The sequence below is a fragment of the Gossypium hirsutum genome, chromosome A04 (assembly GCF_007990345.1).
Source record: "Gossypium hirsutum isolate 1008001.06 chromosome A04, Gossypium_hirsutum_v2.1, whole genome shotgun sequence".
NCBI classification, from domain to species: domain Eukaryota; kingdom Viridiplantae; phylum Streptophyta; class Magnoliopsida; order Malvales; family Malvaceae; genus Gossypium; species Gossypium hirsutum.
The window spans coordinates 87,815,230-87,957,221 of NC_053427.1; the positions used below are offsets into that span (position 1 = coordinate 87,815,230).

General features: G+C 31.7%; 16 protein-coding genes, 2 long non-coding RNA genes and 1 pseudogene across 26 annotated transcripts in view; 8 read left to right on the forward strand and 11 right to left on the reverse strand.

The window, feature by feature from the left end:
- Positions 1-1,364: 1,364 nt before the first annotated feature.
- LOC107933334 (uncharacterized protein At5g08430) lies at positions 1,365-6,517 on the forward strand. 2 transcript variants are annotated; one of them, XM_016865522.2, is made up of 11 exons: positions 1,365-1,604; positions 1,681-1,792; positions 2,575-2,654; positions 2,796-2,983; positions 3,061-3,928; positions 4,096-4,208; positions 4,433-4,492; positions 4,772-4,822; positions 4,913-4,983; positions 5,247-5,494; positions 5,624-5,762. In XM_016865522.2, exons 2-11 carry the CDS (start codon positions 1,698-1,700, stop codon positions 5,722-5,724), a joined length of 1,875 nt encoding a protein of 624 aa, XP_016721011.1. In that variant the 5' UTR covers positions 1,365-1,604; positions 1,681-1,697; the 3' UTR covers positions 5,725-5,762. The 2 variants fall into 2 exon arrangements, with proteins under 2 accessions (XP_016721011.1, XP_016721010.1); XM_016865521.2 differs by lacking the exon at positions 5,624-5,762 and adding an exon at positions 5,775-6,517 and having other exon boundaries at positions 1,368-1,604.
- A 1,864-nt stretch (positions 6,518-8,381) lies between these two features.
- Positions 8,382-12,523, forward strand: LOC107933327 (uncharacterized). 3 transcript variants are annotated; one of them, XM_016865514.2, is made up of 14 exons: positions 8,382-8,559; positions 9,544-9,663; positions 9,754-9,813; positions 9,903-10,004; positions 10,094-10,177; positions 10,261-10,379; positions 10,475-10,576; positions 10,666-10,782; positions 10,874-10,939; positions 11,092-11,158; positions 11,593-11,646; positions 11,723-11,812; positions 11,904-11,963; positions 12,050-12,523. In XM_016865514.2, exons 1-14 carry the CDS (start codon positions 8,542-8,544, stop codon positions 12,191-12,193), a joined length of 1,203 nt encoding a protein of 400 aa, XP_016721003.1. In that variant the 5' UTR covers positions 8,382-8,541; the 3' UTR covers positions 12,194-12,523. The 3 variants fall into 3 exon arrangements, with proteins under 3 accessions (XP_016721003.1, XP_040967629.1, XP_040967631.1); XM_041111695.1 differs by lacking the exon at positions 8,382-8,559 and adding an exon at positions 8,925-9,058; XM_041111697.1 differs by lacking the exon at positions 8,382-8,559 and adding an exon at positions 9,016-9,024.
- Positions 12,524-13,807: 1,284 nt separating this feature from the next.
- Positions 13,808-16,356, reverse strand: LOC107933362 (cationic amino acid transporter 1). Its single transcript, XM_016865546.2, has 2 exons — positions 15,792-16,356; positions 13,808-15,219 (listed from the first exon to the last, which is right to left on the reverse strand). The coding sequence occupies exons 1-2, from the start codon at positions 16,351-16,353 to the stop codon at positions 13,823-13,825; spliced, it is 1,959 nt and encodes a 652-aa protein (XP_016721035.2). The 5' UTR covers positions 16,354-16,356; the 3' UTR covers positions 13,808-13,822.
- Positions 16,357-19,524: 3,168 nt separating this feature from the next.
- Positions 19,525-23,141, forward strand: LOC107933321 (protein OSB3, chloroplastic/mitochondrial). Its single transcript, XM_016865509.2, has 7 exons — positions 19,525-19,962; positions 20,056-20,191; positions 21,365-21,458; positions 22,218-22,321; positions 22,393-22,525; positions 22,621-22,691; positions 22,773-23,141. The coding sequence occupies exons 1-7, from the start codon at positions 19,649-19,651 to the stop codon at positions 22,911-22,913; spliced, it is 993 nt and encodes a 330-aa protein (XP_016720998.1). The 5' UTR covers positions 19,525-19,648; the 3' UTR covers positions 22,914-23,141.
- Positions 23,142-23,813: 672 nt separating this feature from the next.
- Positions 23,814-27,749, reverse strand: LOC107933344 (nucleobase-ascorbate transporter 7). The gene is made up of 13 exons (XM_016865530.2): positions 27,380-27,749; positions 26,586-26,683; positions 26,135-26,311; positions 25,932-26,032; positions 25,672-25,747; positions 25,529-25,588; positions 25,258-25,442; positions 25,078-25,174; positions 24,909-24,995; positions 24,779-24,837; positions 24,610-24,701; positions 24,293-24,531; positions 23,814-24,209 (listed from the first exon to the last, which is right to left on the reverse strand). The coding sequence occupies exons 1-13, from the start codon at positions 27,516-27,518 to the stop codon at positions 23,991-23,993; spliced, it is 1,629 nt and encodes a 542-aa protein (XP_016721019.2). The 5' UTR covers positions 27,519-27,749; the 3' UTR covers positions 23,814-23,990.
- Positions 27,750-32,329: 4,580 nt separating this feature from the next.
- Positions 32,330-34,412, reverse strand: LOC107933341 (protein ALTERED XYLOGLUCAN 4-like; annotated as a pseudogene).
- A 3,070-nt stretch (positions 34,413-37,482) lies between these two features.
- LOC107933333 (probable serine/threonine-protein kinase PBL28) lies at positions 37,483-41,964 on the reverse strand. The gene is made up of 7 exons (XM_016865520.2): positions 41,106-41,964; positions 40,828-41,018; positions 40,459-40,657; positions 39,699-39,862; positions 38,752-38,856; positions 38,489-38,611; positions 37,483-38,047 (listed from the first exon to the last, which is right to left on the reverse strand). Exons 1-7 carry the CDS (start codon positions 41,173-41,175, stop codon positions 37,820-37,822), a joined length of 1,080 nt encoding a protein of 359 aa, XP_016721009.1. The 5' UTR covers positions 41,176-41,964; the 3' UTR covers positions 37,483-37,819.
- A 4,574-nt stretch (positions 41,965-46,538) lies between these two features.
- Positions 46,539-50,982, reverse strand: LOC107933404 (uncharacterized). Of its 2 annotated transcripts, none has more exons than XM_016865610.2 (7): positions 50,666-50,982; positions 50,508-50,588; positions 49,868-50,044; positions 48,384-48,554; positions 47,637-47,849; positions 47,471-47,559; positions 46,539-47,340 (listed from the first exon to the last, which is right to left on the reverse strand). In XM_016865610.2, exons 1-7 carry the CDS (start codon positions 50,754-50,756, stop codon positions 46,738-46,740), a joined length of 1,425 nt encoding a protein of 474 aa, XP_016721099.1. In that variant the 5' UTR covers positions 50,757-50,982; the 3' UTR covers positions 46,539-46,737. The 2 variants fall into 2 exon arrangements, with proteins under 2 accessions (XP_016721099.1, XP_016721098.1); XM_016865609.2 differs by having other exon boundaries at positions 46,539-47,346.
- A 2,370-nt stretch (positions 50,983-53,352) lies between these two features.
- On the reverse strand, positions 53,353-57,966 carry LOC107933316 (potassium transporter 6). Of its 2 annotated transcripts, none has more exons than XM_041111698.1 (8): positions 57,264-57,966; positions 56,667-57,162; positions 56,527-56,580; positions 55,269-55,529; positions 55,133-55,185; positions 54,889-55,054; positions 54,573-54,782; positions 53,353-54,467 (listed from the first exon to the last, which is right to left on the reverse strand). In XM_041111698.1, the coding sequence occupies exons 1-8, from the start codon at positions 57,294-57,296 to the stop codon at positions 53,407-53,409; spliced, it is 2,334 nt and encodes a 777-aa protein (XP_040967632.1). In that variant the 5' UTR covers positions 57,297-57,966; the 3' UTR covers positions 53,353-53,406. The 2 variants fall into 2 exon arrangements, with proteins under 2 accessions (XP_040967632.1, XP_016720990.1); XM_016865501.2 differs by having other exon boundaries at positions 54,573-54,827; positions 54,931-55,054; positions 57,264-57,965.
- A 7,426-nt stretch (positions 57,967-65,392) lies between these two features.
- Positions 65,393-66,518, forward strand: LOC107933357 (uncharacterized). The gene has a single exon (XM_016865541.2). The coding sequence runs from the start codon at positions 65,423-65,425 to the stop codon at positions 66,422-66,424; it is 1,002 nt and encodes a 333-aa protein (XP_016721030.2). The 5' UTR covers positions 65,393-65,422; the 3' UTR covers positions 66,425-66,518.
- Positions 66,519-68,187: 1,669 nt separating this feature from the next.
- LOC107933401 (ubiquitin-like-specific protease 1D) lies at positions 68,188-76,471 on the forward strand. 3 transcript variants are annotated; one of them, XR_005925840.1, is made up of 15 exons: positions 68,188-68,636; positions 69,034-69,085; positions 69,919-70,013; positions 70,179-70,417; positions 70,724-70,772; positions 71,717-71,796; positions 71,898-71,930; positions 72,040-72,135; positions 72,687-72,789; positions 73,278-73,375; positions 74,046-74,168; positions 74,955-75,069; positions 75,533-75,640; positions 75,720-76,001; positions 76,303-76,471. XR_005925840.1 is itself a non-coding variant. In XM_041111699.1 (14 exons), exons 1-14 carry the CDS (start codon positions 68,301-68,303, stop codon positions 75,870-75,872), a joined length of 1,680 nt encoding a protein of 559 aa, XP_040967633.1. In that variant the 5' UTR covers positions 68,188-68,300; the 3' UTR covers positions 75,873-76,471. The 3 variants fall into 3 exon arrangements, 1 of the variants encoding a protein (XP_040967633.1); XR_005925841.1 differs by having other exon boundaries at positions 68,194-68,636; positions 76,293-76,471; XM_041111699.1 differs by having other exon boundaries at positions 75,720-76,471.
- A 4,742-nt stretch (positions 76,472-81,213) lies between these two features.
- On the forward strand, positions 81,214-82,054 carry LOC121228285 (uncharacterized). The gene is made up of 2 exons (XR_005925842.1): positions 81,214-81,343; positions 81,561-82,054. It is a non-coding gene; the product is annotated as an uncharacterized lncRNA (long non-coding RNA).
- Positions 82,055-82,943: 889 nt separating this feature from the next.
- On the reverse strand, positions 82,944-84,483 carry LOC107933358 (transcription factor bHLH168). The gene is made up of 3 exons (XM_016865542.1): positions 84,252-84,483; positions 83,853-84,164; positions 82,944-83,257 (listed from the first exon to the last, which is right to left on the reverse strand). The coding sequence occupies exons 1-3, from the start codon at positions 84,372-84,374 to the stop codon at positions 83,189-83,191; spliced, it is 504 nt and encodes a 167-aa protein (XP_016721031.1). The 5' UTR covers positions 84,375-84,483; the 3' UTR covers positions 82,944-83,188.
- Positions 84,484-109,810: 25,327 nt separating this feature from the next.
- On the reverse strand, positions 109,811-110,950 carry LOC107933337 (uncharacterized). Its single transcript, XM_016865525.2, has one exon. It carries the CDS (start codon positions 110,765-110,767, stop codon positions 110,012-110,014), a length of 756 nt encoding a protein of 251 aa, XP_016721014.1. The 5' UTR covers positions 110,768-110,950; the 3' UTR covers positions 109,811-110,011.
- A 4,651-nt stretch (positions 110,951-115,601) lies between these two features.
- LOC107933345 (proline-rich receptor-like protein kinase PERK13) lies at positions 115,602-123,146 on the forward strand. Its single transcript, XM_041111266.1, has 8 exons — positions 115,602-116,908; positions 117,611-118,033; positions 118,382-118,468; positions 119,300-119,370; positions 119,484-119,560; positions 120,554-120,701; positions 121,181-121,342; positions 122,271-123,146. The coding sequence occupies exons 1-8, from the start codon at positions 115,924-115,926 to the stop codon at positions 122,598-122,600; spliced, it is 2,283 nt and encodes a 760-aa protein (XP_040967200.1). The 5' UTR covers positions 115,602-115,923; the 3' UTR covers positions 122,601-123,146.
- A 1,981-nt stretch (positions 123,147-125,127) lies between these two features.
- LOC107933355 (uncharacterized) lies at positions 125,128-125,970 on the reverse strand. Its single transcript, XM_016865539.2, has one exon. It carries the CDS (start codon positions 125,810-125,812, stop codon positions 125,324-125,326), a length of 489 nt encoding a protein of 162 aa, XP_016721028.1. The 5' UTR covers positions 125,813-125,970; the 3' UTR covers positions 125,128-125,323.
- Positions 125,971-130,952: 4,982 nt separating this feature from the next.
- Positions 130,953-135,721, reverse strand: LOC107933330 (6,7-dimethyl-8-ribityllumazine synthase, chloroplastic). The gene is made up of 9 exons (XM_041111701.1): positions 135,572-135,721; positions 134,868-135,124; positions 134,233-134,336; positions 133,979-134,074; positions 133,471-133,566; positions 133,283-133,361; positions 132,571-132,617; positions 132,116-132,175; positions 130,953-131,264 (listed from the first exon to the last, which is right to left on the reverse strand). The coding sequence occupies exons 2-9, from the start codon at positions 135,022-135,024 to the stop codon at positions 131,226-131,228; spliced, it is 678 nt and encodes a 225-aa protein (XP_040967635.1). The 5' UTR covers positions 135,025-135,124; positions 135,572-135,721; the 3' UTR covers positions 130,953-131,225.
- A 218-nt stretch (positions 135,722-135,939) lies between these two features.
- Positions 135,940-141,992, forward strand: part of LOC107933387 (uncharacterized) — an 8,466-nt gene continuing 2,413 nt past the window's right edge. Inside the window, exons 1-3 of the long non-coding RNA XR_001693606.2 lie at positions 135,940-136,182; positions 136,370-136,439; positions 141,589-141,768. This is a non-coding gene — a long non-coding RNA (uncharacterized lncRNA). The remainder of the gene's footprint in view (positions 136,183-136,369; positions 136,440-141,588; positions 141,769-141,992) is intronic.
- Positions 137,261-141,992, reverse strand: part of LOC107933386 (polygalacturonase At1g48100) — a 5,496-nt gene continuing 764 nt past the window's right edge. Inside the window, exons 2-8 of one of the 2 annotated variants that reach the window (XM_041111702.1) lie at positions 141,854-141,946; positions 141,564-141,695; positions 141,158-141,385; positions 140,653-140,697; positions 140,350-140,557; positions 138,905-139,095; positions 137,261-137,944 (exon numbers count right to left, since the gene is read on the reverse strand). In XM_041111702.1, coding sequence (XP_040967636.1) covers positions 137,552-137,944; positions 138,905-139,095; positions 140,350-140,557; positions 140,653-140,697; positions 141,158-141,385; positions 141,564-141,695; positions 141,854-141,946 — 1,290 coding nt within the window. In that variant the 3' untranslated portion in view covers positions 137,261-137,551. The remainder of the gene's footprint in view (positions 137,945-138,904; positions 139,096-140,349; positions 140,558-140,652; positions 140,698-141,157; positions 141,386-141,563; positions 141,696-141,853; positions 141,947-141,992) is intronic. The other variant, XM_016865591.2, reaches the window with a different exon arrangement.

Here is a 141,992-nt window from a genome sequence, read left to right on the forward strand (position 1 = left end):
AAATAATATTTTTTTTTATGAATTTGGGTAAAAATTAATGTAATGTTTAAAATGATATATGTGTAGTTTATTTGATTGTGTTTAAAAAGAAATCGTTTAAAAACGTAAAAATGGATCGTACTTGGCTAATAATGATAGTGCAACATTTATTTATTTGAAGTATATATATTTAGTAGTTACTTTTTGGTTAAATATGCTACAAGTTTTTCTACTTTTCATGGATTTAGAATTTAGTCCCTTTTCAAGAATTTAGTCTTATTTATCAGATTTTAAAATTATGGTTCAATGGTCAACTTCAGTGAATTTAAATTTAAAAGAAGATTTTTTTTATTTTAAAATTTTTTGAAATGAAAGTTGAGGATTAAATTTTAAATGCTGAACAGTGTAGGGAGCTAAAGCACATTTTAACCTGAGTTTTTTATATAAGAAAAAAATTAAAAATTAATTTATCTCAAATTTAAAATGTTTTATAAGAATACCACAAGGAATATATCTTAACAAAGCATGTTGTAGAATGTTGGATGTAATTTAAGGAAACAGGTTAATTTTTAATTGTTTTGAAAAACAGGATGCATTTTCTCTCTAAATGTGATAGGCATATACATGTATTACTATTTATATATAAGGTTAACAATTAAAATATATTTTTTAATTTTTTAAAAAATTAATTAATTATTAATGTGACATATACATGAATTGCCCTATAAATGTTACATGTTGAATTTATCACTTGACGCAATGATTTCACATAATTATATCATGTGAGTTAAAATCTTAAATAATAAAAGAATTATAGGATTTAAAAAAAATCAAAATGGCTATAATTTTTTAATAATTAGTCACTTAATTTTTAAAAAATAAAAATTATTGAAATCACTTAAAAACTATAAAAATTATGAAACATATTTTTAAATTTTTAATTACTAATGTGACATATACATGAACTATCTAATAAATGTCCCATGAATAAAATTAACAAATAATTCAATATTAATGACTAAAAAAACAGAAAAAAAATTAAAAAATTAAAAAATATTTTTTTAAAAAGTTTGAAGATCAAATAAATCATATGCCTATTTTAACTTTATATGTATGTTGTGTACAATCTTGTGAACTTATCACTTGACGCAACGATTTTATAATATTGTATCACGTGACATACATGTAGAATGATGAACAAAATTACTAATAGAGATTTTACTCTATTTTTCTAAATAATTAAAGAATTGTACTATTTTCTTAAAAAAATAAGTTTTTAATTAATTAGTCGCTTTATTTTTTAAGCATAGTACATTTCATTTTTCCAATTTTGAAGCATCATAAAATCACACTACACACATGCATTACCTTTTTAATGTTTAATTTTAGAAGAGAAAACATGATACTGAGAGAAAACTAAAAGCCAATCATGTTGAAAACAAAATAAAGAATACAAAGTTACAATATAATTCACTAAATGCTAGTATTGGTTTTTCATTTCTTTCTTCTCCTTTCTATTTTCTACCAGTATTTTGAGTAGTAATGGTTTTTTCGCATTCCCTTTTATCAACACTTTGAAAAAATCCAACAGAGCTGCATTCAAGGGGTTTTGAGGTTCTAATAAGGTATGTTCATCTTTGGGTTGTTTTTATTTTTTCAAAAAAGAAAAGGGTTTTGTATAATTCTTGTTTGTTTCCCTAGAAAATTTTTGAAGGAAAATGGCAAGGAAAAACACGAGAAAAAAAGAAGAAATCGCTGAAGATTACTGCTTTTTTTGCAAAGATGGTGGTTTGCTCAGGGTTTGTGATTATAAGTAAGTGTTTATCTTCAACCCTTTTTAAGCTTTACCCAATAATTTATTAAGTTTTATTTGTACAGTCATTTCGAGTTTTTGGTAGGTTCAGATGTTTACTTCGATATGATTTGAAAGACATTGTTTATTCAATTATAATGGTGGGTTCCCGCTGATACTGATGCTTGTAGGACCATTTCTGGTTTTACACACTGCCCTAGACCAAACGGGGTTTAAGTATATATACAATACAACAAGGTAAAAGGAGACAAGTTGTCACCTTGGTTTGAATATTATCAATGACAATGCTTGTTATTATCCAATTATTACTGTGATTAGAGCAACTTTAGGCTAGTTTAGCATTCTCGTGCAGTTGAAAAGTGTTTTTAAAAAATGCTCTAGAAACATAGCTTTTTGGTTTGATTTTAAGGCAAAAGCTCTTTGTTTATGTGTATGCATGTATGTATGTACGTGTGTATTGTACTTTTACAGTCCAGGACCAGGACTCGGAGGTCTGGGTGTAAATAACAGGGACAACAAGGTACAAGGAGACAAGTTGTCACCTTGGTTTGAATGTTTATCAATAATAATGCTTGTTTATTACCCAATTGTTATTATGATTAGAGCAAGTTTAGCATTCTCGTGCCTTTGAAAAGTGCTTTTAACAAGTGGGTTATTTCGAAATGTGCTTTAAAAAAGCAACTAACGACTAGCTTTTTGGTTTGATTTCAAAAAGCAAAAGACTTTTGGTTGGTGACAACATTTCTATGATGAGCTAATTGTTGCAACTTGAATTCTTACAGGAACTGTCTCAAAAGTTTTCATCCTCAATGCGTCGGAAGGGATGATTCTCTATTGGAAACCGATGAACGCTGGTTTTGTGGTAATTAACGAATTTTCCCCCTTCTTTTTGGTAATTTGATAAGAAAAATATAATTTTTATGCATAAATTTCGTCTTATACAAACATCTCATGTTGTTAGAACATATTGTGTAATAGCTAACATGGTGTATCTATGTTTCAGGTTGGCACTTTTGTTTCATTTGCAGTAAACCTGCAAAATTTCATTGCTTTTGTTGTCCATCTGCCATATGCGGGCGTTGTTTATGTGACGTTGAATTCGCAATAGTCAAAGGGAAAAGGGCTTTTTGTAATACGTGTTTAGAGCTTGCTTTGCTTATCGAAGACAAGAAGAATGTCAATGCCAATGGGGTATGCTTTTCTTCGAGATTTCCGTTCTTGCAGCTAAAGATATGTTTTTGACTTACCAATTTCCAGTTTATCTGCAGGTGAAAGTAGATTTTAACGATAGAGAAACATATGAATTTCTTTTCAAGGGCTATTGGGAATGGGTGAAGGAAAAAGAAGGCTTAACTTTGAAACAACTGCATTCCTCAGATCGGTTGTTGAAGGATGGTAAAAACTATGATTTTCAAATGAACTGTAATCATAGAGAAGAAGATACTGGGGATTTTGAAGATGATAGTATATCGGAAGGTGATGATTGGGCTGATAATCAAGCACGACGTAAAAAAGAAACGAAAGGAAAACTTTCTTTGAGTAACAGAAAGAGAAAATCAAAGAAAATGGAATACATTGGATGGGCATCGAAACAACTTACTGAATTCCTAATATTCGTTGGTAAAAACGTGAAGCAAGAGTTGTCTCAATACGATGTTGCAACCATAGTTACTGAATACTGCAAGGAGAACAAGTTGTTTCACCCAGAAAAAAAGAAGACGGTTATTTGTGATGAAAGGTTGCAGTCTCTTTTAGGAAGGAAATCGGTTAATAGAAACGGTATCTATAAGCTACTAACGGTTCATTTTTCCGAGAACTTGGAGCAATCAGAAGATTCGGTTTGTTTTAGTTCGAAAGAAGATGATAATATCTCTGTGCCTTGTAATAAAAGGCAGAGAAAGTCGAGTCCGGATTGGAAGTTTGAGGAACAAGAAACAGCTACAAGTCCATCAGAAAGCTGTTTGGCGGCCATTGTTTCGAGAAACATTAAGCTCATCTATCTGAAGAAGAGTTTGGTACTGGAACTAGCACAGCTTGATACATTTTACGATAAAATGGTCGGAAGTTTCGTGAGGGTAAAATCGGACCCGAATGACTATTTTCAGAAGAACTCTCACATGTTAGTGCAAGTTAAAGGTAATTTGTTGTCAATATGTCTTGAACATGTCGTTTTATGATACGGTTTTACCTTGGTGCTGCAACGGTTGACGTTTTTAATGTGCTATGTGATTATCATATATTTATATCTCGAATTTACTCTAACTTAACTGATTAGCCTTCTGCTTCATATTACTTCTTCATAGGTATAAAGGACACTTCAATGAAGGAAAATACGAATTCTACGATTCTCTTGCAAGTTTCTAACATGGTAAAAGATATTCCTGTTTGCAAACTATCAGACGATGACTTCACTGAGGTAACTTGTTTTTAATACGTTTCGGTATTCGTCCCTCTTCTTTCCAAAAAAGAATTACAGAGTTTTAGTAGTTGTCAGGTCGGAATTAACCTGAGTAACAACTTCCTTATCCGTGAAAACTATATAAAATCTCGATTTTTCTAGTTAAGCCGTGAAAACTATATAAAATATCGATTTTTCTAGTTAAGCCAAATTTCATGTTCAATGTGTACTACTGTTTGCAGGAAGAAATTGATGATTTAAATCGGCGAATGAGAACTCGCATGCTTGAAAGGCCAACCGTCGTAAGCTCTTAAAGTTAATTTAGGAATTTACATAGGATTTACAATTTATTTACATTTCTTCATATACTGTGCCATATCGAAGCAGCCTTTTAAACATTGATGATAATTAAGGTGAATTATGATAACATCATCGATTTATAAAGTTGTGGCATCTTTTACTGGACAAAGTTAAATGTCTGCCATGGAAACTTAACGGTCTATTACCGTTACCATGTTTCTTTTAGAAGTGAAAGCATTTTTTCATGCACTATTACTAACCCGAATGCCTTGTTGGACCAGCTGGATCTTGAGCAGAAAGCTAGAAGCTTACACGAGGATATAACGAAACATGTACGTATTCTGAATTCGATATTGTTGGAACGCATAATGCAATGCATTTTAAATGGATCTTAAATATGTTGATTAAGAATAATGTGCCAGTGGATTACGAAAGAGTTGGCTTTATTACGAAGCCAGATCAATCGGGCGAACGAGAAAGGATGGAGGAGAGAATATCCTTTGATAAAGTTTCACAAGTTTATAGTACTAAGATATATACAAAACTCTCGATAATTAATCGAGTATTTCCGTAGGTAACAACAACAATGTGTTTGATTCACATCATCCATTTGTTATACACTTTTTAGTGCCAAAATTTAACAAAATACAAGTTTGTTTTATGCATTTATGTGCTACATGTGCTTTTCCATCAAAAAACCGAAAGTAGTATGCATATCTTGAGAATAAGAGAATATGACCCTTAACCTGTTTTTACGCTCTCCGAGTACATGTATAAAATGCAACTGCTTCAGACACCTTCAGAACAATCACGCCTAATTCATGAGGTTCCAGAAGTGGTTGCGGAGCCTGAACCTTCCTCCGTGGACTCACTGAGAGAATATAGAGAAGAGCATAAAGCATCACTGGAACCAATAGCCGCGAGATCAGTTTCTAAAATTCAAAAATGCAGTTCGGAGAACAATGTCGTCCCTTGTTGCCAGAACGATGGAATGAATGCTGCAGGTATGGTATGATATGCATATGATTTAGTTTCATTTGTTGTGTTCTCTAATCTCGGAATTAACCGATTCCGCTAGTGCATCCCATTACCTATTAGTCAAATGAAGATCTCAACATTTTTGGAATCTCTAGGAGATGAAATGATCCTTCTTTGCATGAATTCTCGCCCTCCAGGGGGACAACTGATATTTGAGGGAAGCCATTGCCCTGAGTTTCGGTTAAAATGCATCTAGCAAATCATTTAGCTTAACTGAATAAAAAGTATTTGGTGTCCCTATTCCAGAAGGAAAGCAACAAGACCTGGAGAAGCCGATTATTTCTGGGAACCAAAACTCTCAACAAGTAAGCCCTAGCTGGCCCGGGACATCCGTTCTTCACTTATCACCCCAAGAAGAATCAAATCAACATAAAGACGGTGAGATGGGGGAAAAACTACCTCAGCCCGTTGATATCATTGAGCATTCAAAGTTGTTAAACCGCAAATTCGAGGTGATCGAATTAAGTGACGATGAAACAGAACATGCTAGTCCTGCACTGAGCCATAAAACATTACAGGATCATGATTGTTCTATATGGTATTGCATTGGTCCTCAAGGTAACACCAAGGGACCGTACTCGATGAAAGTACTTAAACAATGGAGCGAATCAAGCTCGAGCTGTTATGAGTTACGGTTACGGTTCAAAGTTTTCAAGAGTGGTCAGAGACCAGAAGATGCATTGCTTCTCACTGATGCTATTCAGCAGCACTTCAACTGTTAGTTAAAAAAGGTAAAAATATTTTTTGACCAATTAAAGCTTCTGTTTCTTTTTGAAAGTTTGATAGCTTGTTCTAAATGATGAACAACAGCATGAATTTTAATTCATTTTTTGCTGTTCTAAGAAAATCCCATAACAAAAACCTGGGGCTGTTCATGTTTTGTTTTGAAACTGAAACTTCCTTTGTTTGTGGGATTGAAAAAGGTCAAATTTAATGACTAGTCCTTGTACTTAGCTCCAATATCCTTCTGCAAGTCTTCTTGTTGTGAAGATTCGATTCTTAATTCGTACTGTATTATATATATTATATTAATTAATTAAATAATAATTTATTATTAAATACTAAACTTAGGAGGAGTAAGATTACAAGTTTAAGGGATCCCTTGTTTAGTTGAAACATCATGCTATCCCCATGTTAGTTTTCATTAAAGTATTTACAAATTAACAATATTCAACTTATATACATATTAACATCTGCAATTTTTATATATATATATTGCACATGTTAATCCAGTCCATTAAATTGGTTAAATTATTGTTTTGGTCCCTCTGTTATAATTTAGTTTGATATTGTTTTATTTTCTGTTTTCGTAATGTCATTAGTTGGTTTGAATAAGATAGGTAAAAAGACATTTTCAGTCTCTCTCAATTTTGATAGAGCAAATCCGTCTCTCTTAAAGAATCGGAACAATTTAATCCCTTAATTTTGAAAGTGAATAACTAAGGATAATTAATCATAATGTTACATAAATTTGACTAGTATAATAACAAATGTAGCTCTAATAATTTAGAAATTACTTAAGTTTTATATTATTAAATTAAATTAAATTAAAGATATAAATACAAATGTAGATTTTATATTATTGCTTAAGTTTTTGATCGAATTGGTGCCATGTTTCAATCATAAGTCTTTTAATTTTACGAAGTAATATATAATTAAGTGATTTAAATAAAAATTTATGAGTAAATTAGTGACTATTTTAAAATTTTTTAAAATTGAATGATTACAATGTAAATTTACTCATAATTACGGGTGTAGTTATTAAACTTTAAGACAAATTCAACTACTACGACATCCTTAAATGGTAGTAAAAAGAGAACATGGATAATGCATAAGACGTGGTGGCCAGATAATAGCGAGTACATTGTGTATTTTATACTCGAACCCGTATTTTATACTCGAACCCTCCACTTCTTTTGCACGTTTCTTTATATTATATCCCGTGGAAAGCGGCGCGTGTCCGTATTTTCCAACTTTGACAACGACAGAACAGAGGATCTTTTACACACTCGAAGGTCTAATTTTGATTTTAGTCCCTATACTTTACAAAAATTTGATATTTAAATTTTTTTAATCTTTTTGACATAATTTGATTCTCTAATTTTTTAATGTTATTAATTTATCAGAATTGATAACATTTTTTATTTTCAAAGCACTCATTTAACATATAAATTTATTATTACTAAAGACGATGTCGAAAATTATGTGTCGAGATAGAAATAAAATTACAAAATTTTGAGACCAGAGCAAATATATATATTTAATTTGAATTATAATTTTTAGGAGGAGTCAAAGATATTAAGTTTATATTTAATTAAATATCAAAAGTGAAATAATTTTATTTAATAAAAATAAAAAATTTAATTAAACCCTTAATTAAAAAATTACACTAATCTTCAACGTAATCATTCTTTCACATAAGTTATTTCATCATTTAATTGGTTTGTCATTAATTTAAATGGCTTAATTTATTGCTAATTTTTTATTAAACTCCAACTTGAGTACAATTAAATAATTTTTTATTAGGGGCTTAACTAATTTTACAAATAAATTTTTAGCATTTAAACCAGAAACGTTTCATATTATCAATTAAATTACATCAAATTAAAGTAAAGGATTTATTCAAACTTTCAGAATAATACAGGGACTAAAACCACAATTAACCCTAATAAAAACAAACAAAATAACTAAGGGAAAAAACGGCTTTTAAATGCTTCCCTCCCTGTGTTCCACTGCTTATATAATTAAAAAAATATTTCCAGAAGGAATTTTACTTTTGCTTTGTCTCTACGACATCGTTTCCTTCTATTGCGGAAGTTGACTGCTTTAAGACTCTCCCCTATCCCTTTTCTCTTGTGTCTCTTTTATCAAAGATTCTCCCTTTTTTTTCTTGCTTTCTTCTCTAAACTTTCTCATAATAATGTAAAATCATAGGAAAAAAGATAACTTTTTTGTTTTTTTTTTAATTTGGGTATCTATCAATCTATCCGGGTTTTGTTTTTTTCATGCAAAGATGAAGCCTTTCAATTGTGTAAGTCTCTGTTTCAAACCATTTATGGAGTTAAAGTTCCTTCGCTTTTTCTGTTTTGTCTCTAATTTTCTGCTTAAATTATCTAACTGATATATGTATATGTATGTATATGGCTTTACTTGTGATTATAGTTTAAGATATTAGAACTTAGAATCCACAGCATGTTTAGTGGTAATGTTAGCTTTATTTGGTTCTTTTTATGATTAAAAAAAGGTTATAAAGTCGTAATCACTGGTGATTAAAAAAAGTTTAATCCTATTTTGTGCTTGTTGGTATGAAATATTCCTTGAATTTTGTGGATAATCCAGTGTTGATGGCCAACTACGGGTTTGGCGGAGGCCGGTGGTTCGCTGGAGGCCGAGAGCCGTAGGTTGACTTCTAAGAGAAGTGGGAGGGGAGCTCTCCCTTTCTAGACCCTTCTTTTGGGTCATAAGGGGTTGGCTTATATAGCTTCAAGTACCCCGAGTAAGGCAGCCAGAAAATTTTTTAGGGCGCTGAGGTTAAGTTTTATATTTTTTATGAGAGCTAAAATGTAATTTCACCCTTGGCTTATATCTTGATAGTTTTCAGAAGGACTAAATCGAAATTCTAGCATCTTTGGGGGCTAAATTATAATTTTACCTTATATTTATTTAAAATTTTATAAAATTTGGGGACTAAAGCAGTAATTTTCCATTTTGAAGGGTGCCCTTGGAGTGAGGTCTCCATGTGTGATGGTTGACCTGGTGAGGTCTTCCAAGCGCAGTGGAGGCATAGAAATTTAGTTTGTTTAGAGGGAAGATTGGGGAAAAAAGGGGTAGTGAACTTAGTAATATTTTGTTTTATGTATTTGTGTGTGTGTGTATGTATGTATGCTAAGAAAGGTGACCATATTTCTAATTTAAATAAACAAATATATATGTATGTATGTGGTAATTTTGAATGATTCGGTCTTTTTGACTTGCTTGATTTCTTCCGCTTGACTGTTGTTTCATTACCTTGTAGGCTTATGTAGTTTCGGATCCGAAGAATAGGGCATGTTTCCGCAGTCTCTTTATCGTAGCAGCTTTGGTCTGCGGTGCTTATTTCATTAGTAATGCATTTATCACTAACGAATACAAAGATGTATGTGTTTCTCCTTTTTGTAATCGTTTCGTTTGAAGTTCAATTTTTGTATTTTTTTGTCATGGGTGTGATTAATATGCTTGTATACAGAGATTATCGAGATGGGAAGTGATTAATATGCTTCGGAATTCAAAATCTGTTACGTGCAAGGTCAGTTGTCTTTAGAATAGTTGATCAAGTCTTTTGAAATGTTTTTCCGATTCGTAATCTCTTGAAAATATGTTTCTTTTCCCTTACAGAATCAATGCAGGCCACCTGGGAGTGAAGCATTACCTCAAGGAATCGTGGTCAAAACATCGAACTTGCAAATGCAACCATTATGGAGCGACAGTGTGAAAAACGTATGCATAAAAATAATTTCTGGAATAAGACATTGTGCTACGATTTGATCTTATTCAATTGTCTTTTGTGCTATACACTGAAATTTCAGGTCAATCCTGAGACATCTTCAAACTTGTTAGCCATTGCTGTCGGGATTAAGCAAAAGGAAATCGTGGACCAAATTGTTAAAAAGGTGCCTCGCGTTCTCCGATCCTTTCGTTTATCTCTCAGATATTGGATTACATTTTAAGCTTAATAATATTCATTAATCTGCAGTTTCCCGTAAGTGATTACGTCGTTATGCTTTTCCACTACGATGGTATCGTGGATGAATGGAAAGATTTTGAGTGGAGTGATCGTGCCATACACGTGTCTGCAGTGAATCAAACAAAATGGTAACATTGTTTATACCGAGATGTTCATCTTTCTTGTCCGCACCTGCATGCATGTCTTATACGTGCTAGTCTGTTGCTATGGGATTTTGTCGTAGGTGGTTTGCCAAACGTTTCTTGCATCCTGATATAATTTCCAAATACAAGTATATATTCCTTTGGGATGAGGATCTCGGAGTAGATAACTTTGATCCGAAGCAGTAAGTATACGTCCTTCCCTACTCGTTTTTTCACACAGTTGTTATAGAAGTTGATACTGAGCTTAAATCATGTTAAAAACCTTGTGTAGATATTTATCTATTGTTGAAGGTGAGGGGCTTGAGATATCACAACCGGCACTCGATCCTGTTAAATCAGAGGTGCATCATCCAATCACAGCACGGAGAAAGAATTCAAAATTTCACAGGTTAGTGGGAAATTAAGAGCCGAAACCTTAACTTGTTATGACATATGATGTTCTTTTGATTTGCTGGTTTTTGGTCCCTGTTTTCTAACAGAAGGATGTACAAATTTAAAGGCCACGGAAGGTGCGATAGTCAAAGCACAGCTCCTCCATGCATAGGGTAAAACTAGTACTAACTTCTCAGTTCTTGGATGCTATCTTTAAAACTTGATACCTTTCGTATTACGACAATCTATTGCTTCGGTTATTTGAAAAACAAGACATAGAATATTCGTTGTTATTCTTATGCGGTTAATTCGATATGCTTTGCAGTTGGGTGGAAATGATGGCCCCCGTATTCTCAAGAGCTGCATGGCGATGCGTGTGGTATATGATTCAGGTATGAAGTACTTTTCGTAAGCACTCAGGCCATTTCAGTTGCATAAATACTGAATATTTGACGACAAACGGTGAATTTATCTGAGAGGTCCCTATATTATAGGGACTTGGCCAAATTAGTCCCTCTACTATTAAATGGATCAATTTAGTCTCTTTACTTTTAAAAAGAATCAAATAAGGCCAAATTGGAATAGAGTTAATGTCTTCAAAATTGATCCAGTAAATGTCAATTCTGTTACACTTTGGACTTATTTGATTCTTTTTAATAGTAGAGGGATTAAATTGATCCATTTACTAATAGAGTGACTAACTTGATTCAATTATAGACTTCCCTGGTACTTTAACCGACGAGAAATGCACCTTTGTTTTGGTCATCTTTATTGAACTTCATTTATGATCTCTAGAACCATTCGCTAATCTTCCTTTACCGTACAGAATGACTTGATCCATGCTTGGGGTCTCGATATGCAGCTCGGTTATTGCGCACAGGTAAAATTTTCCAAACCAGATAACACCCCTTTCCGATTCTCATCAGCATTCCACTGATATTCAATCCTTCATTCAGGGCGATCGTATGAAAAACGTAGGCGTAGTCGATGCTCAGTACGTAGTTCATTTTGGTCTTCCTACACTCGGCGTTACTGAGGAAAACGAGGCAAGTGATCTTTTACTCTTAGTTCTAAACACTTTTCCCCGACATATTTCACCGCTAAATCTCTGATTTGTTCATCTTCTCATCAACACAGCTAAATTCCACGGAAGTTAAAATCACTCAGAGAGAGCAGTTACCTAAATCGGAATCACCGGTATGTTTTTTCATAAAACCCGAATTTCCCTAACATAAGATCATTGTGACAAAGTTGTAAAAACCGTAACGTCTTTGACATTGCAGGCACCATCCGAATCCCATAAAATCGACAATAGACCTGAAGTAAGAAGACAATCGTTCATCGAAATGCAAACGTTCCGGAAACGATGGGAAAATGCCGCAAAGGATGATGAATGTTGGGTCGATCCTTACCAACAAATGAGCTAACAAAAAGCACTCATTAATTTTATCCATACTTCCAAGTAATATATATAAAAGGCTTTTCATATATGAAAAAATTACAGGCATTGGAACCACAGCAAGTGAAGGCTCTTTATATAGTTTTTTTATTTTATTTTATTTAAAAATTTGTTTAAATTTGTGAATGTGTAATAGTTTTGGGTCTTATTTTTGGGGTGTTATTCATTATTCATTTTGATGTTAATAAGACAATGTAAATATGGTCTGTTTGTTGTAATATTTTGTAATGTTGTTGTTGGCCTTTTTAGGGTTCCTCAATTAATGATCAATCAAATGACTTGATTTTGATTTTTTTCATCTTCAATTTTGAGTTCGGATAATTTTAAATTTTTAGATTATCTTGGGATTTTCTTTAATTGTATTATCATATGTTTGAATTATTTCGAAATTTGACTACTTTAGGTTGTTTTTTTTTAAATTTAAAATATATAAATTATGGTTTAACGTGGATTATATATATAAATTTTGATTTTATGTAATTTTATGCATGAAATTTTAATTTGATTTAATTCTTTTGCATTATTAACACAATTATTGATATAATATTATTTTATATTTATAGATTACATACGTAAATAATGATATTTATCTAATATAAAAATAAATTGATGTATTTGTTTTTTTAAATGTATATGAGTAAATTAAAATTAAAGTTTCGTATACATTTGAACTACAATTAGAGTTTCACATGTATAATTATACTAAATTGAAGTTTATGTATACAATTGTACATTAAATCATATTTCATGTATAATTTTGAGATTTATCCCTAAATTTAAATACAATTTTTTTAAAAGAAACTAAAATTGAACTATAAAATTTTAGAAGGTGAAAAAGGTAATTTTATTATTATACCATATTATATATATTTTAAAATTTTCATGTGATTTAGAATTTTTACTATTTTGTTGATTGAGTCTTAGCTCAATTGGCATCAACATTATTGTGACGTGGGTTTGAGTGTAGTGAAGTATTTTATCATTTTATTTAAGGGTCTTAGAAAAATTACGAGTAATTCTAAATATTGTATCAAAAACACAAAAATTAAGAATTGTGATACTATACTCATACGAAAGGAAGTAAATAAAAAAGAATTCTTACTATTTTGGGATGGCCAAGACTATTTGCCGTATTCAAGATTTTAAGAACTTGATTAGCGATTAAAACTGTCATGTTACTGGTTTATCCAATCGGTTCGATTAGTACATTCGGTTTAATTAAATAATTTATTAAAAAATTATAAAAATAAAAATGTATATCAAAAATCCGATTCAACCGGTTCTTTTATAATCAAATCAAGTTAAATTGAATTTGTGTTTGAATTAATTAAACGAAAATTTCTGAGTTGGAGTTAAAATTCTAACTATGGACTTTTCTCCTTCAATTTAGATACATAAGAGGATGGTAGGTCAATAAGAAAGTTTTGTGTATGATAGTACAATTTAATATAAGCTATTAACAACTTGAGAAACAGAAATTCCAAATAGAAATAATTAAGATCTCCATGCCAAGCCACCTTAATTACTTTCACAAGCATATATATATATATTAATGAACAATTTTTTTTATACGTTGTAAGGCAGGCATGCATGCATATCACTTGGCTTCATCTAAAGACACACCACTGGCAGTAACGGTACTAACACTTTGCCCTTCTTCAACCCTTTTCCAGCCATCTCCGATCCGATTTTCTCCCGATTCTTTCGCCGTATCGTACGACGCGTGTAACCCGAAAAAGAAATAATACAACAACAAAACACACGTCCATATCCCGAACCTTTTGAATGATGCACCATCAATCGATCCCAATAGGAATATATTTATCGCTATAGACAAAGATGGCAACCATGGCACCAATGGTACACCCCATACCTTTGGTTTCCTCGCTTGTTTGATGAACACCGCTATTCCCGAGGTGGCTAAGAACCAAATCGGCATCGTAATCACGTACGCAACCCAATCGTTGTTTTCACTTACACCCCAATAAGTAGCTGTTGCGGTCGAAGACCCTAAAATAAGAATTAGGCATGTGATTAGTTTGTCACGGTCGGTCGTACTCGTCTCTCCGCTCACGTAATAACGTCGAACTATAAGAGCGAGAGCCACGAGCAAGAAGATGAATAACGTCGATATCGAGAGAAGATCGGCGAGAATCTTGAGATCGGTGAAGAAAGCCATGATCGCGATAAGCATGACAATTGTGGCGTTGATTGGTGTACCGGTTTTCGGATGGACTTGTGCTAGCCATGGTGGCAACATGTGTGTTCGAGCAATATGTGTGAGGTATCGAGCTTGACCAACGGCACCGACAAGTAAGACCGTCGTCATGCCTTTCAACGCACCGGCGGCCACGACGTACTTAGCCCATGACATCCCTACAGCTTCAAACGCTACTGAAAACGGTGCGTCCTTGTCTATCTTCGGGTACGGTTGCATTAAGCATAACACCACGGAAAGCAAGCAATATGCAGCCGTTGTTATCGCCATCGAGCCTACAAGACCGATAGGGATATCGCGAGCGGGGTTCTTTGTCTCTTCGGCCATCGTCGAAACAGCATCGAACCCAACGTAGGCGAAGAAAAGCACGGCTGAAGACTTGAAAATACCACGAACACCAAAGGGAGCGAAGTTGCTATAGTTTTTGGTATCGGCTTTCGTAAAACCGGCGATGATTATGAAGAGCATAACGATGACGTGGATGATGGAAGCGATGTAATTGAAGCGTGACGAGCCCTTTGTGCTAAGGACCGCGAGAACGCATATGACACAAACGACAACGACAGCGATAGGATCGAGTTTACTGTAGTCATTGGGCATGCTGTGGACTATGATGACGAAATCATCGGAATCATGGTTGCAAAGGGTGGCGAAATAGGAAGTCCACGACCGAGCCACCGCAGCACCACCGATAACGTACTCCAAGAGGATGTTACCGGCAGCAATATAGGCAATGAAATCACCTAATTCCACTCTAAGGTATGCAAACGAGCCACCTGAAAAATGAAAATTAATTTAGAGAAATTAATGTTAAAATATGCTTTTAATCCCTATATTTTTCATACATTTGTAATTTAGTTTCTTTATTCTTATTTCTGAAAATTTAATTTCAAAATTTTTTGGATTTTAAAATTCGTGATATTTTGAAATTAAAAAAAAATTCACTTGATAATCATATAACAAAAAATAAATTTATTTAGGAGTGAATATAGAAATCTTATTAGTAATGTTTGAAATTGAATTATAAATTTTTTAGAGGTTAAAATATAATTTTATCATTTATTAATTAATGAGTATTTCGTATTTTTAAGAAATTAAATAGATTTTTTTTATTTTCAAAGAAAAGATTAAAGTGTAATTTTATTATATATTAATTTATAATTCTACCATTTGTAAAAGGATTAAACTATAAAATTTTCATTTTGGGGAACAATGTGTTAATTATTGGACTTAAAAAAGTACATAGAAATTGTAGCATATTTTAATTAGAGATTAAATATCAAATTCAGCACAATAGAGGGACTGAAACTAGAATTAGACCTCAGATAATTATTAGTATACTATTTACCAGCAACGGGAATTTCAACGGCGAACTCAGTGTAGCAAAATACGGAAAGCATGGCTGACACTCCGGACACCACGAAGGACAAAACCACTGCGGGGCCGGAGATTTGTTGTGCTTGAAGTCCGGTGAGAACGAAAATTCCGGATCCGATGACGGCACCGATACCAAACCAAATAAGGTCCCACCACGAGAGGTTCTTCTTCATCTCATGTTGGCTTCGAGCCTTGATTTCATGGAGCTCCGTCGAGTCAAGCGATCGGGTCAAAACCCGATTCATGAACCGATTCGGAGTTTCTTTCAGCGCTTGGACGTAATTGCCCCAGCTCTTAAACGATTTCTCAGGGAGAAAATCGTCTTTTCCGCATGAACACCCTCGTCGCCTTAACCCTTCGTCTTCCCCGGTTACACCATCAACCCCCATAGTATTTTTCATCACAAAAATGAAAAAAAAAAAGGCTTTTAAATTAAATCTCTCACAAAATGTGAGAATTTTGGGTATTAAATAGAGGATTAAGGTAAGTGTACTAATCCGGCAATAGATACTGAGACAAAAAAGTTGTAGCATGTCTGTTCGAAAATAACCAATGATTTCGATTAAAAATTGAAAAATATCAATAAAAATATTTTATTAAACTAATCAGTATAATTGTCAATATAATTTTTATGGAAAAAAATAAAAATAAAAGACAAAACAAGTAGCAATGATTCCCATTCACTTTACCACCTATCTAAATATGTTTAGAATCTTACCTATGCATTTTCATTGATGAATAAATATTATTTTTTATGAATTTTTAATTGTTTATTTACTTGGAGAAATTGTTGCTGGAACTAATAGTGGTTTGATTGACTAAAAGACAAAACTTATATTTCAAAACAGAATAATCCAAAACCAAAAATACTAAAGGTGCCGTAGTGTGTCTGCTTCATCGTTCTAAACCTGAGAATTCAAACTTGAAACCTGGAAATGACGGGCAATGGAGTTCAAAGGAGGGAACGAGAGAACTCAACATGGAGACGAGCTCGGGACAGAAAGACACTAATGTGGCTCAACAGGAGGAACCTGAGGGAGGGAATGGATGAGACGCTACCTTCACAAGACAACCAGTCTTCGTATATGGAAGTGAACCAAGAGATGCGAGCAAGAAGGAATGCTTTAGGGAGTTCCAACCCTAGGTATTTGAGGAATGCAGGGAGAGGTACAGGAGGTGGAATCTAAGAAGTCAGTTTGTAGAAGCGACTCGAAGCCGGGTTCCCATTTTTATCTCTCCTCCACCTATGCTGCCATTTCTGAATCTCCCTTGCTCAGCATGGCAAGTTCTTGTCCAGAGAGACCGAAACAATGTGGGAGATGGCCAATCGTTCATGGAGATTCTGAGGGAAAGATTGGAACAGGATGTGATGGAAGCTCACCTGAAAAGGCTAGCGATATCAGCCTTCGAGCTTCTGGTCAATCCGAGAATCTATACTTTTCGATCCGGGTGAAGTCCTTGTTGATTCAAGGGACCCCATCAGGGTGAAGTTAAGACCTTTGTTTCCACTTCCTCGGAGACAGGTAGAACCCTCAACGCAGGGAGCTGAATCTCCCACAAAGTCCACCCACAATAATCTGTGGCACTGCAGAGTTGCTCATCACCATGAATTCCGCCAATCTGTTTGGGATATGGTCAGATTCTACGACCCTCATTTGATGATCATCACGGAAACCAGGGCCTGTATTGGTGACGTCAGAAACGTTGTGGACAATCTACCTTTTGATGGATGCATGGACACTCGAACCATAGGTTACCAAGATGGGATTTGGCTCCTTTGGAAATCCAACATGGTCACTGTCGAAGAACCGTGTAGCACGGAACAAGAGACCCATGCACTCGTCAAGGTACGTGCTTCTTCCATCTCTTGGTTATTATCTGCTGTATATGCTAGCCCTAGGCTTGCTGAGCGTAAACTGTTATGGAGTAACCTGAAATAGGTGTTATCTAGGCTTGATAAAAAAGGTGACTAGTAAGCATAAATTACCTTGGATTATCACGGGTGACGTTAATGAGGTGTTATCTAGGCTTGATAAAAAAGGTGGTCTTCCTGTTGATCATTCCCGTATTAATGCTTTTCATGATTGTCTTAATGCTTGCAACATGTTAGATCTCGGTTTTATTGGAGCATGAAAGAGTACGAAGAGATTCTTGATCAAGAAGCGGACCTTGGGATTATGAAATCTAGAGTGGAGTGGCTTGTTGAAGGTTACTAGCTTCTTCCACCTCACTACTGTTAAGAGAAGAAGTCACAACAGGATTATTGGTTTAAATAACAATTTCCGCACTTGGTCAACTAGTAAGGAGAGGATCAGCTCAATCATTCGAAGTTATTTTCATGATTTGTTTAGATCTAGTAGGGAGGTCAATGAGTTGTCGCCTCTACATTCTGATCTTCAGTGGCCTAGACTTACCTTGGATGAGAAATTCTCTTACTGCCCCTTTGAGTGAGGTGGAAATCGCGAAAGTTGTTTGTTCTTTCCGAAATCTCAAGCCCCTGGCTCGATTAAGGATTATAGGCCTATCAGCCTTTGTGATAGAACGTATAAGATCATCACTAAGCTGATGGTAACCGGATTAAGGCCTCTTTTGGAGAAAATGATCTCCCCACTTGAAGGCAGCTTTGTTCCTGGGAGACAAATTACGGACAATGCTGTTATTGTGCAAGTTGTCCATTCCAGATAAGCTTGAATGGAGTTTCATTAAAAAAAAATCTCGAATTGTTTGATTTTCCTTGTAACTGGAGGAATCTGATTTTGGATTGCATATCCTCTTCCACTTTGTTGGTCCTTAATGGTGAACAACTTCCTATGGTCGAACCTTCTCGAGGCATTAGACAAGGAGACTTACTCTCACCCTACTTGTTTATCAAGTGCATGGAATTTCTAAGCTTGCAAACCCATAAAGCTTGTGAGGAGAAAAGATGGAAGCCCATCCGTGCACCTAGAAGTGATCCTAATATTTCTGGCCAAGGGAAGAACACAGGACATATGTAATCGTATTGTAGGTGCAGACATGCCCTTTTTGTGACCAACAGCAGGAGACTATCGAGTACCTTTTTAGTAACTGCTCAGTCACAAAACAATGGTGGAACAGCATATGGCCTCCTATGGCTATGAACCAGTTGGTTCAGGGAAATTTCAAGCTGAGCTTTAGGCTCTCAAGGATGGATTGAAATTAGCCATAGAAGCTAATATTTCGAACCTTATTGTATGAACCTCATACGTGCCGAGGCCGTGGGGGAAGTGATGTACTGTAACACTTTTATCTGTCAATCTATTTTGCTCTGTTTCTGAAAAAAAAATTCTGTCCTTGAATTTAAGCATTTTTTCCACCTTAACCTTTAAATTTTTATTTGATATATTTTAGTCTCAAAATTTAGCAGCTTTTCTTGATTTGGTCCTTAAATTTGGATGCAGCATTGCAATGCCACTTCATCACTTTGAAATTTTTTTCTTTATAAATATTTTAATAAATTTTAGTATTTTTTAGATTTTATATAATTTTTTAAATATTCAGGTAATGATGAGATATAGTATCAAAGTACATTATCATATATTAAGAGAATTCAAGTTTAGAAACTAAATTGGAAAAATTATCAAGTTTTGAAATTAATATAGACAAAAAAAAAATATAGGGATCAAGTTAAAAAAAGTTATCAAGTCCAGGGATTAATTGTTGTTTTATCCCTTTATTTTATAAGTGGCATACCCGACATTTGGTTGAGCGTGAGCCTAAAAGAAATAAGCAAGGGTTTTAACTATTAAAGCTCAGTTAAGCCGTAGCTCTTCTTCTTCTTCTTCTCCACCAAAAACACCACTCAAAACAATGAACTCACTAGCAAAATTCGCAGCTTCACAATCACATAATGCCTCAAGAAGGTGGCTAGCTTCGCAGCTATTCACCACTTCAACCGCCGCCAAACGCTGCTCTAAATCCGGCATACCCTCCGACACTAAACCCCCAACAGCACAGGAATGGCCTAGGCCTTCTAAGATACCTTACCAACCCAAGGCGGCTAATTCCGTCACCCTTTCCGGTTACATTAATATGCCCGTACAATTCGAAGCTGCTTCCGATGGGAAATTCTGGGCTGGCACTGTTATTTCACAGAACCCTTCCTGTGATTCTCCTCCTCTTTGGTAAATTTCCCATTTTATTTCGATTTTAATGAAATTCACTGTTTTTTATTTTACAAGTTTCATGATTTTACTTGCGTTTTCTTTTCATATTAGGATTCCGATTATTTTTGAGGGTGATTTGGCTCACATGGCTGCTTGTCATCTTAGAGAAAATGATCATGTTTACATTGATGGGCAACTCAGTGCTGATCCACCTTCTAATGCAACTCGTAATCAAGCCAGTGTACAGGTATGAAGCTTAAATTGTTCTAAGTATTTGTGGGAAAACATTTTATTTTGTATATGATTAGCAGTTGAGCAATATTGGGATATTAGGATTGAGTTCATAATAGGTGTAAATGAGAGACAGGTGCTCGAAAGTTACTCAAGCATGACTCGAATGGTAATTATTGAGCTGAGTTTGAGCTCAAGCAGCTCGAGTTATCGGTTGAGTCGAATTTGATCTTCAGTAATATCTAACTTGAAGGGTTCGCTATACTTATCAAGCTTTTTGTTTTTAATATTTTTATGTTATTAAATTGCATTATTACCTTTAATTATAGTATTATTAACACTAAGTTTAATTATTAAGTCGTGCTCAAGTTCAAGCTTAAATAAGTATGAGCTTGATTGAGCTTAGTTATGAAAATTGATAAACAAGCTTAATTGAGCTTGAGCAGTATAAAAGTACCATGAAAGCTCTTGTACTAGAAGTCAGATTACATTTTGCCCCTTTAACTCAAAAAATGGGTAATTTAGTTCGTATACATTAGATCAAAGGGCAAATTGGTCATTTTTGTATAAGAATTCATCCATTTGTACTGATAAAAATTGTGTAGTTGACAGAATAACTAGAGAGACTCATTTTTAACTATAGAAATGAATGAAATTTTTAATGGGAGAATCAATTTGCTTTTTGATCTAATATAAAGTAACTAATATTCCTATTTTTCTAGTGGAGGGACAAAGTGCAATCTGACTCTTAATACAGGAGCCTACATGATACTTTTACCAGCTTGAGCTCAAGTGGCTTGATTACTTCTCGAGCTTAAAAATAGATGTTCGATTGAGCTCAAATAGAATATCAAGCTTCAAATTTTTAGTCAAGCTTGAGCTTGTCGGTATTTGGGCTTGACTCGATTACACCCTAGTTCATCACTCTATAAATGTGTGGTTCATTGAGCATATGGTGGAAAATAACCTGCCTAGTAAAAATATTACTCTCAAACATAACGCAGCTATAAGATTTGTCCTAATGTTATTAGGTTAACTGTGTAACCTAGTTTACAAATGAAACTGATGAAGATATCTTTTTATCATCAATGTCCATAGTTTTCTTTTTCTTAATAAAAAGATGTATTGTGCATATAGTTGAGAGATACCATCTCCAGATGGTGTAATATCCTTAGCTTGTACATGGTAGGTTATGGTGCATGCTATCAACTTTGTCGATGAATCATCTACCAAGACAAAAAGCATTGCTTCCTTTAAAACCAAAAGGACCTCAAGGCATTCTGGTGAGGCTCTATGGTTTTATCTTATAGTATTTTTCGATCATGGATGAATATAAGTTAATTTCTTTTAGATGATATATTTTGTATTTTAAGTCTTTCATCAAAGCTGAGATTTTTATTATGTCTATCGGCATTGATGCTAGGTTACGGTTGACTAGAATGTATATGCATTGTATTCTACTAGAAATTGTTTCATATATGGTAAATGTATCATGGAGATCCTTTTATTTGTGGTGGACTTCCTTCTAAAAAAATAGTCAAATTAATCATTGTATGATAGACCAAAAAGCAAGTTGGTCCTTCTGTTAAAATTTTCATTTATTTTTACCATTAAAAATTGATCTCTATATGTCAGCATGAGGAATATGTGGCACGTCATATATCAATGTCTGGTTATTTTATCACTTACGCTTATTTTTAATAATACAAATAGATGGAACTTTTAACAAAAAGAACCAATTTGCTCTTTAATCTAACAGTACAGGGACTAATTTACCTATTTTTTTGAGTAGAGTGGGCAAAATGCAGTCTGATTCCTAATATAAGGGCCTCCATGGTACCTTTACCTTCGTATATTGATTCCATCAATGAATCCAACGGAACCTGAGTGATCTCAGTTTTCAATCTAAAGGCTTATGCTTATCATCTCGATTACTGAAAGTTATTGTTGTTTGAAAGTTGCTTCTAGCGCTTAATTTTTATGTTTTTGTTGGTTTTAGTCTTCGCCGAGCTCACTAAGTAGACTTCGTAACTCTTTTTCAGATAGTACTGGGAAAGATGCTGAACCTGCAGCGAATACATGGAGAGATCTTCTAGATAATCCAAAAGAATGGATGGATTACCGTGAACATAAGCTTAATGGATCAGTAATCCTCTCATTCGATTCATCTTTTGCCTTCTTTGCCATGGAATTAGTGCTTATCGTTTTATTTAACAGGTAAAACCCAAATATCCTGATTTTAAACACAAAGACGGTGTTCTTGCACTTTGGCTCGATAGTGCACCAAAGTGGGTTGTACCAGAACTCGAAGGACTGAAATTCGATATTCCTAAACTGAAAACACCTAAAGGTATAATTTTTAAATAGATATCATATTGGCTTCATTGCAATGGTTTGAATATAGTATCTATGATGATGATGCATGGTGTCTTATAATTTGACTAGATTTAGTGGAAGGACCCTGGAAGGACTTGGTTGAAAACCCGAATAAGTGGTGGGACAATAGATTGCAAAAGGTAAAAATGAGAGCTGTTCTACTTTTTGGTTGAACTGAGTTTTATTTTTGTCATTGATTTATTGTTTCTTGCCACTCGCAGATAAACGGCAAGGTGAAGGAAAAATACCCCGATTTCAAACACAAAGAAACCGGCAAGGTTTTATGGGTTAGTGACATGCCAACTTGGGCGGAATCTAAGTTGCCGCCTTTAAATAGTAAAAAATGGTCCGGCAACTCATGAAAGGAAATAGGTAAGGCTAGTTTAGCATTACTTTTGTGGTCGAGAAAGAACCTTAGGTTGGTTTCAAAGTGGAATGAAACAGATTCATTGTTGAGTTGACACACTGAGTTAGCAACAGGGGTTAAAAGGTGCATTCTTTGTGACTGTTATTTCGTCTTTGTTGCAGGGATTAATTTACTTTTGTTCAAATACAGTATATATATATTAGAGTTAATATATCTTTTGCTCCCTCAACTTGGTCACTTGTATTATTTGACCTAATTAGTATTTAAACTTCAATTCCAATATACACTTTGGTACCTTAGTAATGATACCGCTAAAATATGTTAGTGTAATATTAACGGTCAATATCATGGTGAAATTTAGTAATTTCAAGTTTTGACACGTAAAAATTAATAAATAAATATAAAATTTTAAGCACAAGGAATTAATTTGGATAAATAGCAACTATTTATCTAGATTTATTCTGGATATATTTTAATAATTTTATATATTTTTTAAAATATGATGTGAAATAATATATTTTATAAATATAAAATTTTATATATTTTTAGTTTCAAATAATATAAAAATTAACATTTTATTAAAAACTAAAAAATTATAAAATTACTTTTAAAATCATTGTTCAGGTTCAAAAGTATTTTGACAATCACTATTTGAGATTCATTTCTTTAGTGTAAAAATAATATTTTTTTTATAATTTTTAAATATTTTTTAATTTTTACCACATGGACTATCAATTACCACCATGTTATTAACCATTAATGTCATGATTACGTATTCTCTCATTTTGGCCCTAAACCCTGTATGATACACAAGTATAGTCATTTTTTCGTATTTTTCATATATTTAGAAGATGTTATTCTCATACCCCACTTTAAAAAAAATGAAAAATTCATATAAAATAACCAACAGTTCTGATTAGTGTAGACATGGACCATCCTAAATGTGTCGGACACAAATATGGAACAGTCTCGGGTCAAAAAAACTCAATGAACATTATATGTTTTTTTTCTGTTTTAGTTTGAGTTTAAAACTATGGTAAAAATGGACAAGTTAAAACCATGTCCTAAAATATCACACTGATGGGAAGAACTTGTTAAGATTAAAGGGCAATGAATAGAACTCTTCGCTTCTCGTATCTGTTTTGAACGATCGGAACTTGTCCCACCAGTGCATTCCGCGATCTTTCCTAGTAGCGTTATCCTTCCGGTGCAATGTAACGTCAAGGAACATTGCCAATAAACCAGCAACGAATACTTCCGACGAGAAAGGCACGTTGATCATGTCGTTGAACTGCAAAATAACAAGGGATTTAATGAGTTTGAAGATCATTAAATGGAGTCATCAAAAGGGTAAAATGAAAATGAGATAGTTACCCATCTGGCTCTGGTATGAACCGGACCGTAACTGTTAACAGCGGTGTACTCGTTGAAGTATTGTGGTATTGATAAACCCATGAAAACCGAGAAACCTAATATGAACTTTGTTCTGAAACTGTTTAGATTGCAGAACTGAAGTAACCCGAGACCGGCTGAACCCACATATGCAAAGAAAAGACAATATAAAGCTGCGATAATCGGGGCTGGAATCGAGGCGAATACAGCTCCGAATTTTCCTGATTTAGAATGTATGGGAAGTTATAAACACGTATGAAAGATAGGTGGATAGATGGTGTTCACCATTTGAAACTGACCAAGAATCGAGAAGAAGATCATGAACCCTGCAGATATTTGAACAACTCTTCGACTGCCAACACGAGTTAGTGCCAACAAACCGGCATTCTCACTGCATCGAATGCAAGTCGGTTAAACAGAAAGTATAAAATTCTTAATTTAGACAATCAATGCTCAAAAGAATCTTACGCCGAAACAGATGATCCATTCCCGGTTCCAAAAATCCCAGAAAAGAGAATGCCAACGCCCTACAATCGAAACAAAACATGACATTAGAAGCGGAATAAAACCGGCATCGGACGAACATAAAACATTTTACCTGCCAACCGATGCCACGGCTGAGAATAGAAGGGGGCAACGGAGTAGCACTTGCATATCTCGAAACCGCAATGAAGGTACCGGTAGACTGTTTAATCATAAAAAAGATCAGAGTAATAGCAAATATTTTAGGAAATTGATATTGAGATTACGAAAACGAAGAAACGAACCTCTACTAGAGCGACAAACGAGGCTGCCATCATAGCAAAAGATTCTCCGGCATCGAATGAAGGAGCTCCCCATTGAAACGGATATGGAACTCTTATCCTATCACCATTCAGTAATAATTTCATAATTGATAGGGTCCGTATCACCGTAAGATTATATTGCCTTGAGAAAAAAAGCCTTACCAAGGAGCAGCACCTATAATCCCGGCACGATCGGTTCGACAGCTTAATTGAGTTTTAGGTCCGGTGTTCTTATATGCCCCACCAACAGTGAGGAGGTGAGCATATATCCAAACAATCACGACTGAGAATATGACAGCAAAACGATCAAACACGTGCCGTTCCCCACGTACCATATGAGGTATATACTGCAATAAACTCATTGAAGTGTTCGTTACGATCCAACAAAATTATCGACCTATTTAGTGTCACTATTGCTGAGCATCGAAACTACCTGTGAGAAAATTAAGAGAAGGACGATCTGTGGCAACCCAATCTCTATACATTTCGCGAGCTACAAAAGAGGTGGACTGGACTTAAGAAAACAAGAAATCGAGCAAGCAATTTTACGGTGACATTGTAGAAGATGATACGTACTACGGGAAAACCGAGTTCATAGAGCCCAAAACCGGACATAGCAACTAACGGAACAGCAGACAACGGACTTAACAACCTGTATAAGCATCAAAAGGGTATAAAAACAAACAAACGAAGCTACCACAAGTCTCCAATCAAACACTAAATCGAACATGATTACTACAATCACACATATCGTTACCTTTCTTGTATCGAAAGGTAGCACAACAGAGCAGAATAGAAATTAGTTACTTAAACCACAAGCAATGCTTTTAGCTCACCTAGCAACATTACGCCAAAGGCCACTAAACCCGAGAACAATCTGAAGAGTCGAAGCAACAATAAGAGGACCTTGTATTCCACGCATTATTTTCTCGAATTTCTGCATATTCATCGATCAAAGCCGGTCCAATTCAGATTTTTTTCGGATTTACATTATATATAACACTACAAAAGCTATAGGATCATATTGAAAAAGGCAAACCTCTTCGGGATTCACAATATCACTATACCGGCCAGCCAAGATGATCGAGATTGTCGTTGGGACAAAAGTGTATGAACCTCCGATCACTGCCGGTAAACGGGTACCGAAAAACGTTTGAAACAACGTGTTCACACCAGCTACAAATAACAATGTTTGGATCATCTTGGCTTTCTCTTCCTAATACAATGAATCGTACACAATGGTGAAGCGCATAAGCACACAAAAAAGGGATAAACTGCACCCATGGTCACTAAACTATTAGTAAGTTTACGGTTTGGTCAATCTACTTCAAAAAATTACAAAATGGTCACTGAACTTAACAGCACCCTTTAATAGTTTAGTGACTTAAATAAAAGCATTCGATAGTTTAATAACCTTGGGTATAGTTCACTAAAAAAAACAAAACCAAAAACATGAAGAACACTAATTGAATGTAATAATAAAAACATACATTTCCACCTCCCATTTGTGGAACTAGAGATGTTGGTATAAGAACAGTTGTCCCAAGCATCACCAAGTAATGTTGAAAACCCAATAATATAGCCTCAGCTGCAATGATAGACCAACAAAAAGATATTTTGATTCAATTATAAGACTTGAATGTAAAAGCAATGTTGAAGAGATATTTTTTGTTCCTCAATGTCCGTTTTATGGTATATGAAAATTAATTATTTCGAAGTTTATGGTTATGGGCGAAACTAGAAAATTACTTTAGGAAGTTAGGGATTAATCATAAATTTTGAGAAGAAAAGTGTAATTTATCATGACAATAACTTGTAATTTTTTAAATTCTGAAAGGTCTACAAGGAATTTTACCATTTTGAGAGGCTAATGCCATCTCCTACTAAGTGTCTGTTTGCATAGAAAAAATTGAATTTTTTTTGTCAAAAGAATAATTTATTTTCACATTTAAAAACCGACATAACCATAGAATAATCAAATAGTGGCATGAACATTATATATCCCACATTCTCACATATATACGGATCAATTTTTAATAGTAAAAATTGACGAATATTGTCCATTTCTGAATAGAGGGAGCAAAATGAATACCACTTTTAGGCAAGTTCTCTATGATACTTTTATCGATAGCAACACATTGGGGTCATGTTACTTGTACATAAAACTAGCGAAACATGCAATGAAAAACAAAACCAGAAATGGAAAATGTAGATCATATAGATCAAACCATTCAAAAACAAGCTCAAACAATGAAGAACAAAAAACGAAAAAAAAAGAACTTACGCCAAGGAGGAGGACTAGTAATGCAATAAGCAATGTTAGGTAATTGATCCTTGACTGGATGTGGTTGTAGCTCTTCTTGCTTTGGTGGTGGCGCAGCTCCTCCTCCACCACCACCACCACCACCTCCTCCTCCGGCCATTACTTACAAACCTTATGAAAATCAAAACTTTATCAAACCCAAACTCTAAAAAAAAGACCCAAATCACCTAAACCACAAAAATGAAGGAAACAAGTAAAACCCAAAATCAAAATGAGAGGAACTATAAAAAGGTGATGACACAAACTAATGGGGGGAATGAGCTTAAACTTACACACCAATGAGAAAAAAAAAAGGAAGCAACTTGAGGGGGCAAAAAGAAAGAATTAAAAAAATAAGTGTAAAAAAGTGAAGTGTGAAGAGGAAAAAAGGGGCAAAAGGGCAAAAAATTCCTGTATGGTGTTTGAAGTTTGAACCAAAAGGATTTTCTTTTTTGAATTTCTAAACTTATTTTAATATTCACATACATACCTTTGTTTCTTCAATCACGTAAAGCTAAAGTTTTTGCAGTACATGAAGGAAAAAAAAAAAGAAAAAGAGCATCTGTCCACCGTCACCTTTACCAAAGTAAGCTTAAATTACTCTATCAATCATAGGTTAAATTCTGCTATTAGTCCTTGTATTTTGTTAAAATTTCAGTCCTCATTGATAACAGTTAAATTTATTAAATTATGGTATTTCCAAAATATGATACACAATCAGATTATCATATTTGTACTGCCTTATGTCAACTTATTATTTCTACATATTACTCAATAAAAATTTAATTAAAAAATTAACGATTATCATTTACGATTCATAATGATTTCACTTGAAGAATATAGATTAAATCTACAATTTTACGCATAGTACGTGACTCGTTTGGGTCATTATTAAAATTTGAGAATTACAAGGACTAAAATTGATCAAATTAAAGTATAAAGACTAAATCCATAACTTTTACAAAGTATAGAGACTAATAGCACAATTTAACCTTAATTATATATAATGTGAAAGAAGAAAAAGAAAGGGAAAATAGTATTAAAATTTGGGGAGCAAATCAAAATGAATAAAGCTAATTCTGAGCTTTCTGACCAAGTAAAGAAGAAAGCTTTTTTCTTTCCTTACACCAATGAAGCTTCATTTTTGTTTTTTCACCTTAGGTCCTTAAGTAATACTTAATATATATAATAATTACCCCTTTTTTTTCCTTAACCATGTCTGCAAATTCAACAATGGAATGCAGTTGTAAACTGTAAATATACCTTTCTGCTCTGAATATAAGCTATGGTGGATGGACAAATGGGTGATTAAGAAATGAGAATTAAATAGAAAAAGGTGATTGGGGAACTTTTTTTTTCAATTAATATTAGCATTAAATTTGGTCAGTTGCAGATTTCTGATGGCTTTTCTTTTTCTTTTTTGGGTACATTCAAGAAGATATTGTGGGCATGCATTGGTTGAGATTCAAGTAAATTATAGTTTATGTGGGAAAAAAATAGTAAATTAAAAGATTTTTGAGAAATAAAATAAATAACTTTGAATTGTTGCTACTATGGTAAAGATCAAAAGTGTTTTAAGTATTTAGATTCGAATTTCATCATTTTTTTTATACATAGTGAAATATAGTACGTTCTTTCAAAAATGTTTTGTATAATGTTTTTGTAAGTGTATCAACATTTTGAGCAACAATAGAAATGGGAGTGACATTTGATTTTTTTCAATGAACATAATGACGAATGAAATGTAAATTCACCTCAAGATGCTTTCATTTTTGTTATGTGAAATCGGATGTTGACTATGAAATGCTGTTGAGTAGCGAAAGTTTGAGTTCTTTTACTAGATTCATAACCTAAAGAGTTTCAGAGGCAATAGTTGCGGCCGCTCGATGTTTAGCTTCAGTGGAGGAGTAAATAATGGTAGATTGGCTTTTTGAGGATCAATGTCGTACTACGATTAGTGTGATCATGAGCTTAGTTGATGTTTGAGTACATATAAAGATTTGGATCCGTATGGTGAGTGAACTGAAGGCCATAGCTGGAGGTTTGTTTCAAGTAACAAAGAATGCGTTTCACCGCTTTCCAGACGAAAAAAATTAGTTTGTATTTTGGGTAGGAGACAACTTCATTGTTGATAGTAATAGTATTTTGTGGTAGGTCAAAAGTGCCATCAATAAAATGCATGAGAACTTTCAACTTGAGCAGTGTAACTATCCAATATCTAGTGGTATTGAAAAAACCTTATTTTGGAATTGAATTGCTAACACGAAATGATTAATTTTGGAAGTGGAAATTTATATATTGTTTATGATAGTGATAGGTTAAATTATTTAGTTCTATTGATAATTTTAGTATAGGGACTAAATTATAAAAACGTAATTGTTATTAATTTTTTTATTTAAGAAATAAAAAGGGACTTAGTTAGAAATTAAGTTAGGGACTATAGAATAATTAGACCAACTCACTTTTGGGTTAGTGGAATGAAATTACTATTAATATGGTTGTAATATATATGTAATAGTGTATTATTAATAGATTAAATTTGCCATTAATCATTTCATTAAGCTAAGTGTATATATATTATAATATGTCGATTGAGTATTAACTCAGTTGGTATAGACATTATTGTCAATATAAGAAGATGTAAGTTCAAATACGATGAAGCACATTGTCTTTTTATTTAAGAACTGGAGAGGGATAACTACACTCATAAGAATGTTGGGTTTAAAGGTTAATATTCTTACAAGCTTTTATGCTTAAGATTTTAGTGAAAAGTTGAAAGCTATCAGAAAAGCATGTTGTGAATTGATAAATAGATATTCCTATACTATATTTATTAAGTCGAATCTAAATCCGATTGGATAGCTAGTGAAAGATAAGTGTTTTGAACATTAGAGTAGTAAAGGATTAAATTGAATTAAATGCAGTCATGTTTGATTTCATTGATTTGTGTTGAATTATGTGATTAATGACATTTTCGTAATTGTATTTGTTAGAATTTGTGTGACTTGAATCGCGTTACTTGTTGAATAAATAAATACAGTGACAAAATAAGAAGATTTATGGGGGCGAGAGACCAAGGGCTGTACCATGCTGCACAAATAGAATCCGTATAGAATTACACTTCTTCTATTTGATTTTGATTAGAATAGGTTTTTTCAACCCTTAAATAAATGTAGTCGAAACTCCTTTTGTATTTCCAACATTAGTCAATTTATTCTTCTCTACCCGTGGGTTTTTTTTCCTTAAAAGGATTTACACGTAAAATCTATGTATTATTATTTTTCTTATTTTGCAATCATTCTATTGCCATTATCGATGTTTACCATAAAAATATTACCGAAACGTCAAAAGTGAAAAGAAAAGAAAAGAAAAATCAAACATTGTTTAGATTTTGCGGTTTGTGCTTCTAGAATTCAATTTCAATTTGCTTCCATAGACTAATTAATCATTAATCAATATGACTATGCATCGAAGTAACAATACCTTTCCATATAAACTTTGAATAACAGGCTCAATAGGTAATATTTGGAAAATGTGATAAATATTCGAAATTGAGTTTGCCATGTATATAAATGTTGAGGCATTGGCAATTATGATTGAAATTCTTAATTAAATGAGATAATTTAAGTTACTTTGACAACGTAACGTGACATCACGTATTCAGATCTTGGAATAAAATCGGGTATGAAGTGTTACAAACAGTCAAATTGAAAAAAATTGTTAGTCTGTAAATTTTGTTAATATTTAATCTAACATAATTATATTTATAACTTTGACTTTTCGAATCAAATTCAAAACAAATAAATTAATATTTTAATTTTGGATCCAACCAAAGTAAAATTATAATAAGAATATTAGAACAGATGGCAACCCCGCCCGATGTCTATTAAAGTGAAGATAGCCTCACATTTATAATATTCGCATGCATGTTATGAGGTTAATTATTAAATATTAAAGTGAAATGCCCATTTTTAATTTAAAATTCGGATTGCATGCTGATTTTGATTTGATGAGTTGGAAAGAACCAGGGCGAAGCCAGAGAAAGCCACAAGGGATTTTTTAATTAAATTCTAAATTTTCATAAATAAAATTACAGTAAAAGTAATATAAACAACTTTATATTAAGAATTAGATTATATTTTATTCATTTTATTCAAAAAAATATTACACGTTAAATCAAATAATAAACTGGTCTTTTCTGTTAAAAATTTTACTCGTTTCTACTATTAAAATCTAGTATGACTGACAGAATATTCAGAGAAGTAGTGTTGACATTCAAATACCAATTTTTCATAGTAGAAATGAATAAATTTTTTAATAGAAAGACTCATTTACTCTTTAATCTAACATACATAAACTAATTTGTTAGAGAAAACAAAATATAATCCGACTCTTAATATAAAGATCTTTATAGTACTTTTACAGTAAAATTACAAAGCAACAAGTGAAACTAATTAGTTTAGAAGTCCCCCAAAAAAACTAGTTCGTTTGGAGAGCATTGCATCCGATCATTGAAAATATAATCCGTTATAGTATGCTTAATAATCCAATTCGCCAGAGGCGAAGTTAGAATTTTTTTTTTTGGAGATACAGAATGAAATTATAGATTTTAATAAGAATTAAAAAGTATTTTTACCATTATATTAATTAATATATTTATACTAAAATCATATATATTTGGGAGCCTTGACCCCTTTGGTTAAGTAGAAAATTTTTTCTTCAGCCCCTCAAACATTTTATTTAAGTCCTCTAGTTCTTAATTGAATGACATTTTTTTTTATTTTTGGCCTCCCAAAAATAATAATAATGCAATTTAATCCGTTTTAGCTTTAGCCCCGCTAGAAACTTTTAACTTTAGCCCTTGAAAAGTTTATAATTTTATCTCGACCCTAAGTAAATTTTTTGGCTTCACCCCTACACATATATCCCTAGTACATGCAAATATATATATATAAATTCAACATACTTTTAACACATTAACAAATACCAATATTACAAAAACATATACCAAACACTCAATGCTATGAAATCAACAAGTAAAATTTTATAAATTTCTCTGCATAAACCCTCACAGAACATAATCAAACTCCCTACACCAAAATGGTACTCAAGATTCAAGCCTAACACAAACTTCTCTCTCACACACACACACAATTTCCCAATGAAGCGTGACCTATAAAACAAATAAAATAACTGCAAATGATCTTTAAAATTCCTCTATACATTTCACACTTACAACATTTACATCCCCACAACGCTGAAACCGAAGACCTAGCGATATATGGTATGGTTATGGTATTAGCCTCACTCCTCTCCTTGATTGACTATTCCATCTCCGAATAACTTTTAACATTATTTGATTCCAAGTATCTATAGGACCTGGTAGACACCAATGGATGCAGTCGTTCTGAACTTGGTCGTGAACCCCGTTAGCAAACGGAAATGGATACATGTATGGCCCCGGATGACCATCGGGCCTAAGTAAAGACAATTTGGTTACATCCAATGTCTCTAATCTCAACCTACCTTTAAACTTCTTAGCATTTAGCTTTGCAGTTTCCATTTCTTCAACTTCAACAGCTCTCATCTCTGCATCCATCCCTTCAACCCTTTTCTCTCCTTTCCTATAAGGTTTTGTCCTCGGACACGCACCAAACTTATCCCATTGGCCTTCAAAATGCGAAGGTGAAAACGTGGTGAGGAATACATCAATCCCATCACCATTATCAGCCCCTTTCCTTTCAATTATGGTCTTAAGAGCGGTCTTTATAGCCTTCCTCATCACACCATAAAACCCTATCTCACTATGGTTTAGTCCATTACAGTAATGGCAACATAATACTGAACCACTCTCGTAATAAACAGCTGGATGAAGAAACCAATGACCTATTGATAATACAATCATATCTATATGAACCAAATCAGCTCCCCACCTCTCATCAACACTATCCACATACACTTCATTATGATTTGGACCAGTTTTTGATTTCTCAACACCCCTAAATAGAAATGGTGACCAATAAACTGATACAACAATTTTATGAGAATAAAATGCCATCTACGGAACTTGTTATCTGCCCCACTTGTGTAAACCAAGTTAGGCTTAGAGACAGTAGCTAACATGCAAAGAAGTGATTCCAATTGGTTCCTAGCCATTGAATCACCAACAAAAGCTATATGCTTGTTTCTAAGTAAGCGCAAGAAATTGTTGGGATCAAACCTTGGAAGCCTACATTTCCTTGGTTTCCATCTCCAATAAAGATAACCCAAGTCAGGTCTGCCATGTAAGATGCAATTTTGACCTTCTTTGATTGTACCACAGGTTGTGCCATTGTATAAAGGCCCATCCCTGTCATGCACCCATTTGCCATTGCTGTAGTTACATGGATTTTCATAAACATTCCCCTCTGCGGCAAATAAACAAACACATGTGAGCAACAATAAACACACCTAATCCAATACCGAAAACCCAAAAAAACAAATGAATGACATTGACAGTGTACCTTTGGAGAAAGATACAGGAGATTGGTTAACGGAAGATGAGAAAGGGTGAAAATTCAATCGAAAGAGAGCTATGAGAAGAAGAGCAAAAAGGGCATAAGGGGCATAAACAGAACAAGGCAAAAAGAGCTTCTTGTTTAAAGAATAAGAGTTAGAATGGCCTTTGAGTGGACTTGTAACCCCCATAGCTCAACTGGTTTTAAGCTCTCAGCTTGTTTTGGCACTTTGGGTCAGATTTACTTCCCTTAAAACACTATATAAAGTCCTCAAATTGTGTTCTTCAACAAGAACCAAAATGGGTTCTACAAAAAACGTTGGAACTTTTTTGGGTCAAAAAAATGAAAACATGAAAAAAAGGAATCTAATTTATGAATTTTGAAGACTGGGGCAAAAAGGCAACAAATCTATAGGAAGAATTCAAAATTGTTGTAATAAACAACAATTGTCTTGACCAAATTAAAACAGGTGCCACTCTCTTAAGCCTTTAACTCCATTTCCATGACTGTTTCTTTGCTTTCTGCCTTACGTGCCTGCTGCTTAGTAAGCACTTAATGGCATACATGTCTATAAAAAAGTTAAATATCACTATTAGTCCTTATACTATACATAAATTATGTATTTAGTGTATATATTTTTATATATTACTTACAAAAAAATAGACTTAACGACTCTCATTTTGAGTCAAAATAAAAATTTTGAAATTTGAAAAATATAGAGATTGATAATGATTCAATTAGAGAAAATAAACTAAATCTATAATTTTGTGCATAGTACAAGAGTAATACCAGAATTTAACCAAATGAATTTAATTGTGGTTACTTAGGTTGAGACCGAAATTTCAAAATTTAGAAAATTTAAAAATTAAAATTGAGAAATTAAAAAAATAGGAGGACTAAATTTACATCTTTAAATTTTTAACTTAACTCCTATTCAAAATTCTTAATGTTAGAATTGTGTGACCCAAATTCTAAGAGATTGCTTGCAAGTCAAGTTAAACAAAAATATATTTTCTTTCTAGAAGATTTAGTATTTATTAGTATAATATATTTAGCATTTATTAGTATAGTTTATTTGACTTACTAATTTAGCCTATAAATAGGCTCCTTTACAATCTTAGAATAGAGAGACACCCATTAGATTAGAACTCATAACACATTCAGAGAATTTTATGTTTACGTTTGAGGGTTCTTTGTTTTACGGGTTTTCGAGGTTTAGTTTTTATCTCCATCTTTTGTACTCTTCATTCTTTTGCCATTATAGTAAAATTATCTTTGCCCGTGGTTTTTTATCCTCTTTTGAGGGGTTTTTCCACGTTAAATTTGTGTGTTCATCTTCTCAATTTCTTCTACTATTTTTACTTGTTCGTTGCTTAATCGGGACGATCCTAATAAGTGGTATCAGAGCTAATTTAACTTTCATAGATCAGCCCGTTCAGAGATGGCAGCAACAAGGTTTGAAATTGAGAAGTTCGATGGTGAGACAAATTTCAACCTGTGGCAAGTTCGGATGATGGCAATTCTAGTTCAAAATGGCTTGAAAAAGGTTGTTACAGGGAAAAAGCCTGAGAATCTAAATCAAACAGAATGGGAAGAGCTTGATGAAAAGGCCTTGTCTGCAATCCAGTTGTGCCTCGCGAATACAGTATTGCAGGAGGTATTGATGGAGAAGACCTCATTCGCCTTGTGGAAAAGGTTAGAAACTCTTTATGCGACTAAGTCTCTGGCTAACCGTTTAGTGTTGAAACAACGTCTATTTACGTTTCGCATGAACGAATGTGAGCTTCTTAAAGATCACATCAGTCAATTCATTACTCTTTTAAATGATTTAAAGAACGTTGAGGTTCATATTGACGATGAAGATCAAGCTATGCTATTATTGTGCTCTTTACCCTCTTCATACAAGTCTTTCAGGGAGACCCTGATTTATGGCAAAGACAAACTCTCGTTCGAAGATGTGAAAGGTCATTTGTTGAGTAGAGACAAACTCGACAATGAGTTTGATTTGAATAGCAAAGCAGATAGACAAGCTTCCGTTTTGGTAGCATCAAAGAAACGAGACAAAAGGTGTCGCTATTGCAAAAAGTTAGGTCACGTCAAAGCAGATTGTTTTAAACTGCGAAATAAAAGAGCTGCTGAGAGTAACGAGAAAGATGTAGCTGGTGCTAATTTGGTCGATGAAGGCGGTGATGATTTCTTGTTAGTGTCAATGAGCGATAACTCCAAGCTTACGTCTGAGTGGATCCTAGATTCAGGATGTTCTTTCCACATATGTCCCAATAGAGAATGGTTCTCCACATACAGTTCAGTTGAAGGTGGAGTTGTGCACATGGGAAACGATTCATCTAGTAAAATAATCGGTATTGGTACTGTTAAAATTAGGATACACGATGGGACGATTAGGACACTCTCAGATGTCAGGTATGTACCTGATTTACGAAAGAATCTCATCTCCTTGAGTATTTTAGACTTGAAAGGATGCAGAATCAACATCGAGTCGAGCGACATTAAAGTATCTCGTGGAGCTCTCGTTTTGTTAAAAGGTAAAAGAACCGGCAGTCTTTATATTCTGGAAGGTTTTACAGTGACCGGTGAAATCGGACGTCCCTCGTCCGTTACGGAGTCAAAGTCAACTCATTTGAAGCGGAGGCAACTTGGTCATAGGAGGGAAAAAGGTATGACCGTTTCCTTGAAGAGAGGTTCTCTTTTGGATGCAGGTTTTGAAAAGTTAGGGCACTGTATTCGTGAAAATCAGACCCGAGTTAGTTTTGATTTGGCAGTGCACAAGTCGAAGGCTAGAAGTCTTCCAGCTTCTAAGCATAGATTCGACTCAGTTAATTCCCTGCATAGTTCAAGATAGGCCCGTGGTGGGTTTTGGCAAAGATGGCATTGAAAGAATTTGTGTCAAGGTGGAGATTGTTAGAATTGTATGACCCAAATTCTAAGAGATTGCTTGCAAGTCAAGTTAAACAAAAATATATTTTCTTTCTAGAAGATTTAGTATTTATTAGTATAATATATTTAGCATTTATTAGTATAGTTTATTTGACTTACTAATTTAGCCTATAAATAGGCTCCTTTACAATCTTAGAATAGAGAGACACCCATTAGATTAAAACTCATAACACATTCAGAGAATTTTGTGTTTACGTTTGAGGGTTCTTTGTTTTACGGGTTTTCGGGGTTTAGTTTTTATCTCCATCTTTTGTACTCTTCATTCTTTTGCCATTATAGTAAAATTATCTTTGCCCGTGGTTTTTTATCCTCTTTTGAGGGGTTTTTCCACGTTAAATTTGTGTGTTCATCTTCTCAATTTCTTCTACTATTTTTACTTGTTCGTTGCTTAATCGGGACGATCCTAACACTTAACTACGCCATCAATCATTAATGAGCTTATAATATTTTATTTATTTTTTTACTTTCTTTCATATGAAATAAAAGGATAATATATTTCAGCGCATTCGAACTTACATCTCCTTGCACCAGCAATAATGCCGATGCCAATTATGCTAAGACTCAATCGGTAATAAACTTATAATCTTTTATGATTTTTAGGCATTTATTGGTGAAAGGAATTAAAGAGCAAAAGAGAGCAATTTGTTCACAATTTTATTTATATTTCACAATATTGTATACAAATTATCAATGCATGCATTTGGCTCCAATATGCAAAACATTGACAAACAAACAAGTGATGCTAGACTACAATTAAACATATTAAAATATTTTATCACTTAGTGAACAATCTCGAACAAAATTAGATGTCTACAGATCCTACACGGATATCTTTCGATACCAAATTGGCACAGTGATAATGCATTTTTTTTTTTGCTCATAATTCTTTAAACTTTGTATCATATATATATATGATACAATTTCAGTGCTGTTAAAAACAACTTTGTATTTTCTCCATTCTTTAAACTCTTTACCGCATCCTAAAACCCATGCCTAGGCCTTTTGCATTTGTGCAGAAAATAAGTTGGAGTTCTCTCACACATTCCGGCATTGACGGCCGCTCTCCGCTCTCAACACGGACACAACGGGATGCCAAGTTCGCGAACATAGCTATAGATTCAATGGTGTATGAACTCTGAGCCATATCTGGATCGATCACTTTACGTAGCTTCTTTCGATCATTCAGTATATGCCTAACCTGAAATATGTATCACCAACTTATTATCCTGTTTGCATTCTGAGTTACTCAAACCCAACCATAGGGTCGGATGGTAATGGGAGCCCGGGGACCTTGGCTCCCAAATTTTTGGAAATTTTCATTAGGTGTTTAAATTTTTTGAAAATTCTCATTATGTCCTCAAAAATTTTTTAAAAATTGATTAGATCCCTTATTTTTAAAAAATTCATTAAACCCCTTAAAAATTTTTGGAAAAAAATTTTAATTTGCCCCCAAAATTTATTACCAAGATTCACCACCAATTGATATGGCTAAGACGGATATGTTCAATTATTTTTTTTTAATGTATTTAGAGAGTTTTGGATCGTCATATATTCATATTAACTAAATATGTATTAAACATGAGTGTCAGACATGAATAGATTTTTTTTTGAAAAAAATGAAGAAGTAACATTTACGAACTTGGAGTACAAGGTTTTGATCATTTGGTCCTTGGTTTATGTCAACAGCTCTGCGTCCCGTTAAAAGCTCCAAAAGAACCACTCCGAATGCATAAACATCACTGCGTAAAGTTAGTTTACCCGTCTGTCATCAAAAAAAAAAAAGCAAAATTCGTGAGCACTCCATTTTATGGTTCATGAATATTCTTTTTGAGGTTCGTGATTATCACTTTTAATTTTTGTTAGTTAAAAAAAGGGAAAATTAAGTATAAAAAGGAAGCATACTGATGTATATTCAGGATCAAAGTAACCAAATGTTCCAAGAACTCTGGCTGTCACATAAATGTCATGACCCTCTGGCATCAATTTGGCCAGTCCAAAATCAGATATCTGTAGGAAACAATGGCAAAGTTGGGGGTCAGTTACAACTTGTTCAAGGGTAGAGTTATCTGTCTAAGCTTAAAATTTTGTATGTTATTTAAGAAAGTTTAGACAGAAATACTAGATTTAAAAAATAAACTTTTGGCAAAAATAATTAAGCTTGTTTGAAATATGAGTAAGACTTGGACTTTAATATTCAAAGCTTAATCCTGACTCGTTTTTTAACTTTGTAATCAATGGCAAAACATTTCATTAAGTTTTGAAGGGTCTAATGGAAATTTTAAAAAATTTTGGGAGGTTTAATTAAATATTTTTTAAAACTTTGGGGGGTCAATAAAATTTTAAAATTTTGAGAGGATTAATGAAAATTTCCAAAAATTTTAGAGAGCTTAATTAATTTTTTTTAAAATTTTAAAGGCATAATGGAAATTTTCAAAATTTAGGATGCCAAAGTCTATGGTTGGTTTTTTCTTCATTTATTTTATGTTTATGTAATTTGTATTATATGAAAAATAAATATGTTATAATATAATGTAAATTAAAAAAAATGTGTTAAGTAATTTATGTTTAGAAATTTAGAAAAGAAAAAAAAATTTAATTGTAGTAAAAATGTTTGTATATATAAGTACTAATCATTAAATAAAAATAATATTTTTTAAAATTAATACAGGTAAATCTAAAAATAAACTTTAGGTTAACAATTTACAAATCTGAACATATTTCGATAAAAATTAAAATTTATATTTCAAGTTAAACTAACTTAAATAATTATATATGACATTGATAGTCCGGCTCGAATCCAATCCGATATTACCTATGAAAGCTTATATCCACCGATATCATACTCTTACCTTGGCTTCAAAGTTGGCATTGAGAAGGATATTGGTGGACTTGAAATCTCTATGAACAATTGAAATTCCAACGGCAGAGCTTGAATGGAGGTAAGCAAGCCCCCTAGCTGCACCAAGTGCCACTTTCAACCTTGAAGGCCAATCCATTTTTGTTTCGCCAATACCTGTTGTTGTTACGGTTAAAATTGTTTTCGAAAAAAGTACTCAATAAATAACTTTCCGATTTACTTCCGTAAATACTTTTTAATCAATCAAAGTACTTATCAAGTTTCTATATTATAAAGATTAGTTTAATTCAATCTTTTTATTATTAAATAGATCAATTTATTCTCCGTATTAATAAAAAAAATTGAATATGACTAAATTTTAACGGAACAACGAATCTTAACTCTATTAAAATTTATCATTATTTGATTCTTTTTTACTAATACATGAACTAACTTTATTCATTTTAATTATATAGAGACTAATTTAAACTAATTCTTATAATACAGGAACTTGTCAAACCCAAAATCATTTTCAGCCTAATCTGACTTATGTTCATAATATTTAAAAATGTTTATATATTTTATAATTAACCTTAGGATGGGTTTGAACGGGCGGTGCGTTTAGCTTATTTTCTATTTAATCTTATAGTATCGTTATAGTATTTAATCTCACTGTCACCGCTATTTTTATACTAACCACGAGTAAACGCACCGTGTCCATCCAACTCTCTTAATTTTTTTTAAAAAAAATTATTATTTAAATCGAAACCCACCATTTAAATGATCTTGCAAGTTCCCTTTTTGCATGTATTCATAGACTAAGAACCGATGCTTCCCATCAGCACAATAACCAATCAAAGACACCAAATTTGGATGGTCGAGTCGGCTTAAGATATCCACTTCCACACGAAATTCACGTTCTCCTTCTGCTTCTTTGAATGCTGGAAGGTCCATTTTTTTTATTGCAACAACCTATAAACAATACACACAAAAAGAGCAAATTTTGTTTATTTAACGAGTAGGGGTGAGTGTTTAATCAAATTGAGTCGAACTGAATGAAAAAATTTCAAATTAATCGAGTTGATTTGTCTTGAAATAACGAATTGGAATTTGCCACTGAAACCAAGATCATAAAAATATACCTCTCCTGATCTAAGAGTGCCCTTATAAACTCGACCAAACCCTCCTTTCCCAAGCAGATTCTCATCACTGAAACAACCCGTTGCTTCCTCCATCTCCTTCAGAGTAAAAACCGATGATCCATGGCGTCTTTTCATCGGCCTCGATGCATGATTTTCATCAATTTGCCAACACTCAACTGGTTTATAAACCCCTGTGAACAAAAAAAAAAAGTAGGTAAGCAAAAAAATACATATAAAAATCTAATTATATCATAGTTCAAGGACAAAAAATAACATACATGGGTCAGTATGATCCTGGGATTTGCTTCTTCGACGCTTATTCCAAGCTGAAACTAAACCAAAAGGCATTGTTTTTGTAATTTCGATGATTTGAGTTTTCTGTTTTTTCGTTTATATTACATGAACAGACAATTTGTCGAACAGTTGATGTGCATAACAATAATAATGATGAAGAACAGAATAAAACGGATTAAAAAAAATAGCTTAAAGATTGAGAAAATATTAAGAGATGGCAATGGGTTCTTATGGATGTTTAAAGATGAGGCTATAGATATTTGAAGAATCTCTTGAAAGAGTACGTATTGAGCAAGTGAGGTTTAGTTTTAGAAAATACTCAAACAACAACAGGAGGGATGTGCTTGAAGGAAAAGAAAAAGGGTGATGGAATGTGTGAAAAATAAAAAGAGGTTGGTATTTGCTTTGGCTTACCTAATTTTGATTACAACCCATAATTTTAAATATGGTATTGTCACGAATCAACTAATTTCTCGAAGTGTCTCGTGAATGTATAATTTAAAATTATTCTCTTGAGTATTATAGGGCTTAGTTTAGATGGACGATGCGTTTACTTTCAATAAGATTAAAAACGATAGTGATGGTGAAATTAATTACTATAATCACGAGGTAAAGATTCCACCGCACCACAGTCACCACCCTTCCAAAGAAGGCCCAAGTCTCTTAAGGTGCAAAGGTAAAAATAAGTTTGAAGGGACCTAAATTGAGTTATAAATTTTTTAGGAGTAAAAGACAACTTTACTATTGTACTAATTTATAATTTCATAATTTTTAAAATAATTTAAAAGCAATTTTATCATTTAGAGAGGTCTAAGTCCATTACCTACCTGTTAGATTCGCCATTGTTGCCAGTATAAGGTTTTGCTCTTTTATGCTACATACCTGTCTTTTAGGTAAGGAGGAGCCTTTGCCTCAAAATTTGTTAATTACATTTTAGATCTTCAAAAGTTTATAATTTAACTTTAGCTCCTTTAAGAAATGATAAATTTATAATTTAATCTCTCTTGAAATTGTAAACTTCTAAGTTAATATGATGATAAATTTATATTCTGACATCTTTAAAATTTTATAATTTAATTCTAACAATTTTGAAAAAAACAATATATGATTTGGATCATAGGCACAAGTCAAAATTATCTTCTTAAGACACTCACAAATCCTTCGATATTTTCTTTTTAAACTTCAAACTTTATCTTTACATATTCAAACTCATATCTTTAACACATAAAAGAATGCACTTTACAAAATGATTATCGATTAATCCATATGAAGCTAGCAAAAACTTGATGGACCTCTGGGTATTCAAAGAAAACGATTTATTTTTTGAATAATCTCATTATAGGTTCTGATCATATCTGCTCTATTTGACATAATGCCTAGAACTACCGATAGCCCCTCTCTAACCCATAAATAGGAGGATAATGCGCTTCAGCGCACTCAAACCCATGCCCATTTCAATCGAGCTAAGACTCAATCGACTCAAATAAAACGATTTTAGAATATGACAAAAGGTCTCATTACTCGAATCATACCATATATAAGTACACAATATAATAAAATTACATGAATGTATCAAATTTTATGTATTATTTTACTCGTCTTTCGAATTTTAATATACCGTAAACACGATTATAACACAAAGATTACACAATAAGTGGGTGGTGTTTTTTTTTTTTCTTTAAGGTGATTGAGATTTGAGAGTTGCCGTTGATAGGGTGCTTTCATTCACTTTCTTTTGGTGCTAAAGCTTTATGATTATTTATTTTGAAATATGCTATTGTTGTCATGAAAATGACCAGAGATTGGTCTCTAATTATTTCATGTTAACCCCAAATTTGGAACTTAAAAGATACCAATGAAATTCTTTCATCAAAATATAGCAGTCCAATTTTTCTATTAATCCCTATATTTTATGTAATTTGTGGATTTGGTCATTGTTTTATGAATTAGTTAATTTTAGTCCAAATTCAAATTGTAGCAATTAAATCCAATCAGTTAAGATTTGTTGTTAGTCTTGTATTATATATAAAATTATGTATGAGTAATATGTTAAACTAATAAGCTGACATGATATTACACGTGTGAAAATTATACTATAATTGCATAATTTAACCAAAAATAGATAATAAAAAAAGGGTTTTTTTTTCCTACAAATTCTCTCAAATTGTGACAAATTATCTCTTTATAATGTTGCTTTATACTATAAAATTATCTAAGTATAAATTAAAATTAAGAAATTAATTAAATACAAATTAAATCGTAAAAAGAAGTGACCTAATGGCATTAATTTATATGACGGGTTACCTTAAAATAACGACTAATTGGCTGCTAATTATTATTATCCTCAAATAAAACCAAAGACTTCAAAATTAATGGCGTAGATTACAAATTGCTATCATGTTTACCATTATTGACCCGTTATTTGTTTATGTGATTAGAACCGACCCGATTCTCTTTACTTCAGTAGTGATCACCTGCATGAGTTTGCACGTGGTAGGTTCGCATCATTAAGTAATCGAACCTATGCTTAGGGAACACGTGTTAACCTTAAAATAAGGTATGTGTTGGCATGCATGGGGTCTACTTAAGACGTCATATCTAGGGACTGTATCATATAAATAGGAAAATTAGCCTCTTTGAAGGATATGCTCACAAAAACACTAAACACAAATCAAATAAAAGAAAAACACATACACGAATATTTCAACCTTTTGCATCAATTTTCTATATTTACAAAAGAAATATATCAAATTAATTGACTGAACTACAAACGGAGTGAAAAAATACTTATATTTTAAGTCTTTAATTTATACCAATCCCGAATTTAATCCCTGAATAATTCTTACCCTTTATCAATTGCAAATTTAACGATGTTGGTAAGGTTGCTCAACGTAAAATCCAAAAACTAGTGTGCTCGACAACATAACATTCTAATATTAGAACTACTCATAATTGAGATACCCTTTGGTGAGCTGGAATACTGAAGAACACTAGCATACATCCGACATCTTTGGTGAATTTACTTGAAGGGACCATTACTTCGTTTTCAGTCAATCCTTCGAATTTGGACAATTCCTCGAACAAGGTTTCATATGTTTGAACGACCATTGCTTTGGTCACGATGTTCTTGCTTAGATTGTTGAGTGGGGACTCTAACCTATATCACTAGGCACTCCTACTATCCTAATAAGGTCTTCCTCCTCTTTCTAGTCTCGTTTACAGATTTTGACATGGTAGAGTTACCACTGTCAACAACTTCCGGAGAATCCAAGTACTCGTAGATATCTTCACCTTTTCCTTCATCTTGAACTTTAAAATCAAATTTTGGACACATATTTCACATCTTGAAGATATTTACTACATGATTTTAGCTAGAAAAAGAAAATTAATCATTATTTTCATAATATAATTATTGAAATTTTAATATTACGATGAAATTCATTAAATATTTATTTACTATAATTAATCATTACAAAATACTATTTGACTAATAACTAGAATTATTTGAAGTTAGACTAGAATAAATAGACGAAAGACATATACATCAAAATAGAATTTAGACTAAAAACCCGTACATAATTTATAATAAATGAGACTCGAACTTATAAACATGATTAATTGATCCCACAATGCTAAAAAAAACGTATACCCTTACTCGTCAAAGTAATTAAATTCTTGCAAATGTTCAAAGTCTCAATGATGTTTGAGCCAGACTAACGAGTCGGATCAAAAACCGATTCAAGTACCGATTGACCCGAGCTTTTATCTTTTATCTTTTTAATTATTTTTTAATCTAACTAGTCTGATCGACAAATCGACGGTCTGACTGGTTTGACCACTTACTTGAATCTAAAAACATTGTAAAATCCCAAAGATATGAACATCAAAATAAACCCTACATGCTGTACAAATGCAACCAAGCGGCCTTGTTTAGGGCTTTTAAGACTTGCTATTGATTTGCTTATTTGCCACTGCCAAATCCCCATTGGTGCTATGTTTGAGTTGTGCGAATGCTGGAAGTGAACTACCCAAGGTGTACTTTATGGCTAAAATGTTTAGCCGCAGCAACCATTTTAGCCTCGGGGCCACGCGGTTCCGCAGTTTTCGTGCTTTCGAATTTAGTATCTTTTGAGAACGGACGGCAACATGAAGACAGCATCGACCTTAAAAACGATGCCCACGACGAGCTCCCTTTCTCGTGTTTGCTCATCTCAGGTTTAAACTCTATTGAAAAAAATAAATCAAAAGGGAACCCAATGAAGAGATACTGAGTTTCCTGTTTTGCTTTTTTGAATTGATTGATGCTATATGGTTTGTTGCACAACATGTGTTTGTGGGAACTTTATAAAGCAAATATTTTGCTTGGGGATCAAGCAGACTTGAAATTCTTGGTCTTTTTTGACCATTGTTCTCCTGCTGACGTTAAAAGCTCTTCACAGGAAGTTGCTTGGCTACTGTCTTTTTGACCATGCAGCATGAAATCTCCAAATCCTTGGGTTTCAAGGATGGTTTTTTTTTTAGAAAATCGGGTTTAAGATTGAAATTTTTCATTAAAAAAAATTTAGTGTCAAATTGAGTTTAGAATAAATCCATCTCGACTCATCTCAATATACTTAGAATTTATATTATATATAAGTACGGGTTTAAAATTTTAAATAAATCAATATTTATTTTATTGCTTATTAAATTATTAATTTTGAATAATATTACTTTATATTAATTATATCCAGAAAATTTATATTGTTTAATAAATTACATAATTTAAATCCATAAAATCATATGTGATATTAGAAAAAAATAGCTTATTAAAAAGCTTCTATTTTAATTTTATAATTATTTTTATCTATTATAATTATAATTTATTAATTTATTAAAAATAACATATATTTTAATTTTATGAAATTTTATTATATATTTTAATTATAATTTTTTTTTTTAAGTTTTAACTTGACCGCTTGTGGGGAGGGATCGTTTTCACCCCCGGGTTTCCCATTGAAAACCCAGTTTTTGTTTGCTCAAAAAAAAAAAACCAGTTTTCATTATGGGTTAATTTCGTCAAACATCCTCGAATTTTTATTCAAATTTTAAATTGGTCCAAAGCATTAAAACATTCTAATTGATCTTAAAAATATCGGTAGTATATTAGTAATTCTGTCAATGTAGCAGCTCAAATATGATATGAAGCATGTATATAACACATGATCATATTATAAATATGTGCGTATATCTACGTATATCTACTATATGAACAATTTTTATCTTATTAATTAAAGAAAAGGGGTCTACTAAATTTTATTAAAGCTATTTTATATTAACAAACTAGACTCAAATTATTCATGCAATAAATACACGTATTTCTAATTTAATCTATTTATTTTAATCAAATAATATCTTAATCAAAACCGAGCCGAATTCAATAAAAACCGAACCGAACATTATTGTTTGAATCTAATGATATTATAATAATAACGGTAGCCTTACAATAGCTTACTATATATAGAACCCGGAGTTTTAACTCGGGTTATGCAATCATCCTTAAAAGATAATATCCAAACCCGGTTTGGATTTTGAGTTCCAAAATTTACAATGAGGTACTTACATATCTATGTCATATATTTAATAGCCACGATTGAAAGAATTCGATCGGGAGCGAATATTTTGATGATTGTAACTGTTGTTACTGTTGTCGACCGATTTTATGGTCATAGATTCGCGTTTCCGGTCTCGTTCTTGAACTGCCCCGAAAATGATCTCGTTGGTTTTCTCATGGCTCTGCTCATGGTAAGTATGCGGTGCGGATAACAGATAACGATGGTGTTGCTGCTGCTGTGGATCGGCATCCCATCCATTGTAGAAGACTCGGCTTTGACGCAAATGATGGATCTTTTCTGCATCTTTGGACATGAAAGGATATGTTTTCCGTGGAGTTGGGGCTCGGGTATCAATTGGTGGAGGCTCATCTTCATCCGGTATCACAAAGCTCTCTTGTGGTGGCCAAGGCATTGAATGGTTCAGTTGTTGTTGGTGCAGTCTCGGTGACTTCTTTCTGAAAACTTCCAAAATGGAAACACCACTGTTGTGAACAAGCTTCCGAAGGGACCCGAAGAAGCCTTCGTCTTGCTTCTCTTGTTCTTCTTCGGTCAGAATTAAAGGCGGTCGGACCATTTTCATGGGTTTATGATATGGACTCGACAAGGTAGCATCCGTTTTAACCAAATCCTGATCCTTCAAGAGTGTATAAAAAAATCGCTAATTTTTATAAGATTTTGGATATGCATTGAATATCTAAGAAAAATGAAGACTTGGAGGAACATAGTAGCCAATCATATGTAAAATACCGCATACTCACGTTCTGGGATGATACAATGGTGCCTACACGATGTTGCAGCAGAGCTAGCATGTAGCCGAAGAATCCGGCACCGATAAGTACGGCAATTCCTGCAATGAAAGAAAATTATTACCATAAAGCTCCAATACCAACTAACGAAGGTCAATCCAAGGGGGATTAGTTTTACCGAGAGGAAAACCACTTCCATACTGATAGGCACAGTCATCAAAACGTAGTTGAATCTCTCGGATGGCTCGGTTTCCTCTATCAATTACCAGAAGGGAGCAACTGCTTCCAACATAGACCACATCGAAATCATCGGAAAACTTTGCATCTTCACTCGGTCCATCCACATGTCTCCCTCCTCGGTTCCATTTCCCACCAGCAATCGTTGTAACACCTGAAGATGATTTCAATCATATGACATACATTACGGAAATTAGCATAACAATAACTGTAAAAGTTCACCAAAGGATTCTCATTCATATTTTTAAGAAAAAGAACGGTCAAAGTATTATAGAGGCCCTTGTACTAAAAGTCGGATTACATTTTGCCCCCTTTCCACAAAAAATGGACAAATTAATCCCTTTAGGTTGTTTGATCAAAGAGTAAATTGGTCATTCTATTAAAAATTTCATCAATTTCTACTATTAAAAATGGGTCCCTGTATATCAACATGAGGTAAACGTGACATGACACGTGTTATTATCTAATTATTCCATTAACCACGCCAGTTTTTAATGGTACAAATTGATGAAATTTTTAATAGAAAGAACCAATTTACTTTTTGATCTAACGTACAAAGATTAATTTGTCTATTTTTTTAATAGAGTGGGTAAAATGCAATTTTAGTCTTAGTACAAGGGCCTCTATGGTACTTTTATCGAAAAAGAATATACAATGGCTCATATAAACAAAAGTCGACATTGCTAACCTGCATCACTTATCTTCCTGATTGCCATATTCATATTATCCGAAATATAAATGTTCCCTCTATCATCTACGGCTAACCCTTTTGGATGATTCATCCTTGCATCTCGGGGCTTCCCGTCTACATGTCCAGGGTATCCTTCGGGTGATCCGGCAACCAGCCGTGGTCTAGTATCTGCAATTCTCCAGTAAATTTAAACGAAACAATCACAACGAAAGACTTTTCTCATGGACAAAATCGAAATCATAGCACAACCTCGAAATTGCACAAGCGAATACTTATATCTTTACTTACGATCAATCTTACCTGAGGTTTTAAAAATGCACGAAGCCAATTAGACCAATGCAAATTCGCTTGAAAATTGTCGTAAGAAAAGCAAGAAAACAACATAATATGAATAACATTGAGGCAAGAGCACAATAAGTAATGCTAGTTCCTCCAATTCTTCGTTTTTCTTGAAATACTTATATTTGGCACTCATGTTTGATGCATTTACTAACAAGAATATGAAGATATAACCCTCGAAAGATCCTTCATATAGATGGGAATATATATATAAAAATTAAAGAAACCTATGTCCAAACAAAACTTATCCGACACACGACACAACTAGACTTAGAACAAATGAAAAATTATCTCATGAGTTTTCAATAATAACAGGATTTAGAACAACCTGTGTGAAAAGATGCATTTAGACAAAGAAAGCAATAAAAATTAAAAGGTCTAATTGTGATTTTAGTCCCTCTATTATACTAAAGTTTGAGATTCCATGTGTTTTTATTTAGCACAACCTGGTCACCTACTTTTATAATCTACTTTTATAATCTACTTTTATAATGTTATTAGTATGTCCAAATTGATAATGCTGTCAATTCCTTCCATTACACCCCTCCCCAAAACGGTAAATTAGCTATATAATCCCTTGAAATTTTATGAAATCACAAGTTAATATAATGGTAAAATTGCTCTTTAATCCTTCAAAATTTAATTATTAATTTTTTGCTCCCTCTAAAGCAATTTTCTAGCTTCACCCCTACTTCTAATAAACTCTAAGTCAACCAAGGGCGAATGCAAGAGGAGATGATACTATTGCTTCTAGGGTCCCTTGGAAAATTATAAAAATATAAATTAGTATATCGTTAATATTGCCTTTTGCCCTCCTCTAAGAATTTATAATTCAATTCTAGCCCTCCTAATTTTTTTTTTCTACCTTCACCCCTATAGTCAACCATGTTTAAACAATAACAAATTTACATATCAGTCCAATGTCTATAGTTGTTCTTAAAATCAAAAAAATCCATGTGATCTCTTCAACTCCAACAAGAAACTACATCAATTTATACCTACTAATAACATTATAAAAGTAAGAAAAACCAAGTTTTAACAAATTAAAGGGCTTAAATTCCAAATTTCAGCTTAGCAGAGGGACTAAAAATCATAATTAAACCAAAAAAACATTAAAAAGAAAGAAGAATATATCCACTTACATAAAGATAAAGAAGCTGAAATCCTATAAAGGTTGCTATTAGCAGAATCCAAAATCAACAGCTCCCCATTAGGCAAAACCTCAACAGTGTGAGGCTCAATCCCAAGTTTACTTCCATCAAACACAGTCTCTATAGTGTATCCACCTTCAAATTTCACCATGGGACGCCCAGTAATAGCTAATATACACACATAGAATAAAATCGGTAAAAGTACCATGGAGGCCCTTGTACTAGTAGGAGTCAGATTGCATTTTGCCTTCTCTCCGCAAAAAATAGCTAATTAGTCCTTGTGCATTGTATCAAAAAGTAAGCTGCTTTTTCTGTTAAAAGTTTAGTTAAAATTTGGTGTCTATATGTCAAAATGAGGTACATTTTGTAGGGCATGTGTAACTGTTTATTCTGTCAGTAATATTAGTTTTTATCAGTAAAAATGGATGAAATTTACTCATTAATTTAATGTATAAAGACTTTTGCTATTTTTCGAGTAAAAGGGGCAAAATATAATCTACCTCTCCTAGTACAGGGACTTCATATTACTTTTACCTATAAAATCACATGGAAACCACCATAATCAGATACCTATCACCAAAGCAAATGTGGGTTTCAAATGGTAAAAGAGATCTAAAAAAAGAAGAAAAACCTGTTTTGGTAGTGGTTTTGAGTGACCATAACCATTTCAGTGAAGCAGATAAAGCATTAGAGAAAAACCCATTAAGAATCCCTGCAAAAAAAAAAGCAATAAATCAAATTCATTTCTCATCGAAGCAAAAAATTTGTTTAATTCTTTTGAAAGCTTACTTGCAGGTGAAGAAGTAGTGGGAGCTGAAGAGACAGCTCCAAGAAGAAGCAAAGGAGCTATCACACACAAAGCTAATACATTTTTGCCCATTGCTAGTTTTCACACACAAAATGAAAAACAAAATCATAAAAGAGAGCTCTTGTGGATGAAAGGAGTGTTCAAGGTTTATACATTGGAAAAATGAAAGCTAAAAACCCAATTTGAGAATCTGGGTTTTTTTTTCTGTTTTTTTTTTTTTTGGCAGAAAAAGGTGCCTCTTCAATGGTGTTTTTTTTTTTAATAATAGTAAAAATATGAAAAGCTTTTCTTTTCCGGAAAGATGAGACTTGTGATTTATGTATTGAGCCTTAAATGCTACAGTCTTTTATGTTTGGGTTAATATACTATTTAGTCCTTATTTTGGTTTCAATGTTTAATTTAGTATTTAAGTGTTTTTTTCTTAATTTGGTATTTTTATTTGGTTTTAATGTTTAATTTAATACTATCAAACGGTATCATGTGGCTTAACATTTAAACATTGAAACTAAATTCAAGTACCAAATCGTATATTAACTTTTTGGTTTTTATAAATGGTTTAACAGCAAAGTTTACATTTATTCCCTACCTAAATCTAACGACTTGGGTTCGAGTACATTGGGTTATGAGTAGTTCTAGTCACTCTATCAAAAAGAGTAAATAAGATCGAAATTTATAATGAGATTATTCAAAAAAAATCTAAAGTTTGTTTTTCCATTTTTCTATTTCAGTTTATTTTCCAGATTTTAATTTGATCTTCTTACTTCATAAATATTGTAATTGAGTTCTCGAATTATTAATAACGTAACCATTAGATCTTTTCTTCAGTCTAGCCAACAACTTAGACACTAAATACCCGCTCAAACCTAAATATGAAATATATTTAAAACATGTTGATCAAATTTTAAACTTGTATGCACTCATAGCACAAATAACTTAAACTTAGCGTGTTATTAAAAAAGGAAATAAAAGAAATACCCTCCCGAAATTTAATGATATTTTTATTATCATATTCAAGTTCAAATTGTTCATGTAGCAAGTATTCACGTATTTAAAATTTGATCTATGTGTTTTAAATATACTTTACGTCACGTAGTAGTTAAAAGGGGTAGACAAGGCCTTGGCCACTTAAGCTAGTATCAACTTTAGTCTCTTCAATTATAAAGTATTCAATTTAAGTCCCTTTCAAACAAAAAATTTACTTTCACCCCTCCGAAATTTTAAAATTTTATCTTGGCCCCTCCAACATTGAACCCTTTCTATTTCTAATGAACAAAAATGTCCTTTAAAATGCAATTTTTCACTTACGTAATTTTATTGAGAATAATTACCCTTTTAATTACTTTTTTTATTTTTTTAATTATTAAATTAGCTTTATATCTAGATTTTTCCATGGTTACCATTTGCTGCATTGAAGCAACAAATTCAGCATTCAATAATACAACAGCAAATGGGAAGGTGGGGCTTTAAGAAAAAGATGGATGAGATTAGGGTGTAAAATAAATATCTATGATTGGATATTATTTTAAGAGTTAATTGCACTAAACATTCTCAAACTATTACTTTTATTCTAAATTAGCCCCTAAGCTTCAAAATATTCTAGTTACTTCCTTAAACTATTGACATTATACCAATCAAGTCCTTTTATTATTGCAACCGTTAATTTAACCATTAAATGACACATAAAATCTTATGTAACATAATTTAAAATATTATTTAAAAAGTAAATTATTTCTGCGTAACTTTTAAAATTAAAAACTAAATAAAAAGTAAAACCGAAAAAGTAAAAGAGAGATTGAATAATATTTTCTATAAAAGCTTCGTAAATCACAAAACCAAGATTTTTACAATATTCATTTTTCTTTAATTTTTTTCATTTTAAATTATATCTCATCTAACGTCTCATTTAACAGTTAAATTAACAATTTTAGTAACGGAAAGACTTTATTGATATAATACCATTAGTTTAAAAATGTAACTAAAATATTTTAAAATTTTAAGGACCAATTTAGAATGAAAATCATAGTGTTTAAATTATAATCCATGCTCAATTTAGAGCTTAAAAGGATAAAATAATAGAGCAGTAATTTTTTTTATTTTTTTTTACAACTACTATTTTTTTTTCTCTGAAAAAGAAAGGGTACATTAGTTCATTTTTACATTATTTAAATCAAAATAATCAATATATATATATCAAATAAGTAAAAAATTAAAAATAATATTTTAAGATTTTCAAAATCGAATATGAAGTCAAGTTGATCACGTCATAGATTCATCGGTCCATTCGGTTCAATTAAATAGATTGTTAAAAATATAAAAATAAATGAATATATATATAGTACAAATCCGATTCATGTCCAGTTGTCAACTGATTCAATATCCTATCCAAGACCGTTACCCCAGCCGCTTTCCAATGTCACTTATCTGATCATTGGTCCAGTCCAATTCAAACAATCGTAATAATATTTCAATCTCATTATACATGAATTTAGACTTATCAATCGAATTAATTTTAAGTCACATCAATCTAGACCCAGAGTCATTTTAGTTCATGTCTTTTGAGTTTTGATTAATTTCAAGTTCAACTTGTTTCGAGGCTCAAGCTTTTAGATTCGAGTCATTACGTGAATCAACCAAAACTGTTGGATAGCTCTTTCAGTAACTATTTAACTAGCTTTGTAAACGTGTATATGATACATATTACACTATTTCTACATTACCAAAATTAAACATGGTAAACCATCCCAACCTCCAACGTCGAGACATGAGGTACGGTTAATGCGAGTGTAGACGTCCGGCTGTTTTTCCGCAAAAATTCATATCCGAAATCGATTACGAGTTTTTTTATCAAGCTAGATCCTTGCTTAGCTCTAAGACAAGTGTGTCCTAATATGTAAGCTACCCCGGCTTCCCTAGCTTCCGTAAGTTCCCGCAACTCTTCCATTGATTCGGACTCTATCTTCGGGCTCTCCGGCACGATAAACCGTACTCTTTTTCGGGGTTTAATTGTGGGTGACTGTATCTCCTTCAACTCCGATGGACCGGCTTCTTCTATGTTGTCTGAATCATCCTCGCTCATTTGAATCCCGTCCAAATGGGTCGAACATGCTCCGACAACTTTCATTTTATCGTCATTGTCAGTTTCCCGATCTACTTTAACATAATTAGGGGAACTGTTTTCGGACCGTACAAACTCTGCTATGCTACAAACGAGATCTTTCTCGAACTCGATATCGTCTTTATGAACATCACGATACCCATATCGTACAATGCACCTATAAAGCCTGCATTCCCTAGGACCAATATGACCCACGAGAAACCGTTCCTCGGGTCTAACATGAGGGACTGGGACAGACTTGATGCAAAGGAAGACTAGGACTTGGTGGAAGGCTGGAAAATTAGTGACAAAATGGGAGAAGATTGCGGGGATTCCTGATACAAGCTCTGTGTGTAAGAGTCCAATCCCACGAAGCCGTACTATGCCTAGATCGGGACCCAATGTAAGTAACCAGTTGACGGAAACCTTGTTTTGAACATCAAACTCGTACTTTTTCAATGTGCCGTAGTGCCAAACACACATGACTATCAGGAAGATGAACGAAAGGGCAATCGGGACCCATGCCCCTTCGAGGAACTTGACTAGGGAAGCTGTGAAATAGAGTGCTTCGATCGTGCCGAAAAAGAAAACAAAGCAAATAGCGAGGAACACACTCTTTTGCCAGCATAACACAATTACCAAAGACATTAGGCAAGTAGTGACCAGCATCACAGTTATAACGGCCAAACCTGTTTCGTATCAAGATGGATGTAAGATACGTAAAATGGTTTCTCGGAATAAAACAACATTTATATTGAGACTTGTACGAGCAATACAAGGAAGCATTATCATACCTGATGCATTACCCATGCGACGTGTGTCTCTAAAGCCGACAGTGACCGCCAAGCATAACACCATCAGGAGCCAATTAATCTCCGGAATGTAGATCTGACCGTGAATTTTGGACGATGTGTGGACTATTTTGACTTTGGGGAAACAACCAAGAGAAGAGCATTGTTTGATGATCGAGAATGTTCCAGTTATGATGGCTTGACTTCCTACAACTGCAGCGAGTATGGCTATAACTAAAACCGGCCATCGTAACTTCTCTGAAGCAATAACACATTGGATATACTTAGTTACAGTTAGCCCAAAATGGCGAAAACTCACCTAAAATCTTAAGTCTCTTTGAGAAAAACTCGAGGTCCCTACCTGGTACGGATACATAAAATCCAATTTGATAATCACTTTCGATATTATGATGCCGGGATAGATACGCAGCTTGCCCCATGTATGCAAGAATTAAAGATGGATAAACCAAAGACGTGAAAGCAATCTGCAGAAACCGGAATTCCAGTTACATACAAGCACGCAACTCTAGGAAGTTCTTTTGCACAATAGTGAACATTTCTACCTTTATTGACAACTGTGAAAAATGTCCAAGATCAGCAAACATAGCTTCTGAGCCTGAAACATAATTTAACTTAATCAACATCTATATACATACATATACTTAAGACATACTCGATCACAGACACGAACACGGTTACCTGTTATGCACAATAGGATGCCGCCTAAAGACAACCAACCTCCTTGTTGTGTTTTCTTCAAGAATTTATACATATAATACGGAGAAAGAGCTCGATATACATGAGGGTTCCAGTATATGATATTATATAAACCGATACTGCTTATGCAAAGAAGCCATATTAGAATCACAGGTGCGAACAAATACCCGACCCTATGCGTGCCATAATGTTGAAGTGCAAACAAGCATATCAGTATGACACACGTGACTGGAACCTCTACATCTGCAAAAATGAAAAAGAAAAATTACAGTTAAACATACAACATGGTCATTCTTTTCGGAACTGTAACATATTGATAGGTAAAACATGCAGTCATTCGATATCCCAAGGCAGGGACGGAGACAAAGGGGTGCAGGCAGTGGCCTTCCCCCCCCCCTTTCAAATGGTAGATTTGCCATTTAGCCCCTTGAAATTTTATGATATTGTATGTTAATATAATGATAAAATTGCACTTTGACCCCCAATAATTTATGATTCATCTCTGGCCCCCCTAAAGCAGTTTCCTGGCTTAGTCCCTGTCCCAAGGTGGGTCAATATGACCAAACACACTTTATCTACTAGTTTGAACAGAATATATACATAATCATACGTGCCCCGGTTACCATGTTGATTGGTAAGTTTAACCAACTTGATTGAAAGGTCAATCCCAGGGTTCCACAAACACAGTACTTGTTTCAGGGTTTGAGGGACCCGAAAGATAATTGAGTTACATAAACACGTCGTTAGGTTGTTGAAGAACTTAAAGGGCAGTAGATAACAATCAAAAAGGACCCATAATCCACCAAACAACACTATTAACAGGAATTTGCACATGGATTATAAGTATCTAGTGAAAGAGTACATGGAAACTTAGTCTAAAATCCGAGTTTCAGGATCGATAATTATACTTTTCTGGTTCACACCACACAGTTAACTGCAGGCAAAGTAAGTATGAGGGGGTAAAACTACAATGGAAGACCTCGTACTAGGGGTCAAATTCATTTTGCTCCCTTTATCTCAAAAAATGAACAAATTAGTCCTTGTGCGTTAGATCAAAGAGCAAACCAGTCGTTTCTGTTAAAAAGTCCATCCATTTCTACTATATGTCATCATGAGGCACACGTGACATGTCACTCTTTGATCTATTGTTCAGAGATTAATTTGCTCATTTTTTGACAATCTGACTACTAGTACCAGCTTCGATGGTACTTTTATCATGTGAGGGGGAAAAAGATCTTACATTTGTGATGCTCTTTCGACATTGAAAGCTCCAAGCCAGACACCGCCGAGAAAACTACATATGAAACCGAGAATAAATCAATCAATCAATCAATCGAGTTTCAATGACACAATTAGAGGAAAAATATCCCATAATCATACCTGAAAGAGCTGGTGTGAGTATACCATCACCAATCACCATACAAGTTCCAATCAAAGCAAGAACAAGTAAGAACCTTTGTAACACCCTATGTTTCTCTAAACTAGATTTCAACCTTGAACCCAAATTTGATTTTGGTGATAACCCATTAACACCACCATCTTTCTTATACTCACTCAGTTCTTCATCAGCTAATTGACAATTAGGGAGTGAGTTAACTCGGGCATGTCTACACAGCAATGAATACAAAGCAAAAGTACCACCTTCACCATTATCATCAGCTTTAAGCACTATGAATACATATTTGAGCAAAGGGACTAAAGTAAGAGTCCAAAAAACAAAAGATAAAACCCCATAGATCTCTTCATTTGTTTCAGAATGATGAATATCTTCATCAAATGTGCTTTTGTAAACATATAAAGGGGAAGTACTTAAATCACCATAAACAACACCAAGGCTTTGGTATGCTAAAGTCAATACTGTTCTCCATGATTCCTTCTACAAAAAAATAAATAAATAAAAATAAAATTGGGTTTACACAAAAATGGTGAAACCAACACAAATTTGAAAAAAAAAACAAAAAAAAAACCAATCTTTACCTTAACATGGTGAAAACCAGTCTCTAGATCCATAGATGAAGGGATTCAAAGAATGCCCATTTGCTAAAAGAGCCTCCCCCAAGTGTATATATATAAACACTGATAAAGTCTTAAAGGTTTCTTCTATTTGTAGATATAGCAGTTGAACAACTCATGAATGGAGGGTCAAAAGCAAAGAACAAAAACAATAACTCCAAAAAAAAAACCCCCCAAAGTATAGAAGTGAAACAAGCAATAACTTTAATAGAGAAACTTCTAGTAATAAAGAAAAAAAACATGAAAAACAAGTAATATTGGGATGAATTGTTTTTAAAAGGGAAAAAAAAGTTTTTTTTTTTAATTTGCTGTGTAGTTGGTTCTTTGATGGCAAGAGTTCTTATTGGATAACTGCTAATTAAATTTAAAAATAGCTCAACTAAAGCTTGAAGATGATGGCAATATGGCAATGTGATGTGGAACTTGGAATAAAAAATATTAATAAATAAATAAGCTTTGTTCATGGATTTACAGTCTTTTATTGTTTCCAATTTTGTTGAAATTGAGAAATGAAAATGGTGAAAAATGGGGTATGAGCCATGGAAATTTTACTCAAATTTAATAATAAAAAATTCCTGGGTTTTGCTGAATCAAGCAGTAAAGAATTTGACAATTTTTTTAGTAAAAGTCTGGAAATTTGACTCTTATGAAACAAGAAAACAAGTTAAGAGAAGTTTTGCCTTCTTTGACGAGTCCAATCTGATTCGACTCCGGTTAAATAGAAAATTTATGTGATTGTACGATTAAATATTTTTTTTTAATTTTGTATTATTAGTATTTTGATATTGTTGACTGATTCGAATTAATAGACTCGAATTAAGTTTAATTAAATTAGAATATTATTATTATAAATTATAAGTTTTGAAAAGAGGAAAAACAATATGATTTAGATTTTTTTTAACTTTAATAAGCTTTTAAAATTTGGAATATTTTTTTTATTTTTTAAATTTTGAGATATTTTGTTTATTTTTAAAAAAATTTAACAACATTTTGGATATTTTTAAGATATTTTTAATTACATTTCCTTTTAATTTTTTGTAATTTTGAGTGCTTGTTTTTCAAATTTTAATTTTTGTATATATTTTAGTTTTTTTAATGATATATAATTATTAAAACTATCATTAGTCGATTTTTTTTAATATAACTAATAGGAACGGGAAGGATATTTACACTAAAGTAAAAAAATTCACAAATTTAAAAATAAAGTGATTTTAGTTAATTATTTTTAATTATTCAAATTTTTAAATATTAACTCAATTCAAACTCGAAAAATTAAATTATATATTTTAATCAATTAAAAAAATCAAATAACTCAATTCAATCCCGCTTCATAATCACATACTTATAGATTAATTTATACTCTTAAAATATTACAACTTTTGAAGAAATATTATTTTTTTCCCTCAAAAAGTTGGAAATTTCTCCTCTTTTTGGACCTTATGATCACCTAATCTCTATTACTTTAATCATTAAAACAACTTGGCCATGAAAGTTTGGTATGATAATATGGTAATTAAATAGAGCTTCTTTAGTAAGCTTGTGAAATTTTTTTATTCAATTATTATGTATTTTTTTGAAAAGAAAAATATAGTTATACTTTATTTAAATTAATTAAAAAATCAGTAATCGAAATAATTACCAAATATCCATTATGTGGTGCACATAAAAAAAAGTTGTAAAATTATTATTAAATTATTCCATTTAAGTTATTAGGCTGTTAAAATTATTTCGTGTGGTCTATTTTGTTTACACCGGTTGTACTAATTAAAAACTCACGTTCTCATTATCATCTATAGTTCAGATTTTTTTCATGAAACAACTTTCTTCTCTAATCTTCGACACTAGTCGTCAGATCGGCTTGGACTTAAGTTATGTTCTTCTACTTGATGATGGGTACAAATTCATTATATCAATCATCGAATCATCGCTTGAAGCTCGTTAGCCAAACTTAAAAAACAATTAACAACACAGTGACTTAAATGAAAGCTTTTAAATAATTCAATGAATATTTTATAACTTTTTAAAGTTGAGTGATAAAAACGTAAATTACTAATAATTTAATAACATTAATGTAACTTGTTCCTTTTAATAATAATAATGAAATTGTGGTTGTGATAATAAGAGAAAGGGGGCAATGTGATGTGAAAAAAAGAAAAGGAGATTCCCAAATCGCTTTGATAAGAGGATTGTTGGTTCATATAATTAAAGCTTTATATAAATGGGAAAGCAAAGCAATTATCAAAAGAGGGGTGGCTGGTTTTTAGTCAAACACATGTTCTTGAAACTTCATCAAATACATCCTCATGGTCCCTTTTTCCTTAAAAGAACCCATCAAACATCTCTGATTTACGTGTTATAAATTCGGAAAATATTTAGATTTCTTTAAAGATAAGTAGGTGTGCATACTGATCGTTTTATATCCATTATCGAATCAACTTTACTTTTTACAGGCGGATAATAGATTCTGATTTAATTATCTTTTATCCGCTTCTAATTTACTTTTATAAATAATATATCCAAATATTTAAACCTAGTCATTGCTTTAGTTTTTAGCTTATTTTTTACTTTACAAATACAAATATTTAGTAAATTTGTAGGGACGAAGTTAGAATATTGGTTTAGGGGTTTCGAGATAAGATTATAAAATTTTGGGAGCCAAAGCTAAAAATATTGTATTAAAAATGTTTAAATTAAATTATTAATTTTTTAAAAAAGTTTAAAATTATATATTTTTTATTTAATCAAAAATTATAAATAAGTAAATTGAATCTTTTAATTTCGGGAGTAGTTATAAAAATATTATTTATATGTATTTTAATCTGTTTCACTTTAAAAAACTTTAAAAATACAAGTATGAGGTGATTCAAACCTACACCAATTGCTTAACTAAAATATTTTTTAATATTTTTATATGTTTTAGTTTTATTATGCATATTTTATCATCTCTTTCAATGGTATATTTATATTATTATTTAAACTTTAGACTGAGTTGGTATCACGAATTAAATAGACATCAACTTGGTTAGGAAATTACAATTAGCAAATTATATGAATGTCCTTTCCATAATTAAATTAAATGATATTATTCGAGGGTATTTTAGTCTTTTCACTTTTAAAAACCAATATAAATATGTATATGGTGGAATTCAAACCCACCTCAAATTCATTAGAAAAACCTTTACTTCACCATTCAACTAAAGATTTTTTTTTTGATATTTTTATACATTTTAGTTTTATTGTGTACGTTTTATTACCTCTATCAGTTGTATATATATATTTTTATTTAAGCTCATGACCGAGTTGGTGTCACCCTCAATCAGGTCATCAACTCAATTAGCAAGTTACAAGAATGTTTTTCCGTAATTAAAATAAGTAATATTATTCGAAGGTATTTTAGTCATTTCAATTTAACAAAAACAAAAACAAAATGCATATGATGAAATTTGAACTCACGCCAAATACATTATTAAAACCTTAAATTTACTACTCAAAAACTTTATTTTGATGGTTTTTATACATTTTAATTTTAATTATGAACATTTTATTAACTTCCATAATTTGTATATCTATACTATATATAAAGATTCTAAATGAGTTGAGGTCACACATAATCAGGTCCCAACTCAATTATCAAATTACCTAAATGCCCTTACTTTATCAAAGCAATAAATATTAAGTTAAGTATATTTTAGTATTTTACTTACAATGGGACCTGAATCCAGAACACCAAACATGCACTCTATAAATTTTTCCATTTCAACTAAAATAATAATTAACACATATTGCATATGTGTTATTATGACTAGTTTCAAAATTTACATTTCATTATTTATTATATATTATTTATAAATGCACCATGCGTTTTAAATACAGAATTTTTATATACATACGTGTATGATAAAATATCTAATATTTAATAATATATTTTATTGAGTTTGTGTCGCAAGTTAACTTGACACCGACTTAAGATTAATAACAACATAATCATAAACAATTAAATCTAATTTTTTAATTTTAATATCATACATATTTCACGTGTAATTATTATTAATTAGTTTCAAGTAATATACTTCATTATTTATTATATGTTGTTTTTACACACGCATTTGTTCTCTGAATTTATGATTTCCACGTACATATGCATGTGATAAATTTTATAGTATTCGATAAACCTTTTGTATTTATCACAAAAAAAAAGACATGATAGACGCAAAACACATATATAAATTAACATAATATTTTTTACAATGTTGCTAAAATTAGATCAGATAGATTAATAAAATCGATTTGATCAGAAACCAACGAATATATCAAAAAATATATTCTAAATTGATCCCTTCAAAAATTATTTAACATAAATTGTAAAAAAAACATTTATTATATAAAAATATAAATAAATTATTTAAATAAAATAAAACTTAAAAAAAAAAAGAGAGATAAGAAAGCAATGTTCACATGTTTATTTTATTTTATTTTATTTTATTTTAGGATAAATAAAGTCACTTTCTAACCCCATGACTTTAAGAAAACTAAACCCACCCGCATGCATGCCCAAAAGCCAATAGAATGAGTAAAATAAAATAAAATAAAAGCATTTGTATAAAAAGAAGAATGAGTTAAATCAAAACCATCGCTTTCTTTTAACACAAAAAGATGACTATAAAAATGTATATATGTATAGACACACACATTGGAGAGATAGAGACATTAATACATTTCCATTTCTGTTTCATCATACAATATATAGGATTAACTTAGACTGATTTGGTATGATTAATGTATTGTTTGTTTCGGTATTATGGTTCATGGAGATTGATTATTTTTGGGTTTCGTAATTGTATTTTTCGATAATGTTATTTTTAAAGTTTGAATATGAATTTTCTTTCTGGAAGTAGGGATGTAAATGAGACATTATTACCCGCAAGTTACTCGAGTTTAATTAAAAAACAAACTGAGCTTGATCAACTCGAGCTATCAATCAAGCTGAATTCTAGCTAATTAGTAATATTTGGTTCAAACAGCTTGTGAGTCTTATCGAAGTTTTTATTTTTGATATAGATTTTAAATATTTTATTTATACTTTATTTAAACTCCTGACTGAGTCGGTGCCACCCTCAATTGAGTCACCAACTCGGTTAGGAAGTTACGAGGATGCCATTCTGTAATTAAAATAAGTAATTTTATTCGGGGGTATTTTAGTCTTTTTATTTAAAAAAACCAATAAAAATGTGCATATGAAGATATTTAAACTTATGCCAATTGCATTAGTAAAACCTTTAATTTACAATCTAATTAAGACTTTGTTTTAATTTTATTATACCGATTGCTCTTAATCAAGGTCGAAACTATAAATTATGTGATGGGGAGTTGAGATAAAACTGAAAAAAAAACCCTTGAGAGGCCAAAGCTAAAAAAAATTGTATTAAATTGACTTAAATTGTGCCTCTTTAACTTTGAAAAGGGCTAAAATTATAATTTTTCTATTTAAAACAAGCTAAAAAGGATTAAATTGAAATGTTTACTTTAAAAAGTATTAAAATAACAATTAATCTATTTAACCAAGTGGGTCCAAAGTCACTTTGTCCCTTTGGCTACTCCATACTCTTACATATATAGATAGCTGAGCTCAAGTAGCTCGATTATATCTTGAGTTTAAAAAAATAGATATTTGATCGAACTCAAGCTGAGTATCGAGCTTCAAATTTCGAGTTGAGTTTATCAATATTCAGGTTCAGCTGAACTCAATACATCATTACTTAAAAGTGTAATATGACTTACCACAACATCAAACAATTATTTAATTTATTTGTTTTCAATTATTTTTATCTTTGTTGTATATATACCGTCTCACACTATAGTATCGTTACAATATCTAATCTTACCGCAACCGTTATTTTTACACTAACCACAAGTAAACGCACGACCCATCCAAACCCATCCTAAATTAAATTAGTGTATGATGGATATAAATATAAATATAATATATATTTTTAATACTTTTTATTTTCAAATAATAAAACGAATTTGGATAAGAAATTTCATTATTATTTATTGCTCACGTCCTAACATGAATATTGAAATTCAAAACAATAATGACCACAAGATTAATATTTTATAATTGTGAGATTGAGATGAAACTAGAATTAATGGAAAAAAAATATTAGGACGATATACTAAAAATATTAAAATAAAGTTCCAACTTAATGCAAATGAGTTTTTTAAGGTTAAAATGTGCCACAGGTCCCTGTATTTTTTAAAATTTCAAAATTCAGATCTAACTGATAGCACTATTAAAATTTTGTTATTAAATTTCAAGTTAATTATAAAGTCATTTTTTAATTACATGTATATTAAGTGTGTATTTTTTATTTAAAAAATGTCACAGTAACAATTTCAAAAAAAATAAAAATAAAGTTACTAGTTGGACTTGAATTTTAAAATTTTAAAAATAGAGAGGTTAAATTCTTAATTTTTGAAAAGTATAGGGACTTGTGGCATATTTTAAAAATTTTTAATGTTTTAAATAATTTTTTTAATATTAATTTTATTATAGATTCTTATTATATTTGTTCTTTTTTGTACAATGTCTAAAATTACCCATAGCTTCTCCTCAACTCACGTCTTCCTGAATTAACAATTGAGATAAGACCAAATCGACATGTTTTATTCAAATTTTTAAAAGTAAATAAAAAAATATGAAAGGGCATATTGCGTAGCTAATGATAAAAATTAGGTATAAGTATTAAGCGTGATACGAACACCAAATAAAAAATAATTAAAATAATAGTATATAGATTGGTGGTCAATCACGTAATCTTATTGTTAGGTCGCCATTATCACCTTTAATATATAGTTTTTCTTTTGGGGGGGGGGCATATTAGCTTTTTGCTCACTTAAATTTATGAGTTATGCAAAAATAATAAAAAATGATATATAACACCATTGATATGATTATGATATTAATATTATTCCAATCGAATTAATTTAATTAATTCGGAATTTATTCAAATTGAATTAATTTGATTAATTTGTGATTTTTTAATTAATTGAAAATTTTAATATTTTTTTTGATTAATTCAGCTTGTAATGGCATCCTTTCGCTGTTAATCTCTACTTTTCTCTTCAAAAACTGGTAACTTTTCATCTCATATGGTTCATTTCCAAAGCCCTCCTTCTGACTCTGTTAACGTCGCTTCTTGCTCGAAACCTTCGTGGATCGAGTGGATTCACCTCTATTTTGTCCCATTCCTCCTCTACCACGGCAAACTCTGACACCTCTCCTATTAGATATGATTTTTCACTCTTTAACCATTCAGCCGTCAATATATGCGCCAATATATATTTATTATTATTAATTTTGATTAATGAATTAATTCAGTTAACTAATCACATTTGAACTAATTAATCAATAATTTAAGTTCCAAAAAAAAAGTAATCCTCGACCAATTGATTATTAATCTGATTCAATCAATTGATTCGGTTTCAATCCAACATGAAAGTCCATGCCCTAATTATAAATCTAATAAAATGAAAGGGGAAATAAATGAGGTTTACTATTTACTAATACCAAGTACAACGAAAGCCACAGTTTATGACATTATCAAGTACCCAAATCCCAAGATAGATTTAGTCAAAAAGAAAGATATGGTACATGAATAAGAAGTTTGATGTGAAATATAACTTGAATATGATACATGTATGAGAAGTTTTCATGAGTGTCAAAAGTGATATGATTTTAAAAAAATTTTAAATAGTCTTAATTTAATTAGTATAAATATTATTGTCAATGTAGAAAGACATGGACTATAGAGCATTAAAGCGCATTATACTCTTAATTATAGATTGGTGAATGGCTATGGATAGTTTTAAACAATGTGTTAAAAAGAGCAAATATAATCTTCTATTTCGCGAACTAATTTTTCAAGTTATATATTTTTTGTGTTTTTTTAGATATTATATATATATATATTAAATTTTCAAACTAATTTCAGTTTAAGGACTAAATTGAAAATTTGTCAAATTTTAAAACTAATGTACACAACAAAATTTTAGTCTAAAATTGAAAATTTTCGCAGGCTTTATCCTTAAAAAAAAGTCGATTCAAAGTTTAAACAATGGCTTAGATGCCCATTTGGTTTGACATTTTAGATCATAGTTTCCAAGTATACGACCCAAAAACGTTTACTAAATTATATAAAAAAAACGACCCTTCAATGGAAACATGGATGGAATTTGAGATAAAGAATCATACCCATACACTAAACCAGAAGCTAAATTTCTTTAATACACTCAAACAAGCTCTTATGATCCCTTACAAATCTCCCAACATCATCGTACTATGTTTTTTGGTCTCCATACCCCTATGTTTCACCTTGCTTTTCCATGAAATGATGCTCCAACAAACAATCATTGCAGCCATGGATATGCTGAGAGAACCCAATGCCAAAACAATGGCAAATAGTTTCTTTTATAAACTGATCCAACTCGCTCTCCTCCGGCTACTTCCACTTCATCTATCGGAGCTCTGTGTCGCGGTGGTTACTATTGACTCGGTATCAAGAAAGAAAAAATCGGAGATGGTACGAAGACTTGTAGACAAAGAAAGGTGGAGAGGAATCCTTGTTACTTCAACGTATGTTCAGTTCGTTTCGAATGGGTTTTTACTCGGTTCGACATGGTTGATGATGAACTATTATGTTATTGTGAGAAGCTTTTGTTATAACGTGTTCACCGCGGCATTTCTTCGAATAGGTGGTGTGGGTTTGGTGGTGAAATTTTTAGAATGGATGGTTATATGGAATATGAGTATCGTGATCTCGACGTCGGAGGAGGTACATGGAGTGGATGCTCTAGGACACTCGGCTTATCTTTGCCGAGGCAAAGAAAGACGAGGGTTCTTGTTGACGTTCGTATTCTTTGTGTCGAGAATCGGGTTACGGTTTATATGTTTTAACAACGGAAGCTATGGAAAGAGGTGGTGGATGATTTTAGAGGTTAGCTTGATTTGTCTGGGGAAGGTGATAAAATGGGTGGTTTGTGTGATGTATTTCTATCATTGCAAAGATGGTAGGCTAGAAAGGGTTGATGTGGAAGTAGGAGAACTTGTGATAAATTGTAAATCCTAGACTTAGTTGATTCATGCAATAATCCATAAAGAGTAATATTCAATAAATATAGATTCTAATCTCAATATATATAAATTTTTTTATTTATTTTCGTACTCTGACTACTACGAAAATAACCATATTCAACAGGAGCAAAGTTAAGTATTTTTATAAGAGGAGCCGGGATAAAACTATAAAATGTTAGAGGGCCATAACTAAAAATTATGTTAACAAATACTTAAATTGTGAATTATTAATTATTAAAAGAACCAAAGGTATAATCTTTTTATTTGATAAAAAAAAGACTTCCATCAATAGTTTTACTTCTTGAAGGGACTTAAATAAAATTTCTCATTTAGTTAAGAGGGCCAAGACTTGAATTGCCCCTCTAGTTACGCCTTTTGTTCAATATTCGAGTCCAACATATTTTCAAATATGGATAAATTCATTAAGTTTGTTATTTTCAAAACTTAATGCCTCAAACATATTATCACATATGTAATGTTATATCAGCTTGTTATCTCCACATATTATTTAGAAAAAAAAGCCATTTAAATGATTCAACAAATATCATTTCAATACTAAAATTTTAAAATTCAAAAAGTCCAGTTAGAGGCCGTGGACTAAATCTCTAACTTCATGCATAGTACATGACTAATAGTAGAATTTAACCAATCATATTTAACGACTGCGATTTGGTCAATAATAAGTTTTTAAAATTTGAAAAGTATACTAAAATTGATTAAATTAAAATATAGATACTAAATCTACAAATTATGTAAAGTACATGATCTAATGGCAGAATATAAACCATCGAAATAATAGAGTAATGAGAATTTGCTCCAAATAAAAGAGTAGAGACAAAATTGAATAAATATGTAAAAATTAAGAGCTAAAATTATTATTATTTTTTGTATATAAAACACCAAAATAAGCACTAATCTGAACCCGAACCGAATTGTGTGGTTTGGGTGATAACACTAACTCGAAACTTAACCAAACAATACAAAATCCAAATCGAATTAAATACATCAGTTCAAATTAGTTTTTTGATTTAGTTCAAATTAGTTTTTTGATTTACTCGGTTTCTTTGCTCAGCCCTAGTATAGGGACTACTATTGTATTTTTACCCAAATTTGTCTATTTAATTTTAGTTAAAATATGCCATAAGTCCCTGCATTTTTCATAAATTTGGAATTTAATCTTTGTACTTTTATTTATAGGAACGCAATCGTTCTAGTTTTTAGATTTCAAATTTTAGATTCAATTGTTAACATTGTTAAATTTATTTTGTTAAATTCAAGTTTATTATAATGTCATTTTTTTAGTTACATGACGACCCAGTGAGTATATTTTATTTTTATTTTTATTTTAAAATATCACACTAATAAATTTAACAAAGAAAATTTAACAACGTTAAAATTAGACCTAAAATTTGAAATCTAAAAAGTAATTAAATTCCTAAAAATAAAAGTATAAGGACTAAATTCTAAATTTACGTAGATTATAGTGACTTGAATTTAACATCATCTTTTTAGTTACATGGTTACCAATGGAGCATTTTTTATTTCAAAATGTCACCTAAAAATTTTAAAAATGTTAACAATTGGACATGAATTTTAAAATTTGAAAAGTAGAAAAACTAAATTCATGAAAATAAGAATACAAAAACTAAATTATAAATTTTTGAAGAGTACAGGGACCTATCTCAAATTACAGTGGAGTTTTTTTTTTACCAAATATCTGGGAAATGTATATATATATAAAAGTAAAAATACATAAATGACCTGCAACGCTGAAAAGAGTGGGAAAATCGGAGTATCCACGAAAAAAAAAAGTACAAAGGGGAGAATTTTTTTTTTTGTAGCGTCTATGTTAGGTTGATTTTTGATTTTGCATGGAAGCAAAGAAGAGGAAACTAGACCTTGATTGGAACAAGTTACTCTCTAAAGACGTAGCAGATGAAGAGCCACCGCCGCCGTTAGTGGTTATCAAGGCTGAGCCACAACCATCACCGAGGAAATCGGACACAATGGGCGGCGGCGATGATCAAGGGAAAGAGGAATTTTGGGAGAGTTTGCCTGATGATAAGCTGGAAGAGAAGATTCTACGGCAGCAAAGGAATCTGGAATGCTTTGGCTCTAAATTACCGGATAAAGGGAAGAAGATTAGCGATCAGCTTCGGCTTCTCGAGGAGGAGAAAAGACGGAGAACGGTTTCGCGAGCGAAAATGGTTTGTTCTTTGACTAGAATTTGGTGTTTCAGTGAAAACAATAGGGAAGAACGAAATTAGGGAAAGTTGCATGATGGGTTATTTGGGAAATGGACTTTTTTTTTGGGTACTAATTTAACTAATTAGTGAGTTTGGATTTACATTTTCTAAAATTAGGGTAAAGCGACAATGGTTGTGTTTTTAAAGTAATTTTCCCCCTCTTGCTATAGGTGTTTTACTAGTATACTTGATGAATAATTGCTTGCATTGTTGCTTGTTAAGTATTATTTATTTAGAAGGAAAGAGGGCCTTTCTTTTTGTGGTGATAGAATTGGGGTGGTTGTTTCACATTTCAGAATAAGATGACCCTTTTACTATGTAAAACATTGATTGTTTGCATTGTTTTTTTGTTGGACAGAATGCTGATGAATGTGAGAAGCCTGGGCAATCTCCGAGCTCAGATCTTGTTGGTAAGGTTTTGAATAATTTGAGTTTTTTTTTTCAAGTCTTGTGTGGGAGTCTTCGGTGAACTTTGGTTTCCAAGTAGCGAGGAAATTTTGTTGAATTCTGAGATTCTACTGTGGCGATGTTGTTTATGCTTAACACTGTGCTATTGATATGTTACAGAATTCAGCTTGAAATGGATCATTTCTGTTATGTAACTAAATGTGAGATAATGTGGCATAAGTGATGATGCTGGTAATCTTAGATGGGATGAACCTTTGTTGTTGTGCTTTACTGCATTGAAATAGAGCTAATGGCTTATGACACAGAAGGGTGTAACGTGAGATAATGTCGCAGAATGGCCAAAGCTTTCCTGCTCTGGTTTGTGGGGAAAACTGTATTTTTATTTAAGACCATATTGATCAAATAGCCTGAATTTGGTTGCAACAGATGAATTTCTCCCCCCCCCCTCTTTGTAGATGATTGAATTAGAGTGAAATCAACCTTGTATGGTGGATTATATTATGTTATGTTCCTCCTTTCTCAGTATGGTTACCATCTCTCCCTCCTCCCCCCCCCCTTTTTTGTAGATGATTGAATTAGAGTGAAATCAACCTTGTATGATGGATTATATTATGTTATTTTCCTCCTTTCTCAGTATGGTTACCATGATGATGGTAATATTCTATTGATCCAGCCATTATTAGTACTTAGAGCTCTGACTGTTTCAAGCTCAAGATATGCTATCTTTTAAGGATTAGTGTAGTGATGACTTACGTGCATAAGCAGGACAATTTCTTTGTAACTTTAGAATTCTGATTTTTGAAATCTATTTAAGGAAGTTAAATATTTCCTGCAGGTTCTTCTAATGGCTTTGAACATCAGTGTAAATCACAAGAAGCTTTCTCACAATCTGCATTTGGTGCTAGTTTTTGTAAAAAGTTGGAAGAAAATGTAAACTGCTACTACTCAATTGAAATATTACTCTTTTATTAGCATTGTTCAGTGCAAAATGCTGTTTCTTCTAGATGTTTCTAAGTTAAATGATAGATTGCAGGATAGGAATTCGTAATTGAATGTGACCAGGGAACATACTTGCTTTTGTACTTTATGTTACAGACAGATTCTAGGTCACTCAACACCTTTGAGAAAAGTTTATCAGTTTTGAATCGTTGTGACTCCCGAAAACCGAGATGCAACGGGGAGTTTTCACAGAGTGAAAGGGTGAAAGTTCGAAGATCACCAAGACGGATGAATTCACAACACCAAATGAAGCCTTCTTTTGGTGATCAAAAGGGTAGGACAGCTACATTATCTTCTCTTTTTAACACGGATGACAACTTGACAAGCATTGCAAAGTAAGCAATTTTAGTTCCATAAATGTTCTTTTTCCTTCTTCTCCTCCTGTGTGCTTGTGCACTTGTGTTTCCTTTCTCATTTTGGATGAAATTGAAAATATCCGGTGAACAATTTTTCTGATATCTTGCAGCTCTCTTCCTCTCTCTCTTTCCGACATTTTAGTTTTGACTGTCTGTTGTCCATTAAAGATATTGTTTTTAATGTTCGACATATTTTTGGTATTTGATCTGATTGTTTTCAGTTAACTTGAGTAGTTCAATTATTGCCTTGCCTCCATGTTGAATTTCCCCATTCCTTTTGTGTAGGAAGGATGCTATTCAAGTCCAATCATCAAATTATTCAAAGTGTAGGCAGGTACACATACTTCTCTTTCTTCTATAACTGTCATGATTATCTAATATTGAACACCTGCCCAGTTTGTGAATTTCACTATTGATGCAGGAGTAGTTTAGGTTCAGAGTTTAAGGTAAATGTAATAATGTGTTACTGCGGTGGTGCAGATAATATCAATGTAGTTTGGGAATGCTTAGGATATCATAGGTTATTGTAATGCTTTCTTTGTTGTTCAATAACATTAAGGGCTACAACAGATTCTTGGTTTAGTTTTTAGGTCCTATCCTATATGATCTAATTCTAATTTTTGTGATTTTTCAAGTCACATTCTAGGAATTGTCAATCTTGTCTTGATTTAGCATTCAAGAGGCCTGGCTTCTGTATTGTCTTGTCTTGTTCTATCGACTAATGATAGAAGGGCATGTGTCTCCATTCCTGTGTTATTGACTTGTCTTATTGTGAGCAATTTAAAAGTCTATCAAAAGAATAAAAAGGCTTCTGGCTGGACATTAGAATATGCTAAAATGCTTTTTATGCTCGGAGATTGATTTTTGTACCATATTGTGATCATTCTTTTTTCTCTTCTTTCTTCGTTTGTTTGTTTGGTCTTTAGAGTTGAAAATTGATCCCTTCCAATGAACTTATTAGTTATTCACTTTGTCGAATATTCTCTAACTGAGATCATATAGACCCTCTGTGAAACTCATATAAGTTGGTTACTTTGGTGATTTTGGGATTTGGGTGAAAGGACAGCTTTGCATGATTGTAGGTGTCTTGACTATCTTTCTAAATTCAAAATCTTAAAAGTGAAAGAATGTGGGATTTGTCCTGCCATGTAAATATAGGTTTTGTTGTAAGTAGTCCGTGTACCTTTTTGCCATGCTGTGATGAAAATTTCTGCTGCCACTGTAATTAGGTTTTCGTCTTTATTTATTGACTGGTTCAATGGTATATAACTGAAACAGGGCCAGACTGTTGTTATTGTAGATGAGGAAGAACCACAGTTAGTAAAGACAACAGAGCTTGAAGTTAAACTTCCGAATTGGTTAGTGGAACTTCCAATATGTTCTTTTCTTCCCATTATATAATAGCTTATCATTATTTGGTTGCTTCCAGCTACATCTGATCATTTTGAAAATTTTTCAGCAAAAAGGATGCTAGGATCTATTATCCATCAAGGTCTGTGATTTTTCCTTTTTTTTTTGGTGAGAATGGATTATTTCTGCAGACAATTTTAGCAGAATGTAATTGGTCTATCATATCTTTTTTGCCTTGTCTATGGACACAGGGATGATCCAGAATCTGTTGAAATTTGTTTTGGTGATATTGACAGCCTTGCTCCTGAAACCTTCTTGACATCTCAAATTATGAATTTCTACATCCGGTAAGTGTTTAAGTGATTACAAATAAATCTTTTTTTCCTCGCATGACAAGCTTCTCAACTTGCATTGGGTCATTTTGAATTCTAATCAGCTTTGGTTTCGATTTTTTATTTTATCCTGGGTTGGGCAGTTGCAGTGTTGTCAAGGTGTGCACCTTGGCACATCTATGCCTTGCACGTTAGTGCTAGACAACAAAAGCTCAATTTTAAAGTTGTAGCTTATTGAAGCAATGTTTATGCTGGGAAACTAATGGTTTCCTCTACAATTGATTTTGTGCCTTTGAATGCTCTGTGAAATGAGCATAAAAAACTGTCTGCTTGAGTTTTGAAATTTGATACTTTGTCTGACATCTTTCTTTTGGTTGCATGGAAAGCCCAATTTTGTTAAAATTTCATTGTTAGGGAAAAATAAGTTTAAATGCTTAATTTAGTTAGAAAATTTTGTTGAATAGCTACTACATGATCAATATATAATTGTTTTTGCTAGATAATAGATCATGCTATATGCAGCACTGTACTTCTAGTTATAGCCACATTTTTGTCCTTTTGGCCAGATATTTGCGGCAGCAGGCATCCCCAACAAACAGGGCTATATGTGACTATCATATTTTTAACACATATTTTTACCCGAAGCTGAAGGAAGCTGTATCATACAAGGTTTTATCTTTCCTGTTCTCTTATAGATGGTTGCCTTTTTCGTGGTGTAAGGTGAATAAATTATGCTGCTTTGGGATCTCTGGAATCATTTTATCGAACCTGATCTGGTGGAACTGGGTTCTTGAGTTGTATTGTGCTACTTTTATGCTATATATATAATAAGCTAATGTTATAATTTTATGCTTCACTCTTCAAGACATTCTAGCTTTGTTTTTTGATAGAGCAACTTGAGATCAACAATAATTTTAAATTTCAGAAGAATACAGTATATGTCTGATGTATGTGCTATTTTAAGTTTTTATCTAACCTTTTTTCACACTGGTGGGTTAGAAACTGCATTTAGTTTCAAATATGTGCTTTCACCAGATCAATGATTGTAATGTAGTGTCTGTGTGTAATTTGCTGAATTCTCAAACTATTCGACTATTATGATTGATAGTTCTCCAACTCATACTTGTGAGGTCCTTTTTTTGCTTTCTACCAAATAGGGGAGTGACAAAGATTCCTTATTCATCAAGTTCAGAAGGTGGTGGAAAGGTGTCAATATTTTCCAGAAAGCATATATACTTATTCCAATTAATGAAGAGTGAGTTTTCCTGCTATAGATATGTACTTTCAAGCATGTATAATGTACCATTTAAACCTATAACGATTGATGCTTGCTGAGTTCCTGTTAAATGTCCTGCCACAGGACTTCATTTGCGTGACATTACATAGATATGGGTTTGAAAATGGGTTGGAAACTACAATTATATGCCAAAATGGTGGTTTTAACTGTTAGGAAAAAACACTATGTTCATTTTGAGAAAGAATCGGTTCAGTAACAGAGTAGGAAAAAATTAACTTTGGAAACGAGAAAGGAGTTGGAGAAGGGTAGAATGTGGCCCTTTGTTTCAATATGGTGGGCCACTGGAAACAGGCATTATGCATCTTCAAATATGCAAAGAATGGAGGAAAGAAGAGGGGAGAGAAAGAGGGCCTGTAGACATGCAAAGACATTTTTCTCAAAATGAGAGACAACGAGAATTGGTTAATGAGTGCTTCTATTTGCCATTCTTCTGAGTGAAAATTGGTTAATGAAATAAACTGGATAGGTTGTTTCAAAAGGATAAAATTTTATGGATCAATGGTTTAAGCCATTTGTTTGATTAAGTTGATTCAGTACCTTTCTGCATACTTCCCTCCTTTATGCCTCCCTAAATTAGGTTGAACTTATTCATACCTTTTGATTTGGTTGTTGCTTTTCTTGTATCCAGTTACCATTGGAGTTTGGTCATCATTTGTATACCTGACAAAGAAGAGGAATTAGGACCAATTATCCTTCATTTGGATTCATTGGGACTTCATTCTAGCAGATTGGTTTTTAAGAACATTAAAAGGTGAGACAAAATAAGCCAAAGGATTATAAATGGTCGTGTAGTACTATAATTTGTCTTTTATCTCTAGATTCATAACAATGATTAGCCATGTGATACTGCAAAAGGAAATATCATAAGGATAGTGGTTTTTCTGTTTATAATAGCATGCTTTTGATACCAGCACACCTCTTCATTCATTTCATTTTAAGTGATAGAAGTAAAAGGTTTCATTTTAAGTGATAGAAGTAAAAGGATTTGGTTATATGGGAATCTTCAGCATCTTTCAGCTGTTCCATTATTTGAGAAGTTCTAGTATAAGCTTTTAAATAAGCTTTCCGTCAGGTCCAACCTCACAAAACAATACCCAATTATGCTAATTATTACAACCTTTGCGATCTTTTGTATAATTACACAAATTATCACTTCTTCCATAATGTTGTGTAATTAGACAAATTATTACAAATCTTGTAATGTTTTGTATAACATGAATCACACAAAACATTACCCTATTATACAAACTATTACTACTTTTGTAATGTTTTGTATAACATTGGAGTTGGTGGAAAGGTTATATTAAGGAGCTCTTTTTAGAATTTTCTTGCATTATCTAATCACCTTTTATCAATATTTAAATTGAAGCCTTCTTGGGTGGATTTCAGTTATGTCCTAACTTATGCATTTCATAGCACATACAATCCTGATATATATATATTTTTTGTGTTTATTTTATTGGTAATATTGTAGCATACATATGTAACCGATGCTTGGGTTCTTAAACCTAATAGACAATTTAAATCTTGATTTTAGCTACATGAGGGAAGAATGGACCTATTTGAATCAAGAGGTTGCTCCTTCAGATCTTCCAATTGCGGACAGAATATGGGAAAATCTCCCACGAAGGATTGACGAGAAAACAATAACTGTAAGTTTTTACTTGCAAGGTCTTAAATGACCTCATTTGTATATGGACTTTGAACCTCAAGTTGCTGAAGTGTATATATATTTCCCTTTAATCTACTGTCCGTTGCCAGATTTTAGATTTTCTGAACATAAAAATCTTTAACATTGAGTCTGTTTGCTGAAAACCGGTTTGTTTTCTTAACAAATCACTAAATCCTTTTTTTCTTTTTTGCTTTTTTAAAATTGTTTCAACTTTATACTTTGCCGAATAAAGCATCTTGCTAACAAACTTGGTAGCTTGGTGCAAATAAATTGACGTCTGTTGCAAGAATTTATGTTTGAAACAATCTTGGGGGGAGTACTTATGTGGCATGGTCAACTTTGAGGACTAAATCACATATGGTTATCTTTTCGTAGATATAAATATTGGTTTCTCATTCTAAAACCGTAACAGATAGGTTTTCTGTTGATATATATATTGCCAGGTTCCCCAGCAAAAGAATGATTATGATTGTGGTCTCTTTGTTCTTTTCTTTATGGAGCGTTTCATTGAAGAGGCCCCTGAAAGACTGAAAAAGAGAGATTTAGCAATGGTACCTGTGTCTTCCTCTTTGATCTTTTACAGAAGTGATCTCATTCTGTTTACTCGGTTAACCTATTTCAAATTTTCAGTTTGGCAAGCAATGGTTCAGACCTGAAGAAGCCTCTAGCTTGAGAACGAGAATACGGAACTTACTAATCGAACAATTCCAAACTACAACTGAGGAACAATTCCAAACCACAACCGAGGATACGGGTGGTTCACAATCTTCTCCTTCATCCTAACTCCTTTTTAAGTTGGTGCTCCAGCATGAATCTGGTGCCAGAGAAAAATGACACACCAGCAGATAGGGTACCATCTTTGTACAGCTTCCTTATGGTCCTCACATTCAAATGCATCAATGGCAAAATCAGGTACTTAAAGAAAACTTTCGTAATTGCTTTTGTATAGTTTAATCGGGAAAAAAAAATTGTCATTGTTATTATGCAAAAGAGTGAACAAATGGAGGCTAGGATTCAAATTGACCGGTTTTTCAATACGTAGGATTTTAAAAAACTGGTGATCATGGTGTTTTTAAGGCAATCATTCATTTGAGTTTAAGAGCCCTTTTATCCAAAATCTCTTTTGTTCGCTAACAGGTTACTAGGTTTTTGATAATCAAGGAATTTTAGTATACTGATTGACTATCAACATGACATTTATAGTTTGTGCTAGGTTGTTTGAACTGGACCGGTTGGACCGGGAATTGGACGGGGTATGGGTCCGGAGAAAGGCATTGAACCAGTTGACCCAAGAACCGGTACAAACCGGTTGAACTTAGCGGTTGAACTTGAACTGGATTTTTTAATATATATTTAAAATTTTTAATGATTTTTTAATTCAACCGGACATATCGGTTGAACCGGTTGGATTGATGGTCTGGTTGGTTCAATCACTAGCCCATTCCTGAAAACCTTGAGTTTGTGTTTTGTGTGTGTTTATATGGTTAACAAGAAAAAATATGAAAATATAATATGAATAGCATAATATAGGGGCGAAGAAAAAAATATCTTTTGGGGGCTAGAATTGAATTTTAATTTTTTGGGGGTTAGAATTGAATAGTAATTTTTTAGGTCAAAATGCAAATGTATCGGTATATTAACGTACAATTTTACAATTTTTGGTGCGATTAAATAATTATCATTTAAAATATGGACCATTCAATGTGTTTTATATATCATGTAATTTGTAACAAAAATTAAATCTATAGTAATATATAATACTATAGCATAAATATTTTTTAATGTTTATGTATTAAAATATATAAAGTTGTTAAATATTAAATTAGGAAGAATGACAATTTTTTTTTAAAAAGAATTTAAAAATTAATGGGTGGGCTTAAAATAAGTTTAGATTAGTTATTTATAAATATGAGAGGATTGAGATATGTTAATATATAATTAAGTGCATGATAATATTTTAATATATTTAACAGTAGAAATGTTTTTTTTTACATAAAACAAATATTTGTAAAATTTTATTTCATTCTAAACTTTGATAAATTTACGTGAATGAAGCATAATAAAAAAATATGATGGCTAAATTATTAAAATATTAATTATATAAAAATTATAGAAAAATATAAAATCACTTTTAATTTTACATGTAGATAATGGGGTAAAGATTCATTTTATTATTATTTTATCCATTAATATCCAATACAATAATTGTCATCATTCAAATGTGAAGAACTTATCTATTAAATGTGAAAATTAATTTATGAATGGTGATTAAACATGTATTAAATATATAAAAAAGTAATGAATTGGAGCCCAAGTCCAAATGTGTATATTCTCTATAAAATTTATAAAATTTTTGAACTGTTGATCCTATAATACGAAAATTTCTTCAATATTTTTAATCCTCAAAAATGAAAATAAAAAGAAGGAAATGAAGAATACCATTAAAATTAAGTAGTACATTATATAGAACTTGACATTTCTTAGTTTTTAGGTTGAATTTTATTCTCAGTTTTCAAAGATCAGAGACTTCCATGAAATATAAACTTATAATTTATTTTCAGTCAAAATTAATTCAATTGCAATTTTTAAAATCCAAATTATTTTCACAATAATAGTATGTTGAGATTCATAAATAAAATTGATTTTTAAAATTGCGAAATAAAATAATTTCAGGTTAGTAACATCAATTTTACGACACATTTTTTGTGCCACCCTGTCCATAAATAGCTGTAATAATAATTTAGGTTAATTCGGATTTCTCTTTCTAGGCTTAATTTTGATATTTTTGTCAGATTATAACTTCAATCATGAATTTAAATTCAAATTAAATGTTTGTTTTTGAAGAGAAAGAAATGTACAAAACTGTGATTCCATTTCATCCTTATCCCTTTTCAATAGGAGTATAACAAATCAGATTTTTCTTTCTGATTTTTAGTATTTTTAGTTGAATTTTTTTCTTCTGAAATGGAATTTGAAATGTGAAACTAGTTTCAAGCTTATGAGACTATTGGATCCATTTTGTATGCCTATCATAAATTAGATTTTTTGTATATATATAAATAAAAGGTAAGGAAAAATTGTTGGAAAAATCTTAAGAATATATATGAATTTTGATTTAATGTATAATTTTGTACATGAATTTTGATTTGGTTCAAGTGTATACACATGGAACTTTAATTTTGGTTCAATCATACACTTTTAAAGAAAACAATACATTGCTTTGTTTTTAGGTTAAATTGTACTATTAGTCCCTATATTTTATGAATGGTGTAGGTTTAGTTCATGTACTCTTATTTGATCAATTTTAGCCCTTGTACTTTTTGAATTGGTTACTTTTAGTCCTTGTACTTATCAAAATTTGAAAATTTAGTCCTGACTCAAATAGTAACAATTAAATCTTTTTGGTTAAATTCAATTACTAGTCTTATACTAATTTAGTCAATTTTTTCAATTGGATCATTCTAAGTCCCTGCATTTTTTGAATTTTGAAATATCAGTCTTGACGCAAATGGCAATTATTAAACCATTAACTGGATTTTAAACAAGTAATATACGAAAAGAATAAGCTGACATGATATTACACATACGATAATATGTTTGGCGCATTAAATTTTAGTAATAGCATAACTTTATTTAATGAATTTAACAGTTACTGTCTGGTGAAGACTGAAACTTTAAATTTTGGAAAGTACAGGGACTAAAAACGACCAAATAAAAATTCAAGGATTAAATCCGCGACTTTTGTAAAGTACAAGGACTAATGGTAGAATTTAACCTTTATTTTTATATTAGAAAACTATAATTAGTTGTATATGCAATATATAAATATAAAATCTTGTAATTATTGATATAGTTTCATTTTATGTTTATTTATCCAATATAAAAATAAATGTTAAATTACATATGAACTTTGATTTAATATAAATCTCAAAATTTCATAAATAAAATTGCACAAAATTAAAGTTTATGTATAGAATTACATATTAAATAAAAGTTCATATATAATTTTGGCATCTATGCTTAAAAATAACTATGATAAAGCCATCAAATGAGCATGTCCATGTCATGATCGTCGGAGGAGATGGTAAAAGAATATTTGGGGCAATGCAAGGAAACTTAGTGGGAAAACCATGAAGAACATCTAGAGCGTCAACGAAAATCATGAAGAAAACATCACCTCCGAAATTTGCCGCCCTTTTAATTTCTTGGCAGCCATCAGACACCTTCGAATCAAAGGGACAATGCAAGGAAACTTAGTGGGAAAACCATGAAGAACATCTAGAGCGTCAACGAAAATCATGAAGAAAACACCACCTCCGAAATATGCCGCCCTTTTAATTTCTTGGTAGCCAACACCTTCAAATCAAAGAAAATTCTAGGTGATTCCTCCCCCCATTGGCTTCCCTAAATATATGTGAAACAGTCGCCTCTTTTAATAAGTCCAACAATTGCCATGGACTACGCATGGCAACCAAAAATCAGACTCTCATCAATGTACATTTACTTTTACATTTCCATTCCAAGTGCATATCGAATGGCCCAAAGTTCAGCTGCCATTGCATCCATAAAATCAAGTGAATAGGAGAACAAAGGCATCACGTTCCAGCATCATTTCAAATTTCACAGCATCACCGATCCTTTGGTTCATTAGTTTATGCCATATTTTTGTCGCTTGGCAATATTCATGTCCAGCACTCGAATTTATACCAAAGTCCCATGCATCATAATCTGTCACTGATTTTATACCATAGGTCCTTGCATCATAACATATTTGCTTTTAACTGTAGCAATATCTATTCAACAAGTTTTGATACATGTATGGATGGGGTGAAATTTATTAAATTTAAATTACCAAATCTGTTAAATTTCAAGCTCAAAAGATCAGTTAACTTGCGACGAATTTTTGGATGGAATTCAAGCATTTTTAGACTGAGATATTTACATATTGTTTGAAGAGTTATCTCTTAGCTTCAAAACGAACTTTGAATCACTCGATTTCGAGTTCAGGAACTCAAATTATGACTATTTTGGTGAAGATTGCGCGAGCAAAATTTTTGAATAAAAATATTTTTTATGCTCTAAATTGGGTAAATTTGATTAAGATTGTGAACAAAAATTTTGGTTTAAATTATTTTTTTGTGGGTTTTGAAAGACTAGCAAATTAAACACTTCCAAATAATCTCAATTTGATAATTTGATGTGTGTTAAGGCTATGCCACATTTTCTTACCTATCAAAGGACCTAAAATCCTTGCAGTTATTGAATTTTTGGGTAAAGACATAAGCTGAAACACCTTCTTCAACATGTTAGATTTTTCTTTCTCTCTTGAGCCTTTGAAGTTGTAATACCAATTCTAGAATTATTTTATTGTGAGAATATCTCTAATTTTATATGTATAATAAGTTAGATATTGTTATACCTTTACCTTGCGATCCGGTTGACTTTGTTAAGTACCCTACGAGCTAGAGACTTGCGAGCACGAAATCGTACCAATTAGGATATAGGGAACATCCATGATACATGCATGGATGGGTTGAAATTCATTAAAGCCAAGTTAATCAAGTTGTCAATTTTTAAGCTCAAAAGAATAATCAACTTGCGACTAATTTTTAGATAGGATCCAGACATTTATGTGCTGAGATGTTTGCATACATTTGAAGAGCCAACTTTTAGCTTTAAAACACACTTTGAATCACTCAATTTTGAGTCCGGGAGCTCAAGTTATGACTATTTTATTGAAGACTGTGCGAGCAAAATTTTTGGATGGGTTTATTATGGGAAATTACGAGTTTTGAGCTTTAATTCGAGTTTAAATCATATTAGGTTTGAGTTTAAGGTCTAATTTTGATTATATTTGAACACAATATTGTATCTTTTATGTTTTATTATTTTATTATTTATTTATTCGATATGAATATTTAAAGTTATTTAGGAGTTTTATGTTTCTTAGTTAACAAGAAAGGTTAGTTCTACTAAAACTACTTTTTATTTAGATTAATTAGAGTTTATCATAGTTAAGAGTTTTATTTTAATGTAATTAGTTAGCCTATACAAAGATTTCTTCATTATTTATTATAGACATATATTGATTAATAAATTTCAACTCTTTGAGCTATTTTTCTTTGTGAGATTTCTATAGAAGTAGGTTTTGTTCTTGGTTTTGAAGGCGTGGGAGAACTCTTCACCCTCCAATTTACTAGGGTGAGAGTTGGTTAGAGCCATTTGTGGAGCTTGTTGAACAACATCCTTCAAAGGTTTTTATGGGACATTGACTTTTCATTATCATTGGTTGTTTTTATTGAAACTTTGTGCTTTAAGGGGGACAAATTTTTCATCATCCATTTTATTTTCGTTTTTCTTCCATTCAATATTTTTTTTCCATCCCACCGTCATATTTATTTTTTCTTGATTTTATGTTTTGTTTTTCTCTTCATTTTCATTATTTCTAATCTGTTTTGTTTCTTTTTTTAGGTTAAATTCAAATATTATTTCGAGTTAAACAACTTGAATATGATCTTCTTCCGTTGTCACTGTATCATTATATCACTCCACCTCGTGGGTTTACAACAACGTGTGCACATATAGTGAGGACCACACCTCCAATTGAGGCAGCATATCTGTATATCATATTAATCGTTACCCTGAGAGGACAATGCGTACCTAGGAGAAAGCAACGTTGATAGGTCGGTTGAGCTCGAAAGAGTACGAAGCCAACTAAGGACCAACATGTGAGACCTTAGGAAGGGTCGATGATACCTTTTATAAGACCCCTTAAGGTTAATGTTTCAGTTTCTCTCTCTCTCCCCTCCTTCCCTCCTCTTTCCCAGCCTCATTTCTTCCTCCTAAGCAATCATAACACGGATGAATGGTCACCAACCACTGTGATCCTACTTGATATCAATAGGCATACATGTATAAAGTTATATAAATCTATTTTACAATATATATAGTAAGAATTCTATGAATTGAGGCATGCATGAAGAAAATGAAATGACATTATTCTTTTGAAAATTATTATTCATTTAGATACTCCAACATCCCCGGAGTGTAAATGCTTTTTCTTTCTAATAACACTATACTTTAAACATAGAATCTCTCTAAATAATCTAATATGAATATTATATAGCAATTGCACCTTCAATTTATAATGAGAATATGTTACTTTTTTCCCCTAACATATTAGACTCTTCAATCTCTCATGCACACTTGAAGTTGCAACACCAAGTTTAGGATTGTTAAATATATTTTTTTGTATAATTAAGTTTTATGGTTCATGGAGTTCAATCCTTCCTGGATTTGTAACTATCTCTCTTAATAACGTCATCTCCAAGATTCAAACAAAAGTTCTCTCATTAGAAGTGTAATAAACTTTACCATTACACCCAATACTTATCAATAAGATTGTTGAATTTTGATCGTATTATATATATATGTATAATGATAAGTAAATCTATATTACAAATATATATATATATATTATGGCTATATAGAGGCATGCATAAAGGGAAATCAAATGACATTATCATTATGAAACCAAGTTTAGGATTGTTAAAATTTTTTTTTGTATAATTAAGTTTTATGGTTAATGGAGATCAATCCTTTTTGGATTCATAATTTTCTTTCTCAATAACGTCATCTCTAAGATTCGAACAAAAGTTCTCTCATTAGAAGTGCAATAAACCTTACCATTACACTTAATATTTATCGGTAAGATTGTTAAATTTTGATCGTATCATATATCTATATATATGATAAAATACACATATAATGATAAGTAATTCTATATTAATATATATATATATATAATAAGGATTTATAGAGGCATGCATAAAGGGAAATCAAATGACATTATGGTTATGAAACTTAGGAATTTGATATTCCATAAAATAAAAGGAAAACCATTGTTACATTGAGATACACCAACATTACATGGGTGCAATTACATCTTTCCCTTTCCATACAATTAGAGAATAGTATTATGATTTAAACATAACATCTATCCAAATTATCTAACCCATCCTATATATATATATGTAGCAATTGCACCTTTAATTTACACAAGGAAAATGCTACATTTTTCTTCTTTTGCTTCTTCTTCTTCAACATATTAGACTCTTCAACCTTTCATGCACACTTGAAGTTTCAATACCAATCCTAGGGTAGATTGCCTGTTAAAAGGATATAAAAATGGAAAAAACTATGAGATTATGAAAAGGCAAGCTATTTGCATGTAATGATGAGAGAAAGAGTCATTTGCTATACAAAAGCTTTTTTACATTTACTAAGAACTAAATACAGTGATTATCCAAACTAGGTTTAATTATATCATATCTTTCTTTCAATATTATCAAAATAAAGAAAGAACCCTAGCCATATTGCACCCTTTAACATGAACCAATTTATATGATTTACTAATATATTAAAAGATAAAAAATAATAGAAGAAGACCACTATTGATTATTGATAAAAAAGCCAATTAAAATATGCTTGAAAGTTAAAAACTTAAAATGAGATCAAGCATATATATATATATATGGCTGGACAAGAGAGGTTACATGAATGATCTCAAGTTTGATGTGTGTGTGTATATATATATATAATATTTGGCAACCTCAACATAAAATGACCCCTTTTTTTAGAACCATTTGAGATTATTGTATCAAACTTCTTTTAACCTAATTATCTTCATGAAAACCTTAATATAAGGTGCCACAGACACGCAAAATCATGCTTATCATTGTTTTGAGGCATATGGTTATGTACCTGGCAAAGAATTGTATAGATTGCCTTATCTCCTGCTTGATGACAAGTTGCACTCAAAATATCAGCTCCTTCTTCTTGAAGAATGTTGATAAAATCAGACAATGCAAACTCCAAATTCAACCCAGTGATCAAATTCACTTCCAAATTATACCCCAAATCTCTCACATTAAGAACTGGCCTTATCATCCTTTTCCTCTTCCTCATTTCACAAGTCCGTTCTAATTGCACCTTAGTCCCTTGGTATTGTTCCAACCTCCCTTGTAACTCCTTCACGTACGCCGTCGCCTGATCCACCATCTCCGGCACCGACATCTAAAAAACCAAATGCTTCTAAATTAAAAAACAAAAAAACCCCAAAGCGGAATATAATCAAACAAGTGGATATGTTTCATATATTACCTTGGTTTGTTGAATGGGAAGCAAAGAAGATAGCTTTGTAAAGAGAGATTTCATGTGCTTCCTTCGTTCTCTTTCGACCAAACACCGACTGATCCTCATTGAAGCAACATTGCCGTTGTCCATGGTTTTACACAATTATACCCTTTGTTTCAAAAGTCTTCTAATTTCACCTAGAGGAAAAAGAAAGCTAAAGCCTCCAAGTTAGTGATCAATGATGAGGACATCTATATATGTACGTATATATATAGCTTGGGACTATCTTAGAAGGTTCAATGATCAGATGATTATATTACTATTTTTTTTTTGGCCCTTAATTTATGCTGTGAAAGCGAAATCAAACGCCTACAAAGGACTGAAAGTAACTTCGATTAATACTCAGTATTTTTGTAACAATCAACTGTTCACATTACGGCCGCCATAGATGTTTTTGGTTACATATATAGTAATTTTTTAAACTGTTAGCTGTAATTTTATGAGCATAATTATAAATTTAGTCCCTAATATTTAATTTTTATCAATTTGGTCCTAATTTTTTTAGATTACTTCGGTGCTTAAATTTCATAATTTAATCGAATTACTTTTTAATTTTAGGCGGAAAATTTAACTATACTATTAAAATTTTAATGAGACCGGTGTCATAATTCGTGTGATAGTCCATATGTATTTCATGAAATTAATAAAAAATTTCAAAAAATGAATTTCAAAGAAGTTCATAAAGATTTTTTTTAAAAAATATTTATGTCAATAATGAAGTACACGTTGAGTGCCACAAATCAATCTGCTTTTTCATAAATAAATAAAAAACCCGATTTGATTAAAACTTTAAGGTTGAGGGACAAAGTGGTCTAGATAAAAAGAATTATGACCAAAATCACAAAATAGATAAACGTTAGGAGCTAAATTTATTATTATGTCTTTTTTTATTTGTTTTGCATGACTTATCTTAAAGCATTGTAAATATAATTATTATAATTATAAAAATAATTTCTATTAATTTTTATATTAATTCTTATGAACCAGTACTCGTTTATAATTGCCCATGATTTTTTATTATCGATGTCTAAATTACTCATAACCCTCCAATGAAGATATTAAGCATTTAAATGTGCTCGAAATCATGTTGTTTAAATTGTTGCAACAATAATGATGCTAACCACAACAACACAAAATTTTCTGTTTTTACTCTTTTATTAGACAATTCCTACTATTACCCATAATCGTTCAAAGCCTTAAATTGGAAGAAAAGTGCTTAAGCATTGGCGAAACAAATATTCTTTTTGGGGATAGATTTTAATTGTATAATTTTATGAGAGTTAAAATTCAATTTTACAGTTGCAATAGTTAAAATCTTTATATATTTCTAAAGGACTGAATCAAAATTTTATTATTATTTGAGTTAAAGTACAATTTTACCACATACTGATTTAAAAATTCATAAATTTTAAAAGATCAAACTGATAGTTTTTATTTTAAGAGGGACGGGCCTTGCTAACCCCTGTACTTAAGCATACTCAGAATCACGTCCTTTTAATTATTATAACAATAATATTAACCGAACTAAGTTCAACTTACTTTGTTTTTATTTTTTACTTCAAGTTCATTTAGTAAAAAAAATATTAATGTATATATATATTTAATAGTTAAATTTAAATAAAAATAATTTTAATTAATTATTTATAATAATTCTACTTAAATCCTTGTCCAAGGGCCTACTTAACTGACAAACCTAATTTCAACGCGGTTGGCGTTTTAAATTTTTGATGGACATATAGATCCATATCTCTCCCTTTCAACATCATTATTGCAAACGCGGATACTATTGTTGGTTTATTGCATTAGTTAATTTGTGTTATATTTAGTAATGAGAGCGGATTATTTGTCTAAATTCATTGTTCGAAATATTGGAGCACTTGAATTAGTGGTTTTGAACAAATTAGACTAAAAACGGGTATAGATTAATTGAATTAACGATTAAATTTTTAATATTTTTTTAATTAAATTGTTCGAATTGGTGGTCTGATTAGGTTTGATCATTAATCTGATTCTAAAAACATCGATATCATATATATATAAATATTTATTTTAAAAATATTTATTTTTTTAAAATGAAAATTGATTCAGATTGATTTAATCAATTTAACTAATAGTAATTAAGTCATTATAATGGTTAATTTGATTGTAGACGAATAAAAGAAGTTTAAGTTGGTTATAAATTTTCATAATTTAATCTACTTCGATTATATATATTATTTTTAATTTTTAAATATAATTTATAAATTTTTAACAAAAGTTGACTTGGATTTTGTATTCTTGCTTTTATTTCTCATTTCTGGAAGGAAAAATGTAGACAAAAATTTGGTTAAATCAATTAAATTGATTGAATTGATAGATGTTACGTGAATTTGAGAGAGAGCTTGGCATAAAATAAAAAATAAAAATGGGAGGGACGAAGTTTAAAAAAAAGAAGGGCCAAAAATGAAAACTTATTCTTGTAAATGATTGTAGCTCACAGGACATCTCACGAGTGTAGGCAAAAATATATATATATAAAGGTAAATTACATTTAAAGTTATTAAATTATTAGTAAGTTTACGTTTTAGTTACTATATTTTAAAAAGTTACAAAATGGTCACTGGACTATTTGAAAGTTTTCATTTAAGTCACTGAACTATTTGAAAGTTTTTATTTGAGCCACTAGGCTGTTAAATTTGTTTTTTTAAGTCTTGCTAGCAAGCTCCAAACGACAGTTCGATAATAGGTACAATGGATCAGTACCTATCGATAAGTAAAAGAACATAGTTTAGAACCAAACTAATCTAGCAGATAGTGTCAGAGATCGGAAAAGAAAATTGTTTGGATTTTTGGTTGCAAATTTATGACGTTTAAAGTTGTTTCATGGCAAAAAAAAAACTCAACTGTAGAGGAGAAAGGGAATGAGATCTTTCGATTGTTGTAGACAATGTGAATAGAAAAGGCTATACATCCTTGACTTTAACAGCCCAATGACTTAAATGAACACTTTTGAATAGTTTAGTGACATTTTTGTACCTTTCTGAAGTTGAGTGACCAAAACGTAAATTTATTAAAAGTTTAATGACTTTAAGTGCAATTTATCCAAGCCAATATTAAAAGCTGAAATGTACCTAATCTGAATTGTTTTCCTTATTTTATTCAACAACATTAATTTATTTCGTTATCTAAGTGACAGCATCATGAAATGACCTATTGACGAAGGAAGCTGATGAGGTGAGACATGAACATGAAAACCCGGTCCAATCGAAGTGGGGACGCCAAAATTGAAATCTAGAATTCTCTGTTAATTTGAACCCGGTTCAATTTGGTGACCTAAATTAAAACCCACAAATCTTTTTTCTAGATAAGTGGTGAATTCACTTACAGTCGGTATAAAGATAATTGTGACAGTAAAATTAGATACTTAGTGATACTGTAATGTAAGACAAAAAGAAAATTAAATATACCGTACTGAAAATAAACACCCCTAAATGGCACAATAAATTTTAAGTGTTTAACATTGCAATTTCAACTAAAATATTCTTTTGATTTTTTTATAAAATTTTAATAAACATAATTTATTTTTCTTAGAATGTGATATATATATATATATAAATTATATGCATGCATGTGTGTCAAGCAACCAACACAATGATATACATGAACCTACAAGACCAAGAAAATCAGTGAATGTTAAACTGTTTTGGTCAAACAAATTGCTCACATATTGACTGTTGGCACCATTTTTTTGATTGAAAAACGGGGTCGACTTGGATTTTGACAAAAACGAATAAAACGGGAGTCGCCACCAATCCTTTTTTATAAGGTGTGATTGGATCACGTCGAAAAGTGGTGGTTTTTAATAAAAGGTTTGATTTTATTAAAACAACAAGTTTGGTCCACGAAATTCAGAAAAACGGGTTCGGGAGTCGGTTACGCACGAGGAAGGATTAGCACCCTCGATACGCCCAAAATTGGTACCTAGTTGATTATTTAATGTCTTAATGTCGAAGATTGAAAACTTTAAAGAAATTTAAAATACGATCCTTAAAAAAAACTCGAATGGCATGGGTTTAAATTCAATAGGATATTTGGCAATTTGATTAAACGAGAAATCGAAACCCAGTACCTTAGGGCACGTTCCTCGAATTTCCAAACGCAAAACATTGCCTTATTTTGAAATTTTTGAAAGGATATTTAGCTATTTGGTTGAATGAGAAAAATCTATACCCAGTACCTTAGGGCATGTTTTCTCGAATTTCCAAACACAAAATATTGCCTTATTTTGAAATTTTTAAAATGATATTTAGCCATTTGGTTGAACGAGAAAAATCGACACCCAGTACCTTAGGGCACGTTTTCTCGAATTTCCAAACGCTAAATATTGCCTCAATCGAAAATGTTTTCCCCCTTTTTTTGAAATATGGCATTTATATGCATAATAGAATTATAAATATGATATTGAGCACAAAATAATATGCGTAAAGAATGAAATAAATAAATAAATAATCAATCATCGATATACAAGTAAATAAAAAAAACTAAAACATTTTAAAGAATAAACATATGAATAAATAAATAAATGAACATTGAAATTAACAAATAATAACAAAAAGATTGATCCAAATTATAAAATATATATAAAATATTCATGCGCATATAAGGAAAACATTTCTATATATGTATAATTATAAAAAATATGAAAACATATATATGTATAAGTATGATTTAAAGCTATTAAATATAAAAGCTTGTATAGGTATATACATATATGTATGTATGCGTGTATAAAAAGGATAAAAGAAGATATATTAGTATATATGTATTCGTAAGAGAAATATATACGGACCTATATGTATATATATATAAATTATAAAGTATAAAACATATATATAAATAGGTACAAGTGTATAAATTAAAAAAGTGTATATAATAAAAATAGTAATAAAAGATAACAAATATAATAATAATAGTTAGTTTAATAATAAGAGTCTTAAAAAAAAAAATTAAATTAACCAATAAACAAAATATAGGATGAAATCGAGAGCAAAATGAAATTACAGGGTAAAACTACAATAAAACAAACAAGAAAGACCAAAATGGAAATGCGCGCAAATATCAGGGACCAATAGAGTAATAAAACCCTTATAAGGACACGTGTATATTGCTCAGTGCGCCAAAGGGTTGGGGACAAAATCGAAAGACAGGCGAAAGTTCAGGGCCGAATTAAAAAAGACAATAATATTGAACAAAAGGAATTAATTTAAAATCAAATAAATACAGAAGGACCAAAGTTGCAAATAGACCCTCAGGTATGGAAACACGCGGACCTTCCTCGGGTCGGGTCGGGTCGACCTGATCCATGCCAAAACGACGTCGTTTTTTTACTATTGCTGCTAGCCAAAACGACGCCGTACCAGAAGGCTATATAAGCCTAAAAATCTTAAAAAAAATCATTTTTCTTCTTTCTTAAAAAAAACAGAGAATCTCTCTATTCTTCTCCTCTCCTCCGGCCAAGGGGTCAGTTGTGGACCACCGTGCCGGTCGCCGATTATCGGCGCCGGCGCCGCCGTGAGCGGCGGTCGGAAGTCGAAAAGTCAGTCTTTTAAAACCCCATTTCGAAAACCTTTCAAAAATCAAGTCCTTAAAGCCCTAAGGCCGAGAGAGGGAATCTCAAAAATGAAACGCCTTCCTCGTCCGTTCTCAACGACTCGGACTCCGGCGACGCTACAACCGCGACGATTCAGGTAAGTTTCGTTTATTAACCTTTAGACTTATATTAACCGTAAAAGAAAAGAAAAGCAAAATCGAATGGAATCGAAGAGGAAAAAAGACTAAAAATATCACCTTTCAACTGATTTTTTTTATTTCTTCGATCTTTTTCTTAAAAAAAATCAGAACCCCCTTACATGTATCTTAGTTTCGGCTTTTATAGCCGATTTACATGAAATTCCTAGTCTATGCCTATGCCTGTCTTGCTTGCCTTGATTTGTTTACAGGGATCAACGCACGTGGATGGAGGTGACGGTGGCAGTTGGCGGTGGTTGCTGGCAGAGCAGGTGAGCAGAAGACCAAAGGTCAGAAGACCCTAGGAGCGGCGCCTAGGGCTCCTCTGTTTTCTGCTAGGTTTTTTTTTGTTTTGGGTTTTGGGCTGAGGGTAGGCTATTGGGTTATTGGGCTAGTGGTTCTGAGCTTGTTGTTTTGGACTTTATGGACTGTAATTTGGACTTTTATTTTGTGTTTAATTGGGCCTCGGGCAAAATGGCCTGTAACATTGACCAAACATGCATGTGTCAATAATGTTGAAATTGTACAAAAATTAGAGATCCTGCTACTATTTAACAGCTTACTAATGCTTTTTATTTAGGTTAAATTTTGTTATTAGTCCCTGTACTTTAAGAAAGTTGTGGATTTAATCTTTGTACTTTAATTTAGCCTTTTATAGTCCTAGTGCTTTTCAAAATTTCAAAATTTAACCCTCACCAAATGATAATTGTTAAATTCATTAAGTACTAGTATTTCCAAAATTTGATATGAGAAACATATTATCATATGTGTAATACCATATCAGCTTGTTATTTCCCTATATTACTCACTACAAATCCAATCAATGGATTAACGGTTGTCATTTTTATCAAAAATAAATTTTCAAAAATTTGAAAAGTATAATCGTACACATATTATTTACAATTGTACGAATAGTACATGATTAGCACTTGAATTTAACCAAACAAATTTAATTGTTATTGTTTGGGTTCAAAACTAAAATTTCAAAATTCGAAAAGTACAAGAACTAAAATTGACCAATTCAAATAATATAAGAACTAAAATTGATCAAATTAACTTATAAATATTAAATCCACAACTTTTAAAAAGTATAAGGATTGATAACACAGTTTAACCATTACTTATAAAATATTGATTTGATTTTGATGGAGGAAGACTTTTGCTGGCATCTCATAATTGGATTTTCCCTATTCATCGTTGTGCCCTCAAATATGAGTTATAACGAGGGAACATAACGTTGGTTGCTCTCCCAAATTAATTAATATCCTAAAACAATTCACGAGATCTTGGATTATATTTGGAGGCTAATAAATTAAAAATAAAATTGGATTCTTGTAGTTAAAAGAATTATACATTTTTGTATTTTATTTCAATTATGTGGTAGTCAAATTTAAAATATTGCTTTATATTTACTTTTGGTATAAATTTCAATTATTCTTGTCAAAAGGCTTTGCTAGAAGTATATCTCGTAGAAGACACGCTTCGCCCATCACAACTGTACCTTATCAGGAAGTTACATTTAACGATGTGCAATTGAAATACCTCATTAATTTTATGACACGTGGGTTTCGCTCAGTCATATCATAATTCATTCGAGGTGACATTTAAGGATATGACCCTCTATAACCTTCAACAACACATGTCTAAGGGATACTATGACTAATTGAGCCTACAAGCTAAGGGACAACTAGCTAAATGAAGGCCATAAACATGGCCCATACAAGAACAATTGGAGATTAGTGTAGGGGACACGTAGAACTAACCCATTTTGTAGCTTCTCTTCGGCTCTCTCTTTCTTCTTTTTCGATCTCCCCTACCTCCTGAAAGACTAAAGAAAGCCTTAATAAATGAATTGTGATTTTTTAGGCATGTCGAGTCAAGTCATATGGAACGGCTTACTCCAATGAACCTGTCGCCCTAAAAATAGCTTCAAAATATATTTTACCTAACTTTAAATTACCAAAGAATACTGTTAGGGTTGCGACCCAAATTATTATTAAAATAAAATATAAATGGCAAGATAAGGGGATCTACGAGGACAACGGCTGCAGCCCATCTTGGGTCCCCAATAAGCAAGATACTGGACTGGGGGTCGCAACCGGGGATGCAGTGGCCGAAGGTCCTTGCGATACGGTACAGGCTACATAAGAAGAATCCGTATAGAAGTTTACTTCCTCTGTTTGATATTGATTTGAATAAGGTGTTTCAACCTTACTACATTACTTCTATTAGATGTTGATTTGAATAAGGTTTTCTAAACCTATAAATAGACGCAATCTATACTCCTTGTAATTATTAAAATTCGATATAGTAAATTTTCTTCTCCTTTGCTCCTGATTTTTTTCCCGAAAAGTTTTCTACGTAAAATCTGTGTGTTCTATTTTTTTTTACGATACATTATCATTATCGACATTCTATTTTTTACAAATACATATGATGGTACTAAAGACCGTCAAGACCATCTCATGCAACACATTGATTTACATGGATATTTTGGGTGTTATTGAAAATCTCAAACATCAATCAGTTTTTATGAATATTAAATAACATGTGAGGTCTTGGTATTTAGTTTTACCTCACTATCCGTCCATTATTTTTGATTAATTACCTTATTTATGAGTCGTTATCTCACAAATAAGGCAATACTAAAAAAAACCCTATTATATGCTTTCTATCAATAAACAACAAGGTGAATAACTCCATGAGTACATTTGTTGCTCCAATGTTGCTACTATGAAAACCAAGAATGTGACATAAGATTGAGATATCCTGTAATTCATGTAGGGTAAATCATGAGCATCTAAAGTATGCACTTATAGATGACAAACTGGAGAAAATGTTTGCTTTGTATGAAAAAGCTCATAAATATGTTAAAATGAAAGAAATGAAGGTATCTAGTGAGGAATCTTCTTTATCATGTTATGATACTGCGAAACACTATTTTGAAAGATTGTGAAGGGGACAACCCCCACTATTAGATTAATAAAGATGAATTATGGTTTAGGAGTGCACATAGGGGCAACACATTGGTAGCTTCTCAAATTTGCCTCAATGATATAGACAAGACAAGACAAGCTATACCAATAATTGGAAAGGTAAACTAAAAGAGAACCATGCAATAGATTTGAAACCTACACTCTTTCAAATGCCTTACTAGGGTTTTCTATACCTTCTTGTGGTACTTGCCTCAGTGGTGTGAAGGGGTTTACGCAGAGTGGTACTAGAAGAGGATTCTTTATGCCATTGTATGCGTTTGAAGTAAGGCTTCATTAGACTCTACACTTTTTTTGAAGTACTTAAATCATATGATGTTTTGTTGACCAACTAGAAGGAATATCATAGTGGGCTTCAGTAGCACAGTTCATAGAAACAAGACGAAGTACCTAGCAGAAGTGCCTTCCAAATTATAAATTGGCTTCTCCAATGAGCAAGGGGTAACTCGAAATCATTCCCTATTATAGCTTTTTTTGGAGCCTTCCCTTTATTACCTTCTTTCCTCACATTTTTCTCATTATCCCCTCATTAACCTTATGAAATGTGATTCACACTAACCCTAACTTAGAAACTACAAAACTTGATCCCCATTAACCCAATTGAAATCCAAGAATAAAATAATTAACTACAAACAATATAAAAGTAGCTAGAAATCTCACTTGAAAACGTCTTCTTTGGGTTCACATAAGGACTTTAACTTGTAGAACCACCGCTAAAATACCCGAGCATCCAATGAATCTCAAGAATGAAGAACTAAAAGATTTCAAAAATTTTCAATAAATGTTTTTAACTTGTGAATGCCAAATTTAAAAAGCCCAAACTAACTTTACCATTACCAAGCTTCTTCAACAAACTTTACTCTACTACCACTAATAAAGTGATGCATAGAGAAACTTCTCGAAATGGCCACATCTTTCAACCAATTATAGATAAGCACATGAGTTACAATTCACTTTACAATTGCCCACTAATTTCACTACTATAATGGGTGTAACATGCTTCCCAAAACATGACACTCATTAATTTCATCGTTACATCATCCAATTACTCTATGTATCTCACAAAACACAAATGCTTTGTGTTTCCTATTTCAAGGAAGGTCACTTTATAACCTTCCCTTTGATTAGATAACAAATATTACACCTCGTCGAAAGGCTCTATCTGAAGTATATCATGTAGTAGGCATGCTTCATGTATCACTGGTATATTACCGCAACAACTGCACCTCGTCAAAAAGTTACATCTCACACTATGTGATCAACACACCTCACTAACCTTATGACACGCGAGCTTTGTTTAGTCCATCATAATTCATTCGAGCCAACTTACCTTTCATATCCCTCAACAACATGTGTCTAAGGGACACTATAATTTATCGATCCTACAAGCTGGGGATAATCGGCTAAATGAGGACAACAAAAAAGGTCCACACAAGAACAGTTGGGAACTTAGTATAGGGGACATGCAAAACTAACCCACATTCCAACATCTCCCTAACTCTCTCTTTCTCTTCCTCTCTGACCTCCCTTGTAACTTAGTAGGTCTCCGCACACTTCCATGTGAATGGCCACTAACATCCTTCTCCAGCTCTAACCATCAACAATATTATTATTTCATATTTTAATTACTTTTTTATGTATTCAAATTTTACATGAAGTATATAATTTTAAAGATAGTTTATATTATTACTATTTTAAATTAAAAAGTTAAATCTAAATTTAACAAAGACACTCTTAAGTAATCATATTTTAAAATATATATATATACAATCATTAAGGGGGTTGGCAAGGCCCTACCTCCCCTAAAATAAAAAAAAATCCATTTAAGCTCTTAAAATTTTTTAAAATTTTAAATTAGTGAAGGTAAAATTACATTTTAATCCCTCTAAAAATATAAAAATTTGATTTAATCATTTAAAAGTTATAAAAATATAATGATGAAATTACATTTTTACTATCGTAAAAATTATAATATAATTTCGACCCCTCCTAAAAATTTTCAAATTTCACCCTTATAAACAAATTTTATCACTCTATTTTCCTCTAAAATCTTCGAATCAACATTGGTGTCCAATGCAGATTAAACATGAATCTTCTTAACATCATCTTTTCCATCACAAAATTTGGAATTCAAAAATTTAAGACGAAAGTATTTAACATACTTTGATGAATTAATTACTTACCCCATCATAATACTGAACCAAATTGCTAAGATCTAACCAAGAAATTAGATTATTTTCTTTCATCATAAATGTTGGGACCAAACAGTCTTGTATTGTCATGTCATGTTCCACATTGAGATTCGAAAATATTTGACAACTCATGTAATAATGAGTACAAATCCTTATTAACCCTGAATTTAGGACGCTCTAAAAAATATCAAATATTATTTGCTGTCATTAAGAATCAACACCTGTCATATATTTGTAATCGACATGGGATTTGCTTCAAATTTCTATGGTCTAATTATGATTTTGGTCCTTGAGATTTAATCCTAATTTTCTTGGAGAAGTATTTCTCTTTTAATATGGCTTTTATAATGTAAATAGTAGTTCAAATTCCATAACAACTTAGTAGTTGCCATTAAAGTAATGATGTGATTTTTTAAGGAAAAAACACAACCTAATCATTTGTCTTATAAGCAAATTTAACGTGAACTTGATTTTATAATTGAATAACACAGTAAAAGGATTTTAACAAATGGTTGAAATAAATGGCGATAGACTTTTTCTCAATTCATTTAGATTGAGTTCGAATCTTAAAATCTAGCGGGAGTGAACTAAAATTTTAAATTTTTTAAAGGTTTTAATGAGAATTTTCAAAAATTTTGGTAGATTTAATTAAAAATGTACTAAAATTCTAAAGTTTTAATGGAAATTCACAAAAAAAATAAAAATAAAATTGAAGACTAATTAAAATTTTCAATAAAAATTCTAACGTTATCGAAATTTAATATTTTGGCCACTCACCCGTTAAATCACTAATGGAAGTCTTTTCTTATTGGAATAATAACAAAATTTAGCCCTCCAATATCTACAGATTCTATCAATTTGGTACTAATACTAAAAAACTCAACAAATTTAACCATCAACTTTATATATCCTATCAATTTAGTCTTGATTCTTAAAAATAAAAAAATGAAAAAACTTTAATAGTTTATTTTTCGATAAAAATATATAATATTTTATAAAAATACATACAAAGTTATAAATAAATTCAAACAAATAAATGCCCATTTTTCTCTTTTTCTAACATAAGATTTATTTATTAAATATTATTTTATAAAATTTTTTCCCTAAAAACCCCATAAATTAAATTAGATTCAAACTTTTTCTTTTTTTTTAGTTTTATTTTATAAATAATAATTTTTGTAATGTACGTCTGACCTTATTTTTTAGTTTTCACCAAATTTGCATAGCATTAGGCACTACCTCTTTCTCGCAACCATCCACACCAATAATTCTTACTTTGAATTCCTTGATTTTCACATCCTCTATTGTAGTGCCATCCAACTAGGAATTGGTTGCGAAGCTACTAGAATGGCCTTCCACTTGTTGGGTCTCCAGGACTTCATCCTCACTTGTATATCCCTAATTGTGCCTGCCCTCAGGCTCTTATGTATTTTTATCAGAAAATAAACTTTTAATTTTTATTTTATTTTTAAGAATCAAGATTAAATTGACGACATTTGTAAACCCGGTGTTTAATTTTTTTACATTTTTTAGAATTAGGACCAAATTGATAGAATCTATAAATATTGAAGAACTAAAATTGTTATTATGCCAATAAGAAAGGGCTTCCGTTAGTGATTTAACGGATGGGTGACCAAAATATTAAATATTGATAATAATAGCGATTAAAATAGAAATTTTTAAATTTAGGTGACCAAAACAAAAACACACTAATAATTGAATGACTATTTTTAAATTCTACCCAAATTGAAAATACTTAATTAAAGCTGATTAATTAAATCAAAATTCATCACCGTTGAGAGCCTCAAATTTCTACAAAATAATTAATTAGCATTGTTCCTAAATTTTGACTTCCATTTTGTAGGGTTTAGTAGACAATGACCACATAACAATAGTGTCCCAATGCAGCCTCTGATAGCTACCAAGATTCATGGTCCAAATGCATGTATGGCATTGGGTAGACCATTTTTTATCTTCAAACATGTGTTCCATAATTGATTTCATTTACTACCCTTTTATTAGATGCACATGAGGATTGATTATTAAGAAATATATATCACAAAATTTAAATAAATATATAAATGATTTGTGTTGGTCAAAATTTGTATTAGTGGAATATATTTTAATTTCGTCAATTTTTGTTTTCGATTTTTTTTTAATTTTAAAATTTCAGTCGTGACTAAATGATAATCATTAAATTTGTTAAATTAAATTATGCTATTTCGAAAGCCTTATATGACAAACATATATATATAAAGGATTTGTATTGGTCAAATTATGTTATTAAACCCTATACTATGCACAAGTTGAGAATTCGGTCTCTTTACTCTAATTTGGTTAATTTCAGTCCTTAAACTTTTTGAATTTTGAAATTTCAGTTGTGACCAAACGATAGCCATTAAATTTGTTAAGTTAAATTATGCTATTTCAAAAGTCTTACGCGATAAACATATTATCACATGTGTAATGCCATGTCAGCTTGTTATTTCTACGTAATCTCACAAAAAAATTATATAATTTTAGTTAAAGGATTTTGCAGCTACCATTTGATTCGAGGTTAAAATTTTAAAATTTGAAAAGTATAGGAACTAAAATTGATCAAATTAAAGAACAATAACTAAATCTACAGCTTACACATAATAAATGACTACTAGTAAAACTTGACCTAGGGATTTAACTGTTAATGTTTGGGTTAAGATTGAAATTTCAAATTTTAAACAATACATGGACCAAATTAGAATATGTGGACTAAATCCACAATTTAACCATTTTTATTTGATACAAAACAGTATTAATAACTAAACAGCAAAATTTCTAGAAAAGTTTTTATTTAATGTACTAGAAGTGTATAAATATAAACATATTAATAGTTAATCGCACAAGGGGACCTCATTAGAAAAACCCTTAACATTATTTCTTTAAAGAAAATTAAAATTAAAATTTATTTTTAAATTATCATTATTTATAGAATTAAAAAAAACTTTTATCAAATAATAACCTCAAATTATTATCTAATAACTTTATTTTTTAACAAATAATACATTGTGATTTAATGATAGTTTATGAACATTGAAGTCAAACTCAGGTATTAAATTGGAACATAAAAAAAACACAGCTAAAGAATTAAATATTGAAGCTAAATTTAGGTACCAAATAGTATATTAACCCTTTTAAATATTTTTTATATATTAGTGTTAAATAGGGATAAATCTAAAAAATATACATAAATTTTGATTTTGTGCGATTTTATAAATAAAATTTTGATTTAATCTAATTCTCATAAATTATTAACATAATTATTGATATAGTATTATTTTATGTTTATATATTGCATACAAAAATAATTATATTTATCTAATATAAAATAAATTAATATATACGTTAAAACTAAAATCGAAATTTCATGTGAATAATTATACTAAATTAAGATTCATGGATTAAATTGTATATTAAATTAAATTTTTTATAGTCGGATATTAACACTAATGATTGGCAAACAAAACAAACAAAAACCTAAGTAAACAAACTCTCTTCATAATTATTCTTGTTTCAGCCGGCATTTCACTGCTGACAACAAATGTTTGAACACTACTGAATGAGGAACAGAACCAATCAAATGCTGTCTTCAATGTTTCCTGTTTCAGCCGGAATATCTGCCGACACAATATATCTACTACATACGTATATAGTGTTTCTTTTTACTTTTCATAAAGAAATTACTACTATACAATAAAAAAATATATTATAATTGAAAAACAATTCAGAATATTTAAATTTGAGGTTTGAATATTCGGCTTAAATATATTTTTGGGTAAACTTTATTAAAGGCTATTAAATTATTAGTAAATTTATGTTTTAGTTATCTAGTTTTAAAATGTTACAAAATGGTCACTGAATTATTCAAATATTTTCATTCAAATTACTGGGCTGTTAAAATCATTGTTGTATAGTCTTCTCTGTTCGTACCACTTGCAACAATAGAAATGTAACAACCAGCCTGACGTAGATCATATCGATATTCTGTTGAGTAAGCTAGTGTAGAAAAAAGGATGAATTATTCGTTAAGTGTTGTGTGGCGTGTTGCGAGGATTATTTTTGTGAGGAACACTCTGCTGGAATTCGCCACTTGGCAAACTCCAGGGATTGACGGACTCTTTTATTGTACAATTTGCCAACCCTAGATGTCCTAGGCAAACTTGTCAATTCGTGGAGTGATAGAATTATTTTTCGTAGAAACGACATAGAATTATTTTTCGTAGAAACGACAGCTCAATGAGTATCATTAGAGTTCAGTTGAAACCTAGTTGGAATTGAACTAGAGTACTGTAGATGACAACTTGATATGTTCAGGTAACCGAATGACCTGTTTAATTGGTTAGTTTAGTGTACAAACAATGTTTTACCACTCTGATTAGTGGTAGTAGTTGCGTTCGGTAAAATATTAGATTTCAAACCTTATTATGAAAGCTTAGTCTATGAATTCAATGGCGACAGTGGGATTTCTGACATTTCCACTAAGCTTTTTTTCATTGCTTGTGCTATAAAAAGAGTGCATATAGCTAGCATGTTTCACTTTTGCTTTCTCTCTGTGTTATCTCCTATGTCCTTAAAAAGTTTCTTTTTAAACTACATTCTCTAGAAAAGGAGAGGAAGGTTACCAAGAATTTGTTAAGACGTCATTTATAAGTGCTAGTTGACTAGTAATTTTTGGAAAACTTTAGGTTGATGTCGAAGGAACTTATGTCTTTGTATTAGTACATGCATGATGAATTCTTAGTAGATAAATAGCTTGATAATTATGATTGATTCTTATTTAACTCAAAAAGCTAGTGAAGGTCCGAGCAATTGAGACAAATGACCAATAGAGTAGATTCTATCTTGAAGGTTATGGTGAGTTCCTTTTTGCTTCTTTTAGGGTTTTAACACTTTATGATATGGATTTGTGGAAGGTAGTTGTCTCTACTGAATATGTGTCGATGTAGTGTGTATTAACATGTGCATAACAAGTTTTTTGTGTGTGTGAACATGGCCAAGGTTGCGGTTAATATCCACCTTGTATGCGAGCCTGGTACCAAAATACTTGCAATATGTGAAAATGTGGAAATAAGTTTTATTTGTGATACCTCCAGTAGGGTAGCTTTATTACAAACCGAACTTGCAGATCACGACCCAACCTTGTGAGAGAACACGTGTTCAATTTAACATGGAATATGAATATAGATATTATTATGAATTATGTACAATTCTGATTTTTGAAATATGAGTCTGAGTCTGGCACAAGGTTGGGTCATAGGTAAACATACATGACTGAGAGAAGAGTGCATGAGTTATTGGTATGTGTCCACTAAAGATTTTGTGTGTTATAAAGGTGAGGTGTTCGGCAGGGAACTATACTGATAAACTGGCATAAGGTTGTTATAGGAAACAACCTCGAAACAAAAATATCATTATCTTTAAATTGATCAGGGGTAACCTAATAAACAAATTGTGTCTAATGGGAACTCACCAAGTTCAATTGAACTTACTCCGTTGCTTTTCTTTCTCAAGAGATTGATTAGTAGAAGAAGATCAGTAAAAAGGGACTACGCTAGAGCTGCAACTGCAAGTAAGCCACTTATCTATTTTATATCATGTATGGTTGTTCGGCAGAGGACGTATATACGTTTTGTGTTTAGCTGTTCAGTGTTTTTTCATAAGATAGCTTTGAATGCATGAATTTGTGAACCAAAATCTAAACAACTTTCTTCTTCGATCCTTGATACCGACCATCAGATTGACTTGGATCTAATGTATATTCTTCTTCTAGTTGATGGGTATTGATTCACCGTACCGATCGTTGAATTATCGCTTGAAGCTCGCTAGCTGTACTTTTAGAAATAAAACAAAAACAAAAACTTAACAACCTAGTGACTTAAATAAAAACTTTTGAATAGTTCAATGATCATTTTGTAACTTTTTGAAGTTGAGTGGCCAAAACGTCAACTTACTAAGAATAGCTTAGTGACCTTGGGAATTGTTTACCTTATATTTTTTGAAGTTACAACGATTCCGATAAAATCAATCATTACAAGCACCAATCTAAATAATTTACTCAATGGCTTAACATTGTTATTGATCTAAAATCTTATTGACAACCTGACTTATATTTTAAACAAACCTTTTTTTTTGTCCAATTCTCTCTAAACTCTTCAATTATCATGTAACCCTTTGAATTTGGACAAATAACTCTCGACATGTAAAATATATATGAGTTGTTGTAATTTTTGGATCCTAAACTTGGTAACTAGGTCTTGTTTGGTACATGCACTTTTTTCTTCACTTTGGTATTTGAACTTGACAACTAGGTTCATTTTGGCCCTTAAACCTGAAAATTGTAAAAGTTTGATGGAATCTAAGTTCATGCCTAAAATAGACCTAGTTGCTAGGAGCAAAGCTAGAATATTATTTTATAAAGGGTAGAGATGAACAAAAATTTAAGGGAGGCCAAAGTATAAATTTACCATTATACTAATTATAATTTCTTAAAACCTAAAGGGACGATATAAAGAATTTTTTTTTATTTTTTGGGAGCCAAAGCCACAACCTGCCACTCATTCCTTCGCATTTTCTAGTTGCCAAATTTAGATATCAAAATAAATTTATATTATGGAGTATGCCTTGTATTTTAGCATAAATAGTGTGTGACGTCGTAACAAGAAAGAGTTTTTCATCCTGATGAGGCACGACGTCTCGACGAGAAGAAATAACTCATCCTGACGATACGGCAACATTGAAACGACGTTGTGACGAGCAAATATGCCACATCACAACGTGGTGACATGTTCCTCAATTTTCTCAGCTTTACTTCTTTCAGTTAAACATTATTTTAGTTTCCCACTTAAACCCTGATTAGAGTAGAATATTTTAATATTATTTTACCTACGAATTTAGACTATAAATAAGCCTACTACAACCTTAGAAAAGAAATAACCTATAACACATTTAGATATTAGCTTTTACAAGCTTTCAGGGAATTTTGTGTTTAAGTTTTGAGAGTTCTTATTTTCGGGTTTCGAGGTTTAGTTTTTACTTCCATGTTTTGTACTCTCTGTTTTTTTCGTTTTAGTGAAATATTTATGTTCGATCTTTTCAAAATTTTTGTTGTTTTACTTGTTTGTTGCTTAATTGGGTTTATCCCCAACAAACTCGTATCAGAACTTGTTTCGATTTCTACATTCAACTAGTTCAGAGATAGAAACAATAAGATTCGACGTTGAGAAGTTCGATGGCATCACAAATTTTAATCTGTGGCAAGTTCGGATGACAACAATATTGGTTCAGAATGGTTTGAAAAATGTCGTTACAGAGAAAAGGCCAACGAATATGGATCAGTCAAAATGGGAAGAGCTTGATGAGAATGCCTTGTCTGCAATTTAGTTGTGCCTTTCAAATAGTGTATTGTAAGAAGTGTTGATGGACAAAATGACATACGCCTTGTGGAACAGGTTAGAAACCCTTTACGCGACAAAGTTTTTGTCTAACCGATTGGTGTTGAAACAACGACAACCCATGTTTCGCATAGAAGAAGGTAAGCACCTTAGAGGCCACATTAGTCAATTTGTTACTCTTTTTAATGATTTAAAGAATGTTAAGGTTCAAATTAACGATGATGATTAGACTATGCTATTATTGTGCTATTTATCCCTTTCATATAAGTTTTTTAAGGAGATCCTGATTTATGGCAGAGATAAACTCTCATTCGAGGATGTAACGGGTCACTTGTTGAGCAAAGATAAACTCGACAATAAATTTGGTACAAATAACAAGTCACATAGGCAAGTGTCAGTTTTGGAAGCATCAAGTAATCGAGACAAGAGATGTCGCTATTGTAAGAAGTTAGGTCACATCAAGGCATATTGTTACAAACTACGAAATAAAAGGGTTATTGAGAGCAACGAGGAAGAATTAACTGGTGCTAATTTGGCCGACGACAAGGGTGATGATTTCTTTTTGGTGTCGACGAGTAAAAGCTCCAGGCTTTCGTCCGAATGGATCCTAGATTCAGGGTATTCTTTCCACATGTGTCCCAACAAGGACTGGTTCTGCATATACAATTCAACTGAACGTGGAGTTGTGTGAATGGGGAATAGCTTACCTAGTAAGGTAATCTGTGTTTGTACTATTCATGTCAAGATGCATAACAGGACAATCAGGACATTGCCAGATGTCAGGCATGCATTAGACTTAAAGAGAAATCTCATCTCATTGGAAAATTTGGACTCGAAGAGTTGTAGAATTAACATCGAGTCAAACGACATTAAAGTATCTCATGGGGCTCTCGTTTTGATGAAAGGTAGAAAGACTGGTAGTCTTTATGTTCTACAAGGATCAACAATGATTGATGAAACAACATGTCCCTTGTCTGTTAAGGAGTCAGAGTCAACTCATTTGAAGCAAAGACGACTTGGTCATAGGAGGGAAAAATGTATGACTATTTTGAATAAGAGAAGTTCCTTTTTGGGTGCAGGTTTTGGAAAGACAGAGTACTGCGTTCATGGAAAGAAGGATTGAGTCAGGTTTGATTTGGCAGTACACAAGTTGAAGACTAGAAGTCTTCCGGTTTCAAAGTTCAAGCACGACTTAGACTCAAGTAATATCCTGAAAAGTTCGAGATAGGCCCATGGCAGACTTTGGCAAAAAAGACATTGTCGAAATACAAGTCAAGGTGGAGATTTGTGGAGTATGCCTTACATTTCAGCATAAACAATATGTGACGTCATAATGAGGATGAGCTTTTCGTCCTGATGAGGCATAACATCTCGATGAGAAGAAACAAATCATCCCGACGACATGACAATATTGAAACGGTGAAACGACGTTGTGATGAGCCGATATGCCACGTCACGACATGGCGACGTGTTCTTCAATTTTCTCAGCTTTACTTCTTTCAGGTAAACATTGTTTTAGTTTCCCACTTAAACTTTGACTAGAGTAGAATATTTTAATATTATTTTACTTACGAATTTAGACTCTAAATATGTCTTCTACAACTCTAGATTACAAGCTTTTAGGGAACTTTGTGTTTATATTTTGAGAGTTCTTATTTTCGGGTTTGAGGATTTAGTTTTTACCTCCATTTTTTGTACTCATTGTTTTTGCCGTTTTAGTGAAATTATCTTTACCCATAATTTTTTATCATTTTCGAAAGAATTTTTTCACATAAAATATTTCTATTCAATCTTTCCAATTATTTCATTATTTTATTTATTCATTGTTTAATCGAATTTATCTTAAAATATATATAAACACCAAAATAAACCCAATTACTAAATTGAAAGACTAAAAACTACATTAACCCATATATATATATATATATATATAAAATATCATATAATAATTGGGATTGTGAAATTTAAGGATACAAGACACGTTGGGACCATGATGCTGATGATGTTGTCGATGCTTGTCACTAAAATTTTACTAATATATCATATTCATGGACCATTGGCTGGATTTTTTGTTACAAACAAACTATTTATAAGCTAAGGAAATAGAATGTTTGACAGCGTTGACATTCTCCTTGCTTTCGTTGACTAGTTGAGGTCTATTTCTTTGATTTTTTTGCTGTTGGCCTCATTTCATGTTTGAAAAACGTAGCCCACCACTACCATATGTTTCTGGCTTAAATTTCTCTTTTAATATTTAATATGTGGGTCTAGGCTTTGCCTTAATCTAATTGCTTGAGTGGTCCCAATACGACAACGTTTTTGTTCAAGGAAGTCCCTAGAATTTTTTCTTTTGGTCTTGGTAAACCCTGACTTGTAAGAAAATATCTTCTATACCCCTGTATAAAAGCAATCCCCAATTTATGAGTACGTAAAATTTGTAATTGAAGTAGGGTTAAAATATGCCATTAATCCTTATACTCTTCATAAATTTAAAATTTAAAATTTAGTCTTTATACTTTTATTTTTAGGAATTTAATCTTTCTACTTTTCAATTTTTAAAATTCAAGTCAAACTGTTAACACTGTTAAGATCATTCTGTTAAATTTAAGTTCATTACAACGTCATTTTTTCATTCACATTGCTACCAAGTGAGTGCTTTTTTTTTCCAAAATGTCACACTAAAAAATTTTAACAAAAAATTTAACAAAATTAACAATTAAACCTGAATTTTGAAATCTAGAAAGCAGAGAGGCTAAATTCCTGAAAATAAAAGTACAAGGACTAACTTTCAAATTTGTAAAGAGCACATGGATCTATGGCATATTTTTAATGTTTTAAAGACAACACATCAAAGTTTCTATTGGTCAATTTCTGCCATTAATTTCTATACTATGTGTAAATTGTAGATTTAATCCCTATATTTTAATTTGGTTAGTTTTAATCCCTGTACTTTTCGAATTTTGAATTGGTTAACTTATTTGGTTAATTTCTACTATTAATCATGTATTATGTGTGAACTTGTATATTTAGTCTATGTTCTCTGATTGAATCATTTTTAGTCCTATACTTTTCAAGTTTTGAAATTTCCAGCATTGACGCAAATGACGATTATTGAATCCATTAATTGAATTTCAAAGTAAAATTTAAAAAAAATAGCAAGCTAACATGATATTACTTATGTGATAATATGTTTGGCACATCAAATATTAATGAATTTGACACCTATTATTTGGTTAGGACTAAACTGTCAAATTTTGAAAAATACAAATCCTAAAAATCACCTAATTAAAATATAAAAATTAAATATACAACTGATGCATAATACAAGGACTAATAACAAAATTTAACCATTTTTGTTTAAGGTTAATTCTGGAAACAAATGTATTTGGGCCAGTTTCCTAATCACACCACATCAATGTCTTTTTAGGTTTTTATTTGGGGTTAAGTTGAGAAACAAATATTTGGGGTCATAAATAATAATCATGCTTTTCTTTATATTTCATGAAGCTTACTAGCATGATTGTTTTAACTATGTGATTTCTCTATATCAAATGCAAATCATAAAAAAAATTGTCATCCCCAAGCCCAAAATCACTTGGGCCATAGGATTTTTATAGCCTGAAGTTTGGGCTTTAAATAATTAAGACCTTGACCTTAAACCTAGCCTAATTTGTCTTGAGTTTTTGATCCCTTACACCCACATAAATGGACCTCATATTTAAGTAGTCAATATAAATTTACAAGATTCATATGAATGTGCATGTATTATTGTTAAAATTCAGATACAGTAGAATCAACTCTCTATAATCGTGGATTGAGTTTTAGGACGATTGGTATGAATATTGTTGTCAATGCAGGAGTATGTGAGTTCGAATGCACTGAAGTATATTAATTTCTTATTTATGGGTTGAGGAGGGGATATAGGATATGATCAGAACCCATATTATTTTAGTAAAACTAGAACTATTCCAAAATAAAAATAATAAATTTTTATTTCTATTTTATTCTAAGTTATTTGAATACTCTAATTAGATAATATTATTAAGGTAACATTTAAGGTGAGATCTTATTATAGTAAGATATTTTTTTAAATCAATGGTTGTGGTTAAAGACAGAAATGAGGAGATATAGTCATTTTATCAAGCTAGTCAAAAACTAAGAAATTGTGCTATTGATCTAGATCTGGAACCTATTAAATTAGTTATTGAATATGTTCTTTTTCTCTAGAAATCAATTCCTCTCCTTATTTAGTGTTGAAATAAGTTGAGTTGGTTAAATGGTAAACTCACATTTTTTTAACGCAAATCCTATGTAACATGATTACTGATGGATTGATGTTTTTTTTTCTTTTTTTTTACTCATTTTTATTTCAACTATTAATTTAAAAAGATCCCACATGATCCCGCTATAATGAGATTTTCAAATAGAAGCCACTGTTACTGGCAATAAAAATATCAAAAGTTTAAATTAAAGGAATGAAAATAATTATATTGCATGATTTTTCATGGATATGTTGCATACACAACTAGTTATATTAATCCAATATGAAAATAAATGTATGTATTCATTTATTTAAATGTGTACAATTGATTCAAAGTCAAAGTTTCATGTGTCGATATGAACCACAAGTCAAGTTTCATATGTATAATTACTCCAAATCAAAGCTAATGTATCAAATTGCGTAGTAAAACAAAATTCATGTATAAATTTGATATTTATCCCTTAATTATATCAATAGTTTTCATTAGAAATAATCATTACAAATATTGAATCGAATAATTTAATTCAAGTCAAATTAACTAATAATCTGACATATATTTTTTCACAAAATGAGATTCTAATTTGAAAACTTAATAACTATAGTCGATTGAGTCTTAGCTCGACTGATATTGGCATTGTTGCTAGTCTTAGGAGGACTCGAGTTCAAATGCGTTGAATTACATTATTCTCATATTTAAGAGTTGGGAAAGGACTATGGATAGTTCTAAGCATTCTATCAACGTCTATAACGTCTACAATTTAAAGATTTTTTTTCTAAAATTCTTTTTTTTAGGTTGTTATTATCTTGATAACAACTTTCTAAGAGCATAAAATTCTTTGATCTTTTCCACTAGGAAAACAAAAAACCAAGTCATGGTGCTTAAATAGTATTTCCCATGGAATTGGAATTTTTAAAGCTAAAATGCTTTGTATTTGACAGCCTGTTCCCCAACAAAGATGAACCCATAATATTGTTAAACACAATACTATTGTATAACATGAATACATTTTTAAAAAAATACCTAAAATTAAAATAAAACACAAATATGATATAAGTATATCAATGCATAACACAAATTATTAATATCTGAGGAATTATAATTATGAATTAATAAATGGTTGGAAGAAATGACTGTTAACTTACTTAAATATCACTTTAAACTTGAATAACAGTAGACTCAAAATATAAAACAAACAAAAATACGGTACAAGTATCATGAATGCTTCAATATTAAGATTTAAGTTTTATTTTGCCTCATTTATTAAAAAAATAAATAAATTAATCCTTGTACATTAGTTCAAAAAATAAATTAATTTTTTTTGTTAAAAACTTATGTAATTGACGGAATAACTAAATAGTAATATGTGGCGTGTCTCGTATATCTTACGTTGACGTACAAGAACTAATTTTTAACATAATAACGATTTTAACAAAAATATAACTTAATTTCTAATACATAAAAAAATACTATTGGATTGTATACGAAACTTATGGTGAAAGAAAGAAGAAAGTATATGGAAATTGGAATTTGATTTGACAACACAATTTTTGGGAGTTCTTTCGAAAGTGGGGGTTCACTTGTTTTTGTTAAACTACGTGCCAAACACTAGGAATTATCAAAGTTTCGTTTTCACAAAAGAAACTACTTTCTAGGATTCGTGGAAACTCCCAAATAAACCTAGCTGTGGGTTTCAACTAAAAATTCTCTACTTTATAAGCTAAATGTATTTGTTTGAGTCAGACTCGGAAGTTTCCAAGAGGATTCTCATAGTTATTAATAGGGTAAATTATATCGGAAGTCACTCAATTATTGATATGTTAAATTTTAGATTTTAGTATTTGATTTATTGATTAAAGGTGTTCACAATATTTTAAAAATTATGGGATTGATTTGTAAATTGTGCTTGTGTGCAGGGGCGAAGCCAGGAAAAAGTTTTAGGGGTGAAATTAAATTGTCTATATATTTATAATTTTAAAATTATTAAATCAAATTTTTATCATTTTTAAGTGGGTCAAAGTGTAATTTTTCCTTTACTGATTTAATTTTTTAATTTAAAGGATCAAAATGGTAAAATTTCTATTTTAAGGGAGATCGGGCCCCTGCCAGCCTCCTAAATCTGCCTTTGGTTGTGTGGTAGTTTAAATGAGTGTGTGCGGTGGGTGTGTTTGAGATCCTATTGTATCAAAAAAAACTATTTAACTTTTTCTTTTTTTGTCACCGACGGTTAAATTGCAAACAAAAAGATAACTTAGTAGATTTTAAAATTCGCATAATAACAACTTTAACCCTCAACATTTATATATTGTGTAATTTGATCTCTTTTTTTTTATAGTTTTCCTTTTCTTTGTGATATTGGGAGTTACTAAATTAACACAATGTATAAATGTTAAGGGTTAAAGTTGCTATTATATGTGAATTTTAAAAGCTACCACATCATTTTTCGATTAGCCATCTAACTGTTGGTGAGCAAAAAAGACAGAATCAAAAATAATTTAGTGATCATTTTGTAATTTTTCATACTTGGATGACAAAAAAGAAACTTACCAACAATTGAATAACTATCAATGTAATTTACCCTTATTAATATTATATCGGTGGTGGTACCGTTCTATTTTAACATTGGTTTATATTAGTATGAGATATCAATATGCTTTGATGTATCATTTTAAGTTTAACTTATAGTGTATAAATAATTTTATTTGACAACATTTAATTATGGAAAAAAAAAACATATCGATTAAGTCTTAGCTCGATTAATATTAATATTATTAGAAAATTCTAAAAATTGTATAAAAAAATTAAATATACTAAAAAACCTATAATAAAATAAATATTAAAAAAGATAACAAACGTAAATGAAAACAATAAATATAAAATTATTAACAAATCAAAATATATATTTTATATATAAACAAATTAGAATAGCATTAATAAGTCATCAACAAATCATTGATTTATGTCATTTTACAAATTCCTAACAAACACCATTTAATGTAGTTTACAAAATTTACAAATAAAAAAATAATTAATTTAAGAAATTAGTAGTAATAATTGCTTAAATTTAATTACAAAAGATGAATAATAATTCTAAAAAGGATGAAGATTTCTGCTTAGCTTATTAACGTTAGTAAAAAACCCAAATTGCTTATACGGCAAATACGACCGTCGTTTTTCCCCTTCCCTCATTGCTTTGTTTTTAACATAAAGCTTTTCATGAGCTGACGTCGTTTTGCTACTCTTCTGTTTTATCGTCGCCTTTGGTTTTTCGCTTTTCTTTTCAGCTTTTACCGACGAAGTACCAGAAGACGACGCCGTATGGTTAAAAAACACGAAGGCATCTTTACCGTCGCTATTACTTCGAATCATGAAATCTTTAAACCTCCAAAGCTTTGAAAATCCCGTTGAATTGCTCTTCTTACACGTGTCCGGCAACGTTTTCTCCACGATCCTCCGGTACGGTCCCGTTGTTTCCGAAGACGACGTCGTTTCCGGCGAACCTTCAACGAAAACCTTCTTCAATGGAGCCCTTACAGACACTTCACAATCTTCAGGCTTTGAAACGGAACCGTTTCCGTTAGCGAAAACAAGATCTTCGTTAGAAAACGGAAAAACCGGACGGATCTTACCGTTAAGGAAAACGTCGTCGGCCGATATCGGCGAACCGTCGGGATTTAAACAATCAAACGAAAATTCTTCTTCTTCTTTCTCTTCCATTTCAAGCTGTTTGCTCGACTCGTCGTCTCCGATCTGCACTTTAACTCCAAAGTCACGGTTAAAACCACCGGCAGCGACCGGAAAAGCAGTTCCAGTGAACTGAGACAAAGAAGGATTCACTACTTGCATGATTAACGCAAACAAGAAACTCAAAATCAAGCCTCTGGGCTTCAATTAGACATAAAATTAAATTACGAGAGGTTTTTTTGGAGGGTAAATGTGGGGTTTGGTTATTGGGTTTTTATAGGGAGGTTCTGTTGGTTGAAAATTCTCAACGCTTTCATTTAAATAAATAAATAAATATTGAATAATTTTAACCGGCAATTTTTTGTAGTTGCAATTTCTATTTTTAAACACGCGTAGAGCTATAGACAGGGACTGGAGCTATTACGTGTAGAGGAAGAAAAGAAAAAGCGAAAAATGATACATTTGACCCCCAATATTTACATCTTTTTATCTATTTAGTCTTAAATTAAAGTTCATTGTTGATCTTTCAAAAAGAGTCAAATAATTTTTTTAACAAAAATGTTTGTAACAGTACCATGGAGACCTTTGTGCTAAAAGTTGGATTGCATTTTGCTCTCTACTTAAAAAATAGACAAATTAATTTTCGTACGTTAGATAAAAGAACAAATTGGTCATTCTATTAAAAATTTCGTCCATTTTTATTTTTAAAATTCGTCCCTATGTGTCATACAACATGTGATTGTCTGATTATATCATCAGCCACACCAATTTTTAATAGTAAAAATAAATTAAATTTTAAACAGAAAGGACCAGTTTGCTGTTTGATCTAACGTATAAAGACAAATTTGCTCATTCTTTAAGTAAAGGGGCAAAATGCAATCTAACTTCTAGTACAAAGGATTTCATCGTATTTTTATCAAAAATATTGACTAAAACATTAATTTTTTAATAATGTTAGTGTGACGACTCGTGTGCCACTTCAATATATATATATTATTATCCATTAGTATATTTTTAATTATTCACGAACGTGGTAAAATATTTGTTTAATGTTCAGGAACAAGTTCATTAATTTAAACGAATCAACACGAATATTTTTAAAATTAGGAGAATAGAATATAGTACACAATCACTTCCATTAGTTGAACATATGGAACCTTCACTAATTTGTTCTAATGGAAATGGATACTACATTAACAAAAACATTTATAGTAGCCCCAAATTTGATATTTATAATATATTAAAAGTTTACTTTGAATATCATGTGATGGCCTGATGGTTAAGGGTGTTCACATCCTAAGTGTGGTTTGGGTTCGACTTGCACTAGGTCACATTGATTGTTCAGGCTTTGTCTTGTTATTATAATTCACAAAAAAAAAAACATTCTACTTTCAAAAAAAGTAAAAACATTATATTAGCAATCTATGTTTTGGTCACTCAACTTCAAAAGATTACAAAATAGTCACTAAAAGCTTTTATTTAAGTCATTGAATTATTAAAATCATTTTTATATAGCCTTCTCTACTTGCATTGCTTGCACCAATCGAAAGCTCTAATTCTCCTTCTATTTTACAGTTCAGGTTTATTTTTTTATTAAACAACTTTGAATGTCACGAATTTGTGAACCAAAATCTAAACAACTTTTTTCTCCATTCTCCGACACTAACCATCAGATTGACTTGGATCTATAGTATGTTCTTCTACTTTTTAATAAGTATTGATCTACTATACTGGTCACTGAATCATCGCTTAGAGCTCACTAGCCGAACTTATAAAAAAAACTTAACAGCCTAATAACTTAAATAAAAACTTTTAAATAGTTCAATGAGCATTTTGTAACTTTTTGAAGTTGAGTGACCAATATATAAACTTACTAATAGTTTAATTAATTTGAGTGTAATTTACCCATATTACTATCAACTTATAAAATATATTGTTAACTTTAATTATAAAAATGTATCTAAAATAATAGAAAAAAATTATTAATATATTTTTTGAAAGACACAAGTTTACATCACCTTATAAGTACATCAATATATATGAAAAATTATCTCATACACAGCATATGGACAGAGGTGACATCAAGAGTCAAAGGCCTTGGCCACCCATTGGTTTGGTAAAATTTCCTTTTTAGTCCTTTAAACTTGTGAACTTGACAGTTAATTAAATGGTAAAAATATACTTTGGCCTTCCAAATTTTTTTATTCAATACCACCCCCTGCAAAATAAAAACTTTTTGACTTCACCCTGTGAAATTTTTTAGACTCCACAAATAAATTTTGTGTATGACAAGTAACTAATAGGGTGTAGTAAAATAATAAAGAATTAATAAATGTGACACTTGTCACACATTCAACTTGCTTGTGACGTCTAAAAAACTCCGTACAGTGTATCAAATAATTATTATATATATAAATATATTCAAAAAGTAAATCACAAGTAGAATGATTTGATCTAATCTTAAATATGATATTAACACACTATATACTTACTCAAATCCCACAAAATGATTACATGGTTTTAACAGGATAGAATGATTTTGTGTTCATGGGAAGGTGGTTGCAAGTTCTCGACTTAGGACGTTGCAAGTTGTGTGAAGTCTATTGTTGGGTGTGGACTCAGCTATTTTTGTTGTATCACTCTTTGTGTTGGCCGTCATTGGTCGATTTTGTGGAGTTGTACTTTTTATACTTATAACTATGGGTATAAATAAAATATTGGTGCTTATAAGTTGCTTCAGTTTGATTTGAAAAAAATTAACTCAATTTGGTAATTATTAAGTTGAGCTTGAGCTATCAACCAAGTTGAATTGCAGCTTAGTAATACTTGTCTCAAACGGCTCATAAGCCTTATCGAGCTTTTTATATTTTTATATTATTAAATTACATTATTTCTCTCAATATAAATTATTAACCCTAAGCTTAATTATCGGGTTGAGTAAGAGTTCAAGCTTGAGTACAAATTTGGTAAACGATCTTAATCGAGGTCAAGCTCAAGCTCAAGCTCAAGTAGCTCAATTATATCTCTGACTGAGCTTGAACTTAAAAACACATGTCTGATTGAGCTTGAGTTAAGTATCAAGTTCCAAATTTCAAGTTGAGCTCAAGCTTAATAATATTCAGGCTTGACTTAGCTCGATTACTCCTCTACTTATTGCTTTTTATAAAGTAAGTTTATATTGTTGTAAAAATATTTTTATTTTTTACATTTTATATAAAATCAATAAAAATTAACACATAAAGAGGTTTGACCCTAAAAAAGCTCATGGTTTTTAATTCTGCAAGTTTATTATTTCAACAAAAACTTTATTTGATTTTTACATAATCTTTTAATAAATATATATATATTTTTACATATTTTCTCCACCCATGTGTGCCAAAATTTAGTTATATCTAATTGGTGTGCCAAAATTTAGTTATAAAAACAACTGCAATTTCAAATTTTGAATAGTGATTTACAAATGAAATAATAATAAATTTAGCTTTTAATATTTACTCCTTTTATCTCTTTGCTCTTAAATCTCTCTTCTTCTTCTTTTTTTATTATCACTTTGACCCTAACCTTCAAAATTTAGTTTAATTTACTTTTTTAAGATGAAAAAGTTGGTTGCACCTTTAAGATTTAAACGAAAATGATGTGGTAACTTACATGGTAGTTCATATGTACTCAATAAAAATTCAATATATACAAACTATTAAAAATTTGAAAAATTCAACAGGTAAATTGTCTCGCGAGTTGCCACACTAGTACCATTAAAATTTTATCCGTTCAATCAATTTTTATTTCCAAAACAAAATAAATGGACTAAATTTTAAAAATTAAGGGCTAAAGTGAAAAAATAGGTAAACATTAGGTGCTAAATTCATCTTTAGACCTTTACAATATGGGTGATCTTAAGTAAAATTTGAATCACATATTTCAAATTGAATCGGAATTGAACAATTATATATGAATTGGAGTTAAATTGAATTCCATCACACCCAATCATGAACACCTCCGATCTTATATATATTGTGAAAGCAATTTCCTATCCTAACGGAAATCACAATTAAATTTGTCCATGAATAGAACCACTCGATTCGACTTGAAGGCTCGCTTGAAAAGTAGGAAGGTTTGGATAAAAATATATATCTGAAAAATGGGCTTGGGCAAAAAAATAAGGTCTGTTTAGAAAAAGGGTCGAGCCTCAGGTAATACTTTTTTAGCCTGAGCCCGACCCAAATTTGCCCCCCCAAAAAATTATGTTTTGTTGTTGTTTTTTTACTGTTTTATTGCTATTTTCTTATTTGTTTTCTCACTATTTTGCTTCCATTTCATTATTATGTTTCTATTATTTTTGTTGTTATTGTTTGAATATTGTATAACTCTTATTTTATTGTTAATTTTGTTACTATTTTAGAGGCATTTGCTTGTTAAATTGTACCTATCTTAATGCTATTTAAGTATACATTTTTTTTATAATTTATTTTCAATTTGTTAGGAAACATTTATTTTAATATTTTTAATATTTTTAACCTATTATATTTTAAAAAAAATTAATACAAAAAAATTAACATAGACCGACCAAAGCATACTTAAGATTTAACATTTTTATCCGAGTTGTGCTTAACAAAATTTTAAACTTATTTTTTAAACTTAAACCGAACGAGTCTAAAACTTTGATTGGGCCTGGACGGTCCCATGTAGTCCTCTAATCGCAATCTATATGTGATAGTATGAGCAATTATAATTTAGAAGCGAATAAGTTGGGCGGTAAGCCGAAAGACAAGGAAGATGAATATCAAAAAAAGGAGCAGCTGTACGAAAACCATCGTCGCTTACAACAACTAATAACTATACATTTACAATTATTATTATTTCCCCTTAATTTCCCTACATTTTCTCTTTTCATTTTTCCTTTCTACGCGTATTTTTCTTAAACCTTCTTTTCTTGTTCTTCATCTATTTCTGCCACCTTCTCTTTTTACCCTATTTTTCAATTTATTTTTTTCTTTTTGGTAGTGTTTAAAAAAGAAAAAAAAAAAGAGAAAAGGGTTTATGTTTTTCCTTTGATTTTCTGGTTTTTGTTGATGAAAGTTGATGGAAGTTGATGAAAGAGAATGGAGTCAATAAGGATTTGTAAGGTTACTAGAATTATAAACATAGTTTTGTTTTTCACATTAGACCTACGTTAATTTGATTTTCGTTTTTTGAAAAAGATTAATTTTTGGGTGTAAGATTATGTGGTAGAATTGTAATTGGAAAAAAAGAACGAAGAGAAAAACCAAAAAGAAAATTACAGCGGGATTCTTTTTAGCATAGAGAGAGGAAGAGGAGAAATGTCGGAGTTGGAGGAGTCGTTGACGCTTGAAAACAATACTTCAAGCCCTTCTCCTCCGTCACCATCAAAAGACTCAAAATCAAATGAAGAATCGAAAGATGGTAATTCAACGCCATCGTCGAATTGGAGCCCTTCACCGCCGAGTGTTGGTGATGATGTTTCTAATAAAAAAGCATCTTCATCACCTTCAAACAACGAGTCGTTTGACCAATCACCACCTTCGCCACCGCCGAAAAAGAGGTCACCCCCTACGTCGTCACCATCGCCGGAGACACCTCCTAGTCCTTCTAATAAACAGTCACCTCCTTCACCATCAACACCATCATCATCATCATCATCATCATCATCATCATCACCACCACCTTCACCTCCTCCTCCTCCTTCTCCTCCTCCTCCTGAGGAACAATCTCCACCACCTCCATCTCCTACCCCTTCGAAGAAACAATCACCTTTTTCACCGTCACCATCACCGCCACCTCCTAAGAAACAATCATCACCACCTTCATCACCTCCTCCTCCTAAGCAAAAATCATCACCACCTTCAGATAGCTCTTCTAGGAACTCACCACAATCTCCGTCGGAAAAATCAACCCTTCCTCCCCCACCTCTTCTGACAACTAGTCCACCACAACCACCATCTTCCGAAACTTCAAAATCACTATATCCGTCACCTGGATTTTCATCCCCAGCACCAAATGTTGCCACTAAAACATTGTCGGAACTTTCTCCTCACGCGTCAGCTCTTCGTCCACTGCAAAGCTCCCCTAATGCAATCGGCGCTTCTACCCCTTCAAAAGGTGGCCCTAATGATCAAAAAGGACATGCTATTGCGAAAAACGCTAAATATGATGTTATGATTGATGCAACGGTGGTAGGGGCTTTTTTCATCGTAGCATTCATTGCCTTGTTTTTCTTTGTGAGGAAAAAAGGGAAAAAGAGAGAAGCCTTCACGCCACCACCTACTAATATTGAAGTGAAATCAGGTAAAATAACACATTTTAATAGAATCTTCAAACTATGTTCGTATCAATCATATTTTTCCGTCAACCTAATATCGATTTAGGTATTAAATGTTGGCTTATGATAAAGAAATGCAGGGTTGGTAGAGTTGTTGATCCCACTAAAATAGAAATATTTATATTTGACTCTTTTAAGTTTTATAAAATTATAAATTAGTATATGATAAAATTGTATTTTGGTCCTCTAAATTGATAAATTTTTTATTTAATATTTTAGAAATTATAAATTTGTAAGTTAATAAATTGATGAAATTACATTTTTAACTCTCGTAAACATATGCAGAATAACTTCAACCACTAACAAATTTTCCGACTTCACTCCTGTGGATTAAACTATAAAGATGTGTATATCTACCGAATGGATAGTTCGGGGCTGCCATGTTATGAAAATAGATTATATCATTAAATTTTAAGGGGATTATTTTCTTTTTTTTTAACATGTTAGATCCAATATGCCAATAAGTACAAATGTGTTAAAAATTTGATCATATCTCGTTAAATCTGAACTAACATTTAACATAAAAATTAATAGCTACGCTTATAAAAGAACCTAATTGATACGATATTAATACTTGAAAACTTCTCCATTAAAATCTGATCCATAATTTGGGGACTTCTAGTGGAATATTGTTTCCATTTAATTTAACAATCATCTTAGTTATGCAGATGCGGCCTACTATAATCCTCAACTTGATGGCTTGAATTCAACTTTGGTGAACGGTTCGGAGGCTCAAAGATTGAATAATTACCACGGTCCAGAATCGGGTATCATAGCCGGTTCCAAGACATTCTTCACGTATGAAGAGTTGATGGAAATGACCGACGGGTTCGCTCGTGACAACATTATTGGTGAGGGCGGGTTCGGGTGCGTGTACAAGGGTCGGATGCCCGACGGGAGGTTTGTGGCCGTTAAGCGATTGAAGGTAGGTAATGGGCAAGGCGAACGAGAGTTCAAGGCCGAAGTTGAGATCATAAGCCGTATTCATCATAGGCATTTGGTCTCTTTGGTTGGATACTGCATATCTGAGAATCAAAGGCTGCTAATATATGATTTCGTGAGAAATAAAACCCTTGAACATCATTTGCATGGTAAGATAATTGGTTACTTCCCAAATAAAAAAAGGGTTAAATTCAATTTTGATTCTTCTACTATACTCAAATTCTGGTTTATCTCTGTATTTTATTTTGGTGTAATCTGGTTTTCTACTTTTATGATGTTAAGAAAGATAACTATTTTAATTAAAATATCGACATGGATTTTTCTTCAAAAATCACCCTTGTACAAAATAATTAACCATTTGGATTAACTTATGACATTATAAAAGTAGAAGATTGAAATACCATATTTAAATATAATAAAGGGATCATAGTAAAAATTTGTCCAATTAAAACTATGATGATTGGTTCTAATATTGGGAAATCATTGTGCACCACCAGGTAAAGGAATGCCAGTGCTTGAATGGCCCCAAAGAATGAAGATTGCAATAGGAGCAGCCAAGGGTTTGGCATACTTACATGAAGATTGTATGTATCTCTTCAGTTTCTTCCTTGTCAATTATTAAAATGATCATAGTTTAGTACTTTTTTTACTTAATTCTGGTTTTGGTCCCTTTGTTATGCTAAAATTAAGGATTTAGTCTCTTTAGTTCAGAATTATAGAACACTTTATTATGCCAACTTTTCTTATTAATCTATACCTACATTTTAATCTGAAAGTTAACTATTTGAACTAAGTTAAGACATTATAAAAGGAGAGAGACCACGTACAAAATTAATGTATAAGGATTAAAGTCCTAATTAAACTATAGCAAAAGTATCAAAACCATAATTTGACCTTGAAGTTTTCAAGTGTCTAAAATATTAGAAAGCCCCCTAAAGTATATTGCTTTATTTAGATAAGCCCTATACTTTTTTGTCGTCTAAATAATCCCTTATCTTTTGAATTATACCTAAGGAAGCCCTTATTCTCAAGTGAAATATTGGTTTATCTTAAAGATTTACTTAGGTAATAAGTTAAAATATTAAGAGCTTATTTAACTATACAAAAATTACTATGGTTGTGGCGAATTGAGTCTTAAATCGACTGGTATGATTACTGTTGCTAATGCAAGAGAACGTGGATTCAAGTGCGCTGAAGCGTGTTATCTTCCTATTTATGGGTTGAGAAGAGACTAAACTATTGGTAGTTAAACTATTGGTAGTTTTAGGCATTGTGTCAAAAAAATCTAATATAATCAAAATTTCTAATGAGATTATTTAAATATGGTTGTGGGTTGTCAACTTGTAACTAGTGTATTAATTTTTATTTTTATTTTTATTTTTTGCTTATCTTCCTTATTATGAATATATTTTCAGGTCATCCAAGAATTATCCATAGGGACATTAAGTCAGCAAACATTCTATTGGAAGATGATTTTGAAGCACAGGCAATGAACTCTTCCCCTCATGCACCTTTGAAATAATTTAATTATTTTTTCTCAGATTCAATTTTTTGAAAATTGAAAGACTTACATTGTAATTAAACGAAAAAATTCTACAGGTGGCAGACTTTGGACTTGCCAGACTTAATGACTCTAGTCAATCCCATGTTTCAACTCGTGTGATGGGAACATTCGGGTAGGTCATGCTTTTCAATAGTTGAGATTGTTTTAACTTATATTGGGTCCTCTTTGCAATTTATTTGAGTTTGACTAAAAAGAAAAAGAAAAATTTGCATTTAATTTGATAATTATCGCATCAGATTTGAGTTTGAATAACTCGAGCACCATAATACTTGATTTGAACGACTTGTGAGCGTAATTAAGCTTTTCATTTTATTATGTCTTTATTTTATGAAATTACATTTTTAAGTTTATTATATAGAAAGAGTTTAAGATGTGCTGGAGCAAGAATACTAAGGAGCTTAACCTGAGTACAAAAATTAATAAACGAGCTCAATCGAGTTTGAGTAGCTCAATTATGTCTTAGCAAAGCTCGAATTTAGAAATTTGATGTTTGATCGAGCTTGAGTCCAGAATTTTGTGTTGAGCTTGTTGCATTCAACTTGGAAGTTTTGGATTTGAGCCGTGTAGTTTAGGCATTGTATCAAAAAGATTATACTTTTGATCTCTTTACTTTTATAATGTTATTAGATAATCTAACTAGTTAACACAGTTAAGTATTCTTTTTAAAGTGCTAATGTTGATTTTTTTTTAAAAGAAAAGCCTTTCAACTCATCTTACTAATATGTATTTTTCTATTGGAAGGGTACTTTTAAGAAAAATCCACAAGCATTTTAACTATAATAGATAATGTTTGGATTAACTAATAATATTATGAAAGTAAATGGTCAAATTAAAGTATAATGATTATATCTCAAATATGAGAATAGTAGAGAGATCAAAACCATAACTTGACTACTACTTGCTCATTTTTTCAATACAAATATTCAACTATCTATGAATCCCCATACCCTAAACTAACTAAATTGGAGGATATTATGAGCTTAAGCATGCTCAATCCCACAACCTTCAATTTGTTGTAATAGTAATGGTGACAGTCGAGCTAAACCTCGTTCTTTTTCTTTTTATTGCATACATATAATAATTAGTGATTTCATTTGCCTTTCAGGTACTTGGCACCGGAGTATGCATCAAGTGGGAAGTTGACGGATAGATCTGATGTTTTCTCATTTGGAGTTGTGCTTTTAGAACTTATAACGGGTCGAAAACCCGTTGATCCGACTCAGCCCCTGGGTGATGAAAGTTTGGTCGAATGGGTATGGATTTGAATCTAATAACACTGTTGACTTATGCTTTCTCTCTAAAGTTGTACACCGGTCTCCATAACATATATATTGGTAAATTTTTGGTATAATTTGACTCATTTACTTTTATAATACCGTCAATTAGTCAAACTAGTTAAGAATGTTAATTATTCTAGTCAAAATATTGACACAGTTTTTTCTTGAAGGCACCATACTCAACACATTAAAAAAATCATATCAGCTTGATGAGTCGAGAGTGTTATATACAAAAAAGTTCTACCTTAACATTTTAATCAAAATAGTTAACAGTATTAATTAATTAGACAACGGAACAAAAATAATGTCAAATTATAAGGACTAAGCCCTAAATTTGAACATAATAAAGATATCAAAACCGTAATATAACCAATCTTTTTTTTTAATTTTTTATAATAGTGTATTTTCTCGGTTTTCTTTTTCAATTGAGCCAATGTTATCATGATTTTTGGCAGGCACGACCTCTCCTCATTCAAGCCCTTGAAACTAGTGATTTTAGTGAAATAATTGATGCAAGGCTTGAAAAGCGTTACGTAGAGAGTGAGGTATTAATGATGATCGAGGCAGCCGCCGCTTGTGTGCGGCGTTCCGCCACAAAACGGCCTCGCATGGCGTTGGTAATGTTAACGAACTTTGATATTTTCTTTGTTATTCTTATTATCTAAACTTTCGCCACTAATTGTTGCTCTAATTCTTCATATCTCGTAAAACTCCATTATTTGACAATAGTATTCTATGCATATCCATAAGTATGGGATATAGATAAATTAATCAAGTTCAAAAACTCATTTCGATAAACTTGAAACTAAACTCAACCCAATTTGATCATAAAAGGTTAAACAATTTTTGCTTGACATGATACAAGTTCCAAACAAATCGAACCCAACATAACCCAAATCCTAAATGATTCGAACAATAAGGTTGAAATGAAATTCAAACCCTATATGATCAAAACCAAAATTATCCGAACCTGAAAAGTCCTAGCCTCAAACCTTCACTTGAAATGACTTCAGAAGTTAAAATAATTCAAACCCAAAATGACCAGAACTCGTAATGGCTAAAGCTTCAAACCCAAACCTAAGAAAATCGAGTCTCGAAACAGGACAAAACTGAAACAACAAAATATTTAAAAATTTGAATTTATCCAATTCAAATTAAATCAAAGTAACTCAAATACGAAAAAAATTGAACAAGAAACTTAAAATGATCCAAACCCGTAATACCTCAACTTGAAAAGCCTTAGACTCAAACCTAAACTTGAAATGGAAACAAGATGAAGCTACTCTGAAAATCTAAACTATCTAAACTGAAACAATTCAAACCCTAAATAATTTAAATCCAAAATAACCTAAGTCTCAAAGTTAGAACTCGAAATTGTCCTAAACTAAAACAACAAAAATTTTAAAAATGTAGGTATATCTAATTTAAATTAACTTGATTCAGAACCAACCCGATTCATGTCATTGAGGGGCTGAATATAAATATTTAGATTCATTCAAGAAGTATCCAGTCGAGCATCTACTTATATCTCACACTCGTAAACAGGTGGTAAGAGCATTGGACTTTGATGGATCTGATCTAACAAATGGGGTGAAAGTCGGTCAGAGCACTGTTTATGATTCTGCCAAGTATAGTGAAGAAATTTTGAACTTCAGGAGGATGGCACTTGGCACTGACACCAGCTCGGAATCGGACATTTACAGTGACGAGTTCACTTCAAGAGAAATATCACGTGGACAACCTTCATGGAGGTCCGAATGTAGTTCAAGCGAATTTACGAGCGGCGAATCAGAGCTTCAACCTATTAAAAAAAATGGTAGTGGATATAGTGACAATGGCGCATCGGGGAACTGCAGCGGCGGTCGCTTCAAATGATGGTCGATTGTTTTTGGGTTAAAATGTTAATGAGTGTTTTTGCAGGGCATTTGTTTTGTAAATATAGAAATGCCTTTTTACTTAAATTCCCTTTGAAATTGTAATTTTGAGCATTGGGGAAAGATAAAAGTGATCCTTCTCTAGAGTTACTTAACTCAAAGTTGGGTTTAGTTTTGAATGATAAAAATTGCTCTCAAACCACCTTTGGTTGAACGGTAAGAACGGTAAAAAGCTCAATGTCGATTTCAGTAAAATTTCCGATTCGAGTCTTATGGATGGAGAAAACAAGAATGTGCCATTTGTTTAAGGGAGTCCTACTCTGCTTGACTTTGAATTTAATCGAAGCCTAATGTAATTACCCAACACCGAAAATTTTAGACAAAAAGAAAATTGTATGTATATTCAATGTAAAAGAACGAGGTAAACTGAAAAATGATTAAGCACGTTCTTAAAAAGAAAGTAAATTACTTTTATTGGTTTTGAATTTGTTCATTTAACTATTGAAAATTTCAATTTTAAGTGTAGATAAGATTATAGTTTCTATTATTTATTTGTTTAATTTCTATTTTGGTTACTAGACTTTTGAAATTTTTACAATTTGACCACCAATATTTTATATTTATCAAATTTTTTATTAATATTGTGATCAGCATTTTCAATTTATGATTTGTTGTAAATATAGCTTTTAGAACAATTCCCACAACATTTAGATTATTTGCCTCCAAGAAATCACCATCACAGTTCAATTTAATCCAACTTTCTGGCGGGTGACACCATTTTCTTCTATCATTTTCTTGTTTTGTTGTTGAGAATATTTGTTCATTGTGTTTGGAAATTAAGCGTATTATCCTCTTATTTATGGGTTGGGGAGAGGTCATGAGTAGTTTTAAGTACTGTATTAAAAAGAACAGATATGATCGAAACTTATAATGAGATTATTCAAAAGAAATCACACCTTTCTATGTATGTCGAACAATAACTGCAATTCAGATATTATCTTCTATATATATAAATGCCCTTACTTGAAGATAATTTAATAAACTACTCCTTAAAACTTCTAATTTTTTTCCTTATCAATTTTAATCCCACTACAACTTGCAAAGCAGATGTAACATCCCAAATTTTTTGTATAATAAGTGGTACTGTTGTAAGACTTAGTACAATAAAATATGGAAGAGGATTTGAAGAATGGTATTCCAGATGGAGCCTTAAAGAATTGTTTTGATTTTTAGAAGAGGAAATCTGAGAGAATAATTGTGAATGTGAGATCTTAGTTCAAATGAGACTAAATTGTAAAGTTGGAAAAGTTGAGGACGCTAGTGTGATTTGATCAGATTGAGGAAATAGGAGTTAATAATGACTGTAAACTATAAGGATGACTCGGGTTGAGTACTAATTTGATCAGACTGAATGCAAATTTATGTATGGATAATTAATAATTATGGTTGACAAGTATAAAGTAAAGGAATTTTGAAAGATTAAGCGTCTTGAATGGAATAAAAAATAGTGACGAGACAAAAAAAGGACTAAAATGCAATTTTACCACATAATGAGCATTTTGGTCATTTTACATGGAAACTATATTTTACCGTAAATGCGTTTATTTACCGTTAATGTAAAAACAACAATGACGGTGAGATTAGATACTGTAGCGATACTGTAACGTGAGACAAAAAGTAAGCTAAACACACAGCACCGCACCTCACCGCCCATCCAAACTTACCCTAAATATATGGGTAATTTTATAAACAACCATACAAATCAAATTGAAGTGTATATTAAAAAATTATTTTATGAACTTATAAGTGATATGAGATATGATTTGAAAATAGAAAGTATATGATGATGGAGGCTCAAAGAGCTTTATTCATATGTATGATATACCATGAATACATAATATATAAATTAGTATAAAAGTGGAAATTCAGAAAATGATATATGAGCTTATATGAAATGTCCTAGTAATTTTAATGAAATGTTAGGATATAGTTAGCATACCAATTAGAGTTTATAGCATGTTTGGAGTTTTGTTGCCTTCGAGTTTTGCATATATGACATGCACTATATCGTTACCTTCGGACTATGTAAATCTAATATGTCATCTCTTTTTTATTGAAAGTTGGAGGAAAAAATTAATCAAGTAAAAACAATTTAATACAATAATTTTTCAAATTTTGATAATAATGATAAAAAGTTGAATTATTCCCCAATCCTTACACTATTCAAAATTTTAAAATCTAATCCTTTAGAAATTTGAAAAAAAAAAACTAGAGACATAATTAGATCAAACAAAAAATATTAAATTTAATTCATCGTAACTATAATTTCTTTTTTAAACTTCTAAAATTAAAATTTTGAAAATTTCATGATTTTAGAGAATGCAAATTATATTATATATATATCCTTCAAATGCAAAATTAAAAGGTAAGGAAAATCATATATATTCAAGCAATTACATAACCAACATTATTTGTCCTACTTTTACAAAATACAAAAAGAAAAAAAAGTATAATGTTAAGGCAAGCAATTAATGATATATCATTAAACTTTCAATTCAAACACAAAGATGACTAAAAAAACTAGTGAATTAATCGATTTAATATTAAGTATTTAGTTGATACTCGAATAATCCTATTTTTGTTGTAAAAAAAATTGGAAAAAAAACATAAGAAAGAAGAAAAATAAATAAAGTAGCCATGCACAACATATAATGCACCATGGCCTTAAAGTACTCCAACATCAACATGCTTAGGGTCACCTTCAATATTTCCATTTCCATGGATTCTAAATCCTCTAAGATCCCCATTTCCATGCACTTTAAATCCTTTAACATCCCCGTGCTTTCCAGGCATTGATCTAAACCCTCTAGGATCTTCATTTCCAAGCATTTTGAACCTTTTGCTTTGGTCACCACCGCCGCCATGGCCGCCGACAGGTTTTGCAGTTGGGAACCGACCATCAAACCCCAACTCTATGTCGTTTCCTTTAGGTCGTGGATTAGAGCTTTTGCTTTGCTTAGTGGGTTTTGGTTGGCTTACCCGCCGAGTACATAGTCTTCCAAGAAAGCAAGCTATGGATGATATAACAATGATGATTGCAAGTACTATAAAAACTGTGCCAAAGGATCCATCTGAGTGAGAATGAGATGGTTCTACTTGCCCTGATGACACAGTGTTTGGGTAAACGACAACGGGTTGTTGTGTTTCAGACATTGATTCTTTGGTCTGGTTTTAAGAGATGAAGAGATTTGGTAGGGCATCAATGGGTTTGGATTTTTTTTTTTTTTTGTATATGCAACTTTGGTTGTTCTTTAAGTGAAGATAAAGAGAGAGGGAATGGAGAGGAAACTCTTTGAACAAGTAACTGAGAATATATTTGCTTGTTACAAACATATATATATACATGTAAATTAGTTTTCAAAGAGGTTAAATTATAAAGTTAGTCCATGTACTTAAATAAAATTTAAGATTTTATCTTTATACTTCAATAGTTTTACAATTTTGATTTTTTTTGTATGATCAGAATATCATTCATATTTATTTTATGGTCAATAAAATTAACTTTTTTAAAGTTATTATCTCTAAAATTTAAATTTGAATTCTTTCCTTGAGATTCAATTTAAATTTTTTAATATGATAATATACTATTATTAATTAAATATTTTTTTTATCAAAATCATCCATACACCCATGCTATTATACTATATTATTAATGCATGTGCCTCAACTCTGCTATGGGCTAACTAAAGTGGTAGCATACTCCCTCATCATTCACCTATATGTCATAAGTTATGGAATCGAGTTACATCATACACAAACTGTTCAATTTGTTGTGGTTCTTTCTGTTCAAGCACTTCGAGACACTTTTACTCTATAAACTCGATATACCTCTCGACAGTGTAAGAAGATAAAACCCTTATCAAGGATAATATCAAATTTATTGAAGGTTTGACCTCTTAATTTAAAAAATAAATCATTATAAACTCAATAATCATACTTAATAGTAAGTAAATTTTAACAAAAACTACCTAAACCATCAAGAATTAAACTAAAAAATTTAAATAAAAAAATATTTTTTAAAACTTTTAAATAACGGGATTAAATCTTAAATTTAAGCAAAATATAAGTAGTGAATATAAATTTTTACCCAGGCCAAAACTTCAAGTGCAATACTACTACTATTGGTTTATTTTCAATTCAATAAAGGAACGAACTTTCTTTAATAAAGGGAGGACAGCTAAAGATATTCCGGCTGTTTCTTTAATATGTGCTGAAGAAGGGGTAATTGCACTTTGCTTTGTAATGAGAGAAAGTAAGATTTTGGCTGCCATTGATTACTGTGCATCGTTTGTTTATTCATCAATCATTGGATTGGATTGATTTTCTAGACAGAAAAATTCGAAGGGCTAGGTAGGGATTTTGGCTCTTTACATGAAATAACAAAATCTTTGGATCTTCGTAAAAAATTAAGTAATTCAATTTAGTGAGATGGTATTTTTTTAAATTAATATTTTTGTTACATAATTAATATAACACATATGCTTGCTACTAAGTCTAGTACCATTCAGGCAATGGCTAGCTACATGGTCTTACCCTACCCACCCGAAGCATCTAAAACATGTGTAACCCTTAAGAGGATAATGTGTCATCACGCATGGCCTCTAGTCACCCCTAACACATTCTTTCAACGAATCGTACCTTATATATATATATATGTGAATGAGATACTCTAAAGGAGACACAGTAAAACAAACACTCAACAATTTCTATATTTTAAGATTTTTTAAATAAGTATATATCTTTATCCCTTTATAAATTTATTTATTTTCTTACCTTATCTTAGATCCCTTTAATATAAAATTGTTAGCTTTGGTCATGAAGTAACCCGTTTCAAACAAGTTTATAAGCTTATCAGCTTCTTCTTTATTGAGAACATATGACCAAAATTGCATGATTAAAGAAAATAGGGAATCATGGTGGGACAAGTTCACAATCTTTGCTGAAATCAGTGCAACCTATATTTGGTTGTTGAAGCTGGTTTAGATATTGGTTAAAATATGAAATAAGTCCTTATGCTTTTCAAAAATTTGTAATTTAGTCCAAGTACTATTATTTCTAATAATTTAGTCCCTCTATTTTTCAGATTTCAAAATTTAGGTCCGATTATTAACAATGTTAAATTTTTTTGTTAAATTTGTTGGTGGTATTTTAGAATAATAAAAAACCCATTTGGTAACAATGCACGTTATAATGAACCTAAAATTAACAAAAGTGAAGAGACTACATTTATAGAAATCTGAAAAGTAGATAAGCTAAATTTATAGAAATAAAAATATAATGACTAAATTTTAAATTCACAAAAAGTATAGGGACTTGAACAGACTTTAAATTTAGATATTTAAGATTAGTGGTCAAAGTTGAGGGCTTTGCAGACGATTTTGGGAAGACAAAAAGTAATTGGGGGTTTCAACATTGGGATTAGAGCAAAAGCAAATTCAGCACTGCAATGTTTTCCCACATGCCATCTTATGTGGTTAATGATAGGATTTTGAAATATAAAAATAGTTGAAATCTGATTCAAATCTTAATGTTTACTTTATGAGTTCATTTAATTAAAAATCATAGTTATTTTAATAAAAAATCTTATTTAGTTTTAAAATTTTTTATAACTAAATAATTTAATAATTAATTTTAATTTAACTTGAACTAATTAATAAGTTTACAATAATTTTTTATCTGAGAATTTAAACACAAGCTTAAAATCTCAAAAACCTCAACCTTATCAATGCAGTCAAAATTTTATTAGCTTTAATTTCATTTTTCGAAAATCAAAATACTATAAATGTTACAACACAGGAGTTGAGGTGGTTGGTTAGGTGTGAAAATTGGCTAAGATACTTCATGCCATTAAAGGTGTGGAAAGTCGCTATAATTACAATATTCTAAAGGGTTTTGGGCAGAATCAAGTCTACATCTCCTTCCTCCCATTTTACCTCAATTTTGAGGGAAGGCATGGACCTCAAGCTTTGAGATCCCTATCCCTATTCACGCCGTAACAGGATAATGAATGTCAATCCAGGGTACTGTTTGGAGTTAACCTGAGGGATCGGACTAGATATATGTCGGATCTTATGGATAGATAAATGTCTTCATGGGTTTTTCTCTTGATTTGATGATTTAACTCTCACTGCCTAGTTAATGGGATTGGTCTGAATTTGATTTGATGGTGGAATGTCGTCTTTATTCCATCGCTTTGCTTTTTCTTTTGTTTTCCTTTAACAAAAGTAGAGTAGGGATTCGGTGTCTGTCAGTTAACTGTTGGTGGAAGGACACTTTGGACATCCCTAAAGATGTGTTCAAACATTAAACAAAGAAATATTAGATCATATTGGTAGAGTTTGGTGAGAAGATTGAGAGCATATGCAAAAGTAGATTAAAACTTGCATTTTTTTTTAATTATTAAATGGTGATCTTTTCGGAATTTTTATAAATATATTTAAATTATTTGAAATGTAGTATTTTTTAGGGGTGTTGAATCGGTTAATCGACAGGTTAACTGACCCAAACTAGTATTAATCGAATTAAACGACTCTTTTAAACCTTTAACCGTTAAAGAACCGAAATTCTTTTAAAATAAATTAACCGAACCGAACTTTTTAGGTTAATTCGGTCAGTTAACCGAATTAACCGAAATTTATATATATTTATATATATTATTTTTTGTTAAAACAAGTATAAAACATATAAAAAATTAACTGATTTAACCAACCGATTAATTTATATTTCTAAAAAATTAACCGAACCGACCGAATAATTATATATTATAATATTATTTATTAAATTCGATTAATTCGGTTAACCAACCAATTTCGAACAGAATTAACTGTTAACCAAACTTCCAAAAAATTATTAACCGAACCCTGACCGTATTAATTTGGTTAACCAATTGATTAACTGAATTCGGTCGGTTAACCGAATTAATTCGGTTTTATCCAAAATTTTCCCACCCCTAATATTTTTGGTATGCTAAACTTGATCACGGACCAGACCAGTGGCCCAAAAACTTGTCCGAAAAGTAGGAGGGTTGGAGAAAAATATAGACCCAAAAAATAGGCTTCAGCAAAAAATAAGGCCTATTTAAAAAATGAGTCAAGTCTTGAGTAAGCTTTTTCAGCTTGGGCCCAACCCAACTCAAAATTGCAAAAATAAATTTGTTTTGCTGTCATTCACTATTATACTGCTCCTATTTTTTTATTATTGTTTAAATATCATATAACTATTACTTTATTGTTAATTTTGCTACTATTATAGAAATATTTTTTGTTAAGTTGCACGTATCTTAGTGTTATAGATAGTTTTTAAATTTATTTTTAATTTGTTGGGAAAATTTGTTTTAACGTTTTAGTGTATTTGATGTATTATATTTTTAAATTTATTTTTATATAAAAATTTTAATACGGACAAGTCGGGCTCGTGTTTTAACTTTATATCCGGGTCGAATTTAGGCAAAATTTTATACCCATTTTTCGGGCCAAGTCAAGCCTGAGTCTAAGACTGAAATTTTGCTACAACCTGGCTCGAACCCACCCCATTATCACCTCTAGTTCATGCAATAAGATAATTTGATTCTTTAAAAATATAATTTTTTGATTAATCAATCTGCTTAGTATATATTCACATGTTTGGATAAAAAAGATTCCATATGTTAGATAGGGGTTTAATTAGGCATATATATCTATACTTAAGCTCTTAACTTATTCTCATATATCTATTATCATTTAGGTGTGAAAACTTTTGTACTAAGAATTTGATTTTATTTTCTCTTCTACACAAAAAATAAACAAATTAGCCCCTATACGTTAAATCAAACAGTAAATTAATCCTTCTATTAAAAAATTCATCTATTTTTTTACTATTAAAAACTGGTCCCTATACATCAGCATGAATTACACATGACACGTCACATGTCACTGTTTGATTATTTTGTCACCCATGCTAATTTTAACAATAAAAACAAATAAATTTCTTAGTAAAAGATGACAAAATGCAATCTAACACCTACTATAGGAGCCTAGTATGGGCGGTGCTTTTACCTACGGTTAGTGTGAAAACAACAATGGCGGTGAAATTAAATACTGTAACGATACTATAGCGTGAGACAAAAAGTAAGCTAAACGCACTGCACCGCATCCCAACGCTCATCCAAACCCACCCTAATGCTATTCTCATTTTGTTTTAAAATCAATAATTACCAACCAATTATCGATACAATACCAACTATACTAACATCAATATTCAACTCAACAGGCTGCATTAACCGCGCCCATAATTTAGGACAAAAAGCAACTAGGTATGAGGTTGGTAAACATTAGCCAATCGGATTATTGAAAGGGTAATAGCGAAGCCCTTAACGAGTTCTCACAAGTACCAGAAACAACATATAAATAAAAGAAAGCAAAAGCATTGGTCATTTATTAGATCAACAAGAATAGTGTATAAAAAGAAAATTGAGAATTAGAGTTCCAGGATCTATCTATGTTTACCGTTTTGCTTTTCCGTAAACTCCCCAAATAGAATGATCCCACAGCAACAACACAAGTTCATCATGTAATGGATAATGCTGAGGCTACTTAAGATGGTGATCAAACAAGGAAGCCATCTCAATCTGCAATACAATCCAAAAGAAATTGAACTGTAAGCACTTTTTCCTCATTGCTGTGCCTTGGCAACATGTATGAGACAAAATGAACAATTTATCTGCCAATTTATTCAATGACAGAGAAGCAATGGCATCAGGAGCAAAAAAGGAGCTGCAGATGCTGGGATTCAAATCCTAAACTATGACTATATGAATCAACTTTAATATGTGCAGTGCAAGCAAGGCAATGATATTATATTTTATCACTTTCTTAATTCCTTCATTAGAAATAGAACACATCAATAGATATATGCAAATTACGGAAAAAGAAAAATGAATGGAGAATTAAGGAGAAATCATGGAGTTGGTAAAATCATCTTTGAAAAGCACAAAAGCAAAGGAATATGGATTGACTGAAAAGGTATGCACAACTTTCTTGCAAGTTAACCAGGGAGTTAATGCACTTTGCAGTTATAATTATTGTCGTTATTAACAGAATCAATCAAGTTAGCAAGGGTACTATGCCACGCATCAAACCATTGAAATAACCCGAAAGTACCAAAAGCCAAAGGTGATTGAGATTATTGCTAAGAAATGGGAATGTATAGTGTTCGGATTAAATGGTCTCAACCCTACCCTTGTGCTGGAAAAGTTTGCAACAAGGACCAACAGGCTCACTCATTAGCGACAGTGAGCTAGGGGAAAGTAATCCTTTTCTCTATTTACATACCTACATACCTCCAGTCAACTCCTAATAACTAAATTGGAATTACAAACAATAAAAATAAAAAAAATAGAAGAAAAGAAAAGAAAAGAAAGGAAAGAAGAAGAAGAGAAGGAAATCAAATACCAACTCCATTAGTCTACAATCAACTTACCGCTGTCAAAGCACACTCTGCACCTTTGTTCCCAGATTTACCACCAGCTCGATTTAATGCCTACAGTTGTCATGTGAAATAATTACATAAAAATTCCACTCTTGAAATCATTTTGTTTCTCCAATTGCATCCAAGAATAAAAGATGTCAAACCTCTCACACATTCAAATATATCATCTAAATCTTCAAAAAAGATAAGTGAGATACATATATATCATCTCAAAACTACTCTAAAGTAGATGACACATCAGTCACTTGGTAGTTGGTATGCACAACCAACAAGATGACCAGATTTCCCCTCCCTCTGACATTTCAATATTCAATGTGAAGGAAACTAGAGAGGGTACCCCACTATATCTGTTTGCGTAGCTTCAGTGAACAACCCATCTCACTTGACAAAAAAAAACCTATAGTTCTTAGTACAAAATGATCTTTTATCCAGCTCCTGTATCATACCTGGTCCATGTCCTCACAAGTCAAAACACCAAATATGCAAGGAACACCTGCAGAGTTGATAAATTGCAGCTTCAAATCACAAGGAACAATAAAAATTGAAAAATAGAGGGAACGGGTGACTCCATTTTGATACATGAAAACTTCCAGAAAATCGTTTCCTACAGAAAATATTTTTTTAATCTTTAGGGCATGAGATTGATACAGATCTTAATTGACAACTGCTACATGGAAATTTGTTCTCCTAGTTTGAAAGTAGGGTAATTTTAAACTTTTAAAAAGAAAAAGAATCTTGCAAGGTGGTCTCTTGCGCTTTCTAATTGAAACAATTAGGAAAAATAAATAAAATTTGTACTTAAAAGATTATCATAATAGCTTTATGTAGTCAGGTAAGAGTAAAATTCTCAAACATTATGAATATAGGGTGAAAAGTAGGAGTCACCTTGGAAAGAGCACATACTAAAGATGGTATACTTCAGTCTAAAAACAAACTGTAAGTATGCCAGACAAAGTTTACAATATTGACAGCATGAAAAAGGTTCAACTGCATATGCCTGAGTAAATGAGAAAAGAGAGCATATGCTTTTGATCAATGAAAATCTAAATATTGTCTTAATTTATAGTTGAGATGCCACGAACAATTGACTCTTGAAGCTATGGTAGCATTTTGCAAGAAATGGGTTAATACAAAATAACATTAAGCATGAAGATTGACCTGAGTTTAGGCCAGCTGAAAGCACCCCAGATGCAACAGAATTAGCCACGGCATCATAGTGAGTAGTATCTCCTCTTATCTGTTGGCAGAATTAATAAAATCCAGCAAAATGTACTCAGAAAAGACCCCCCAAAAGCAGATAAAAAGTTATATGAGAAGATTTCCAAGAAAGACGAAAGAAACCATACCACAGCTCCGATACATAAAATTGCATGATAATTTCGAGACTTGCCCAGCCTTTCTGCAACAATACCTATTTCAAAACTACCCGGGACCCAAACAACCTGATAAGAAAGTGAAGAAATGATCAAGCCATCCAAAAAGTTGGCTAAGCATTGTCTAAATATTAATTGAAGGACTTGGTCAAAAGATTCATATGCTGAAAAAGGGCTTGTAATAAGTAAGATGATATACAGAGCAAATCATGAATCATAGAAGAAAAAGACTTTGATAGCATTGCCATCAAATGAGAACGGCAGAGATACCCTACTCCTATATCCTTGTCTTTTGAGCTGCAATTGTCTAAATAATTGTTAGAATTTGCAGCCATAGCAGAAGAGAAAGCTCAGACATGTAGATAGATTCAAAGAAAAATCAGACTTCTAACTCGAGATAGAGATATGAGACAGCATGATATTAAAGAAGGCTTTTACTTTAGTAAATTAAGTAGAAGGGTAGTTAGTGGTTGTTACACACATCAATGTCTTCTTCATTAACTGAATACTTTCTGAAAGTGTCCAGAGCGCCCTCCAAGAGCTGCCTTGTCACAATCTCATTGAAACGAGCGACAACCTTTGACAATGTAATAAAAATTTGAAGAAGAAAACAATTACCATAGTAATAACATAATAGTATGAAAACAATTGAACACACACACAAAAAAAAAAAAAGGAAGGCAAAGTCAATCTTTGACTTTGTAGTTGCAGATGACAATTAAATAAAAAACTGACCACAGCAAAGCGAAGGCCTTGAGTTTTGGTAACAGATCCCACCAAATGGCGGACTGCAGCCGTTTGCATAGAGGAGGAGCTCTGCTTCCTATCCACCACAAATCCTGATTTTATCAATATATATTAGTAATTATATCCAATAATCCAAAGCAAATGCTCTCTTCACTTTCCACTGTAATATACCGAGTTTCGGAGAAAACAATTAATAAATTTTGGAGCCAATTATTTACTCTGTTTCCTATAAATTCAAATACCAATTGCAAGTCCACGAAAACAAAACTGTAGATGTTTGAAAACGTGAAGATAGGGGTCAAGGTAATTGGTTTCGTTACTGCCATAACTTACTGAAGCTAACCTCAATCACTAAGAAAGTATAAATCCAAATCCCACATTTCTCTTTCCTTTTAGTTTCTTAATACTGAAGAGTGAAATTTTCCATTTCGAAAACAAATTCTATGAATTCCCAGAACGAAAGAGAAAACAACCCTAGAGAATTTCCCAACCTCGTGCATCAAATCGAAGGATGACAACCCTATAAATTTCCAAGACAAACTTAAACAAAACTGAGATTCAAGTTTTAATTGAAGCACCAAAAGCAGGACATGAGATTCAAAAAAATAATAAAGAAAGATAACCTTGGAATTGAAAGGAAGAGGAAAAGGAGAGAGCGGTTGACTTGCGGGGCAAAATGGCAGCAGAAGACCTACTCCTGGGAGTGAGGAACACACTACATCCATTTCTACTTAAAATACGCTCCTGAATCCAACAGCAACCATTTCCATTTAAAGCCATTTCCTTCTCTTTCCTCTCTATTCTTCTCTGCAATATTCGATTTGATTTTTGATTGCTGCGCCCCCTCTCACTGCTTTAGCCTTCTAATCTTTTACTAGTACTAGCAAAAATAATACTTAAATTTCGTCAAAAACGAACAATAATAATTAAATAATATTATATCTAATATAGTTTATCGGGTAAACTACAAGAATAGAGTTACCCAACTAAGCTTTGGTTCTATTTTAATTATCCAATTATTAATTTTTTATATTTAGTTACTCAATCTTTTATTCATCAGAAATGTTCAGATCAGAAAGGAAACCAACAAGATTTCTCATAATTCGACAAGCAAGCCATGAAATGAAGTGATGAACAAGCAATTCAAGCCAAAAATCATGCTATAACAACTAGCTTAAACGGGATATGAAACAATTTCAAAGCCTAACATCTAAATCAAAGAGACAGAATCACGTAAATCGCATTGCATTGATTTCTTTACATTCTTTTTTTTTTTGGTTGTTGCCTGAAAGATTGAAAAGCAAAACCGAAACAGAAATTTGAATACCTTTGAAGATAACCGCAGTGGAACCCGTGAGAGAATTTTGAATTTGAACCAGAACGGACGAAAGAGTATCAAAGGGAAATATTTAAGACCAACGAGAGAGAGATTGACAGCAACGCGAATTTGTTCAAGTGAGAAAAGTGCCAAAATTAAATTTTTTATTTATAATAGTTTAAAGGGTAAACTACAACCAAAGTCATAAAACTATTAGTAAGTTTACAATTTGGTCATTAAACTTCCAAAGATTACAAAATTATCACTAAACTATTCGAAAGTTCTATTTTAAATGATTTCAGTGACCATTTTATAAAATTTTAAAGTTTAATGATCAAAATGCAAATTTACAAAGGGAAATATTAGGTACCGAAGTTACAAGTAGTGGCGGTTTGAATTTTGAACATTGGGGGGATTCACTGAAAACCACCGCACTAATCAGTACATAAACAAATACAAGAAATGCTGCTCCTTAAAATGGTTATTAACGACTTGGATCTCTGCTATTGTTTGCGGAAATTGTGGAGAACAGTAGAATTTTTAAGGGGTGGGGGAGGATCGGTGGCGTCGAAGGAAAAACTGCGAGACGATGCCGGATCTTCTTCTCGACCTCTGTTTAGGTACCCTAATTACTTGCATAATTATCATGTTTAAATATTACTTGAATTGTTTGTTTAAAAAGCATGCGCCGAATCGTTTGCTTGCTTGAATTCTTTATTTTCCCCCTTAGTTTAAGTGATTTTGAATCGGTCTGGTTAATGATAGAATCATAATAGTTGTAATGATCTTGAATTCTATATGGATCAGTGGCGTCGAAAGAAAAACCAAGGGAAAAACTGCGAGACGATGCCAGATCTTCTTCTCGATCTCTGTTTAGGTACCCTAATTACTTGCATGATTATCATGTTTAAATATTACTTGAATTGTTTGTTTAAAAAGCATGCACCGAATCGTTTGCTTGCTTGAATTCCTTTTTTTCTTTCTTAATATAAGTGATTTTGAATCGGTCTGGTGAACGATAGAATCATAGTAGTTGTAAGGATCTTGAATTCTATAAGGAATATTGCTTGAGGTAACAGATTTTCTGAAAAGAAATCCAAGTTATCCGCTGAAAGAGCTGATTACCAATCACAGCGTTCCCTGATAAACTATTGCAATTCATAGCTGCCGATATCGGTTTTTATTGATAATTCATTTTTAGCTTGTGCCTTTCGGTATCTAAATTGTTTCTAAGGACAGATTTTTCTCATTTGAGCTTCAAACTTGCTTCGAGTGCAGTTTTTTCTTATTGCTTGATAAGATTTGTATGCCCTTTTTCTGCATGTTTGAGCCTTCTACTAGTGCATATGATATATGTGCCCAAATTGTGCATGTTCAAAATTTTCTAAAATTTTCAATATGTTTAGAGGTTCATGCTTACATATTCATGTTTGAATATGTGTCAAAGGTTGTTATTCAACATGGGTATTTTAGGAAAAATAAAAGGTCCGGGTAACATACTTAGTGGCTTGTATTTTAAGTGACTGTCTATATTAGTCAGTCTAGAGTGTTTGACATAAGAATGTTCAATTTATTCTAAATTTTTCATATATTTAGAGGGTCATTCGAGGATCATATCTCCTTTTCATGGCTGGATATACTTCCAATGCAAGTATTTTTAAGCGTCGGAACAACATAAGTGACTTTTATGTGCTTATATCCGAAGAACCAAATATCTATATATTGATTTATTGATGCACATCTAGTGTATAATCTGCCTTAACGAAAGAGTCTCGTATTGGACTATACCTAATAACATAGCTGTATAATCTTACGTAGTGGGAAACCTGAACTGGAATAATCCCATCTAAGAAAAATGCCTATAGAATAGGATGACACCTAAATTTACACTCTTTACAAAAAAAAAAAAAAACGAATGGTGTGAAACGGGTCAGAAAAACCATGCCGACCACACAAGCTAAAACACCATAAATTACCTGTAGATTAAGCTTAGCACACATCATAGTTGGATTGGACTCTGTTATTTGGTGGCTTGCCAATCTGTAAACAAGCAATTGGAGGGACAGTAGGAGTGGTCAACTCTCCATAACTTTGCCAACAGAATGGATCGTATAGGTGGTAGCGTTCCTGCATTGGCTTTAGCTGAATGGCAGATAAAGTCACCCCTATACATGGAAGGCTGTCACTACAGGCCAAGTGCACAGGTTTTACTGTGTATGTTCCTCTTATTTTTTCGTAGGTAATTCCTGATAGAGCGACTGCTGCTGTTTGGTTCTTACATGTTCTTTTGTCACAATAGAATTGATCGATCACAATTGGAAGCTGGACCTCAGAAACTTGAATGTTTGAGAATAGAACCCCTTGAACATTGCCTGATCCACCCTGCAGATGTGATTTGAAGTAATATACAAGAAACTGCTTACAAGCCATCTAGATTCATATAAGAACTTAGAACGTTAGGAAATTAAATTGAATCTTTTTCCTTAGCAATGGGAATGGACAGGAGTTTTAGGTCTACTGGACCAATTAATAGGAAATTGAAAATTCAAAATAATCAAACTTGAGGGAAATTGTCAAATCCTGTATGTTGAGTTTGGAATGGGATTATTTCTTGGAATGGAGGTAATCTAGTGTTGAATAATTTAAATGTCAACTTTGTTGTGGCAAACCTCAGACATACATGTAAACTACACGATAACAAATTTTAAATTAAGGAAAAACTTGAATTAGTTGTAATAGATTGCATTTGATCAGTCATTTTACCTTTAGTGTCTGTATAACTTGAATTTGGGTGAGGGTGGTATATGGATTTGATTATCTAGTCAAATAATCTATACTATTATAAAGCTGTTCATTGAGTTTATTGCATAGTTAACTTGATTTCAACTAGGTCATGTAAATTACTTAAAACCTAAATTAATATCGCAATGAAAAATAAAGGGTATTTAAGTCCTTTAATGTTTCATAAGTAACTACTAAAACATAATTAATTGTTTAAAACTTTTCCATTTTTAAGTTTTATCTAAATTTCCTTTTAAAATGTAATTATTCTAAAAAAAATGTTTTTTCACCCACTATTATGTTTGGTGAATTCTAGTGTATCTAAATTTTTGTTCACCTCTCTCTCTTTTTCATGATTTTAGCTGTCTTCTTTTTTTCATTTTACCAAAATCATGTACTTGAGTTTGTTGGTGGCTTGCGATATATATCATCTGAAGACATCTTGTTAATGAGTTAATTAGAAGCCAGTTTATTAGCTCATTTACCTAGACCATGTTTGCAATTGCTCTCTTCCAAACTTGATGTACGTTTATGATGTGGAAGTGAAGATTGTAAGCTTACCTGCCATGTCTTTATTCTGACACCGTTCATTGTGTTATGCATCATGATATCACGGACAGTGATGTTTGAGACACAGGCTTTTGTATTATCCTTTCCCAAGCTTCCAATGCTGATTCCATGTCCTGGTCCACAATTCACATTGTGAATGTATACATTTGAGCATCCTGTTTGTATCGAAACGCAGTCATCTCCTGCATCAATTATCACATTTAAGAGCTTAGGTTAGTATGTAAATGTTCATTGTCACTAATCTCTGATCAAAACTGATTTAATTTAAGCATTTATTTCCTGCCAAAAGCATTAGATCTTCAGAATTAACTTGTCATGAGAAATGCTTCTGGGCAAAATTTAGACAAGAAGCTAAGGGATTCTTCATTTTTGAAGTATCCGCGTCCTAGCATGTTCGGATAGAAGTATACATACCGTATCTAACACTCACATTTGAACCTTAAATTCTAAATATCAGAAGCTAGGGATTAGAGGAAAAATCTAGTTGTATGTAGAGACAAAAGGAAAAAAATGAAAGAAGAAAACAAAAAATATATTCTTGTTGCCTATGCAGTCGAAATCCTAATCCTATTTTGGGTGGTTGATGCCACACCATTCTTTAGAAAATGACACGTGACAAGTGATTAGTCATTGTAATCCTTAGAAAATTTTGATAGTGCTGGCAGCCACTTTGTCAAATTATTGGTGGGGATAGAGAATGAGAAGAACGAAATTATGAGCAGGATAAGATTGTGATATGTTTCTTTCAACATCCTATCAAACTCCCCTCAATTTAGCACTTTTTTCCTACGATGCTGTCGAATTGTTGGTAAAAATAACTTGAAGGAATATGTATTAGGAGTTAAATAGTATTTTTCTTATTAGTAATTTAATTTTTGTATATTAAATTGAAGAGTAAATTGGTCACTTCTATTTCAAATTTCATCTATTTTTACTGTTAAAAATTGGTGTGGCTGATGAAATAACCCATACAGCTATGCATGGCGTGCCACATATACTTCATGCTGACATACAATGACTAATTTTTAATAGTAAAAATGGATAGAAATTTTAACAGAATGACTAATTTGCTTTTTGATCTAATGTATAAGGACTAATTTATCAAAATTTTTGATAAAGGGGCCAAAAGCAATCCAACTCATAGTATAATAGCCTTGATGGTAATTTTACCTCAAATTGTTCACAAGTTCTTTTATCTTAACCCCGTGTCTCTCAATGTTGACCCGCATGTCTTTCTCGTTTTTTGTCGAGACCTATGCTGTTTGGATTTTTCTTCTGATTAGGACACCTACTTGTGTCCGATATCCACATTAAAACCCCAGTAACATAAGTCAAAACCAGAGTTTAAAGTGCTCCACCAGTGTTTTTTAACTTAATTTGGTTTTATGGTAAAGGCATCAATTTCTATTTACTAGCAAGATATTGAAATAAATTACCGCAGGCAAGAGAAGTTGCATGAATTAGCACATCTTTGGAATTCTGTAGGTGGATTCCATCTGTGTTAGGACTGTCCCCTGGAGATGAGACGGACATGTCGTGTACCACAACTCCTATGCAATTATCAAACTTAAGATGGCATTGTGGACTGTTTTGAATTGTTATGCCCGTGACTGTCACATTAAAGCTCCCATAAAACCTTAGTGCCTGAACAACAGAATGTAAGGAAAAAAACCTTCATAAGACTGCATAATCATGGAATAAAGATTTTTTTTTTCCTCATAGTTTCAAGTGGTCCTTACAGTTGGTTTGATGCTAGGCATTTTTCCACTGAGTTCATTTCTGGCCTACCATCCAATTTATAAGAGAAACATGATTAGTTTTATCGATAAATCAAAGGTTAATGCACCTGAGAAGTCCCTGTATTATAGAGATTAGATCAAACTAGCCACTCTACTATTAAATGAATCAAATTAGTCCTTATACTAATTAAAAGAAAAAAATAAGTTCAGTTTGTAACAAAGTAAACATTTACCGTATAAAAATATCTTGAAAATTATTTTATTCAATTGCAATTCAATTCCAAACTGAAGATTTTATTTATAGAACTGTAAAAACTTTTAAAATATTAACTTTCTTGAACAGTAAATGTTAATTATATTCTAATTTGACTTTATTTAATTTTTTTTAATAGTATAAGGACTAAATTGATCCGTTTAATAGTAGAGGGTCCCTGTAGTAGAGGGATCTCACCATAAATTAACACTAGAGTTTCAGGGGAAAGTGGAAATTGAAGTAGGTACTTACCGGCATTGGTGGCCGTTCTTGAACTGTATTGTTTAATGGGATTATTAATTTTCTTTCATCATCATATGGATCTTCATATGGTGCATCTAGCCACCACCCTGATCCTCTTCCATCAATGATACCTTTTCCCTGAACTGTTATACCTTTCAGCTTTGTGAATTCTAGCCACTGTAAAATACCTTTGCCCCAGGGTTTAGAATCAGTGGGAGCAATAATTGTACCATCCAGCTGAGAAAACAAAAAAAAATTCAGTTACATCAGCCATGATCATGTGACAATTCTTCACTAGTATGCGATTGCTGTGATACATATCCAAATATGAGTGGAGAGATATAACCTTTTAAGAGTCGCCAAAATGCATATAACTACAATGTGGTAAAGAGCAATTAATTATCTCACATGTTACCTGAAACACAATGTTTGCTTGACAGTATGGACCAGAGAATGAAATGGGTCCTACAAGGAAGATGAATTTAGCAGGAACGACAACAGTTGATGCCTGCACCTTACATGCAGCTGCCCATGCGGCTTGGAATGCCTGCTTTGCACCATTAACAGATCAGCTATGTGGCTGCTATTGTCTGATCAGCGTGCCACAATAAAACTAAAAGGTATAGAATTACAGTTGAATGTTGGTTATATGTATTATGTTATGGAAATTAAATATTTATATTGCTCTAATCGTTACTAAACTACCTTTAAAACAGGATTTTTTTTCTTTACTTTTAAGTGGACCCCACCTGCATCGGGTAGTTCTTTCTGTAATACCCCAAAAAGTTCTTTCTTTCCCTATGCATGTAAAAGAAAGAAAATATGGGAAAAATATCATAGAGTA

Coding starts and splice junctions, on each gene's coding strand:
- LOC107933345 (XM_041111266.1), top strand. CDS start 115,924: ATGTCGGAGTTGGAGGAGTCGTTGACGCTTGAAAACAATACTTCAAGC. Junction 118,034..118,381: donor CCTTGAACATCATTTGCATG/GTAAGATAATTG, acceptor GTGCACCACCAG/GTAAAGGAATGCCAGTGCTT. Junction 118,469..119,299: donor GGCATACTTACATGAAGATT/GTATGTATCTCT, acceptor ATATATTTTCAG/GTCATCCAAGAATTATCCAT.
- LOC107933321 (XM_016865509.2), top strand. CDS start 19,649: ATGAACTCACTAGCAAAATTCGCAGCTTCACAATCACATAATGCCTCA. Junction 22,322..22,392: donor AACATAAGCTTAATGGATCA/GTAATCCTCTCA, acceptor TTTATTTAACAG/GTAAAACCCAAATATCCTGA. Junction 22,526..22,620: donor TAAACTGAAAACACCTAAAG/GTATAATTTTTA, acceptor TAATTTGACTAG/ATTTAGTGGAAGGACCCTGG.
- LOC107933333 (XM_016865520.2), bottom strand. CDS start 41,175: ATGCCTTTTGGTTTAGTTTCAGCTTGGAATAAGCGTCGAAGAAGCAAA. Junction 41,019..41,105: donor CCAGGATCATACTGACCCAT/GTATGTTATTTT, acceptor TTTTGTTCACAG/GGGTTTATAAACCAGTTGAG. Junction 40,658..40,827: donor GCACTCTTAGATCAGGAGAG/GTATATTTTTAT, acceptor TATTGTTTATAG/GTTGTTGCAATAAAAAAAAT.
- LOC107933316 (XM_016865501.2), bottom strand. CDS start 57,296: ATGGATCTAGAGACTGGTTTTCACCATGTTAAG. Junction 55,055..55,132: donor TTTCACAGTTGTCAATAAAG/GTAGAAATGTTC, acceptor CGGTTTCTGCAG/ATTGCTTTCACGTCTTTGGT. Junction 54,468..54,572: donor TCGCATGGGTAATGCATCAG/GTATGATAATGC, acceptor GATACGAAACAG/GTTTGGCCGTTATAACTGTG.
- LOC107933344 (XM_016865530.2), bottom strand. CDS start 27,518: ATGGCCGGAGGAGGAGGTGGTGGTGGTGGTGGTGGAGGAGGAGCTGCG. Junction 25,443..25,528: donor TTCTCTTAATTTTCTCACAG/GTAGTTTCGATG, acceptor AGTTTATTGCAG/TATATACCTCATATGGTACG. Junction 24,532..24,609: donor GATCTTCTTCTCGATTCTTG/GTCAGTTTCAAA, acceptor ATTCTAAATCAG/GAAAATTCGGAGCTGTATTC.
- LOC107933355 (XM_016865539.2), bottom strand. CDS start 125,812: ATGTCTGAAACACAACAACCCGTTGTCGTTTACCCAAACACTGTGTCA.
- LOC107933401 (XM_041111699.1), top strand. CDS start 68,301: ATGGAAGCAAAGAAGAGGAAACTAGACCTTGATTGGAACAAGTTACTC. Junction 70,418..70,723: donor AACTTGACAAGCATTGCAAA/GTAAGCAATTTT, acceptor CCTTTTGTGTAG/GAAGGATGCTATTCAAGTCC. Junction 75,070..75,532: donor TTGACGAGAAAACAATAACT/GTAAGTTTTTAC, acceptor ATATATTGCCAG/GTTCCCCAGCAAAAGAATGA.
- LOC107933330 (XM_041111701.1), bottom strand. CDS start 135,024: ATGGCTTTAAATGGAAATGGTTGCTGTTGGATTCAGGAGCGTATTTTA. Junction 132,618..133,282: donor TTCAGCTGGCCTAAACTCAG/GTCAATCTTCAT, acceptor TCAACTCTGCAG/GTGTTCCTTGCATATTTGGT. Junction 132,176..132,570: donor CTTGTGAGGACATGGACCAG/GTATGATACAGG, acceptor TGACAACTGTAG/GCATTAAATCGAGCTGGTGG.
- LOC107933404 (XM_016865609.2), bottom strand. CDS start 50,756: ATGGGCAAAAATGTATTAGCTTTGTGTGTGATAGCTCCTTTGCTTCTT. Junction 47,850..48,383: donor CAGGAAGATAAGTGATGCAG/GTTAGCAATGTC, acceptor AATCATCTTCAG/GTGTTACAACGATTGCTGGT. Junction 47,560..47,636: donor TGGAAGTGGTTTTCCTCTCG/GTAAAACTAATC, acceptor CTTTCATTGCAG/GAATTGCCGTACTTATCGGT.
- LOC107933362 (XM_016865546.2), bottom strand. CDS start 16,353: ATGCTACAACTTTTTTGTCTCAGTATCTATTGCCGGATTAGTACACTT. Junction 15,220..15,791: donor CGTTGAAATTCCCGTTGCTG/GTAAATAGTATA, acceptor TTCATTTTTCAG/GTGGCTCGTTTGCATACCTT.
- LOC107933334 (XM_016865521.2), top strand. CDS start 1,698: ATGGCAAGGAAAAACACGAGAAAAAAAGAAGAAATCGCTGAAGATTAC. Junction 2,984..3,060: donor AGAATGTCAATGCCAATGGG/GTATGCTTTTCT, acceptor GTTTATCTGCAG/GTGAAAGTAGATTTTAACGA. Junction 5,495..5,774: donor CGATGGAATGAATGCTGCAG/GTATGGTATGAT, acceptor TCCCTATTCCAG/AAGGAAAGCAACAAGACCTG.
- LOC107933357 (XM_016865541.2), top strand. CDS start 65,423: ATGCCCATTTGGTTTGACATTTTAGATCATAGTTTCCAAGTATACGAC.
- LOC107933358 (XM_016865542.1), bottom strand. CDS start 84,374: ATGGACAACGGCAATGTTGCTTCAATGAGGATCAGTCGGTGTTTGGTC. Junction 84,165..84,251: donor TTCCCATTCAACAAACCAAG/GTAATATATGAA, acceptor TTGGTTTTTTAG/ATGTCGGTGCCGGAGATGGT. Junction 83,258..83,852: donor TCTATACAATTCTTTGCCAG/GTACATAACCAT, acceptor TCCTTTTAACAG/GCAATCTACCCTAGGATTGG.
- LOC107933337 (XM_016865525.2), bottom strand. CDS start 110,767: ATGCAAGTAGTGAATCCTTCTTTGTCTCAGTTCACTGGAACTGCTTTT.
- LOC107933327 (XM_016865514.2), top strand. Junction 10,783..10,873: donor AAGAATTCAAAATTTCACAG/GTTAGTGGGAAA, acceptor GTTTTCTAACAG/AAGGATGTACAAATTTAAAG. Junction 10,940..11,091: donor ACAGCTCCTCCATGCATAGG/GTAAAACTAGTA, acceptor TATGCTTTGCAG/TTGGGTGGAAATGATGGCCC.